The 144,179-nt window shown below is 37.3% G+C and overlaps 1 long non-coding RNA gene across 16 annotated transcripts; it reads left to right on the top strand.

Annotated features, from left to right (window-relative positions):
* Positions 1–54,893: 54,893 nt before the first annotated feature.
* On the top strand, positions 54,894–114,097 carry LOC105467348 (uncharacterized). 16 transcript variants are annotated; one of them, XR_011607659.1, is made up of 12 exons: positions 54,915–54,971; positions 71,213–71,317; positions 71,421–71,486; positions 79,526–79,655; positions 82,903–82,964; positions 91,925–92,050; positions 94,050–94,220; positions 97,727–97,883; positions 109,144–109,185; positions 109,552–109,641; positions 113,190–113,337; positions 113,855–114,097. It is a non-coding gene; the product is annotated as an uncharacterized lncRNA (long non-coding RNA). The 16 variants fall into 16 exon arrangements; XR_011607664.1 differs by lacking the exons at positions 79,526–79,655; positions 82,903–82,964 and adding an exon at positions 113,453–113,584; XR_011607665.1 differs by lacking the exons at positions 79,526–79,655; positions 82,903–82,964 and adding an exon at positions 113,447–113,584.
* Positions 114,098–144,179: the final 30,082 nt, after the last annotated feature.

Raw genomic sequence — 144,179 nt, 5'->3', positions numbered from 1 at the left:
ATGAGCATTCAGAACATATAAGGAGCTTAAACAACTCAGCCAAAAAAAAAAAAAAACCCAAAAAACTAAAAAACCACCACATTCAAAAATGTTCAGAAGACCTGAATAGACATTTCTCAAAAGAAGACATACAAATAGCCAATAGTTATATGAAAAAATGCTCCACATCACTACTTATCAAAGAAATGCCCATCAAAATCACCTTGAGATATAACCTCATTACAGTTAAAATGGCTATTACCAAAAAGACAAAGAAAACAATTGTTGGCAAGGATGTGGAGAAAAAGAGAATACTTACAAACTGTTGATTGTACATGAGTACAGCCATTATGAACACAAGTATGAGAGTTTCTCCAAAACTTAAAAACAGAATTATCATATGATACAGTGAACCCTTCCTTTGGTATATATCCAAAGGAAGTAAAATCTGTGTGTGAAAGAGATATCTGCATTCCCATGTTTATTGCAGCATTACTTATAATAGCCAAGGTATGGAATCAACCTAAGTGTCTAACAATGAATGAATAGATTTTAAAATGTGGTATGTATACACAATAAAATACTAGTCAGTCATAAAAATTATGAAACCCTGTCATTTGCAACAACATGCACGGACCTGGAGGACATCATATCAAGTGGAATCACCAGATACAGAAAGACAAGTATCACATGATCTCACTCATGTGTAGAATCTGTCAAAAACAAAGAGTTTATATAACAGAATCGGAGAGCAGAATAGTACTTACTGGAGAATGAGAGGGTATGGAAAAGGGGAGAATGGGGACAGATTGGCCAAATAGGCATGCAGTTACAACTGTATAGAAGTAAGTTCTCCTGCTCTGTTGTACAGTAGAATCACTATGGTTAACAGTAAGATATTGTATATTACAAAATAGCTAGAAGTGAGGCTTTTGAATGTTCTCACCACAAAAAAAAAGGATAAATGCATGAAGGTGATGGATACGCTAACTCTCCTGATTTGTTCATGTTATTATATAACATATATATGTATCAAAACACCAAATTGTATCTTATAAATGTGTAGAATTCCAATGTATCAGTTAAAAATTTTTTTTAAGTTTAAAAAGAAAGCTGGCTCCTTCAGTCATTAGTTTTACAGTTACATTCATGCCACAGGGAAATAAACACTAGATTGGAAGATGCAGCACCTGTTCTCAGGGTGCATATATTCCACCTGAAGATACACAATTGCACATGAAACAGTTTATCATGAGTCACATAAGATGCTCAGCACAATAATTCAGAGAGGGATTATTGGCAAAAGAGGTGAGGCATCTGCTTCTGGGAGGTTTCTGGGAGAAGAGCACAGAAGAAATACAAAATATAAGGGTATCTTATCTGGAAATCATAGGCATTTTGAGGATTTATTTTTGTCTGCAGTAAACTTTTGATTTATTATTATTTCCACAGGCAAAGTATATAACAAATAATTTAATGGATTCACATATACCTACCTGCCAGTTACAGAAATAGAACATTACTAATAGGTTTTAAGCCATCTATAAACTTTCTCCAAATTTCATGTGATTATTTTTTAATATATAGTTCTAACCATCTAATATACTGGAAGTTAATGGAGACAAGTATCATCAAAGGCAAGATTTCACAATTGCAAAAAAAAAGAGCAAAAATTATGACTTTTGTCTGATTTTCAGTACAACGCTAAAGTTCCAGAAAACAATGATTTCTTAGCTTAATAATAGGCAATGCACATGCACTTTTCCCAGAAAAAAAAATATTCCTCAGAATATTTCACCTGTGAATAAATGGGATGGCTTATTCAGAGGGACAAATGATAATTGGGTAGTTAGAATTTAAACTCAGTCCTCCTGGCTCCAGATACAGGGCTGTTTCTTTATCCATCACCATCTATTTCAAAGATACTTCAAAAGCTTATGCTCTGTAGGTCATCCTAGACTGGTTTCTAATACTGATTTTATTGCACATATTTATTCTTAAGCAAACTAGGTAACCTATATATGCCTCAATTCATATACATGAAAAATAGAGATAATAGTATTATACATCTTTGTTATGGAGTTGCTCTAAATATTAATTGAAATAATGGTTGTATAATGCTTAGCTCAGTGTCTGACATCAGTACATGCTCAGTAAATGATAGCTATTATTATGTCCCTTTCTCTTGAAGAAGATGATTTGAAAATCTAAGAGCAAACAGTGTCTGCATTTGAAATGTCCTTGTAAGTGAAAGGGGTTGTCATGTATGATGTGAATCATGTGAATATCAAGTGGGAGTAATCATTTCTGAGTGCCAGTTATCCCTAGGAGTATAATTATAACTATGTTTGGCCTATGGTCTTTTAAATTAAATATATAATTATAATATCTTACGTAATTATATAATACATATAATTTTAAAATGATGTATACATACATGTATATGTATATACCCAAATATGTATACATTCATATGTATATGTATGTATGTTTTGTCAATAAGGGGTGAATCTTGGCTCTTCTTTATTCTTGATTCAGTTTAGAAATAACGCAGGCTATTTCAAGGGCATGGCATATGACATCTTGTGTCCTCAAAGCCAAAATAGTCCTAATGGCAAATCTGCAAATTCTGCTTGTAAATGAAATCTTGAAGACCATTCTAGTAGATGTTTTGGATGTGAAACCTTTCATTTCCAGGAAGGTTGAAGAGACTGTTGCACCCTAAATAATAACGATCCTTGCAAAAGCTCCAGGAAGAGCACTCTCAAGATGCATATACTAAGATGTGTGTTTGGTCTTCTCTGGAGGGAACTCTAAAAAATTTGCATATGCAAAACTCTTTGCTTATTTACCAGTGCAGGTGATCAGTAAAAGTAGGTTTGAATCAATTTAGTGGCATTTTTACACAGAGCTTTAAAAATTGGATATTGTGAATGTCAACTTCCACAAACCCCACAGGCCTTTCAGCCAAGCACAAATACTAAAGCGAACAAGAGCATTCAAAGAGAAATAGCTGGAAATATTATTTCACGTGGAATGCAAAGGAAGATTTATAAGCAAACAGCTGGCCTTCTCCAAGATACTTTATAATTTAATCTATTTCATATTTTGCTTTTCCAAGGGACTTTGAAAACTTCAGGAAGAATGAAGATAACTGATGCCATTCCTTGGAACTGCAGACCGTTGCTTGGCCTTGTGTTGCCTCAAGGGAAGCCATGGGTAAGAAGGGCAAGCTTGTTCACCACATCATAGGAAAAATAATTGCCAGAAACTTGTCAAGTTTCAAGTTCTATTTCCTATGTAAAACCCCTGACTACCACCCTTTTCTTAACTTACATGACACTATCTCTCTCCTAGCGCATACGCTAGTCACATTCATCTTCTTTCTGTTTCTTAAGTGTACCAAACTCATTTCTCCCTTTCCAAATGTTTTTCTCCCCAACCACTATATTTATTCCCATTATTCAGAGTAAAATCTGCATCTCCAGTCAAGATATCCTAGGAGTCTAATATAAATTAAGTCCTCATGCTATTTTCTTTTATAGTAGCCTGGATTACTTCTTTATAAGAATTCTATATTGCATTATTACCTTGATTGCCTATTTGATGATTGTCCCTTCATTAGAGTATCAGTTTAAGGCAGGCAGGGGCTTTGTGTAGTTTATGAATTAATGTAGTCTAAGGAAATAGCAGTGTTCAGGTAACAGTAATCATTAGTGTTGGTTTAATCAATGCATGGAGAGGGACTTTTAGCTCCCTTGAAGGTACTTGGCAGTCAACCACCTAGAAATCAGAATAAAATTAATAAATATGAACCTTAAAATGATAGGCATGCCAATGAAAAAAGAATAAAATTAAGCACTATTTGAAAATAATTGTGACCTAATAATTTATCATAGGTTTCAGTATGTTTCTTCTTGCTTCACTTCAATTAAACTGACATAAAACAAACATTGTTTCTTAAATATCCAGGGACACTGGGAAAAGGTGTTTGAAGATAATATTGTGTCAATTAAGGCAAAGCTGAAGGATCCAGTCCTTTCTCTGGCAATTGACTGGGCTATCTCTGCAGAGAGCTGCCTGAAAAGTCACAACTAATGCCAAAGCCCTGTTGATGTAAAGGAATTAACACAATTCCAAATCCTTGCTTTTCCAGAGCAACAGAATACAATATGCTCTCAAAAAGGCTCATCTGGATACCTCAGCATACAATTTTTTATTTTTATTTTTTGCGACGGAGTTTCACTCTTGTTCCTCAGGCTGGAGTGCAATGGCGCGATCTCAGCTCACTGCAACCTCCGCCTCCCGGGTTCAAGAGATTCTCCTGCCTCAGCCCCCTGAATAGCTGGAATTACAAGCATGCGCCACCACACCCAGTTAGTTTTGTCTTGTTAGTAGAGACGGGGTTTTTCTGTGTTGGTCAGGCTGGTCTCAAACTCCTGAAGCATACAATTTTTATCCTTTCCTTATTAAGTCAAGAACTTTCACCTTTTCACTTAAAGGAACTGATGGCAGCGGCAGCCATTTGGAGCGGCCCCTGCGAAGATGCCAGTCACGGCAGGAGAGGCACAGCTAGGGTTGCGCACTCCACCCAGAAGGAGCCAGGAACAGGCAGGAGACTCACCCCTTACTGTGTTGGCGGGAAGAGAGCCCTGCGCTCCCAGGCACAGCTGCATCTGTCCAGTCGCGGCTCCGGATCCAGGCATCCTTGTGCTCTCAGGGCCCCAGGAAACTACCCCCCATAGCAGGCTTGGAAATGCCTGCTCCCACTCCCGGCCTCTCCCTGCTCCCAGTGCCTACTCCGATTCTGGAGCAATGTTGTGGCTGAGCCCGGGTGCTGTCACCACCCAGCTGGGTGTGTGCACGCTTGGGGTGGTGCTGGCATGCCAGGCCCCTGCCGCCTCAGCTCCCTCTGGACTTCGGGCACCGATGAGCATGGGAGGGAGGCCAAGGGGCTGAGGGTAGCTCAGCGAGGGCCTGCAAGCCCCCTTGGAAAGAACAGCCTGGGTCCAGTGAACCGCATGTTGACGGTGGGAAGCAGAAAGGTTCCGGAGCTGAAAGGGGGGGTCTAGCGAAGCCCCACCTTCAAGCCAGGGATAGCCTGAAGCCTGGAGGCTGAGCTTCCAGTTCCGGGTGGAGTCGGCCTCGGAGAGTGAGAACTTATGGTGCTTTTTCTGCGCGTGCTCATGGCCACCCACAGACCAATCAGCATGCACTTCCTCCTTTCTGAGCCCATAAAAACCCCGAGGCTCTGCCAGATTCAGGCAGACAGTAGGACTACCAGCAGGGCGAGGGAACTACCCACTTCCTGTCTCCTCCATGGGACCACCTGTCTGCTGAAAGGGGCTACTGACTACAGGTCTCCTCTCCTCTGAAAGCTAGATACTCCTCAGGATGATCTGTCTGTGGAAATGAGCTACCACTTCAGGTCTCCTAAGAGCTGTTCCACAGCTCAATGAAGCTCCTCTATGCCTAGCTTGCCCTCCAGGTGTGTGTACCTCCTTCTTCCTGGATGTGGGACAAGAACTTGGGACCTGCTGAATGGTGGGACTGAAAGAGCTGTAACATAAACAGGGCTGAAACACTCCCCTGTCCACCTTACGCTGTGTGAGACAAGAAGGAGAGAAGAGTTGTGGCTTTTCAGGAAACCCAGACCTAGGGGCTCCCCAAACCAGGGATGTAACACCCTTTTGGGGGCTCTGTGGTTTTTGGCATCTCGAAGGTTTTGGGTGCCACTGCATTTCCCCATCTTTGACGCCTGTGCCTGCAGAAAGCCGCCTGCAGTATGTCTTGTCCAGCTGCAGCATCACATGGAGCCGGCGCCTGTGCCAGTGCCTAAAGCTGCCTGTCCTGCCACAGCAGCCAGTGTGCCTGGCTGTGCGCAATGGCCGAACCCTGCACGCGCTCGCCTGCATGCTCCTCGCTGCTCTGCACCTGGCTCGCCCTTGGTAGTCGTGGGATCCAGGCCAATTACACGGACTGAGTGCAGACTGCCAAACCGAGTGGGCAGTAGGGGCCAGCGGGCACAAGCAACACTTACGCAGGAGGTGCCACCAGCCACAGAGGTTCCCGGCTGGCAAAGTGACACCCCAAGGATCCTGTGACAGAGCGCTTTAGGGCTTCTCTTTGCCATATCCGAACTGCCAGCAACACTTGCGCTTTCGGGAATGTTACTGACTGTAATTAAATGAGAGTTTTATTAAAAAGGAAGAACAATAGAGGAGATAATGGGAAGTCAGTCAGCCATGTCTGCCACACCTATGATGGTCTCATGCAGATAAGCTAAAATTAAGTAAAATTATGTTTACTCTAACACAAGTACTGCAATCCCATGACAGTTGATCAGATAATTGAGACAGCTGCTAAGTGACTAATGGGTGGGGAACAGAGGCAGGATGGATAGGCTACACAAAGGTATGATTCACATCCTGGGCAGGAAAGAGCCAGAAGGCATGAAATTTCATCATGCTATTCAGAACAGCACACAATTTAAAATTTATGAATTGTTTATTTCCGTCCTGTTCTGTTTAATATTCTCAGAGTACTGTTGATTATGAGTAATTGAAACCTTGGAAAACGCAACCACAGATAAGGGGAGACTACTGTATATTTAAGGTGTACAACATAATGCTATGAGAGAGAGAGAGAGAGAGAGAGAGAGATAAAATAGTCACGTTAGTGGCACAAACATATCTACATATCTACATATCTACATCTCACACAATTACCTATTTTATCCTCTGTGACAAAAGGAACTATAATCTACTCATTTAGCAAAAGTCCTGAACACAATACACTATTAACTCTAGTTCTCATGTTGTACATTTGATTTTTCCACCTGTTTATCCTACATATTTGCTACTTTGTATCCCTGAAGCTACATCACCTCATCTCACCCCCACCCTATCCTGACCCTGATCACCACCGTTTTATTTTCTATCTTTATATCATTTGACTTTTTAAAAAATAGAGTTTACATATAAGTCAGATCATATAATATTTTTATTTTTGTGTCTGGCTTACTTCATTTAGCCCAATGAAAATTCGATTTGTATCAGTATCTTTATAAAGCAACTCATCTGAGAAATCTTCTCTTGCTTCCTTCCTGGAGGGTCCCGTTGCCCTTTCTTTGTGCTTTCTTAGTGGCACCGTGACTCTCCTCTCAGGCGGCATCATACTGCAGGGCAAACATCTGTCTCTCTCCTCTCACTAGATGATAAGACACTTGAAGGAAGGGATTGTATCGATTTTTCGTACCTTCAAAACCACGACTATAATACCTCAATAAGCATTTGCTCAATGAGCAAATGAGTGTATGAATAAATGAGTGTTATTTGCTTCATGGCCTGGATTCCTCCATGGCAGAAGCTTACCTGCATGAGATCATCACAGGTGTGGCAGGTATGACTGGCTGACTTTCCAATATCTCTTCTATTCTTCTTCCCTTTTGATTATATTTCAGTCAATGGTAGTTCCAAATAAAATATTCATTTTCTATGTATTTTTTAAAGACTAGAAAGTTTAAATGGCAGTACTTGCCAATGAATATAAGCAAATATGTGTTGGAAATTTTGGGAAATGTGTTGCTTTTTTAATGCAAGCATTATCACTTCTTGTTGCTTCCCTCTTTTTTTCTGCCTATAATGCTGACATAGGGCAAGCAAAGAAGTCTTTCTGCAAGATAAGAGAGAAATCCATGTGCTAAGGTACAGGGAGATAGAAGGAACCTGGTTCTTTGAGCAGCCAGGATGACCTAGGCTTGCATGATTAAAAATGGAGCAGCCAGGATTACCTAGTCCTCCTTTTGAGCAAGCCATTATAATAGGGTTTCTTTTACATACAGCCTAATAAAATCCATAACTGATAGCACTTAAAAGATTGCTTGAACTAATTGTCTTGGATAGAACAAATGAATAGGTATATAACTATGGTAATGAAGAGGACATTTTCTGCTTTGGTCCCCAAACTTAATGCCTACAGGATTCAAGATCTATTTCTAGGTAAAAATGATGATTGTATCCTGTACCTTGCTGGGATTCAGTGATCCTTTGTGTTAAGTTCTATAATGCAGAAGTGCCGTGGACTGCTATGCCAGATTCTTCTATTATAATACTCTCTCCAAGACTGTGTCTTTTAAACATGCACAAATTCATGCTCAATCCCAGTTCTGACTTGAGATATAGATAATATGTGTAGAAGAAGTCAACACTGAACTAAAAATGAGAAGTTTTCTATTTCAGCCTCACTCTTTTGCCACCTGATGGTCAAGTTATATAATTTTTTTAATGAGTTTAAAATCACGGCAGGGAAGCTGCAACCACCTGTCATCAATTTTCTACTGCAATTGTGACCAAAGCCTGAAATTAAAACTCTTTTGACTGTTTCCCCATTTACCCTTCCAAGTGCAGCCTACTGAGACTCATGGAATTAGCATCTTAAAGAAACCCACACATCCCTTCACACTCTTGAAAACCACTGCCAACCACCCCTGCTTTCTCACAATTGTTCTCCAGGACTGCCTGTCTATAGCTGTCACCATTATTCATGCAACGCCCCCACCGAGCAGAGATGGAGAGAGAGATTGAGTTTGCTCACCAGTAAGTTGAGCTGTAAACTCAGGAAAATTGAGCTTCACAAGGATGGAGAGCCCAGAGCTTTGACAGGCTGTGCTTCTGAAGAGACATGGAGTAAACTGCATTTTCTTTGTTCCTCATTTAGTGAAAGAAACACCTTTTGTGAAGTTGTCTCCACAGAAGCATAGCACCTATGGCCACTTTTCCCTGGGGACCTTTAGAACCGAACAAGGCTTCTTCCCCATCACTGTGTGGAGAGTTCGTGCTTTTAACCACAAGGCATGTGTAGGCAATAAGCTCTCAATGGTAAATGTCTCAAAAATTGTATCTGTAGACGAGATGGTTGTCAGAGCTGCTGACCCTTAAGTTCTAGGCAAGATTGCCTTGAATGTAGGACACACATAATTTCATGGCCTTTGGGAGTCCACAGGTCTACCATAAGATTTCTGTGAATTTCCATGTAGGCTTCAGCTTCTTGATTTCCCCTGCTTTGTGGGGCTGGTAATTTTTTCTTTTTTCTTGGATTCTGATCCAGAACAACGCTTAGTCCTTTAATGCTTTACCTGTCAATGCCCCAACTGCATACTTAATTCACTCATTTTACATTAGTGAAGACTTAAAGATCATGAACAAAGTATCACATATGGAAATCATACAGTAATCAACGTCTTAGTCTTTATTAGACCCTTTTCCTCCCGAAGGACTTTTTAGCACTCTATAACTCAGTATCCAGGCCCAGTCTTCTCTTCTTTGTTAATTTCTCATTTTCTTATCTAGTCAGCATCCTTCTTTGTTCTAGACTCACCACCAGAAGCTAATCAGGGAGTATTGTCCGGTGAGACCACTGCAGCTGTGCATCACCAGATCCTTGAAATCATACAGACCCCCAAATTCTGGATTTCTGTGTGTGTATGTGCACCTGTGTGTTGTTGGATGTGTCAGTGAGGATCCCTCTGTTCAGAATAGACTGTGAGCTTTAGAAATTATAAACACAAAGTTCTAGACATTCTAATATGCTATATCCAAACCACATTTTCTAGATTTACCTCTTGAATGGCCTCAGAATCAATCATCAGACAAAAGGTTTTACACTACTCCAACCACTGGCCACCTTTCTGAAACGTGAATGTTTGTATAGCACCCCACCCCAGCCTAAAATGGAGATACGAAGGATTTAAAGTCATCACTTATTTTAGTAGCATGAATTATTGCAACTTAAGTCACTTTTCCATATCTTAACCCAGTGTAAAAATAGTCTGCTTTAAGAAAATCCCCACCCCAACTCCCTAAGCTTATACCACTGAGGAAGCTGATACCCAATATATATAATATATATTTTCTCTTTACAAGAGTATTTGATGCTTTTTACTATATATTAAAGATTACAGCAATATGTTATGTGAATATGTAATAATGTAGCCATATTTCTGGTAATATAAAATAATTTTAGCACTAATCTGTACCAGGCATTTTCCTTAGCATTCACAGAAATTACTTCATCGAATTTCACAATTCAATGAAATAGATATTCTCATCATCCCGATGCTTCAGATAAAGAATCTAAGACTCAGAGAGATTAGGTTAATAATAAAAACTCATCAAACTAAAATGTGCACAACTGAGATTTAAAAATGTAGATCTGAGTGAATCTGTAGCCTACTTCCAACATTCCTAAAATTCAGTTTGCATAAAATTTTCATGAATATAGCTATTGCATAAACATGGCCCAGTGATTTAGTAAATGGGGTTAATATATCGATTATAGGGTCAAACCAAGCTAGGGAGTATGTTTCCAAGTAGCATGTCAAGTTCTATAAATCCTTGAGAACACTGGGAACTCATAAGCCAGATGAGTTGTGAAGAAATAACAGGTGATCAATACTTACATGCTTCTTGGTTAGACCTAATATTCAGCAATACCCTACCCCCAGTTTCACCACCAACCACACTACTTTTGTGGGGAAGCTGTTAATATATAAAAGTCCATTTGTTCACTTGAGAATAAAGGACCACTCTGCTCCTAATCCAATGTGTGTTGCTTTTACAACTTTGAATACAACATCAGAGGTTAGTTCTGATATTTCCCCAAGTCTTTCTGGCATTTCTAGTGAAAGGGAGAACCTAAAATGGAGTGTAATAAACTTTATCACCCATCTGCATCTCAAATGCAATATACATTAACTAGGAAATGCACATGGATTTCCAAGTGTGACTGTATTTGCTAGTGTGGCTCTCTGGGAAGAAAACTGTCTCAATCACCAATAGACCATATCTAAAAACTAACAGGTTATGTTTTGTTGTGACCGACTCTCATTTCCCAAAGTATCTACCCCACATGGACCCTATACTGCTGCATCAGTTGGGTGAACATTCTCCCCTTTTTGTATTCTCTTTGCAGCATGGACATTGGGTGTGAGTGTGTTTTTTGGAAAAAAAATTCATTGCTCCATTAATGAGATAATGTATTTATTTATTATGACAATAAACACAGCTGCAAAATGGACCATAAAGAAATAGATGACTTGCAGATTTCTGTGCCCAACGTGTCAACTGTAATTGAGAAATAAATTAAATGATCCATCTGCTTCCCATCATCTACTCCTTTATTTTTGTCAGTATCCATGGTTTTAAAAACTAATTACTCACTAAAAAAATCCATATAGAATTTGAATGACTTTGTAACACAATTTTGCCATCCCCAACGTACTGTGCTTCTTTCTAATACATTCAAATCCAATGACTATGATGAACTCTTTCTTTTATTAATAGTTTACACTTAATCATGCCAATACTATTTCATTTTCTCTTTATTAGTGTCTTATAGGCACTGCTAAAATAATATAATAGGTTTAACAGTAATCTAATCTATTACCGTGGTGGTATTTGCCAAAAATAAAGGAAAGTAAACAAATGAAATAAAAACAAAATGTGCAAGTGAACAAAAAAATCTATTTCATGCAGGTTATAACACAAGATTCAATCTGACTTCTAATAGTATTCAGAGGTGAGGATTAAAATAGCCAGCAGCAACTGAAACTAATTAAATATAATTGTACCATTTTTAAAAACTTCATTCTTATAATTATCTCACTGAGAAACCACACATCAGAGCTGGGAAAGCAGCAATAACTTCTTTGCTTCTCACATGCTTTCATGTTCACGCTTCTCTGCTCTGGAACTTTTGTTTGTTTTCTTAAACCCCCAGGGACATCCCTGCGACAGCCCTATTAAAATATTTGCAGCATTTGCCATGAGGTCTGGCGAGAAGATAGAAATATAAAGCAGTCTTTCAAAATGTATTTATTGGTATTTTTTATGGCAAATGAAGTTCTTGTTAACTGTTAAAGAAAAAGAAATAGAAAATATACAAAATCAAAAAAAAAAGTAGGAATCATATGTACACTATCCCAGCAAATACACCACTGCTCACATTTTGTTGTCTTTTCTAACAGCATTTATCTATTTATTTGTACAGAAATTTTAAAAAACAAAGTTGAGATACTATGAGGCTGTTTTCTAACTTATTTTTCTCAATTAATAAGAGTGTATCTTTTCATGTCTATATTGATTCACAACATCATTTTAATGGTCGCATAGAGAAAAGTTATGTTGTCAGCTTCCTATTGCTGTACTTAGGCTATGTGAATATTGCCAATATTTGGTTCAGTTTTTTCTGATTACACTCCTAAAGTTTAGTAAAAGGATTTCTATTATACTTCCTTGTAAAATGGAGATGCTTTGACCCATTTGCTAGAGATTCTGTGGCTTAGTAACATGAATTCTTCCACCCACTCTTAGAAGTTACTTTTTTAAAATAATGGGAAAGATGAAAGGCAGATATTGTTAAGAGTTTGAGGCCAAATGCTTTATTCATGTTTCCTGCCTCTGCATTTCCCATTGTCATACAAGCCAACCTCCCTACCAGGACAGGGACTTGAGACTTCTATGATGGTGCTCACTGTGGTGCATATAGGGGTGCAGGAAGTAAAACCCCTTTCTATATACCATATACCACTGTGCATCTTCCTCTCTGTAGCTGACTCTTCACACAGTGTGAAGTTCAACCACAAGTCTTTTATATTTCCTGTAATTAGATGGCTTGAGAGGAAAAAAAACAGCCTTATAAAATAGAGTTTCGATTCATTTCTGGGGATATGGTAGAGAGGTTATATTTCTGAGACATATTTTTTTCTAATTTCTTCCTCTTTCTTCTCTCTCTCTCTCTCCTCCCAACCCCCTCTGTGTGTCTTTTTATATCTCAGCATAGTGCTTGCCAAGATACAAATGCTAGACAAGACAGTAGATTAGATTATTTGCCACAGTGGTTAATAACCTTCTGTGCAGAGGGTCAAGAAGGCACATGCACTCTTTGCTTGCCAAATAAGGCTGATCAATAATATCCATTCTTTTTGCTTCTGAATATGTTTCTTCTTTTTTTAAAAAATATTTTCCTTCTTTTCCCTGTCTGTCTTTCTCATTTTTCTAGTTTATTTATTTCCAAAGAGACTAATTGCATTCAGGTCCTTGTCTTTGGACCTGTTTCTGGGGAACCCAATCTAAGAGGACACCTTGAGTCAAACTCTGCTCATTACTCTTCACTGCTGCAGAGTGAAACCCACGCTTCTTAGCTCTTATAGCTAAGAGCTGTGATCTGCATCACTTCTCATGTCTGTGCCCACCCCACCCTACAGTGCACCCATTTCTTTGAAAGTCAGATTGAGCCCCTGTTGTTCCTATGGCCTCTCCATATTACCACCCCTGCTCTTACAGTTCTTCTATTACTTCAGCTTGGTAGGTCCTGTAACAGAGCTTTCCTCTCATAAGTTATGTGATTTGGGGCAGGTAATTTAACTTCATTTTGATCTCCTTTTAGCCATTTGTTGTAATAGGAAAATAGGAGTCCCTACCTTATAACACATTTGTGAAAATTAAATCATAAAGCACTTATCAAAAGTGTTCTGCCTCTTAGGGAGTATTCAAAACATGCAAGCTTTCATTACTGCAGCCCCCAACCATCCTATCCTTTAAATTCTACTTCAACTTCAACCGTCTCCTTCAGGAAACCTTCCTTGTGCCCTCAGCTGGATTTGAACATTCTCTCTCCTGACCTCGCATTTTCTTGGTATTTCGCCGCTGGCATTTATTTTTACAAAGCATTTTAATTAAACATATTACTTTTCCTAACTAGAGTATATAATGCTAAAGAAGCTATCTCTTTCTTTCTGTTAGGATTGGTTGAATAACACCACTCTCCATAAAAATTTACTTTAAGTTCTGGGATGCATGTGCAGAACGTGCAGGTTTGCTACATAGGTATACGTGTGCCATGGTGGTTTGCTGCACCTATCAACTGGTAACCTAGGTTCTAATCTCCACATGCATTAGCTATTTGTCCTGATGCTCTCCCTCCCCTCGCCATCCCCATCCCCTGCCAATAGGCCCTGGTGTGTGTTGTTCTCTCCCCTGTGTTCATGTATTCGCAATGTTCAACTATCACTTATGAGTGAAAACATGCCGTGTTTGGTTTTCTGTTCCTGTGTTAGCTCACTGAAGATAATGGCTTCCAGCTTCATCCATGTCCCTAGTATTCCAAGGTGTATATTACAGAACACATATCCAGTCTATCATTGATGGACATTTGGGTTGTTTCCATGTCTTTGCTATTGTGAATAGTGCTGTAATAAACATACATATGCATGTATCTTTATTATAGAATTATTTATATTACTTTGGGTATATACCCAGTAATGGGATTGCTTGGTCAAATGGTATTTCTGGTTCTGGATCCCTCAGGAATCGCCACACTGTCTTCCACAATAGTTGAACTAATTTACATTTCCACCAACGATGTAAAATTGTTCCTGTTTCTCCACAGCCTCACTAGCATCTGCTGTTTCTTGACTTTTTAATAATCGCCATTCTGACTGGCATGAGATGGTATCTCATTATGGTTTTGATTTGCATTTCTCTAATGATCAGTGATGTTGAGCTTTTTAAAATACGTTTGTTGAACACATAAATATCTTCTTTTGAGAAGTGTGTGTTCATGTCCTTTGCCCACTTTTTGATGGGATCATTTTTTTCTTGTAAATATGTTTAAGTTCCTTATAAATTCTGGAAATTAGACCTTAGTCAGATGTGTAGATTACAAAAATTTTCTCCCATTCTGTAGGTTGCCTGTTCACTCTGATGATAACTTCTTTTGCTGTGCAGAAGTTATTTTGTTTAATTAGATCCCATTAGTCAATTTTGGCTTTTGTTGCAATTGATTTTGGTGTCTTTGTCATGAAGCCTTTGCCCATGTCTATGTCCTGAATGGTACTGCCTAGGTTTTCTTCTAAGGTTTTTACGGTTTGGGGTTTTACATTTAAGTAAAAGGTGTCTACTTTCTAATTCTCAGAAACTATGCTAGTTACCTTATATGAAAAAAATGATTGTGCAGATACTATTAAATTAAAAATCTTGACATGGAAAGACCATTCTGGATTATCCAGTTTGATCTGGTATAATTATAAGCATATTTATATACAGGTGTCAGGAGATCAGAGTAAGTAGTAGGAGACTAATGACAGAAGCAAGAGATTGGAGAAATGCAGCCATAAACCAAGAAATGCCAGCAGCCTCTTGAAGTAAAAAGGCAAGAAATACTTTCTCCCCTAAGCCCCCAAAAGGAACAGACCTTGCCGAAACCTTGACTTTATACTGGTAAAACTCATGTCAGACTTCTAATCTGGAAGTATAATAAAATAAATTTGTCTTATTTTAAGCCATTAAGTTTATGGCAATTTGTTATAGCAATGGCAAGAAACTAATACACCACTGATATGGTCTGGCTCTGTGTCCCCATTCAAATCTCATCTTGAATTATAATCCCCACATGTTGTGGAGGGACCTCGTGGGAGGTGACTGGATCACCGAGGCGGTTCCCCCCTTCTGTTCTCATGATAGTGAGTGAGTTCTGAGGAGATCTGATAGTTTTATAAGGGGTTCTTCCCACTTTGCTCCGCACTTCTTTCTCCTGCTACCTTGTCAAGAAGGACGTGTTTGCTTCCCTTTCCGCCATGATTGTAAGTTTCCTCAGGCCTCCCCAGCCATGCAGAACCGTAAGTCAATTAAACCTCTTTCCTTTATAAATTAGTCTCAGGTATTTCTTTATAGCAGTGTGAAAACTGACTAATACAACCATGCAATAGGAGTATTTGACTACTGCAATTGTTAAATAAATAAATATTTGATGAGTAAATTAAATGCAAACATATCAAAAGCAATGAAAAGATAGAGTTCATTAAGTAATATCACTTGAAAAGATCTTAATCAACTCTCAAGAAAAATAAGAAAATACTAATTTTATAACTATGTTATTCTCCCAGGAAATAAAACACTGAGTCTCATCTACCCATCTCTATTAGAGGTCAGGGTGGATTCTACTGTCATTTATCATTCTAAAACAGGAAAAAATAAATCATGCCGAAAGAGAAGCTAGTGATGATTTTTTTGTTTTGTTTTGTGTTAATGGTACCACAAATTCCTAGGCAAATGTGTCAGTTGAATTCTATGCAATGTTTATGAAACACACCTCATCTCCAGGGAACTAAAACCTGCATAAGGAAATATTGTCATTCAGCCATATGACTCTTCCAATTACCTTCTCTGCTTCTGGATTTAAAAATCTGTTAATGGTACACACACACACACACACACACACACACACACGCACACAATATTCACCATGTTAATATGGTAATTTAGAGAGTTACATGGAAGAGCTCCGGTCTTGTAATTGAAGAGCTGTTCCTCATTCATCTACGTGGGAACCCAGCACTCTAAGTGCAAGACACTGCCAATTTCTGAGACTAGGCCTGATAGCATTGCAAAGTAAAAATTAGGACAACGTTTTCATCAAAGAAATGGAGTAGACCAATTTTTTTTGTTTGTTCTTGCATTTTTCCTTCTCCTTCTATGTTTCTTGGGATTTACTTTCCATGGAGTCACAAAATCAGTCAATCAATTTGTATATATCAAGTGACTGACTAAATGCCTACTAGCTACCTCTTACTCACCACTGCTCATATAAGAAACAGAAAAATCTGCCATGACATGCATTAAGAGCCTGGACAGCTAAGTTCTCAAGCTTATGGTAAGAATGAAAATACTTAGGGATGGAAACTATGTCTTGAATGCTGCTCTATTGCTCAAATAATATCTAAAGACTTCAACATTTCCTTTCCTAAGCATTAAAGTCCATAAGATGCTGTCCAGATGACCAGGGTTCTCCATTGGTTCAGGCCAAATTCACAAGTCCCACTGTTTCAATGTTTTAGGCAAAGTTCTTCTTTCTCACTAAATGTAAACATCTCTTGGAAAAATCTCTGGGCTGAGAGTCAAGAAACCCACATTAGAATGGCTATTATCAAAAAAATAAAAGATAACAAGTGTTGGCAAGGAAGTGGAGAAAAGATAACCCTTGTACACTGTTGGTAGGAATGGAAATTAGTACAGCCGTTATGGAAAACAGTACGGAGGTTCCTCAAAACTAAAAATAGAGTTAGAATTATCATATGATCTAGCAATCTCACTTCTGGGTATATATCCAAAAAAATTTAAATCAGTATGTTGAAGCAATATCTGCACTTCTGTGTTCATTGGAGCATTATTAACAATAGGCAACAAATGGAATAAACTGAAGTGTCTATGAACAGATAAATTGACAAAAAATTGCTTATGTACATAATAGAATACCACTCGCCTTTAGAAAGTAGAAAATGTTGTCATTTGCAATAACTTGCATGAACCTAAAGGACATTATATCAAATGAAAATAAAGCAGGCACACAAAGACAAATATTGCATGATCTCACTTATGTGTAGAACCTAAAAATATAAAAGCAGAGAATAGAATGCTGGTTACTGGAGGCTTGGGTTTGACGGGAAATGAGGAGGTGGAATGGGGAATGGAAAAATTTTGACCAAAGAATACAAAGTTTCAGTTAGACAGGAGGAGTAAATTCTCAAAATCTATTGCATAGTATGATGACGATTATTATTAGCCATAGTTAATAATAATGTATATTTCAACATTGCTAAAAAGATAGATCCTAAGTATTCTCACTACAAGAAAATAATAAATATATGGGGAGATGGATATGTTACATTAGCTTGATATAATTCGTGCCACAATGTGTACATGTATGAAAACATCACGTTGTACCCCATAAATACAATTATTATTCATCAATCACAAATAAAAGTTTAAATGTAAAAAAATCCACATTTTAAACTAACTCTGTGGTCATTCATAAGGATTCTTTGCACTACTAACATTAGAAAACCCAATGTCAACTGGCTTAAACAATGAACACCTTTATCATGTGAAGTTTGCCAGTTCAAGGATCATTAAGCAGAAGCTTAGCAACAGCATCCCAGCATGTGCTCTTTCCATCTACGCCTTTTCAGTCTCATTGTGTTTGTGTTATACATCAAGCTAGCCTCCCTCATGGTCAGAAATTATGTACTACAGCTCCAAGTGTCATACTCATATGACAACATCTCACCAAGGTGTGGAACTGTCTCTTCTCATGTGTTTCTTTTTAAGAGGAAAGGCATTTTACCAGAGACTCCACCAGAAGATCTACCCTCACACTCTTTTCATCAGTCACATGGGTAGCCTAAAACCAATCACAAGTGGAAAGAAAAAAGAGAAAGAAAAGGAAACAAACAAACAAACAAAAAAACAAATGGCTTAAGTTAATGTCAGCAATATGTATTCCCTAAGTCACATGTGAATGAATTAACACCCAGACTGGCTTTAGGGTAGGTAAATAACTGTTTATTACACTACACCTTGGATTAGTTGTATAGATCTATATAAGACTCTCAGGCAAATAAAATATAAATATATGAATATATATATATGTATACTGGAAGCACAATTGCTTTCTTTTAATCATAGTGTCACTCTAATTGTAAGTTGCTGATATAGATCTGCAAAGCCTTCAAAGATGACTGAAACACGGTTTCTGCTATAGTTTTACATCCTTTTGGAGAATCTGAAAGAAATGAAAAAAAGAGCTATAAAACAAGCATATTATACAAAGCCACAGAATAAAGTTAAATATTTAATTGGGCCTAACTTGAGGAAGACATCTAATTTAGGGAAGAGAAGAGTGAAGGAGTCAAGATAGGCTTCATAGATGAAGTGGCATTTTAGACAGACCTGGAAGGTTTGGTCAAATTCAACAGATGAAGATGATGAGGCCTAGCTCGTGAGAGGGAGGAAGGGCATGAGGGAGATGGATAGTTGTTGTATCTGCCTCTTGGTTTCTGGTCACTTTTTTCTGAGTAAGAATTCCCCAATTGTTATCTGTAGAGGCATCTGGCCTATTTTCATGCTTTTTCAGTCTAGATGACTTCATACACGCCCTAGTCCCTGGAGTGTGTGTAATCATAGACACATAATTTAGGCTCATCCTTCTATTTTCCTGTCCGTAACAGTTAGTTCAGGTCCAATCAGAGCTATCATCGAGGCTCTTGTTTGAATTACTGAGAAAATAGACATCTTTGTCACTGGATATGAAATGGGGATTATGTAGGCCTAAAGAACATACAGACATTTTGCCATCACATAGATCTGAGACTGAGTCAACATGGAGTTAGAAGGTGGAGACGCTGAGACTTGGCAATATCATATGACCCCTCAATTTAACGACATGAAGTGAACCAGCATTAGTCTCTTCCATTACTTGGGTCAGTAAATTTGTTCTGCCAGCCAAGGTGTTTTTTTTTTTGTTTTCTGTAGCTGAAAGTCAGACAATATAGAGTGACTCAATGGCTCCTCTTATTTAGTTGGGATGACTAGAGAAAGCTTGCCTATTTCTGAGAAGTTTAATATTAACAACCTACTAAACCCATAAGAGAGGATAGAAGTTGAAAGAACAGGCAGGCCCTACCATTAATAAAAACACAGCTTTTCTTGGATGGACACCTTTCCTTACCAGATAATACTTGTGGTCTACTGAGGAAGGTTACTGGAATTTATGTGTTGGTAGCTGGTACTTTTTGGTAAAGCAAGCTGATGGTTGCCAACAGAACTGAGGGCTCTGAATAAAAATCTCCCAGTGAAACACTTTAAAAATAGCCTTCTTGTGTTAAATAACTTTATGAATCAGTGCATATACTAGTCTCCTTCTTGAAGAGCCATAATGAGCATGCACATTTTAAATATAATGAGAAATCTTGCTATATACACTTTAATTAACTTAAATAGAACCTGGAAAAGATTAATGCTGGAAACCTTTTAATAAGTAATATATAATAATATTCTGAGGAATTAGTACACAGGATAAACTCTTGCAAGATCAAATCTACACCTATTGTACAGAGTAAAGACTCAGATATAAAAACAAGGCATCTGTGCTTGGTTATACAAAATGGTTTTATTTCAACTGGGGTAACCAACCACAGGAGAAAAAATAAAACACCCTTTAAGAAAATTTGGGATATTGTTTGGCTCCCTATCTTACTTCCTTAGCTTTCATAGAAGCAGGGCCTGTTAGAAGGGGACAGGATCTGAGCATCATCTATTTAATGTGAAACAAGAAAAGAATACACAAATAAGGGTCAGTGGTTTGTCCAAAGTCCCCAACTTGAGTCCTTGGCAGAGCCAGAAATAGGAGTCTGACCTCCTAACTCTGGCCAAGGAGAATATCATGTAGCGGTTTGTTGCTAAAAGCCTTAGAATTAGGCTGTTCATTTTTCAGTCCCAAGCTCTGTGATCTTAGATATGTAATTTATTCTTCATAAACCTCAGTCAACTCATTTGTACATTGAGGTTGATAATAATTGTACCTTGATAATAGGGTCACTGTGTGGAGTAAATGGCATAATAACTTGTGAAAACACCTTTTTCCAAATGCCTGTCTTATGCCAGGTACATATCAGGCATTTTGCCCAATCACTGCCTTTTATCTGGGACCATGCTTAGAAGGGCCCCACATGAGTTTGAAGCTCTGATGTTGCTGTCTTGAAATTTTTGATAATTTTGAGCAAGAGTTCACATTTTAAATTTTCACCCCTTAAATTATTTAGCTGGTCCTGCTTGCCTAATGTCTGTCACATAGTAGGTGTTCCACAAATATTAGCATAGATCAGAGGATAGATTATTAACATGCTCTAATTATCCTTTAGCAACATAAATAACTCTTTAAATGCTTATTACCTCCATCTTTCTTATGAGATTTAAAACCTCTTTAAAGGCGTTTGTAATTTATTACAATATTAGTGAGTTTAGTGATTTAATCATCATTCCAATTAGTTGCTGTGATTATATAAAGCTTTCCAATTATTGTGAGATTTACTGTTTAACAACCTACCATACCCCTAGGAGATGAGTTGAGAAGAAAATCAGACTCTCCATTACATAAAACCATCCTCTTGTGCAAGGGCAGGAAACTTCTACTTGCCATATAGAAGATACATGGCCTGTTGACAGGGTGGCTGAAATTTCTCTTTGATTATATGGTGACTTTTTGCTAATCTGGCTATAAATATCTAGTGAGACTAGCCCAAATTTACCTATCCCATCATTTCTCAAAGTACATTTTGAAAAGTATGTCCCATTTAAAACAAAATGAAACAAAGCCAAAACAACAAACCAACAAATAAAACTCATCTAACAAAAGGTACTTGTAATCAAATAATTTTGGGTAGATTTCCTTATACTATTCCTTACATAGAGAGTCTCATTGCACTTGAATATATAAAAGACTGTGCTATGGGCCACAACCACTTAATTTTCACTTAATACACACTAAATGTACTATTTAATTCTGGATTTTTTTGTCAATTAGAATCTATTAATAGGAGACACACACCCCGAATAGTGGAGTAAAGACTGCCAAAAATCTACTCTACCATAATAGCAATGAGAGCATTGGCAAAATTTATAAAAATCTGCTTTTTCAGAACTCTGGATATTAACTTAAGGCTCACAAAACTTTCAGAAGCCCTTATTCAAGAAAAAAAATGACTAAATCTCAGTAAGAACAATAAGTTTTGCAATGTCTTAATTTGTCTTACTTCCATGCCCCTCACTCCAGGTTTGAGGTTACCTGAAAAACCGGTAGCCACAGAACCATGTAATCTGTGAAAACCAGTAATCTGACACTCATAGGATGGGTCAGAATGAGTTTGGTGAGTTCCTTTTACTAAAAAAAAAATTGTCATCCCCAGAGAATTGTCACTGACCTTTCTGGGAGCTCACGGGAAAAATACCACCCACAAAGTTTGTTTTATTTATCCTAAATCAGAGCTAACTCACAGAGGAAAGTCTTATCCCCAGTGTGTTTGTTTAAAATTACCAGTAGCAACTATTTAACATTTTAGCTACTTGAATTTATGAGTGAGTCGGGTCAAACAAGAAGCTAGACAATAAACTTAAGCTAAAAATCTGGAAAATCAAATGACTATAGGGAGTTTTTAAAAAGCTCTCATAGAGAAAAAAGAATCCGGAAGGCCAGAGATATATAGAGAGCTGTGCTCATGCCTAGGAAAAATTCGAGAAGGTTTTTATCTTTCACCTGTGGATAATCTTGAGGCTCTGTACAAGAAAGAAGTGAAGACTAATGAAGCTATGTAAATTACTGCATGGTGTTGAAGATATGCCTCAATACACAGAAAGCTTCTCAGCAAAGTGTGGTACAAAACTTTAATACAATAATGTAATAATTAGCTGACCACTAAACTTACCAAGCAAAGACTTCAATGGCCGTACATGACAAAGCATGCAGACTTTACAGAATCAGTCCAGGACCATTACTACCCTAATACACAGATATAAAACCAATAGACACTGAGGAAGAAATCTGATTTCACAGTTGTCATACTTAACCAAAATTATAAAACATACCAAAAAGTATACTGTATAAACAGAAAAAGAAATCAGCAAAAATAAACTATTTCTGATGATTCTCCAACATTGAAGTTACTAGAAGAAAATTTTAACCAGCATATGCATTTTTTTCAAAGAACTAGAAGAAAAAAAAGTACGAAATTAAAAAAGAAAACGTGAAAGTGTGACCTATTAGAGAAAATAAATATACAGATTGAAATTATATTAAAATAAAATAACCAAAGTGAAATTCTGGAGATTAAAGGTACAATATTAGAAATAAAAAATTCTCTAGAAGATTTCAACAGAAGATATGACCTGACAAAATAAATAAACAGAAAATTTGAAAATAGGTGACTTCAGCACTTCAGACAATTCAGTCTGAGGAACAAGATTGTTCTTGTCTGAGAAACAGGATGCAAAAGGAATGAGAGAAAATGAGGACCACCTCAGAATCCTGTGGGATGTCATCAAGCATACTAGCACATGCATAGCAGGAGATCCAGAAGAATAAGTTAGAGAGAAATGGGGGAGGCCGGGTGCGGTGGCTCAAGCCTGTAATCCCAGCACTTTGGGAGGCTGAGACGGGCGGATCACAAGGTCAGGAGATCAAGACCATCCTGGCTAACCCGGTGAAACCCCATCTCTACTAAAAAAATACAAAAAACTAGCCGGGCGAGGTGGCGGGCGCCTGTAGTCCCAGCTACTCAGGAGGCTGAGGCAGGAGAATGGCATGAACCTGAAAGGCGGAGCTTGCAGTGAGCTGAGATCTGGCTACTGCACTCCAGTTTGGGTGACAGAGCGAGACTCCGTCTCAAAAAAAAAAAAAAAAAAAAAAAAAAGAGAGAGAAATGGGGGAAAGTACACGTAAAATTAATAATGACCCCAAATTCTCAAATGCGATGAAAAACATTAATCTGAATATTTGATAAGTTTAGTTGGATAAACAGAGATTCAACCTAGATACATCTTAGTTAAACTCTTGCTATTCAAAGACAAAGAAGAAGTACTGAAAGCAGCAACAGAAACATGACTCATCAAACATAAAATGTCTTCAGTAAGATTAACAACTGACTTCTTATGAGAAACTACGGAAGACAGAGGAAACAATGTGCTAACAAAAACTATTGTCAACCAATAATTCTATATCCAGTGAAACAAGCCTTCAAAAATGACATTCCCAGAAAATAAAAAATGAAGAGAATTTATCACCGGTAAAACCATTATATAAAAACCATTTAAAAAGAGTCCGTTAGGCTGAGATATAATTATAGTAGAAAGTAACTCTAATCAACACAAAGAAATAAATAGTACCAGTAAAGTTACCAGTAACTACATAAACAAATATAAAACATTATGTATAATTTAGTTTGTTTCATTTTTCATCATTATTTTAGAAATTTAAACTTAATAAAACAATAGTTATAGTTATGTATGTGTGTTAATGGATTATAATGAATAAAGAGATGACATATATAAATAATACAGCGAAGTGGGGAAATGGGTATGAACCTATATTGAGACAACATTTTTTTGTATACTATTGAAATTAAGTTGGCATTAATAATACAAATGACATTATTTGAAATTAAGATGTCAATTGTAACCATAGGGCAAAAACAAAAACAGTTTGAAATATAGTAAAATAAATAAAAAGCGGATTAAAATGGTATACTAGACAATCTCTTTTTAACAACATAAAATGCAGCAATAGAGGAAAAAACAGCAAAAGGTATAAAAAAGTAAAAAACAAGTAACAAAATGGCAATCGTAGAGCCTACATTAGCATTAATTACATTAAATATAAATGAATAAAACACTTCATTCAAGAAGCAGATTCAACCTTGCTGTGTATGGGGACACACATTAACTCAAAGACACAAATAAGGTGAATGGACATTAATGAAAAATAACATACTATGCTAACCAAAGAAAATTAGACAGGCTTTAGTATAATTGGTATAAATAGATATTAAATAAAATATTGCTAAATAAAAAAGGCAACTTTTTAATGATAAAGGGGTAAATCTATCAGGAAAACTTAAACACTCATAAACATATATGCACCTATTAAAAGACCCTCAAAATTAATGAAATAAAAATTGGCATAATACGATGAGGAAGGAAAATTCAACAATAGTTTTGGAAACTAATATTCAACTTAGAATCATATATTTCAATTTCCAAAGTTTTTATTGCTATACCTTTATGTTCATTGATTCTTCCCTTAGTAAGCCCATCAATGGTGTTCTTTATTTGTTTTAGTGTTTCTGATTTCTAGCATTCATTTCTACTTTTCTTCTAGAGTTTTTTCTCTCTGCTTTTATTATCCATATATTCTTCTATGTTGCCCACTTTTTTCTTTGCAGCAATAAGCATGCTAATTAGTTATTTAAATTCTCAATCTGATAAGTTCTACATCTCTGCTATTCTTTTCTTTTCTTTTACTTGCTTTATCTCCTGAGATTATTTTCAATTCCTTTTAGTATGTCTTGCAACTTTTTGTTGAGAGTTAGAAATGATGTATTAGGTAATAGAAATGGAGGTAAATAGGCCCATAGTATGAGGATTTATGTTTATCTGGCTAGTATTTACATTGTGTTTATTGTTTGCTATAGCAGTGGCTGCTATAGCAGTGGCTAGGCTGAGGCTTGAATTTCCTCTGGCATCCTTATTTTTGTCTCCTCTGTTATTTCTAAGTTTCCCTAGGAAATGTTTATTAAAGTCTTAGATTTGCAGTTCATTTTGTTATAATCCTCTGTTGTTATATGCAAAAGAATTGTTGATGTGGTAGTAAGGTGTTGGAGAATGTACTAGTCAGTTTTCTTGCTGCTGATAAAAACATATCCAAGCCTGGGCAATTTACAAAAGAAAGAGAATTATTGGGCTTACAGTTGCACCTGGCTGGAGAGGCCTCACAATCATGGCAGAATGTGAAAGGCATATCTCATGTGGCAGCAGACAAGAGAAGAGATCTTGTGCAGGGAAACTCCCCTTTTTAAAACCATCAGATCTTGTGAGACTCATTTACTCTCACAAGAACAATGCAGGAAAGACCCACCCCCATAATTCAATCACCTCCCACCAGGTTCCTCCCATGACATGTGGGAATTGTGGGAGATATACATCAACATTAGATTTGGGTGGGGACACAACCAAACCATATCATTCCACTCCTGGCCCCTCCCAAATCTCATGTCCTTACATTTCAAAACCAATCACGCCGTTCCAACAGTCCCCCAAAGTCATAACTCATTTCAGTATTAACTCAAAAGTCCATAGTCCAACATCTCATCTGAGACAAGTCAAGACTCTTCCACCTATGAGCCTGTAAAATCAAAAGCAAGTTACTTACTTCCTAGGTACAATGAGGGTACAGACATCAGGTAAATACACCCATTCCAAACAGGGGAAATTGGCCAAAACGAAGGGGCTACAAGCCTCATGCAAGTACCATATCCAGCAGGGAAGTCAAATCTTAAAGCTCCAACATGATCTCCTTTCACTCCATGTCTTGGATCCAGGTCACATTGATGCAAAACGTGGGTTCCCATGGTCTTGGACAATTCCGCTCCATGGCTCTGCAGGGTACAGCCTCCCTCCCGGCTGCTTTCACAGGCTGGTGTTGACTGCTTGTGACTTTTCCAGGCACACAGTGCAAGCTGTCAGAGGATCTACCATTCTGGGGTCTAGAGGATAATGGCCATCTTCTCACAGCTCCACTAGGTGGTGCCCCAGTAGAGACTCTGTGTGGGGGTTCCAAATCTACATTTCTTTCTGCACTGCCCTAGCAGAGGTTCTCCATGAAAGCTCCGCCCATGTGGCAAACCAGCCTGGGCATCCTGGCATTTCCATATATCTTCTGAAATCTAGGAGGAGGTTCCCAAACCCCAGTTCTTGACTTCTGGGCACTCACAGGCTCAACACCACATGGAAGCTGCCAAGGCTTGGGGATGGTACCCTCTGAAGCCAGGGTCCAAGCTCTATGTTGGTTCCTTTCAACCACAGCTGGAGCGGCCGTGATGCAGGGCACCAAGTCCCTAGGCTGTACACAGCATGGGTACCCCAGGCCCAGGCCAAAAAGCCACTCTTTCTTCCTAGGCCTCTGAGCCAGTGATGGGACTGCCAGGAAGACCTCTGACATTCCCTGGAGACATTTTCCCAATTGTATTGAGGATTAATAGTCGGCTCCTCATTACTTATACAAATTTCTGCAGCTGGTTTGAATTTCACTACAGAAAATGGGATTTTCTTTTCTTTTGCATTTTCAGCCTGCAAATTTTCCAAACTTTTATGCTCTGCTTCCCTTTTAAAACTGAATGCCTTTAACAGCACCCAAGTCACCTCTTGAATGCTTTGCTGCTTAGAAATTTCTTCCACCAGATACCCTAAATCATCTCTCTTAAGTTCAAAGTTCCACAAATATCTAAGGTGGGGGCAAAATGTCACTAGTCTCCTTGCTAAAACATAGCAATAGTCATGTTTGCTCCAGTTCCCAACAAATTCCTCATCTCCATCTGAGACCACCTCAGCCTGGGCCTTATTGTTCATATTGCTATCAGTATCTTGGGCAAAGCCATTTCAGAAGTCTCTAGGAAGTTACAAACTTTCCCATATTTTCCTGTCTTCTTCTGAGCCCTCCAAACTGTTTCAGTCTCAACCTGTTATGCAGTTCTGAAGTCACTTCCACATTTTTGGGTATCTTTTCAGCAGTGCTCCACTCTGTTGGTACCAATTTACTGTATTAGTCCATTTTCATGCTGCTGATAAAGACATACCTGAGACTGGGCAATTTACAAAAGAAAGAGGTGTATTGGACTTACAGTTCCACGTGGCTGGGGAGGCCTCACAATCATGGTGCAAGGTGAAATCATGTCTCATGTGGCGGCAGACAAGAGAATAGAGCTTGTGCAAGGAAACTCCCCTTTTTAAAACCATCAGATCTCTCGAGACTCATTCACTATCACAAGAACAGTACAGGAAAGATATGCCCCATAAATCAATCACCTCCCACCGGTTCCTCCCACAACACATGGGAATTGTGGGAGGTACAATTTAAGATGAGATTTGAGTGGTCACACAGCTGAACCTTATCAGGAAAGAAAAGTGGTTCTACGGTCTTATAATTATTTCTCAGCCTTTCAGTGAGCTTGTGTCCCTCTGTCCCTGGCTTGTGACCATCACAAATGTCTCACCCTAAGTGAGAGTGAAAGACTAGAGTGTGGAGTCAAATATTACCCTCCCTGCATATCAATTAGGTTCTGATAAAGTAGTTTTGTTTGAAAGAAGGTGAGAAGAAAACTCTCTGGGGATCTTCCAAAATGGTTACTTTCAGTATCTCCCTGCTAAAAGCATAAGAGTATTAGTTTCTGATCTTCACTTTGAGAAGAAGGCCCCTGAGATTAGGTCCCAGGATTTTTTAACTCTCAAGCTAACTGACAGTCATTCTTTAAAAATTTGTCAATTATGTTTTGTTTTTTTGTTATTTTTTCTAACAGTTTCTGTCTCCAGCATCTTTAGATCTTTGTAAACTACATTTGTCTGTGTTTGCCTATTTCTTCCACTTTCAGGAAATTATTTTGTCCTATGACTTCAGTTCTGTGATGGATCTAATCGGTTGCTGATTTTCTGTGTGTTCAGTTTTTTTCTTATTGTAGGATGACAGCAATCACTTCCAAGTTCTTTACATATTGAAGTAAAAGTCAGAAATCTAGATATTTTAAATGATGTAAAGAACAACTAGGCAGAAGGCTAAAAAGGAAATAGAAAACCTGAGCCCCTGGGTAAGTCAATTAGACATAACAGACAACTACAGAAAAATTCACCTAACGACAGCAAAACACAGAATCTTGTCAATGTACACGGAACAACTGCCAGGAAAGACTACATGTGAGGCCACAAACAGGCATCTATAAATGTAAAATAGTCAAAAATCATACAAAATATAGTATATGACCATAATGAAATAAAATTAGGAGTCAAAAGGAAAGTGAAATTTAGTAAATTACAAATATAAAGAATTTTTTAAAAATATTCTCCTAATCAATAAATTAAAGAAAAACACAATTAATTAGAAAATAGTTTCAGATGAATAAAAACAAAATCACATATCAAACTTAGAGGATGTAGATAAGAAGTGCATGGAGGGTAATTTGTAGCTCTAAATGTCTGTAAAAGAGGGAAACTTCTCAACAAGATGAAGGATGTCTATGAAAATTCCAGTGCTAACATCATATCCAATGGAATAACACTGAATTCTCTTCCTCTAAGAGCTCAGTCAAAACAAGGCTTTCTGGACCCACTGTTTCGATTCAACATTTTACTGGAGATTGTAGGTCAATTAGGCTAGAAAAGTAAATAAATACATCCAGTATAGAAAGAAAGAAGTAAAACTATACTCTCAGATAATATATTGTATATCAAAAATTCCAAGTAAACCTCATACATGCATATATATACACAAACATGCACACATACACACACACAAAAGTATAATGATAAGTAATTACCAAGTTTTCAGTATGAAAGGCAAGTTACAAATTTGATTGTATTTCTATACATTAGCAATTCAAAACCTGGAAGTGAGATTTAAAAAGAGGTATACTTATAGTAGCATCAAAGAGAATAAAAATTTATGAATAAATTTAGTAAAAGAAGTGCTAGATTTGTACACTAAAAAGTACAAAACATGGTTGAAAAAATTTTAAATTACCACAAACAGAAAGATGTTTTAATATACATGAATTGAGACTTTATATTGTTGACTCCACATTACTCCTTCGATTGAGCTATAGATTCATAGCAATACCTATCAATATTCCAGTTAAATACTTACCGAAATTGGTAAGTTGTTCCTAGAATTCATACAAAAATGCAAAGGATTCAAAACTGCCAAAACAACCTTGAAAATGAAGAACAAAGTTAGAAGACTATTTGTCAATTTCAAAATTGATTTTAAAGCTACAGTATTTGAAACAGTGTGGTACTGATGTAAAGATGGACATACAAATCTGATTAGCTATCAATAAATCCTTAAATTTGTAGGCAACTGGTTTGTTGTAGGCAACAAGGATGCCAAGACAATTCAGTAGCAAAGAATAGTATTTTCAACAAATTGTTCCTGTATATCTGGATATCACATTCAAAAGAATGAAGTTAAATTTCCTTCTCCTTAAACCATACATAAAAATTACTTGAGATTGAATCATAGGACTAAATGTAAGTGCTTGGAAACATAAAATACATTAAGGAGATTCCTTAAAGAACTAAAAGTAGAACTACTATTTGATCCAGCAATCCCGCTACTGGATAACTACCCAGAGGAAAAGAAGTCATTACATGAAAAAGATACTCTGACACATGTTTATAGAAGCACAATTTGCAATTGCAAAAACATGGAACCAACCCAAATGCCCATCAACCAATGAGTGGATAAAGAAACTGGGATATACATATACACATACACATATATATGTATATATATACATATATATGTATATACGTACATATGTTCTTCATGTATATACATATATATACATATATACGTATTTATGATGGAATACTACTCAGCCATAAAAAGGAATGAGTTAATGGCATTTGAAGCGACCTGGATAAAATTGGAGACTATTACTCTAAGTGAAGTGACTCAGGAATGGAAAACCAAACATCATATGTTCTCACTCATAAATGAGAGCTAAGCTATGAAGATTCAAAGGCATAAGAATGGCACAATGGACTTCAGGCACTCAGGGGTAAGGGTGGGAAGGGGGCAGGATAAAAGACTACAAATAGGGTGCACTGTATACTGCTCAGGTGATGGGTGCATCAAAATCTCACAAACCACCACTAAAGAACTGACTCATGGAACCAACCACCACCTGTTCCCTGGTAACCTACAGAAATTAAAAAAATATGTTAAGGCAATTATGAGGGGAAATCTTTGTGATCTTGCATTGGCAATGATTTTTAGATCTGACACCAAAATCACAAGCAACAAAAGAAAATATAAATTAAACTTCATCAAAATTTAAATCTTCTGTTCTTCAAAAGACAGCATTAAGAAAATGAATAGACAAATCCAATTCAAATCAAAATCATAATGAGATACCACTTCAAGCCCACTAAGAAGGCTACAATTAAAAAGATAATAAAAGTTTTGGTGAGGAGTGGGAGAAATTGGAACCCCTATACATTGCTGGAATGTAAGATAGTGCAGCTATTTTGAAAAACAATTTGGTAATTCCTCAAAATGTTAAACAGACTTACCCTGTGACTCAGGAATTTTGTATATGTATATATGCAACTTTATTTTATATATATGTGTGTGTATACCATATATATGTATACACACATGTGTATACAATATGTGCATCTATATATTTCATGTCTATATAAAATAAAACTGTCACCACAAATGTTCATAGCAGCATTATTCATAATAGCCAAACTATGTAAACAATCCAGTATCTAAGAGCTGATGATGGATTAAAAATGTGGCATATGCTTAGAAGACAGACACTGCCTAACTTCACAACTTACAATAAAGCTGCAGTAATCAAGACAGTGTGGCATTGGTAAAGGGGTCAACAAACACATCAGTGGAACAGAGTAGAGATCCCGGAAATAAACCCATACAGTCAATAGATATTTGACAAAGGAGTAAAGGCATTTCAAGGGAAAAAGACTAGACTGTTCAATGAGTAATGCTGGAACAATTGGACATCCACATTCAGAAAAGTGAACCTAGGTACAGACTTTCTACCTTTCACAAAAGTCAACTCAAAATAAATCATAAACCTAAATATAAAATGAGAAGCTATTCAACTCCCAGAATACAACAAAGAAGAAAATATGGATGACCTTAAATTTGTTGACAACTTTTTAGATATAATAACAAAAGCATGATCCATAGAAAAAAATTAGTACGTTGGACTTCATTAAAAATATAACTTCTGCTCTGTGAAAGGCATTTCTAAGAGAGTGAAAAGATAAACCACAGATTAGAAGAAAATATTTGCAAAATGCATATCTGATAAAGGAATAATATTCAAAATAAAGAAAGAACTCTTAAAACTTAACTATAAGCAAATAAAACAAAAACCAAAAAACTTAACAATAAGAAAGCAAACAACAAAATTGAAAAATGTGCAAAACATCTGAACTCAGTTTACCAAAGAAGATAGACAGATGTCAATTAAGCATATGAAAAGATGCTCAACATTATATATCATTAGAGAGTTAATTGCAAATGAAAATGAGGTACTACTGCAAACCTGCTAGATCACTGAAACCCAAGGCACAGACACCACCAAATACTGGTGAGGATATGGAACAACAGGAGCTCTCATTCACTGGTGATGGGAATACATAATAGTATGATCACTTTAAACTTTAATTTGACAGTATTTTATAAAATAACCATACTCAATCCATATGATCTATCTATCTTCCTCTTAGCATTTACCCAAATGTGTTGAAAATTTATGTGGACATAAAAATTTGCATATGAATGTGCATAGCAGCTTTACTGATAAGTATCAAAATCTGGAAGCAACCAAGATGTCCTTTAGTAGGTGAATTTCTAAACACCTTGGTACATCTGTATGACGGAATACTATTCAACAATAAAAAGCAATGAGCCATCAAGCCACAAAACATCACAGAGTAATCAGACATGTATATTGCTAAGTGACCGGGGTCAATCTGAAAAGGTACATTCTGTATTAGTCCAACTATATGTACTTCCAGAAAAGGCAAAACTATAGAGACAGTAAGAAGATAAGTGGTGGCCATGGACATGGATGGAGGAGGGAGAAATATATTGTTAGAGCATAGGGGATTTTTAAGATAGAGGAACTATTTTGTATGATACTGTAACACCAGATAGATACATTTTTTCAAACCACATAGACTATACAACACAAAGAAAAAAATGAGTGTAAGCTATAGACTTTAGTTAATAATAATGTCAATATTGGTATTGTCAACAAGGTCAATATTGACTCATCAAATGTATCAAATATATCACACTAATGCAAGATATTAATAATGAGATAAACTGGAGGGAGGGGAGTGGTGCATGTGGGAACTCTGCACTTTATGCCAAATTTTTCTATAAACCTAAAATTACTCAAAAAATAAAGTCAATTAATTATTTAAAAAGTAAAAAATGTGCTATCTTTATACTATGGAGTGTTATTAAGCTACAAAATGAAATAACATACTGACGGATGCTGCAACATGGGTGAACATCGAAAACATTATGCTCAATGAAAAAAGCCAGTGACAAAAGACAAGATATTATGTGATTTCATTTATAACATTAATGTCCAGAATGGACAAACCAACAGATACAGAGTGTAGATTAATGGTTTTCAGGCTCTGAAATAGAGAGAAATAGAGACAGACCACTAATAGATTTATTTGGAGGATGATAAAATGTTATGAACATTTTTGGAATAACAATTGAAAACTCTGTGAATATACTGAAGACATTAAATTGTACATTTAAAAAGGGTAATGATATCTAAATTATATCTTAATATAATTAATATAATTGTTAAAAAAAATCCCCCAAACAAGATTGACCTAACACAGTACAATTTAATGACTGGAACTTCAATATAATTTTATTGAAAGTTAATTAATCTGGGGGGAAAAAGAAGGATTTTGTGCTTAGATGACCAATCTTTTAAAGATACAGTAGCATCAATCACTAAAAACACATTCAATTCAGAAAATATTGTAGTTTTCATTGGTGAATTGATTTGTTAACTGTATTCAGAATAAAATGCTAACATGTCATTGAAGATTTACAAAATATTAGGAAACTACAAATCATATTATCAAATAATACTTGGGAAATGCTCACTTGTATTAGTAATATGGATTCAAATCTTTATATGAAACAAAATGCATCTATACTTGATTATGGCGGTATAGTTTCTCATTCGAATGGGATCTGAGATGGGAGAAACCATATTCTATTAACAGTGCTGTCCAAAAGAATTTTCTGAGTTGATGGAAATGTTCTGTTTCTGCATTGTCTAAGTTGGTAGGCACTAGTCACATGTAGTTACTAAGCCTTTGAATGTGGTTACTGCAACTGAGGAACTTTATTTTTATTTAATGTGCATTGATATACATTAAAATATATATTTAAATACCAGCTAGGGTTGCCAGTACTGAAATCAGTTGAGAAATGGTAGGAGAAATTCAGTGGCTTATTTTTTTCTACTTCCTTAATTGTTCCCCCTCTTCCTACCCTCCTTACCGTGATTAAATAGTATCAGTCATAAAACAAGTGCTAACTGAACAGGCTAAAAAACAAGTGGTGATCTTTTTCTAAATCTGCTTACACATGTATTTGCTATATTAGTAAAACATTAGTTTTGATTTAAAATTCCTTCCTTTCTAATGCATGCTAATTAAAATTTAGATAAGTGTGATATAAAGGTAGCACTTACTATCAGCATCAGCAAATATCAGAAACATTTTGAAATTCAAATGGTTTTCTAGGAAAATGGTAGAAGTTAATCAACCAATCTCTTCAAGTAATGCTGTCATGTCAATGTATTAATTAAATCAAACATGAATTATTCCCTTTCTTACATATAAACATTGTATCTACAAAGTAAATTAGTTAACTGTGGCATGCAATTAATAACATTCAAGAAATTCAGTATTTTGTTAAGATCTAAGTTACACTCTTTCTCTCTTGATATAGACTGTGGGTTGTTTTTGTTTGGATTTGCTTTGTTTTTATTCCCCTGAGTATACAATGACATTCGCTATCTGATGTCAGCTTGAGACTTGTCAGGGTCGTCTGTGTTTATATAGTTTATAAGATTGCTGTTGCCTTTCATGCATGTGTTAGAACAATTGTTTCCTTTCTGCCAAACCTAATCAAGGAATTGCTATGTCTATCTTCTCTCTTTCTCCAAACCACAGCCCACTCAAGAACAGTTTAGCCCCTGAAGTGGGCCTGATATTATTCTTGTTCATAAGCACAGTTATTTTAAACCACGATTGAGAGCTGTGTGTCTTATATTACCATCATATTTTCATCTGTGGGAAAACCCTTTCCTCTATTCAAAGACAAATACCTCTAGATATAATCGATGATAGCAACCCAACTCTAAAATAAAACCACTTGTAACCAGTTGCCATTGGCTAATTGAGGTAAGGCACACTGGATGTTAAATTCTACTTTATAGACAGAGAGAGGGGAAGGGAGAAGGAGACAGCAGGGGTGGAGGGCAGGGAGAGAGGAAGAAGAGACAGGAAAGGGAGAGGGAGGAGCTAGAGAGCCTGAGAAAATTCTGCTTGACACAATTCCTTGTGCAGCATTGTGTACCATAGGATGAGAGGAAGATTCAAATTGCACCTACCATTGAGAGCTTCTGATTTGACTTGGATACGGAGCGAGGACGGAATCTTGTAAAATTATAACAGTGTAATGCTAATACTATTTGTCACTACATTGACTTCATTAACTCTTTCCCATGCACTGTTCCAGGTATTAGGGGATACAACTAGGAGTGAGAAAAATGAGATTGCTTCTTTTAAATTTACATTCTAGAAGATGAGTTAGAAAATAGGTGCAAGATCTAAGTTTACTACTGTATCCCCTTGCTTCCATGAAGCAACTTCCTTACCAGTTACATTTTGCTATGTAGCAAACCATACTCAAAGTTGGTAGCTTAAAACAACAAACTATTTTAGCTCACAATTATGGGGGTCTATTGGGCAGTTCGTCTGGTTGAACTCAGCTGGGCTCATTATGAGTCTACAGTCAGCTGGCAGTAGCTGACAGATTGGCTGGCAGTTGGATAACCTAGGATGAACTCACTCCCAAGTCTAGCATTTGGCAGGTTGTCAGATGTGGCAAAGATATGGGCCTGCAAGCTTGAGCTTCCTCACACAGTGCAGGAATGCAAAAGCAGCAATAGCCAAAGCTGCAACAGATCATGAATCCTGGGTTGAGAACCAGAACAAGGTCACTTTTGCCATAGGCAAGCCAAAATGCCACAGCATAGCAAAAAGGGTGAAAGATTTAAACCCCATGTTTCAATAAGGGGTACTGTAAAGTATTGTGGCAATTTTTGACACACAACTGCAGTCTCCACTGCAGATCTTTTAGCATTCTGCAACCATTATTTTCTACTAATTGTTATTTCTGTTCACTCTCAAGAGCTGATAATATTTTTAAATTAAGAAAAAATGAAAACAGTAAATTATGTTTCTGTCGAGCAATATGTGCACTAAGAGATTAAGTGAACAGGCAAATGCCCAAATGGCACACAATTATTTCATGGCAGATTAAGAAAGATTCAGCAGGTGCTATTTTTAAAACCAAGATGCTCTTCTGTAGTGACAGATGCTGCTGCTCTGGGGATGTCTTTCAATAACAGAATACTTTCACCAGAAAAAGAATTTAAACTGGTATGATTGTGTCCCCAGAACAAAGGTACTCTAGGCACTAGAAAGCCCTAAAGATACTGCTGTTATTGATCTTGGTTTTCTGTTTTAATGCATCCACAAAGAAGAGAATGTACACATGTCACAATTCATAACATTTTCAAGGCACTTTGGTGCAACAGTTCAGGAGCATTTAATAATTTAAGTTTCATTGATTATGGCATTGCTTCCATGGTATATTCCCCACCCAAACCCCATAATCAGCCACTGTGCAGGAATAATTTTTTTTTAAATTAGCCTCTAGGAAAGAGGGGTTTCCACCACAGGTCTGGGAAATCTGCAAATTTTAAAATGCAATGTACCTAAAACATACATAATGTAACAGGAGTGCAGTCTGAGTGAAATGATCTGAAAAGAGAGTGTAAAGAGTAGAAAAATTGAGTGCTCAAACAGCAGAATCCTAAAACATCCTACTTACAATAGTCATGTAGCTTTCTACAGCATATAGACCATCCCCTACTTGACTCCTGCATCCCTGTTATGAGGTCCACATTGTGAAATCATTTAGGGGGGAAAAATAATTGTAATAATGGAGAGCTCACTACTTTTATGTTTGTAAAGTTTTCAAATTATCTATTCATGCATTTATGTAACTTTTTTAAGTCCACAATTTAACATTTTCTCTGCTAGCAAGACAAACAATGTCCGGAGGTATTTTGATTTGTCACAAGTGTGGAGGAGAGATGCTACTGGCATCCGCTTGGGAGAAACCAAAGATGCTGCTAAACATCCTACAGTGCACAGCACAGCCTCCCACAACAATGATCAATCCCAAAATTTCAATAGTGCTATAGTTAAGAAACACGAATTACATTAAAAAGCATGTGAAATAGGCTCTACTTTGAGAATAAATATATAATGTGGCTATACGACCACAAGTCCCAGTGCGTAATTTGTTATTATTAACGTAACAGGTGTGATGGTTAATACAGAGTGTCAATTTGATTGGATTGAAGGATGCAAAGTATTAATCCTGGGTGTGTCTGTGACAGCGTTGCTAAAGGAGATTAACATTTGAGTCAGTGGGCTGGGAAAGGTAAACCCACCCTTAATCTAGGTGGGCAAAATCTAATCAGCTGCCAGCAGAGTTAGGATAAAAGCAGGCAGAAGAATGTGAAAAGACTAGACTGGCTTAGCCTCTCAGCCTACATCTCCTGTGCTGGATGTTTCCTGCCTTCAAACATTGGACTTCAAGTTATTCAGTTTTGGGACTCAGACTAGCTTCCTTGCTCCTCAGCTTGCAGACAGCCTATTGTGGGACCTTGTAATGGTGTGAGTTTAATACTCCTCAATAAACTCACACACACACACACACACACACACACATCCTATTAGTTCTGTCCCTCTAGAGAACCCTGACTAATAATACCAGGGTATGGCTTCACTAGTGAATTCTACCAAATATCTAAAAAAGAATTAACATCAATTCTTCTCCAACTCTTCCAAAAAACTGAAGAGGAAGGAACACTTCCAAAGTCATTTTTTGAGGCTGACATAAACCTGATACCAAAGTCCGATAGTGACACTAGAATAAAATTACAGGCCAATAACCCTGAAGAATATACATGTTAAAATCTTGAACAAAATGCTAGCAAACTCCATCAGAGTAAGGGTTTAGAGAGAAGGGCTCATAGAAGATCACTCAGTTCTAAAAGTTCTTTTGGGGAGGTAACTTTCTTTATTTAACTTTTATTTTAATTTATTTTAGATAAGTTAAATGACAGAGAGTTATAGATAGTAAAATCCTCTACATCTTTTACCCAGCTTCCCCTAATGTTAACATCTTGTATTACCATAGAGCATGTATCAAAACCAAGAATTTAACATTGATACCGAGCTAAAACTATAAATTATTTGGATTTCAAAAGTGTTGCCACTAATGGCCTTTTTCTACTCTAAAATTCAGTCTAGGATTCCACATTGCATTGAGTTATCATGACCACATGAACTTTTTCAATCTGGGATGATCTCTAAGTTTTCCCTTGTTCTTTAGGATCTTGACAATTTTTAAGAGTATTAAGAGTTTTGTGGAGTATCTTTCAATGTAGATATCTGAAGACATCTCATGATTAGATTGGGGAGATGTATATTTTCAAAAAGATCACATAGGTCCAGGCACGGTGGCTCATGCCTGTAATCCCAGCACTTTGGGAGGCCAAGGAGGGTGGATCACAAGGTCAGGAGTTGGAAACCAGCCTGGCCAATATGGTGAAATCCCATCTCTACAGAAAATACAAAAATTAGCCAGGTGTGGTGGTGGACCCCTGTAGTCCTAGCTACTCGGGAGGCTGAGACAGGAGAATCATGTGAACCCAGGAGGTGGAGGTTGCAGTGAGCCAAGATCGTGCCATTGCACTCCAGCCTGGGTGACAGAGCAAGACTCCAACTCGATTAAAAAAAAAAAAGATCACAGAAGAGACGTCTCAATGAACCCTTCTCATTCCATCAAATCAGTGCATTATAACACACATACATATGACATGAATTTATGTTATTTATTTTATTATTATAGTGTTCCAACTTTGGTCATTTGAAATTCTTTCCATTTGGCTTCTGCCCAATTTCTCTTTAGTTTCTTTACAGTAATATTTTCCCTTCCTGTATTGTATTTAATAGAAATGAGTCATTAAATCTGACCAATACTCAAGGGAAAAGGAATTAAGCTTCACTTTCTGGAGAGAAAAATATCAAATAATTTGTGAATAGGTTAAAGCCACCAAAGAAACTAATATTTTATCAGAGATCTGTGCAAGCTATGCAAATATTCTATATCTTAAAATATGCCGACCAATTTTAGCATTTCTTGGTGGATCTTGCCTGAAGTAGTTATTACTGAGGCATTTTAATGCATATTTTATTTTTCCTACAAATTATTTGGAATTCTTAGAAAGATATTCTTTCTCCACCATTTATGTATTTATTCAATCATTTATTTATATAAATTTTGATGCATATGTATTTATTTTATTTCTTGTGTTGTAATCAACCATTGTTATTTGATTGTTTATATGATGGAGCTTTGTCATTCTGACATACCTCCATCCTTTTGTTTACCTAAAGCATCCATTTACTTTTTGGTCTCACGAGATATTGTAGGCTTATTGTGTATTTTCCCTCCTCCAGCTCTAGAATTAGCCATTTCTCCAAGGATCTCTGATTCCTTTTGTTGGAGAATGATATTTAGAAATCAAGATCTGGATTCTAGCTATGTTCATTGCTACTGTGGTGTCATTACTTCCGGGTCCTGTCGAAGAAGAGAAATAGGAAATATATTGATTTATACTAACCCACACATATCAAGGCTTCTGTTTTTTTGGTAACATCACTTTGTTGAGGTATGACTGACTTGTAAAAAGCTGTGCATAGCTAATATTTACATTAGATGAATGTAGAGATAAATATGTACTCATGAAATCATCACCACTATCAAGGCCATAGATATTTCCATCAATTTAAAGAGTTTCTTGCTGCTTCTACAATCATCATAATTAACAGTATTGATTAAAAACACTTCACATAAAATCTACTCTTTTAGCAAGTTTTAAGTATACAATACAGCAGTGCTAGCTATAGGTACTGTGTTGCATAGTAGAGCTCAAGAACTTATTTTATTTGTCAGATAAACTGTACAGTTCTATTTCCACTTTTCCAGTCCCTATTTATACATTGAGATATCACATTTTTTCATAATAAACATATTTTCTGTTTCTCTTGTATATGTCCTTGGATGTTTTTATTATATGTGCTTGAAAATGTTTTTCTGCAAATGCCAACACCTGGGATATCTTAAGGTCAGTTTGTATTGACTTTTTTTTCCCCTTTAGGCTTTGAGTCACATTTTTCTGTTCCCTGCATGTTTAGTAATTGTTTTATTGCATATCAAATATCGTGTATTCTATACACTAGTGATTCTGGATCTCTCAATTGTCTTCCTCTAAAGAATGTTAAATTATCTTACAGTAGGCAGATGACTTGTCTAGTTTTGAACTGCAAACTCTATTGCTCCTGTAGTAGGAAACTGCTAAAACTTCTGCTTAATTTCCTCATCCTGTTGCCTTATAGCACCTGACCCCTTGGAATTTCTTCCTTGTAAGAACATTTTGATGTCAGTCATGGAGACAGGCTGAGTTTATAAATAAATTTGCATGCTTCTTCCTCAAACTCTTTCTGTTTTCTGGGACTTTATTTAATTTTTAGTGTATCTGTTGGCCCCAGACTCTGTCCTCCAATGTCTCAACCCAGTAGGACTCTTGTTTTGTGTTCTAATCACGCTATGTCCTGAGCCATAGAAGATACCCAAGGTAAAATGTTGTGTCAATCTGAATAATCTCCATTATAATTTCCTTAAGGTTCAACTTCTTTCCAGATTTTGCTAGCTTTTTCTTGCCTGCTCATGCCTTCAAATAGATTTTTAAAACATATTTATCATTGTGTACATTTATTATCTATGGAAGTGTTATGCTAATAAAATCTACACCTTTATTACAAGGATTAGAACTCCCTTTAGTAGACTTTTGCTTATAAAATCATGTTCTCAAAGAAAAAAACGAAAATTTTCTAACATTGGGTCACATCAGTTGTGTTTTGTACGTTATTTATTCTTTAAAATAAATAGATGTAGATTTTGCATTTTTCAGGGCTATTTTGACATGCTTATGTCAAAATTTACTGCTTCTCTCTATTATGAGATTTCATTATTTTTAACATATAAAACAGAAAAATAGCCAGCAGTAAGAGATGACTTTTAATATAAATAACAATTCTTATAATGCCAAAATACAAAAGGTGGTTATAAGGTATCATTCTTAGATTAGGCATTTCGTTATCTAAAGAGAGTACACAACTGATTGACGAACACACTGGAACAGATTCATTTACACTGTTAACTCATTTGTCCTCTTTAAAAAATATAATTTTCAGCGAGTATTTTGCTACATTGGTAATAATAATTACAGCTGTATTGTCAAGTTCCTGTATACCTGGTCTTATTTTTAGGACTAGACATACATTATTTCATTTAATTTCTATAACTTAAGGTGTGTATTGAATCTGTCTTTCATAAATTACTATACTTTTGACAGGAAAATGAAATGTTTCCAACGTCTCCAGTAAAGGGAAAAGTAGAACCAGGAGTTCAGAGAGGAGCAAGGAGATTAGAGCTGGAAAAATGCCACAGAGAAGACCTATGGAAATTTACAACATATTGTTAAATACTCAAGAAATTATATTGCTTTTTTTTTTTTTTTTTTTTTTTGAGATGGAGTCTCGCTCTGTCGCCCAGGCTGGAGTGCAGTGGCCGGATCTCAGCTCACTGCAAGCTCCGCCTCCCGGGTTCACGCCATTCTCCTGCCTCAGCCTCCCGAGTAGCTGGGACTACAGGCGCCCGCCACCTCGCCCGGCTAGTTTTTTTTTGTATGTTTTAGTAGAGACGGGGTTTCACCGTGTTAGCCAGGATGGTCTCGATCTCCTGACCTCGTGATCCGCCCGCCTCGGCCTCCCAAAGTGCTGGGATTACAGGCTTGAGCCACCGCGCCCGGCCAAGAAATTATATTGCTTTTACTGAATAGTGACATTAGCAAAATGGTGGAATAAGACCATTATATCCTCAAAGAAACATAGATATTGACAAACACTGATGGGCAGGAATATCCCTGTAGGAACTCAGGAGTCCAGAAGATAGCACCCTATTTTAGCAAAAACTTGAACAAGAGACACTTTTTTTTTTTTTTTTCTTTAAAGACAGGGTCTCACTTTGTCACCTAGGCTAGAGTACAGTGGCATGATCTCGGCTCACTGTAACCTTGACCTCCTGGGTTTAAGTGATCCTCCCACCTCAGCCCCCTGCAAGTAGCTGGGACTATAGGCATGCAACATCTTGCCTAGCTAATTTTTGTATTTTTTGTAGAGACAGGCTTTCATCATGTTCCCAGGCTGGTTTTGAACTCCTGAGCTCAAACAATCCGCCCACCTCAGCCTCCCAAAGTGCCTGGATTACAGGCGTGAGCCACTACATGTGGCCACAATAGACACTTTGAGGAGAAATAAGAATATCACTGAGGGGTGTAGGAGTTCTTGGCTCTTATCTTACTTGGGAGAAAGAATTTGGCCAACAGACAATTAGTAAAGTAAGCAAAGTTTTACTGAAGGAAAATAAAGAGCAGAGAGTTTATTGAAGGACAGACACTCCCAGAGAGGAGGGGGCTGAACCAACCAGAGAAGCAACAGTAGCAGCAAGGCTTAAGTGGTAGCAGAGTTCATTTAAAGAGGCAGAGTGGTTTGCTTGAAAGAGAATGGGCTGGCAGCCTGGAGCTCAATATTGCGGTTTTTAATATGTCAGACTCTTTCTTTAAGCTCCTGCTTCTGTCTTAAGTCTCCGTTTTGTCTTTGTCTAGTTTCCTTGCTTCTGCCTTTAGTCTCCACCTTTTCCCCATCTAGTTACTGCCCCAGGTTTGTGGGATTCTCCCTTACTATCAGCTGATGCACATGTGCAGGCCTGGTGTTGGATACCAGTCCTGCCTGATGGTGGCGCTGCTCATTACTGCCACCTCAGGAAGGTCATACAGCCATTAATTCTGTACTTATTGCACCTGTGTATGTCTTAGGAATTTCTTCTTTGCCCTCTTTCTCTCCTTATCAGCATGCAGCTAGCTGCATTCTGATAGGTTAACTGCAGAGAGAGTAATTACTGGGCATCTTAAGGAGCATTTTGGGGGTGATCTTTTCTGCATAGATATTTCCCGTCCTCTCTCTCATATTTAGCATTAATGTTTCCAGTACTCTCTGGGGTGTGACATTTTCCAGACCTCCTCCTTTTAGGGGCTTCCCTTCCTACTCATGTCTAGCTATCTGCCTACTCTAACAAGAATAGTTTCAGTTAACTTGCATCATCCTTCTCACGAGAGAGCACAGCTCAATATCATGAGATAAACCAAGTGAACAAACTTCTAGCTAGACTAAGATAAAAGGGAAAAGACTCAAATAACACAATTATACATGAAGAAGATACTTTTTGGATATAACACCAAAAGCATAGGTACCAAGAACAAAAAGAAATAAATGAGACCACATGAAACTAAAATGATTTTGCATAACAAATAATCAACATGAAGGAAAATCAACTTTAAAGAATGGGAGGAAATATTTGCAAACCATATATGTGATAAAGAGTTAATATTCAAATAATCTAAGGAATTCATATGACTCAATAGCAAACAAACAAACAAAAACCAAATAACTCAATTTAAAAATGGCCTAACAACCTCAATAGACATTTCTCAAAAGAAGACATAAAAAGGGCAAACAGGTATATAAAAAGGTGTTCAAAATCACTAATCATCAGGGAAATGCAAATCAAAACCACAATGAGACATCACCTTAGACCTGTGAAATGGATTTTCTAACAGACAAAAGAGATAAGTGTTGGTGAAGATGTGTATAAAAGTGATGCCTTGCACAGTGGTAAGAGTAATGTAAACTGGTTCAGCCACTATGGAAAAAATATGAAGATTCTTCAAAAATTAAAAATAGAACTTTCATATGACTCAGCAATCTCACTTCTGAATGTTTATCCAAAGGAACTGAAATCAAGATCTTGAAGAGATAATTACACTCATATTCATTGCAATATTCACATTAGCAGTATGGAAACACCTAAGTGTTCACTGGATAGATGAATTGATAAACAAAGTATGGTATAAATTCTAGCACTTTGGGAGGCTGAGGTGCAAGGATCACTTGAACCCAGAGGTTGAGGCTGCAGTGAGCCATGATTCCTGCATCCTAGGTGACAGGGCAAGACAGTGTGCTTAAAAAAGAAAAGAAAAATCCAAAAGAAAATAAAATGTGGTATGTACATATAAGGAAATATCATTTTATTTTATTTTATTTTTATTATTTTTTTGTTGCTGCCATTTGCAACAACAAAAAGAGATAATGAAATGTTGCCATTTGCAACAACACGAAAGGACCTGGAGATCATTATGCTAAATGAAATAAGCCATACACAGAAAGACAAATGCTGTATTATCTAACTTAGGTTACAGTCTCACCAATGCACCACAATGTAGCAGTCTCTCATTGCCTGAGGTATCACCCCTAGCCCTTTGTCTCACCACCAAGAAAGTTAAGGAGAGTAAACACCAAGGGTGAGGTTGGAGCAAAAGTTTCATAAGTGAAAGAACAAACCTCTTTGCTGTGGAGAGGGGACCCAGAAGGCTTTCACAAGATGAATGCAAAGGCTTTTCTATAGTTGAATGCAAAGGCCTTCACAAGAAACCAGTGGGGACTGGGCATCTTATTTGCATAAGATGTGAATTTCTGGTAACTTCACCCCATCCTCCTAGTGTACATGAAGGCCTGTAGCTTGAGTTACTTCATATTGCTTTGTTCCCCTTACTGCACATGTGTCTGACAGAATTTTCCATTGTGAGCATGTCTGGGCAAGTCACCTGTGTGGCCCTTGTTATCTGTGCAACTGTGGGCATGTCTTAGGCAACACCTCCTGTACAAGTTCCCTTATCTGTCCCTGCAGGCTGTTCTTTTGCTTGAAATAATTCAAACAAGGACACACCCTAACTGCCTGCCTAACTGGTTTCTTCCTTTCTCCTCTCTCACTTATACATAGTATATAAAACAGTCAAACTCATAGAAGCAGAAAGTAGAATGATGGGGGATGGCGGAAAGGAATATGGGGAGATTTTGGTCAAGGGGTACAAAGTTAAAACAAGATGAATATGTTCTGCTGATCTAATGTGTAGCATGTTAACTATAGGTAGCAAATGTACTGTACATGTGAGACTTCATTGTAAATGTTCTCATCACAAACATGAAAAAAAAGGTAACTGTGAAATGATGGGTGTAAAAAGTAAAGTAAAAGTTCCTCTTCAGACTTTCTTCCCCATCTAATTAGGAATAAATAGTAACATCTCTTAGAAACAAAATTTATTCAAAGACCCATGCTAACATTCTTAAATATCTGCTAGCCATAATAAAGAAATCAATGTACTTTATGTTCTTAGCTCCCATAATTTAACCTAAATATTTGCACTGGCATGCTTATACTGTTCCAAGCAAGCATTAGGTCATAGCCTGTTCCTCTTCCTTATTTGAAGGTGTTTTTACCTTTCTCAGTATTCCACAAGTTACTTCCTCCTTCCTTTATTCTCCTCTGCCTTTGTCTCTTTTAAAAAGTTCTAAGTTGCTAGTCGATTGAGACAAATACAGAATGTGGGGTCCCGTTCCAGCCAATGGAAAATGGACACAGCAGTAGGATGGACACTTCAGGTTATAAATGACACTGTCTCTTTTGTTTGGTGTACTCTCATTGCAAAACTGCTGGTGAGTGTACCCTTTCTGCAGAAAGTATAAAAATGGCATTGCTGAGGAAATTAAATTTATGTGCAAGTGCTATTTCTTTATGGCACCAGAGAACAAGCATTTCAAACATGGACATATTAATGATCTTGTTTGTGTTGATTTTTTCACAATGTGTATGTATATCAAATCGTTAGGTTGTATACCTAAATATATACAATGAAAAACAAATCTTTGCCAGATTTCACAAGACAAATAACAGATAGTTCCTCATTTTAAATCAATGTAATAATGGACAGTTCAAATTCATGATTAAGATCTAAATGTTATTTATAGAACAAGCAATAAGCCCTGTGATTCTGTAATTAATAAATTTTTATATATATTTACCTATGAAACCACCTTTGCAAAAGTTATATCAGTGAGAAAACTTTAACAGTAAGCTAAGCTAACCCAACCCCCAACTTGCCCTTCCTTTAATTATTCCTGGGCTATTGGGCCAAGCTAACTTTGTAAGACATTTAGGCTACAGTTTAAATGATAATAGGTCTTGCCCAAAACTCAACCACTTTTATAAAGCTAATGGGAGGCCAGTAGGCTGGGGGAAGGAGGTGAACCTGAGTCCTCCTAAAGCACAGACATAAATGATGGTCAGCCATTATTCCTGAGGTTCTACGATATACAACTTCCCCAATTACTCCGGCAAATAACATCACTCTTGTAGGTTGGCCTTTTGAGATATCTTTCCAGGTTTTTTGCAAGTTTGACACCCATGGCTCCACCTTGACTGCCAGTCCAGCTCTAGTGGCCTCAATCAGAAGCAATTCAGTCCTTAGGACAGCTCTGACCACTCCCCACCATGATTTCATCTCCACCCCAACCAGTTAGCAACAAGCACCTGTTACCTGACTGCCTCCACCCCTTCCCTCAAACTGCCTTTGAAAAACCCCTAACCTATGAGCTTTCAATTAGATTATTTGAGTACAAACTACATCTTCCATGCAGTGTGGCTGGCCTAGTGCTTATTAAACTCTTTCTGTATAATGTAGCAGGACAAGCTGCAGACAAAACCCCTCAGACACCAAGTTAAAAAGGAAGTGGTTTATTTGGCCGGGAGCGTCAGCAAGACTCCTGTCTCAAGAGCCGAGCTCCTCGAGTGAGCAATTCCTGTCCCTTTTAAGGGCTCACAACTCTAAGGGGGTCTGCTTGAGAGGGTCGTGATGGATTAGGCAAGCACTGGATATGTGATGGGGGGCTGCATGGACTGGTAATTAGAACGGAACAGAATAGGACAGGGATTTCCACAGTGCTTTTCTCTACAATGTCTGTAATGTATAGATAATATAACTGATTAGGTCAGGGGTTGATCTTTAACTACCAGGTCCAGGGTGTGGTGCCGGACTGTCTGCTTGTGGATTTCATTTCTGCCTTTTAGTTTTTACTTCTTTCTTTGGAGGCAGAAATTAAGCATAAGACAATATGAGGGGTGGTTTCCTCCCTTACAACAATGCCATGGTCTTTCTTTATGCAGTGGTCAGGAAGAATTCCTTGGCTGGCTATGTGTATGTGTATATATATATGTGTGTGTGTGTGTGTGTGACTATATATATATATATATATATATATATATATGTATTTTGTTCCCATTTTCTGACATGTAACTACTAAAACCCTTGTAATCTCCAAAGTGATAAGTGTCTTTTTGTATGTTAATGAGATGACTGAAGGCTGGGGCTTCTGGATAGTTTGGGTTGGAGTCTGGTTGCCTGCAAAGCCAACCATATAATTAGAGGGCTGGAACTTTCAGTCATAATCCTGACCTCCATGGAAAGGAGAGGGGCTGACGTTTGAGCTGCTCACCAATGACCAATGATTTAATCTATTATGCTTATGTTGCCAAAAATGAAGGAAAATTCTGTAAAATATTTTAAGAGGTTTATTGCGAGCCAAATATGAGTGATTATAGCCCATCTTACAGCCTGAAGAGTTCCTGAGAATATGTGCCCAAGATGGTTGGGTTACCCCTTGGTTTTATACATCTTAGGAAGACAGAAGTCACAGGTTAAGACACAAAAGGGTTATACTGGTTCAGCCTTGAAAAGTGAGATAGCTTGAAGTGCAGAGAGTCAAAGATCTTTTGATTGGTAATTGGTTGAAAGAGTTAAGCTTTGCCTTAACCTGAGAAGTTGAAATCAGCATTACAAAAATTATGTGTTAAGATAAGGGGGGTTGGGAAAGCCAAGATTATTTTTACATAAATGAAGCCCCCAGGTAGCAGGCTTCAGAGAGAATAGATGGTAAAAGTCTCTTATAGGATCTTAAAAAGTGTCAGACTTAGCTAAATCTCTCCTGGATCAGGTAAAGACCTGGAAAGGGAAGGGGATTCTCTACAAAATGCAAACTTCCCCCATAAGAGAGGGCTTTCCATGGTCATTTCAAAATATGTCAAAGAAATATATTTTGGGGTAAAATACTTTGATTTCTTTCAGGGCCTGCTATCTGTTACATGATGCTAAACCATGGTCAGGCTGGAATTAGGTATCTTATTGCTACAAAGAGTCCATTGTCAGTCTTAAAATCGCTGATCTCTATTTTAATGTTAATGCTGGTCAGTTGTGCCTAAACTCCAAGGGGAGGAGGGTGTGATGAGGCATGTTCCACCTCCCTTATTGTCAACTCTGAAATACTTTTTCAGAATTGTCATCCCTGAAATAGTTTTTAGGCATCCCCTCGGCCAAGGTGGGGGGGTCTATTCAGTCAATAGCGAGGCTTAGAATTTTATTTTTGGTTCATATCTACTTAATGAATCCTTCATAAAACCCCAAAAGGGACAGGTCCAGAGAGCTTCTGGTTAGCTGAACACGTGGATGTATCTAGAGGGTGGCATGCCCAGAGAGGCCAAATAAGACCCACACCCTTTCTTCCATACCTTGCCCTATACATTTCTTTCATCTGTCTGTCTGTCTGTATCTTTTGTAACAGTCTTTTTAAGAAATGAGTAACAATAAGTAAAATGTTTCCCTGAATTCAAGCAAATTAATCAAACCCAAAGAAAGGGTCATGGGAATCTTGACTTACAGCTGGTCAGTTAGAGGTATAGGTCACAACCTGGACTTGTGATTGGCATCTGATGTGGGGGCAGTCTTGTAACACTAAACCCTCAACCTGTGGGATTTTCAGAGCCCTCAGGTGACAAGCTCAGGAAACGTGCCCGCAACTCGGTCTGAGTCACTGCTATCACATGTTGGAAAATCAGTATGGATCCTGTCAAAAACTCAGGCTTACGCTTCTTATGTGTGGACATGCACTCATTACTTTATTAATTCATTTAAACATCTATGTTTTATAATAGCCAGAACATTTAAGCTATATAGCTTATGATGACACATTATGTATTGATTTTACACTTATTGGTTAAACAATTATTCTAGACTAACACAATTTTTGAAAAGGTTTATTTTACTTAAGAACCCCCTAAGTGATATCTAAATATCTGATCATTATAGGGTATTTCAAGACAATCCATGTGTTAGAGCATATTTGTCTATGAGGTGTAAGCTCTTTTAAAACTTAGTTCTCTCTCAATTATCTCAGATTATAAAACGAATGATTTTTCTTCTCAAAGAGACTCATGCTTCGGGTTTATTCCAAAAATATTTTAAGCTTCAATCTCTCTCCCTCTCTCTCTCTTCCCCCACTTGTCTTTCCTTAAATAAGAAAGGATTAAAGCATTAATTAAAATATAAAAGTCTATAGAAGGTTTGCCCACCTAACAATACAAAATGTCTAATCATGAAAATGAATATTTTGCTTACTGAATGACTAATTACAAACTAAATATTAATGCAAGCATATTCTTTTTAAGTGTATTGTAAGGTTTGTTTAAAATTTCCTTAAATTGAATAATTTTTATGCTAACTGAAGTTCATGTACTTCAATTATATCAAGTTGATGTAACTGAACTTCAAGAATAAAATATTGTGTGAACTCTAAAACTTAAAGTGTGGAACTGTATTTTACTTTAATCACAGTCATATCTCTACCTTGTTCTATGGGAGAAAGATTTTATAACATATTAGATAACCTCCATACAAGTAAATGTAGTTCAGTTTGGTGGAATTTTTCTTAGGGAAAATTCAGAAATAGTACAATTAGTTAAAGCTTACCTATTAGGGTAAGAAACAGGGATAGAGTTCTTAATTCTATGAAAAACCAGAGGGATATAGATCACATAAGTACAAGTTGGCTATTATTTGTTTTTCTTTTCTGCTTTCTGAAAGTGAAATAAAGCTGTATCGATGAAACAAAGGAGAAGTCACATGTTGCATAAATCTCTTTGACATTTTATTCTGGTTGGAAAACCAACTATCATTTACTTGGCTCTCTACAATCATCTAGATTTTTATTTTACTTTTAATATCCTTGAACTAATTCTGTAAGAAACACAAAACTGAACCAAATAACCTAAACAAATTAAATGCCTATTCTTTGACATGCAAAATGGATTGAGGTCTTCGGTTTTATTATTATTTAAAATGTCAGCAATGTTTTGCCTGCTGGGAGCATGTATTTTCTATTTTTCAATCTTTCTCAAAACAACTTATTGCATGTTTCATGAATCATAGTGGCCAGGGATCTTAGTTGATGTTTTTCAAAATTAAAAAACAAGCAAACATGGTGCTTATGCCGGCATTTTCTTAAGTGGTTGTGGCACATGTAGTGTTATCAAGTGTTTCTAGAAAACAATGCAATGAGAGAAACATTCTTGTAATAATTATTCTATTGTGTGTGACCTTCAGGTGCAGAAATAATCATTGAGGGAGCAATCTGAATTCCCTAATAGAATGTCAATTATCCATTAAATCTGGAAACATAAATAATTATATGGTTATTATTAATTTTAACATGGAAAATGTATTTGATAACATAATGTAGATATGCCTAATTCCCATCCTTGGGGATACCTGTATACTCAGTTCATGGGCTGTCCTTTCATTTAATGTGGCATCATCTCTGTTTTTTTTATTATTTTTGTTCTTTCTCTATCTCTCTCCCCTCCCATAAACTCCATTTTGAAAGTTAGCATCATATTATCATCATCATCGAGATAGATATAATATTAGGAAGCTTTTCCAAACTAAGTGGGCTACAGAAATCATCATGGTGGACTGAACACAGCCTAGCTCACCCACGAAAAGCTCTGTAATCCCTGACCCTCTCAGCTACTGAGCAGCCTGTACTAGCGGCTTAGTAGCATCTACTTTTCTGCACACAGATTCCAGTTCCCCATGGATGTTCAGCCCCTAATAGAAGTAGATAACTAATGTGAAGTCGTTCATTAACACTGTATTTACTATGATTTCTGGCAACCCAAATGGCTTTGGCTTTAATAATAGTATGATACTGCCTCATTCCACTGGGTTTCAATGGGTTCTCTTCCAACCCATTTTCTTTTTCTTTTTTTTTTTTTTTTTGAGACGGAGTCTCGCTCTGCCGCCCAGGCTGGAGTGCAGTGGCCGGATCTCAGCTCACTGCAAGCTCCGCCTCCCGGGTTCACGCCATTCTCCTGCCTCAGCCTCCCGAGTAGTTGGGACTACAGGCGCCCGCCACCTCGCCCGGCTAGTTTTTTGTATTTTTTAGTAGAGACGGGGTTTCACTGTGTTAGCCAGGATGGTCTCGATCTCCTGACCTCGTGATCCGCCCGTCTCGGCCTCCCAAAGTGCTGGGATTACAGGCTTGAGCCACCGCGCCCGGGCTCCATTTTCAATTTAGTTGTTCTGATTATTTATTTCAGAGTCAGGCAAAATCTACAAAAAACATCAGTAATTGTTTTTCCAAATTACAACTTTGTAAGATTGCCTCCCAGAAGACATAGCGAGGACAGGGTACGATCTCTGTTTAAAGAAAAATATGAATAGGAAAAAGTAAAAATTCAGTATGACTTATCACGTACTAAAATCAAAACAATGTTTCTGAGAAAGTAATGCTATGTTAGGAAATAAACTGGAAAGATTTTTGGGGCATAGTCTTGCATACACTTCAGCCTTGGGATCCAAATGTCAAAATTATATCCATATCTATATCTATGTCTATATCTGTATCTGTATCAGTAACATCTATGTTTTCACTCCTGCAGTCTTAATCCCTTCCTTTCCAGGCTGCACATAGAGTGCCCTCAGAGGGTTTTTTTTTTTTTCACCTGAGAAATCAAGTATTTTATTTCTGGATGATTCTTTAATATCCAAGTGCTTGATTATTGTTTTTAACAATGGAATAATCATAATACAAACAGTCATTTTTGTTCACAATTACATTTTCCAAGCCGTAAACCTAGACTATAGATAGAGACTATTTATATACACAAAGCCAAAAAACAGGCAGAAAAAAAAGGGACAAGAATAAGTGAATAAATAGAAGACAATTAAGATGGTAGATTTAAAACACAGCCTTATCAATAATCCCTTAAAATTAAATGGTTTACATAGCCCAATTAAAAGACTATCAATTTGGCTCAAAAAGTAAGACAGGTGTTTGCGGTCTTAATAAAATCTACTTGAAATATAAAGAAAGACAGAAATTGGTTAAAAGGATGGAAAAGAAGAGCGCTCTAACACTAATTAAAGCTAGCGTGGCTATGTAAATATCATAAAGCTAGATTTCAGAGCAAATAATATTATCAGGAATAAAGACAGCCTTTTTTTTTGTTTTGAGACGGAGTCTCGCTCTGTCGCCCAGGCTGGAGTGCAGTGGCGCGATCTCTGCTCACTGCAAGCTCTGCCTCTCAGGTTCACGCCATTCTCCTGCCTCAGCCTCCCGAGTAGCTGGGACTACAGGCGCCCACAACCGCGCCCAGCTAATTTTTTGTATTTTTTAGTAGAGACGGGGTTTCACCGTGTTAGCCGGGATGATCTCGATCTCCTGACCTTGAGATCCACCCGCCTCGGTCTCCTAAAGTGCTGGGATTACAGGCGTGAGCCACCGCGCCCGGCCAAGACATCTATTTTCTAATGACATTGATAATGACAGTTTATTAAACGCGTACGACAAATCTGAATGTTTGTGCTCCTCTGTGCAGGTCTCTCCTCTCCTGTATTCTGCACTGAGAACTCTAGTTGCCTTTGCTTCCCCTGACTCTCAGCTCTGTCTGCTCAACTCTAGGAGACTGCCAGGCTCTACTGGGTGAGGACCCTGCCATCCCATGACTTAGATATGCTCTCCCAGCAGTAAACTGTTAATCATAGAGTTCTTTGTGTTCGTTCTTATTTTCAGGGGTCATTGTCTTCTGCTGCCTGATGTCCAAGGTCTTGAAAACTGTTGTTTCATGCATTTTATTTTTCAAGTTGTTTTGTGCAGGGAGGCAAATGTAGCTCTAGTTTCTCCTTCTTTGCTGGAACTGAAATCTCCTATTTATTTCTAAATTTATTTTAGTGATTCACTTGCTCAACAAATCTATACTGAATGGTGGAGACACGCTCTCTCTGTCTCTCTCTCTCTCTCTCACACACACACCCCCTACATGTTTGTTGCCCCCCAAAATTTATAAATTTACTTCTTGAAAGCAAATTTCCCAATGTGATGGTATTTGGAGGTGGGGGTTTTTGAAGGTTATCAGTCATGAGGATGGATCTCTTATGAATGAGATCCATGCCCTTATATAAGGTGCTTCAGAGAGCTCTCTCCCCCTTCTGCCGTGTGAAGACACAGCAAAGAGATGGCTGTCTGTCAACCAGGTGTGGGTACCCAGTAGACACAAAATCTGCTGGCAATTTTATCTTGGACTTCCCAGATTTCAGAACTATAAAAAAAATTTTGTTGTTTTATAATCTTTCCAGTATATGGTATTTTTATTATTATAGCCCAAATGAACTAAGATATATATATATATATATATATATATATATATATATATATATATATATATATTCTCTCTCATAAACATATGAAAGAGATGAGAGAGAGACAGAGACAGATGGGGGAGGGGGAGAGAGAGAGAGAGTGAGAGGGAGAAACCTCACACACTAAGCTAGTCCCCAAGAATCAAGAAAAACTGAAATATAAGCCCTGGCATTGTAAGCTTACAGTTCTGTGGAAAATTAGAAAATAGTGTAATACAGAGTAAAAAAATAAACAACTAAGTAAAACTTATTAAGGAGAGTATGATAGGAGATGATGTTTGAGCCTGTTTTGAGGTCTAGGGAAATAAATGTGAGTGACGGATTCTAAGAGGAAACAGTGTGCTCATGTGCATAGGTGCAGAGTCATTTGAAAGCATGACACTTTAAAAAAAATTAAGTTCCTTCTTTGTAAATTTAGAAATGGGTCCTGCTAGGTTGCCCAGGCTGGAATGCAGTGGCTATTCATAGGAACGATCATAGCACACTGTAGCCTTGAACTCCTGGCCTCAAGTATCTCTCCTGCCTTGGACTCCTGAGTATCTGGGACTACAGGCACATGGCACTGCACCCAGCTTGGAAGCATGACACTTTAAATGGACATGGAATCAAAGAATATACTTGGGGGAAATTAGCATATAATGCCAGAAAGCTGACAGATCATGAAGAACCTGGTATGAATCCTAAGGCTTTTTGACTTTCATACTCTGAGATTTAGGAAGCCATCATGGGATTTTAAACAGGGAAGAAACAATTGATTTGTATTTTAGTAAAATCATACTGATAACACAGAAATATAGATAATAAGAAACAAGGCTGAAGTCAATAGGTTTGTGGTTCTTACAGTAATTCAGTGGGGAAAAAATACATTGGTAACTTCTGTGATTAATAAAGAGTTGACAGCTTGAGAAATAATGTCTAATGCAAATTCAACATCTATTGGTGACAATTAGATGTGAGATTTGAGAAAAAATTAAAGGAATTTCTGTGCTTGGATACTAAAGATAGTGATGCCATGTACTGGGATCACTGAACGAGATTGTTGGAAGGAGGAGAGAAGTTCTGGATAGGATGTGTTGATTCATGGAGCTAATGGATTTTCTGCTGAAGATGAAGAGATTTTTAGAAAGACCAAGTAGAGATACTCTTTTAAAACCCAAACCAGTCATTTTTTCCCAAATAGTAGTGGTATATGTTTCACAGCAGAGATGAGGCAAAAGGTGGTTCTGGAGACATGAAATCAGGAAAGGTTATAGGAGGGTAAATTAGAAAGAACAGGGACATGGTGCAGGGAAGAGAGGGGAGAGATGACAGACAAATTTAAAAAATTCATATTTCACAAACCTTGTGCTTGGTTTTGAAGGCTATGAAATCAGTTCAAGTTCCTTGTTCTCAATAGGATATCGCTGCTAATTTTTATGGAAACTTGGATTCATATTAATGGGGTTTTATAGAAGAGTTCAATGGGTTTGGGGTAGCTGTTTTAATGCTACAAGGGGCAGGCATCTCCAGTGAGCTGTGCTGTTGTTTATAATGGCTCCGTACGGCCACCAGTGAGCAGCATGGTGGATATGGATGAGAACCTCTCTCATAAAGGTTTTCACCAATCTCCTATAGCTTAGTGGTTAACTTTAAAGCCCCATCACCACTCAAATCAGCTATCATAGTATATATCACTATCCATGTCACCCTTCCACCTCGAATTTTTTGGGGACTAAGCTATTTGGAACCAGGCCAGCAAACAATGCCAGAACACAGAACTCTTGAGGAGAATCAAGCACGTTCTCCCAGAACACTCGCAGCTCATGAAGTCAAGGGGAATGATGGAAGAAAGGTGCGATCATTATAAATGGTGAGTAGAGTGAAGGGAGGCAGATTTCTTGCCTCAGAGCCACACCAGGGACATCAGTCATCTTGTAGCCTTCCCCAAAAACCTGGCCAGCAGCAATGACACCTGTACTTAACCACCAAGGTGCTATGTGATTTAATTTCAACCTGAAAATAGGGGCTGGTTCCAGAGTAAACAAGTCACAACTGTTATATATCCACCCTCTTTGCCCTTGTTGGTTGTTTGATAAGCCGGAAATGGGGGGTGGGGAGGTTAGAATGGATATTGCTCATTAATATGCAATAGTAAAAAGCTTAAATGATAGAAAGAAAACATCAACCTTTGATTTGATTCCTTCGTTTCTTCTTCCTGCCTTTGCTTTTCCCTCTCTTTTCCCCTTCCCTATTCCCCCATCTTTCTCTCTTTTATTCTTTTTTCCCTCTTTCCTTCTTTTTGGGTTAAATAAAAATCCCATCGCAGATGGGATTGAAATAAATTTCTCCATGTTTGTAAGTGGCAGAATACAATTTCTGTTCTTAATTTCCTTGTAGATCATTTAATGAGAAAAAATTGGGATCTCTGTAATTCCCAGTAGCACAATGTACTATACTTACAAGTCTCACTCCACCTAGAAGCAAACAGCTGCAGTGTGAGCGAAAAGAGTGGAAATACTTTACAGATATCCTGATGTCTGCATGACAAAGAAGGAGGAGAACAGGAGACAAACTAGAAATGTAGCAATAGACAGGCTTGTTCAATATAAAATTAAAAGGTAAGGGCAGCTGATTCTGAGCAAGTACTTTGAACCAACCAGGAATCGTGCATCAAAGTCAGTTAAAACCACAGGCTCCCAAATAGCACTTCTGACCACAAATTAAGGACAGTCACGTAAGTACACTATAGAAAGAACAGGTGAGCACCCACCAGCCTCCTTAACAACACAAAGATTGGTGACAAATGCATCATAAATACACATCATAAATAAAGATCATTAACTATCTCAGATCTGAAGCAGTAAAAAAAAAAAAAAAAAAAAATCACCAAATTCATTATTCATATGTCTGTCCATCAAGGACAATAATTTGTTCACAATGTAATGTTCTAGCCTAATTAAGGCATTAGTGTCCATTACAATGTGTTTTTGTTTTCACATTTTTGTTTTAACTTCATATATTTCATCACTTCAAGACTTTCCTCAACTTCTGTTTTTACAATTAACCATTAACTTTAAGCGTGTGAAAAATGAATTTCTTTTCACAGGAGAATAAGTAGACCCCTACTTTGTTAGTTTGCTGAATGTCCCTCTTTCCCTTAATTCATCGATTTACTGAATGTTCTTCTTAACTTAAGGTACTTGACAGAGTTTCATTTGAAGCTTCAATATTTTGTGACTTCAGAATATGCATGAACTGGATTATCTATCACTGAATAAAGGTTGTTGAGGGTTATTCAAAATATTCATTTAAGAGTGCAAAAGAAAGGTATATCTAATGGAAAATCACTTGCATGTCATCCATACCTTTATTAAGTAAATGCGCAACTAGGCTCTTTAGTACTCCAGGCAATTTATATTCTCAAGCACAATTTGTTGCCAGTTTAAAATATGTGTTCATAATAAGTAATTCAATGGTATCATTGGCTGGTTTTCCTGGATACTTAATCAGTGTATTGTCTCATATACAGTCATTATTTCCTCAGCTTGCTTTTTAGAAATACAGTGTAAGGGAAAAGAGACAAGAAAATTTCTAGTTGAGTGTTAATAGTAGTAAAAATGCAGAGGGTCATTACAATCTTGATAAATATAGGGCCCTTAGAATGAGGCCCCTGTAAACTGCCCATTCCCCAGGCTTTCTCCTGCCATTGTTGGCATGTCTTCCATGGGTCAAGTGTCTTATTTGCCTTCATTCCATTGGAAGGCTTCTATCTAAGTGTAGTAGTGATGATTGAATTCTGGCTCTTGTGCATGACAAAGGAGCTAATGTCATCAGACCATGAGGCTGTTCTGAGGTTAACTTCTATGGTCAGTTTTGAGGACCCTATATCCCCTCCATCACTGAGTCTACCACCAACAGGACTCTCATTGATTTTTCACAAAAATGTAATATTTAAATATACCTGGAAGACAGAAATCCTGGAAAGATCTAGTCTATCTCTTTTCTGTCTACAGAAAGTTTCAACATACTATACAAAGCATGTGTGTTTATATTTACATTTATATAAATATAAATTTATAGATTTCATTCTCATTTCATAAATGAAATGTTCAAAAAAGCAAAAGATTTTAAAAACACTTGTGGATGGACATTTACCTTTGTTCATTTCTTCCCCCTTTGTCTGGGCAGCATGGCATTTATTAAACTAGAGTTCTAATTTGTAAGTCAGCTTCCCTGCTTTCATCCTCTTTGTGAATGTTTCAGAATTTAGACTTCTGCTTAATGTAGTAGGATGGATAGCATTATCACTTGATAGATAACAACCTAGGCTTTCCTACTATTGGCATTTTTTATATTCCTTCTAATTTTCTGCTATATGTGAAGTTCCCTTTACTGTTTATATTCTTATAATGGGCTCATTTTTCAAATATTCGTCTTCCAAGATCATATTTTCAGGGTAACAGCATTTACCCAGAGGAGTTATTTGAAGAGTGAACAGAGCTGTGTTTCAAATGCATCCTTCTCAAGTTATTTCCCTTCAACTTTGCTTTTTGTCATGTAGGACCTCTCTGTGAGTTTACCAGGGCTGGCGAAAGAACTCAGATACAGCAGACTAGAGTTTAGAATTATAAATGAAGGGGAGAGCTATAAATGAAGGAGATAGTTATAAATGAAGGAGGGAGAGAGACAGAGAGACACAGAAAGTGGGAGAGGGAGAGAAAGAGAGAGAGATAGTGAGAGAGAGAGACAGAAGAGAAAACGAGAGAGGCTCAGCTAGGGAAATGCAATGCTTTCAGGCACTCCTAAGACTCTCATTTCACCAAGCCTCTGTTTCATTTTTTCCACAACTCTCTAGTTAAGAAAGCAAGATGAATATCTAAAAATTAATCCAAGCACATATTGTTACAGTAAGTTGTTAGACACATATGAGCAGGGAAGGAGAGGGCCCCCACCCGCCATGAATGTTCAGGCGACCATCATGTGATGATCAGGCAGTTGTTAAAAGTCTGCCTAAAATAATAATTGGTTGCAGCCAGTGTCAGGGAAAGGCAGCCTCCCAATAGATAGAAAACACCTGAAACTGGTGATCAGCTGCTTCCAGGTAAGTTCTCAGAAGTCGGGCAAGTGGGCTCAAGCATGTGCTTTAAGAGGCAACATGGTGGAGTCTAACTGGTATATGACCTTCCTCTAGGACACTCAACTGGTAAAGGAAAGCACCTCAAGTGAGCATGTGCTCAACTTCAGTAATACACACACAGTGCATGTTCATCACCTCCCAAGTGCTGATAGGCCACTGCACATGCAGACCACCCACCCCAAGGGAAGAATCAAGGGAGAAGTAACACAACCCCAGAGGAATACCAATGTATAAGACCCAAGTCTAAGGTCAAACTACTGACTTAAATCTTTCAAGTCACCCACTTGGCCTTCTTCCAAGTGTACTTTACTTCCTATCATTCCTGTTCTAAAACTTTTTAATAAATGCTCTCTCTTGTTCTGAAACTTGCCTCCGTCTCTCACTCTGCCTTATGCTTATTGGTCAAATTCTTTCTTCTGGACAGGTAAGAATTTAGATCGCTGCAGACTCATATGGATTTGCTGCTGCTTACAATATCACACATGATTTACCTAATATTTATATGTGGGAACACTGGGAAAAAAGACAATGAAATGCATCAGTAGAGAAACTCTAAAGACAAATGAAGGAAAACAGTAACAGCACAACAACACATAATTTTAGACAACCCATGTTAGACTATGATCCTTGGAGGACATGAGGAATCACTGGAAGAAATGGTTTTAAAAGGTGTAAGACAGAAAAAAAAAATGTCCAGAGGGAAGGCTTTCATGAATAATAGGGCCATTATCCATAGGCAAAGCTTACTTTAATAGTGAGCTATTAGGAGTGTTTATATTTTCATAAGATTCATATTTTACACTTTTAAAATCCTTTGCCAATAATGAGATGATAAATAGGGAGACAGAGAAATATTAGAAAGACACAATAGGCAACGAAGAGGGAAGAAGCTAGGCAGAGACATACATAAGCCCTCCCTTATCTACTAGGATATGTTCCAAGATTCCAGTGGATGCCTGAGTCCGCAGATAGTCCTGAACTCCACATGTATTATGTTTATATGATGTGACAAATAAGAGGACTCTGAAGTGACTAGTGAGCAGGTGTGGTATACAGCATGGATACATTGGACAAAGGTATGATTCACATCCTGGGTGGGCCGGAGCAGGACAGTGTGAGATTTCATCATGCTACTGGGAATAATTTAAAAGCTCTGTATGTTTTCTGGAATTTTCCACTTAATATTTTTGGATTATGGTTGACCTTGGGTAACTGAAATCCCATTAAGCAAAACTGGGGATAAAGGAGACTATTCTATACATATTGATCAGCGTTGCCTTAATGTTTCTCTCAGCTTGATTAAACTTTGGAGAGGATTCCTTCTGTCCCTAGACTCCTGACTTCCTTTGTCTTAGAGCATTTACTTTAGAAACTCTTACTTATAAATCCCTTTTCTGCCCCTTTGAGACGTAGATCATTTAAAAAGCATCTTGCCAGTTTTATCATCCAGGAATGTCTTCCTCAAAAATCTAGCATCATCTCTTTGAAGTATAATCATCAAGGAAGAGAGTGACCCTATCTTTCATTTTCTGTGGGAGCTGAGGGCTTTAACCCAAGTTGTACAACTACCTCCTGTAATGAAGATATCAGGTTTACTTTTCCATTGGGTAATGCCAGTTAGCAAACCTAGATGGCCTATGATCTCTCCCTCATCCCAGTTCTTAAAATTCCACTTCTTTTTTTAGTTATTATTTGTTCGTTTCAGTGAGTTGAGTTCAGACTTATTTTTGGTCATTTTCCTCTATCTCAATAGCCTCTAATAATTCCTTCTTGCCTAATATTGCCCAGTTCACTTTTGGTTTGACATATACAATAAAGATCATCCCATCTGCCTTTTTCTTTCTATTTTCATCTTGATGTAACAGAGAATGAATAAACTTTGAATAAATATAGAACTGGCCTCTGCTTTGTAACATACCAGCTGTATCCTTAGACACCATCGTTGAGCCTTCCTCTCTTAATTTATAAAACAAACTATCTTGCATGGTTATTATGAGAATAAATGTAAAATTTCTGGCACAAACAAACCAGTAAACAGTTCCTGACCCCATTTTTAATCAAAAAATACTTTGTGTGCCCTAAGGCACATGTTCTAAATGCAACTCTTAAGTACCTTTCAGTTGTGGTGGTAGCCGTGAGGAATATGCTGACAATGGAGACTTACTTTTTGAAAAAAAAAATATGTAGCTTTCTCGTGGGCAACTGTCTTTCTGGAATTAGAACAGGTTCAGTGTTAAGATGGACTGCTTGGAGTGGATATTGTATTATGAGCTTCATGTCACATAGAAGTGACACATTTGTGATCAACAACACACTTATTCCAAATAAAATTGGACTTCTATCTGGTATTTTCCTTGTCCTGCATTTTATTTTGTCCACAGAAACTATGAAATTGTACACACACACACACACACACACACGTGTGTGCATATCTATATCTACATATGATGAAAACCGAAGTAAATAAGTTGGTTATGAAAGTGGTTCCTAAGCTAGCATGCTGATTTTGTATAAGTAACCATATCCACATCTGCCAGATGGAATGCAGCAGCCCAGTTTTACTCAATGTGAAAGGCAGAGACAGTTAAATTCTAACATGATCTCTATGTAGCTTTACATTTTTGTTTATAGCAGATTATTTTCCTAGGTGAATTTTATTCTAGCAGTGTAAAGATGGACTAATATATAATAATATAGTTGTTCACCTATATGAAACCTTAATTCTATTACTGAGTATGTACTCAGGGGCAACCTGTGTTTGGGAACATGGCAGGATCTGTCTCTGACTTTCTGTCAGGAGAGGTTTGAAGCATTGACTGGAAGTTATCTAGAAGCCCTGGAAACAGTGGTGCTGTGTAACTGTCCCTGGCTGTAACACAGAAGTGTTAGAATGATATGGTAGGTATTGCCCTTAGTGAATTACTACTACAACTTTTCAAGGTGTTTAACTAATGTAGTTAACAAGTGACAGATCAAATATTCCCCTGGTAGAGAAGTAAAGTTAGATAGCTTACCTATCAAGAGTAATGGGCTTTTTTTTTTTTAATGAGCTGATTTTGTCCTTCACAATGGCAGAGCTAAACTCCCTTATTAAAAATTAAGTTTGCAAGAGCCCACCCAAGGCTTCCTACAATACTTGATAATTCTTGGAACTTTATGACTTCTTTCAGTCTTCTCCTTCTCCTTCTCCTTCTCCTTCTCCTTCTTCTTCCCCTTCCCCTTCCCCTTCCCCTTCTCCTTCCTCTTCCTCCTCCTCTTCCCTCTAATGCCTCTTTCTTCTTCTCTAGCATATTGATAAAAAATGTGCTTACCATGTAACAGATACGGTATATACTAGGCTAAGCAGTATACTGGCATTATCTTATTTCCTTCTCAGGAAAAATGTCTACGAAGTAGGCACTCTCACTGTAGCCATTATAAAAATGAAATATAGTGAGTTCTGCAACTTGCATAAGGCTACAAAGTTTGTAAGTGCCAGAAATGGGAATGTTTAAATCTAAAGACAGGGGCTTTAATCACTGTTCTATAACACTTCTCGTCTGAATGTGTCAGTGCAGATATCTTGGTACAAACTGATGTGATTAATTAACTTCTTGTTTCATCCTTGAATATAGTAGTAAAAATTAGCTACATGGTGGTGCATGCCTGTGGCCCCAGCTACTCAGGAGGCTGAGGTGGGAGGGATCCCTGGAGCCCAGGATGCAGAGGTTGCAGGGGGCTGAGATTGCAGCTCACTGCACTCCAGTCTGGGTGACAGAGTGACATGTCATCTCAAAACAACTGAGAAAAAAAGGAAAAGAATAACATTTTAAAATAATAATAAAATAAGACTATACTAGCATTAATGTACTGAGAGTAGGACTGGCTTAGGAATGCACAAAAGAAATATTCTTAACCAAGAGTAACAAATCAGCATCAGCATTGGGAAAAAAATCCGGAGAATTAATGCCTAATCTGTTTCAATAAACAGGTAAAAGAAAGAAAAGTAATTGCTTTCAGAAGGTTTATTGGGCAAGGGAGGGGGTTAAGCAAGATACCTATGCCTTTCCCACTATTACTGTTAATAAATATTTTAGTTCAATTTTATATTACCATTTATAAAAATTAATTTTTGGAAGGAAAAGACCAAAATAACAAGGAATTAAAAATAAACTGGAAAGCTTGTAACTTCTTCCAACCTTGATTCTATAGCTGAAACTAGACTTAACTCTCCTACTTCCAACAAAGAGAAAACAACAAAGTAAGTGTAACAACTTTTTTCAATTGTCAGCCAACAGGCCATGCAAGACTCTGATCCCTGATGGCAAGGTAATTAGTATAATGTCAGTCCTATAATTATCCTGGCTAGCGATAATTTCTAGATCACAATTTGAGAAGTAGAGTAATATAACAGTAGGTTTGCTGAGTTGAACTTGGAGTTTAGAGTGCAGGAAGAATATCAGAAATCTACATTCAAGTCCTTGTGATCTTGGGGTTAACTACTAGAAACATGTGAAACTCCATGAGACTGAGCAAAGAATTACCAAGAAACTAAACGCTAAATAAATCCAAGAGTTCACACAGGGATTGGAGGTTTTCAAGTTTTAACCAACTAGAGCGGAGAGTCATTCTGAACAGCTGGCATATTCAGTAGAAACCCAAGAAGCATTTGTAGTGTCAAACTAGCTAACATATAAAGCCTTCTCTAAACTTATCCCAATGAAGCCAAAATTTATCTTGAAAGAATTAAGTTTTTCCATAAGTAATTTAATTGCCTGATACATCAAAGTTCAGTGACCTGTAAAGGTAGACAGAACATAAAATCAAGCATACAACTTCAGAAAATTCACATTTTGCAACAATGAAAAATGACTAGTCATGAGAAGAAATTTAAAATATTTACCATAGCCAAGAGGGAAATTAATCATTGGAAACATGCTAATAAGAGGTATTATGGGATTTGCAAAGAAGGATGTTACTATATTTATTATAAATAAATTCAATGAATTATAGGAAAAATAAAGATAATGCACACAGAAATGGGTAATTTAAAAAGTAACCTAATAGAATTTGTAGAGATGAAAAATACATCTTAGAACTTAAGAAAAAATCACTGGCATGTCAACAGATTAGATATAGCAGAAAAAGAAACAATGAATATAACTAAATCGTTATAGAAATTATGCAACTTAATCAGGAAAATAAAAGGATTACAAATACTCAAGGATCAGTGGCATTATCAGATTTTCTACACATGCATAGTTAGAGTAAGAGAAGGAAAAAAGAGATGGTGTTGCTAGGGAAAAAAAAGCCAACACTGTTAAAATTTTAGGAAAAATAAATCAGCTTACAAAGCCAAGAAGCTAAAATAACCTGAATCAAGAAATCACCAAGAAAGGGCATATTATAATCAGATTCCTAAAAAGATAGATGAAGATGAACAAATTAAAGCACCAGAAGGGGAATAAAAACATTACTTACAAAAGAATAAAAATAAAATAAAATTACATCTGGGTGACATCAGTACAAATGATGTTGTAAGGACATTGGAAAATTCTCTTCTCCATAAAGTAATGAGTACAGTTGCAAAAATTGTCAAACTCAAATTCTTTCAAAACTCGAGAAATTAACCAAACACTTGTATCAATTTGTGGAGCAATTATTTAAAATAAATGACTAAACATTGGTAAGAATGGTGAACATTGTGTATTTTAACTTGTCGTATTCCCCTTTCCCTCTCTCCAGCTCTGTGGTAGCCTCAAAAACTAATAGTCCCACAATCATGGTGAAAACTAAGAACTGATCTGCCCCCAGAAGGGACAGAACAGGGTTAGTGGGAGCTCCTCCAAAAACCCATTCCCCCAAATTGTTTATATTTAGTCTGTCTGACAGTTTCCTATTAAACTTCAGTCATTTGTCTTTTTTAAATCTACAAAAATTGTATATTTTTGTGTACAACATGTTGTTTTAAAATATAAATACGTTGTAGAATGGCTAAATCAAGTTAACATAAGTACTACTTCACATATTTTTTTGTGGTGGCAACAATCAAATGCTATGCTCTAAGTGACTTTTAAGACTGAAATACATTGTTATTAATTATAATCACCACATTGTACAATAGATCTCTTGAACTTATGCCTCCTATAAAATTGAAGTTTTGTATCCTTTGAACTAATCACCTCAACTGTCTTTTATTTGATCTGACTGCAAGCTCACATGGTGTGAGCACAATTTAACCCAGGGGTGTCTGTATTTGTGTGAGAGTGTGTGTGTGTGCGCACCAGTTGTTTATCATCACATTTGCCTGAGTTGGAAGTACAAGTTGGGGCCAAAACAGCTCCAAGGAAATATGAAAATAAAAAAGGAACTATGAAAATAATAGTGGAAAATGTTAGTGAAATGGAGGTTCATAGAGGGCTATTTTGAAAATCTGATATATTTTTGGGAATGTAGAAGACCACATGCACATACATATGGCTGTACTCATGCCCAGAACTATGCACATGCCCATGAAAAACCTCGAGAAGGCTCTACACTCTTACTTCTCTCTGACCTTGAGGCTCTGTGCGATCAAGAAGTTAAGGCTAAGACCGAATTATAAACTTCCTGCCCAAGCATTGATAGCAAGCACTAACACATGTAAAGAGGCCCTTGGCAGAAACTAGTAGGAGTATTAGAGTCTTCAATACATCACTTTCAATAATGTATAGAACAACTCCTAAAAAGATCAATCAGGAAAAAAGAAGACTGAGTTCACACTATACGCCAATTAGATTAACAAACATATCTATAGGATGCTCCACCCAACAACAGCAGGATTCTTCAGAATAAACCATATATTATGCCATAAAACAATTCTCAATAAATATGCAATAATTAAAATCATGTAAAGTATGTTTTCCAGCCAGTGCATTGAAATGAGAAATCAATGACAAAAGGAAATTCAGAAAATTATGAATATGTAAAATCAAATAATACACTCCTAAGTAACCAATATGATTTAAAAAAAGGAAAATCAGAAAAGACTTTGAGATGAATGAAAATGAGGATACAATATATCAAAACATGGGATGCAGCGGCTCAGAGAGAGCTGTAAATGGGTATACTGAAAAATAATGAAGTACTAGTCGAATGACAGCACATAAAATATTAAAATATATCCATTCAGCTGAAAGGAAAATGATATCAGATACAACTCAGATCTAAACAAAAGAAGGAAGACAGCCATAAATGTTAAATTTGACAAAATATATAATAAAAGAAACTAATTTTTCTAATTTATTTAAGAGGCAATTGACTGTAAAGAAAAAATAATAACCACGTATTGTGGGGTTTATAACATATGCAATGATAACATTATGACCATAGGAACATAAAAGAAGGTTGAGGGAAAAATGTGAGTTACAATATATGTGAAGGGGCATGATAGTTATTTGAAGATGGATTCTGATAAGTTAAGGAAGCATATTATAAACCCTAGAATAATCACTGAAAAATGATTAACACAAGGTTATAGGTAACATGAAAATAGAGTACATAATATAGAATTCTAAATAATAATTATTCCAAAGGAAGGCAGAAAAAATGATGTAAAGAAGATATAGAAAGGTTAATAATGATATCAAGAAGATGAACTTAAAGCAAGTTGTAGCAATACTTACATTAAAGGAAAATGAATTAAACATAGTAATTAAAAGTCAGATAGTTTCAGATTGTATAAAAAGGCAAGTTAAATCTACATGTATTCTATGAGAAATGATCTCTAAATATAAAACCACAGATAGGTAACAAACAAAAGAGATGAGATAGGATATACCAAATAGTAATCCAAAGAAAGCTGAAGTGGCTATACTAACATCAAAGAAGGCTTTGGAATGTTAACTATTAAAAGGCATTAAAATAAGGATAATTCATAATGAAAAATAGTTAACTGTTACATAAAACACAAATACCTAAATGTACATGAATTTAATAGCAGAACCTCAAAATACATGAAAAATAACTGACAGAAGTAGAAGAAGAAATAAAAATATTTCTGTCCATATTGAGAAAAGAGGAGACAAAAAATTAAGAAGATAAATAGCACTATCGACCAAGTTGATTGACATTACATTTACAAAACATTATACCCAACAACTGCATAATACACATTTATTTTAAGGATATGTAGAAAATGCACCAAAATAAAACATACTGGGTCATTTAACAAATTTCAATGAATTTTAGAAACATTGAAGTCATATAGAGTATGCTGTGTGTCAAAATGTAGTTATATTAATAATGAATTTTTTAAAGGTATTGGAAAATAAAGCCCAGGTATTTGGACATTAAATGTTACACTTCTAAATAACCCATTAGTCAAAATGAAAATCACAAGGGAAATTAGAAAACATTTTGAACTGAATGGTAATGAAATATGATTTATCAAAATTGTGAGATACAGCTACAGCTGTGATTACATAAAAATTTAAATTTTTAAATACACAAATAATTTAAAAGTTACAAACACACACATATATACAGACACAAGTCCAATGATAACATAAAAATATATAACACAGTAATATTCAAGAAATGTCATAAGTAGAAAGCTGAAACTGGATCCTTTCCTTACTCCTTATATGAAAATTAATTCCAGATGGATTAGAGACTTAAATGTTAGACCCAAAACCATAAAAATAAGAGAAGAAAACCTAGGTAATACCATTCAGGACATAGGTATGGGCAAGGACTTCATGTCTAAAACACCAAAAGCAACAGCAACAAAAGCCAAAATTGACAAATGGGATCTAATTAAACTAAAGAGCTTCTGCACAGCAAAATAAACTGCCATCAGAGTGAACAGGCAACCTGCAGAATGGGAGAAAATTTTTGCAATCTACTCATCTGACAAAGGGCTAATATCCAGAACCTATAAAGAACTCAATCAAATTTACAAGAAAAAAACAACCCCATCAAAAAGTGGGCAAAGGATATGAACAGACACTTCTCAAAATAAGACATTCATACAGCCAACAGACACACGAAAAAATGCTCATCATCACTCATCATCAGAGAAATGCAAATCAAAACCACAATGAGATACCATCTCACACCAGTTAGAATGGCAATTATTAAAAAATCAGGAAACAACAGGTGCTGGAGAGGATGTGGAGAAATAGGAACACTTTTACACTGTTGGTGGGATTGTAAATTAGTTCAACATTGTGGAAAACAGTGTGGTGATTCCTCAAGGATCTAGAACTAGAAATACCATTTGACCCAGCCATCCCATTACTGGGGATATACCCAAAGGATTATAAATCATGCTGCTATAAAGACACATGCACATGTATATTTATTGCGGCACTATTCACAATAGCAGACTTGGAATCAACCCAAATGTCCATCAGTGACAGACTGGATTAAGAAAATGTGACACATATACACCATGGAATACCATGCAGCCATTAAAAAGGATGAGTTTGTGTCCTTTGTAGGGACACGGATGCAGCTGGAAACCATCATTCTCAGCAAACTATCGCAAGAACAGAAAACCAAATACCGCATGTTCTCACTCATAGGTGGGAATTGAACAATGAGATCACTTGGACACAGGAAGGGGATCATCACACACCGGGGCCTATTATGGGGAGGAGGGAGGGGAAAGATAGCATTAGGAGATATACTTAATGTAAATGACGAGTTAATGGGTGCAGCACACCAAAATGGCATATGTACACATATGTAACAAACCTGCACGTTGTGCACATGTACCCTAGAACTTAAAGTATAAGTTAAAAAAAATTCAAGAAATGTAAATTAAAAACACAATAAAGCATCACTGCCCATCACTGAAATGTTAGAAGTAATAAAACGGAAAATTTCCGAACTCTGCAGAGACACAGAATTAACTCAAATTCTAATACATTGCTGGTTTAAGTACAAAATGATACAATTATGCTGGTAAACAATTTATTAAGTACTTGTAAACTTAACCATCCACCTATCACATGACAAATAGACATGAAAACATATATCTACAAAAAGTCTTGTAATGCAAATATTCATAAGAATTTTATTCACAGTAGCCCCAAACTGTAAATTGTCCATGAATGAATGAATTAAAAATATTAAATATTCATGAAATAGAATACCACTCAAATACAAAAAGGGATAAACTGCTGATACACTGAAAATAAATGAATTTCACAAATATTTTGCTAAATGTAAGAAACCACATAACTCATAAAGGCCTGAACTTGTGAAACAACTCTGTAGTAATAGAGATCAGATCTGCCATTGCCTGGGGTAGGGAGGACAGTGGATGACTAAGGAGTAATATTGAATATTTTTACTACGATCAAAATTTTCTACATCTTGATTTGTTTGGAGCCACAATATGTACCTAACCTACTGTTTTTAAGGAACTGTGCTTTGCACCAATGGCAGGATGGCAGATATGAGATATAACTAATAAAAGGTCTCCTTTCGTAGAAATCAAAATGCTGAAAAGTTAGGCAGCTTGACCAAGGTTATACTTGGAGAGTAACAGAGCCAGAATTTGAACTGACATAGTTAGTTTACAATCTTTACACTCTTTTTGGGAGTTAGCAAAAAGAACTTACAATCCTTTTGTGATTTAGCAAAATAACTCTGGCTACAGAGTTCAAGGAGGCAGCATTAAGATCAGAGATACTGAAAGCTGTTGTCATAATTTTAATGAAAGAAAATGAAGATCTGTAATAAAGGGAGATCTTTTATTAACATTCAAGCAGGTTACAGTCAATTCAAGCAGATTACAGTACAGACCTATACTCATAAAGTTACTATTCAAGTTAATAAATGGCATGAATAATGTTATAGAATTGTGATGGTTAATTTTTAATGTGTCAACATGGCAAGGTGAAGGTGCCCAACTGTTTGGTCAAACACTAGTATAGGTGTTTTGAAGCTACTTTTTAGATGTGATTAACATTTAAACCAGTAGATTTTGAGTAAAGCAGATTACCCTTCATTATGAAGATGGTCAGTTGAAGGTCTTAAGAGATAAGATTGAGGTTTCCACAAAGAGGAAGAAATTCTTCTCCAGACTGCCTTGGCTTCAAGACTGAGACATTTTTTGCAGAATTTTTTGCAGAATTTGGACTTGCCTTCCCCTACTGTCAATCAACTGAGCAAGTTACTTAAAATCTATCTATTTATCTATCATCTATCTATCTATCTATCTATCTATCTATCTATCTATCTATCTATCTATCTATCATCTATCTAGCTATCTATCTCTATCTACCGTCTATCTATCTCTGTCATCTATCTATCTATCATCTATCTATCTCTATCTATCATCTATCTATCTATCATCTATCTAGCTATCTATCTCTATCATCTCTCTCTCTCTCTCTCTCTCTCTCTCTCTCTCTATCAACTATATTAGAGAGGGAGAGAGAGAGAGACATATCTTAATGGTTCTGTTTTCTCTGGAGAACCCTGACTAATAAATAAATCATAAAAAAATGACTTGTTCTGTCCTGAAGCATTAGCAAAGACATCACAAAGAAGATAATAATTGGGTTGGGGCACAATTCCTGCTTCTACCATATGCCGGTCAGTGTTCTAAGTATTGGGGCTGTGCTATTTCATTGACTTTTCATAACTACTACTCTGTGAGTGTTAAAGCACAATTTGCACATAAAAAATACACCTAAGAAAGCTGAGGCACAAATATTAACATAATTTACCCAAGATCATTTGGGAGGTAAGTGATGAAGCCAAGAGATTCTAATTCAGACCATTTCACTCATAAGACTCTTGAGCACTACCTTTCAGGGACTCACCTTGAAGGATGAACAGCTGTTTACCATATGCAACAGAAAAGGAGGGGTATAGTGGATAGAGAGAGCAGTGACAATGAAAAGACTGTATAGAATGGAGTTCTGTGAGTTCAGAATAAATGAAAAAAGAAATATATGAGGGAGAAGGTGATATAAAATGCTGAAGCCAGGATTTGAATGCTATACAATGTCATGGTGAATAATTTAGACGAGCTTTGATAGGCAGTAGGACATTCCTAGTTTGTTTTTAGGATGGAGGTTTGACATTATAGAGATAACTCATATTTCTTGAGCCCTTGCCAAGAGCAACACATTACTCTAAGTAATTTAGACATATACATATAATTTAGACATATACATACAATTTAGACATAGTTCAGGTAGATTCTATTTGAACCTCCATTTCATAGATGAAGAAAGGAAGATCCTGAGAAGTTAGGCAGCTTGACCGAGTATATACTTAGAGTGTAACAGAGACAGGATTTGAACTAACAAAGTCTGATTGTAGAAATGCTTTTGCAACTTAGTAAATAACTCTGGCTACAGAGTTCAAGGAGACAACATTAATAGCAGAGATACGAAAAGCTATTGTTATAATATTGATGAAATAAAATGAAGATCTAAACAAATTCTCTAAGGATGACAAGAAATTATGCTAAATTAGAGGCAGAAATTGTGTCTTTGACTACACTTCCTACTCATCACATAATTATTGGTTGATTGACTGGCTTCATAAATCACAAGCTACAGACCTCCTAATGAGATTGTCTTCTTTATCTTTAAATCTATTGCTGAAAGGTTTCTGTGTTATTGGTAAGGTAATTCCCTCTTTGTTCCATATTCAGCTAGCCTGCCAGGAATCACCTTTATAGATAAAATGGCTTCTTTCATCCTGGAGCTGACAAGCTAAATTATATTATTCCTTATAAAAATATTTACAAATCGTGTAAAAATGTATGCTGAAGAATTTACCACTATAAGCCTCTCACCTCTACACACAAAATATAATGCCCTGGCCTTTTCCCAAGACTTGGGGAGGGCTTCTTCTGTTTATAGAGGCCTTAGGGCATGACCAAAGCTGCTAAGGAATAACTATTCCTGCAACGAGCATTCTGTTTGCATTATGACCTCATTTGGTGCTGCAATATAATGTGTACATACTATTTTCAATTTGTCTAGGAACATTATTTGGTGTCCTGTCTTAGTGTAACTGTCAGAATTATTCATAACTCAGGAACCAAATTACATTTTCCTGCATAGACTACTCAAATAATAAGACTAAAGGCAAGTAGGATTGGCTTTTCTTTGCACACATTTTTCACTCATACCCGTTGCTAATTTCTTCCTTCATTGAATATAGAAATGTTGTCCTGTGGTATTATTGCAGGGGGTATCACAGAAAGAAAGTGATCGCGAATCCATTTCCTGGGGATTGGAAGGCTTCATACCAGTGGTATGTATTTCGGGTGAACACCTCAGGATGTTCTGACTTCTTTGTAACAAATAAGTGAGTGGAGTTTTTATTTAATAGAAAATAGGAATCATTAAACCAAAATGGTCATTACAACAAAATTTAAAGATCTTGGAACTCTAAGGTTGCTGTGACTGGTTATATAGATTGTTTACTGACAAAGACAGTAAGTTAAGGGGTTGGTGAATAGGGGCTGCAAGGCATTATGTGTTCCATTTGATGAATCCTATGGCTATGAGGCAACCAGAAGGTTTAACTTTATTTTATTTATTTTTAATTTTTTTATTTGTATAAATGTATGGGTTGCAAGTGTAATTTCGTTACATGGACATATTACATAGTGGTGAAGTCAGGGCTTTCAGTGTATCCATCACCTGATGACTGATCATTGTACCCAGGAAGTAATTTCTCATTATCCCCCTCCAACCCCTCTGTCTTCTAAGTCCACGTTAACTATCACTGCACACTCTATGTCCATTTGTACACATTATTTAGCTCCCACTTACAAGTGAGAACGTGTGTTATTTGTCTTTCTGTGTCTGAGTTACCTCACTTTGCACAATGGTTTTTGTGGACAAGCACAAGCTGAACTTGGTGTTTCCATATCATTGTTTATTTGCTAATAAGTTAGGACATTTTTACTTGTATGCACTAAAAAATTCAACCAAGAACAAGATTGTAGTTGGGTCATAGAAAGAATACAACCATTGAGATGCTTAAGATCATCTCTCTGTTTCTGTCTCTCTCTCTCTTTTTTATCCTCATCCCCATTTCCCTCTGTGTCAACCTCATTTTTCTCTACTACGTCATAGCAGCTTTCTTCTTGACCAAACACATGATTTTTGAGAGCATCTGCCTTTCACATCTTACAGATCATAGGGAGAAACTGATCTATGATTTCCCTTGTTCCAAGATTTAAAAAAAATCTTTGATAGGTGACTCATTTGTTGAGGTAAAGTCAGAGTCCTATCCTGAACCAATCAAATATCACCAGCAGTTTTATGTATTCAGTAGGGTTTTGGGGAAAAAAAAAAAAAAGATCTTAGACATTATAACTCGAGCTAGGGAGGAGTACTTCAAGAAGTAGATTTCTATGCCAAGAAGAGAGTTGAACTCAGACAAAACACTTACATGTTCATTGAGGGTACATAAACCAGGAAAATTCCAAATCATTCGCATGCATGAATTTACCTTCATTTAAAGAAAAAGATAAAAAAGAGTCGTGTGCTATACTCACCCAAATGCATCGATAACTATGCACTGTGGTCCCTCATTGAAACCCAATCTGGAAGTTCTTTTCTCACATTTTATTCTATTTATATCCCAGCCACCCCTCTTTCTGCAGCACCAGCCTCTATTCATGTCTCACCTCCAAAAAGTTTTTACTGAATTTTGTATTCTATCTTTTCTCCATTACTATAAGTTTGACAAATAGGTTTACAAATTTCTTTCCTTAATGATACACTGTTTTGCATTGTTCATTAACTGTTTTGGGCTCATGGTTCATCTCCCCTACAGAACTTTAAGCTCCATAAATCTTTTATAATGACAATTATTGGTACACTAACAACTAAGATTACCTTAGTTTTGACTCCTGCTGCTTATATCATAATGCTGAGTGCACTGTTGAGAAACACATAAATAGGGAGAGATTTGGCAAATATAAGGTTGAACACTAACTTTACAAAGTACATTGTAGATTTAAGATCCCCAAAGCAAGCAAGGGGATGGTTTCTATTCTGAGACACAAATGGGTAACTGAACACTGAATAATATGTTAAAGGAAAGCTCAAACTCTTAGCGTTTGTAAGTGTTCTAACACAGAGCTTGGAGGGACCAGTATCCTCTTTCTCCTCTTCTTCATTTAAGGAACATCTTGGAAAGCAGAGGTTGTTAATAAAATGTACAGAGGAAAATGCGTTATTTTCCAAAAGAAAATGGAGTTTATGAACATAAATTTCCAATTTGGAGGCTTGTCAACTCAGACCATAAAAGTGGCTGACATATAAGCTTACTAATTTGGACTAACTAAAATGACAGGCCATTTGAATCTGGTAAGAGCCCTAATTATAAAGGGATTTAAAAGCCACAACACCTAAAATCTGAATTATTAAAATATCATCAGAAAACACTCAGGGGAGAGACTTTCCTGGAAATTCGCTGTTGAGACATAACTTAGGTCCTAAGAGATTGAAAAAATCACTTGAATTTGGAAGTAAGATAAATTTTCTCTTTTATACTTATTTACATTATTGTTGGTTGAATTTATTTGTTGAATACTTTCTCACATCTGTGTGTATTTTAAACTTTAAGAATCCATTCACATTTAATCTTTTCTTGGCCCCATGAGTAAAAGAAAGACACAATTATGACTCTATTTTGGGGCAAACAAAGAAAGACGTAAAAATGCTCCCTAACTTTCCCAGGTTGCAGTGTGAATGAGGAATTCAGTGAGAACAGAAATCCATACACATGTATGTCTTTCTAAGGCCCCTGATGAGGTTACTACTGACCTGAATGGCAACACTACTAAGCCAGGAAGACGTTTTTAAAAAGTCTTACTATATTCTGAATTGTTAAAGATAAAAAAACATGTTGATGTGCCCAGAAGACTGAAAAAAAAAAAAAGCAATTATGGGGACAAAAACACCCCTCTCCTCTAGATTAACAATAAAGATATTATATTAGGTGCAATGTTTAGTAGATGTCTGGGGAAGAAAGAAGGGGAGCTCCTTTCTGCTGATTTGAGTTAAGCTTGTTTGTAACTCAAGTTATTATTTCTTTCTGTTTATTTGCTTCTATTAAAAAGATATATAGATGATAGATACATAAATAAATATTCTCTCTCTTCTTTCTGAACTGGTAAGATCAGATAACTGGAAGCAAATGGATGATCTTTGTAGCTTACACCCTAGAATCCTCTCTCCTTTGCCCTTCATGTACTCCACTTTGGCAGAGCTATGTTTATGGAGGAAATTGGATTCACTGTTTGCCTACAGCAACACATTTAGCTGGTAGCTGTGCAGGTCCAATTAACTCTCTTAACAATATGGGTGAAATGAGGTTATTGGATTATGTTTGTAACCAATTATAATTGTTTTGGTTGAATACTCCCTCTTGTAACCTTATTTACAGTTAAGAAAACAGCATAGAAAAATATTTCATTGTGTGGAGGAAAATAGCCTAGGCAAATATTGGAATAACAATTTCTCTTTTCTAGATCATGAAACATGACCTCTTATTTATGTTTGGGCATAAAGTAAAGGCTTTTTTTGCAGAAATAAAAATAAAAGTGTTAGACATAAAACACTTGGAACAAACATTATTCCATCATTATCATTATCATTATTATCTCTACCCCATCATGAAAAGTAATGCCTTTCATGGGACACAATGTTATAGGAAGGAAGGAATACAAGAGGGAGATGATGTAGACCAGCGTTCTAATGTTGGCTTTGCTACTGGTGAGTCATAGTCTCTCTGAACTTAATGACCTCCATCTAGAAAGTGGAAATAATAAGCTTGTTACCACAATGACTAAATGAAAAAAATGTACATGATGTGCTTTACCGAGTAAAAATAATACGATATTGGTTACAAACTAGTGTTGAATAATAGGAATTTCTTCTGAAGTTATTTTAAACTATATTGCAAGGAGAATTTGTTCCATATACAGTCATGTGCCACATAACAATGATTTGGTTGATGATATACCATGATGGTACCATAAGATCATAACAAAGCTGAAAACTTTCTATCAGTGATGTCTTAGCCATTATAATATTGTAGTGCAATGCATTAGTCACACATCTGTGGTTAATACTGGCATAAACAAATCTACTATGCCTCCAGTCATATAAAATGTCGCACATACAATTTTGTGTGGTACATAATACTAAGTAATGATAATAAACAGCTATGTTACTGATATATGTAGGGACTTTTTTCTGTCATTTTAGAATATGCTCCTTCTATTTATTAAAATAAAGCTTACTTAAAAACAGCGTGCTGTGTTATTCTAGCAGCAGGATCATATATCTCCTATTTACTGTGTCTCTTAATTACATCATTTTCTTTTGTGCTTGATTTAATCTCATCTTATTTTGTTCATCATGGCCTCTGAATATAAAAAGCCTACTGCTAATATTGCCATAAGAAGCTACATCAAGTGATTGACCTGAAAACAAAATGAGAAGTGATTAAGAACTACAAAGGTGGAACGTCAATGAGGATTACTGCTCACCAATCAGACAGATCTCATTCCACTGTAACTATGATCTTAAAGTACAAGAAATAAGTGATGGAAGCTCTGAGACCATCTGCTTCACTGAAGGCAATGAGACTAACAAAAATTTGGGAAGGGCCTGATATTTATGTCAGATATGGAGAAACTTCTAATGATGTAGATTGAAGGCCAGACACAGAAGTGTACTCCTCTCATCACCATGATAATCACGACCAAAGCAAAAAGTTGTTTGCAATGATGAAAGAAAAGGTTTGACTTGACTATGCTGTTGAATTTACTACTAGGTCTGGGTGGTTTAAATGATTCAAGAATCATTACTCATTACCTAATATGAAAGTAACTGGTGAGTTTCTAAGTGCTGATGTGAAGGCAGCTGAAAAATTTTGGTAAATTCTAGATAAGCTAATCGTGGAGAAAATTTACTTGCCGGAGCAAATCTGGAGTATGGCTGAAACCTCTCTATTCTGGAAGTGAATGCATGAAGGGACTTTCATCCATAAGGCCAAGTCAATGCCAAATTTCTAGCTTTCTAAGGATAGGATAACAGTCATATTTGGAAGGTAGTGTTGTATATTACACATTGAGCCCTTTGTGGTCTGGCACGGTGAGCATTACAGAGCCTGCAAGCACATCAGTAAGAACACATTGCCAGTGTACAACCAAAGCAATAAGAAGTGATAGATCAGTCAGCTCCTTTTCCAAAATTCCCTCCTGAATTGCTATGTCAGCAAAATGGAGAAGTCCTCTTTGGAAAATAACACACTTTCAAGATTTTGCTTATTGTTGAGAATGCTCCTGCACATCCTCCTTTATTGGTGATCTTCCTCCTCATACCAAAGTGACGTATCTCCCTCCAAATGCCAATTCTTTGACCCAAACAGTGGGTCAAGGAGTCATAGTGATTTCTAAGGCTTATTGCCCAAGTAGGATTGTTGCTAAGGCTGTTGCTGCAACTGAGGAAGACACTCATGCAATTCTGGCAGGATTACAACATCTATGATTGCATCAAGAATCTTGCTTGGGCTTGGGGTGATATCAGCCAGGGATGTGTGAATGGCATCTGGAAGAAAATATTCAAGAGTTTTGCTCATGACTACAAAGAATTTGCCAAGAGTGAGAGGGTTGTAAAAATTAAAAAGGCTGTGATTGAGATAGCAAGTAACTTTAACCTGGGTGTGGACAAGGATGATATAGAGGAGCTCCTAGAGGTGGTTCCTAAGGAACTGACTCATGAGAAGTTGGAAGTGGAATAGGAATGCATTGCTGAATAAGAGGCAAGAGGAAAGGAAAGTGCAGGAGGAGAAAGAGCAGAATAACCCTTAAAAAATCCACAATGAAGAGTTTAGTATAAGCTCTTGCAGACCTCAACAAGCTCCTTAAAAATTTAAAAACATGGACCACCAACACCGAAAGGTCATGGTGCATTAGCTGCTTACAAGCAAATCTATGATTAAAAAAGAAACAAACTAAGCAAACCAACATGAACATACTTCAGAAAGATTGACATCTCCTCAAGAAGAGCCCCAGAGAGGTGTTTCAGGAGGGATTCCAGAAGAAAGCATTGTAATCATCGGAGATGACAGGTCCGTGTGTTGTTGTTGCTGAACACCTTCTAGTGGGACAAGATGTGGAGGTGGAAGACAGTGATATTGATGATCCTGACCCAGTGTAGGCTGAAGCTAATGAGTGTTTATGTCTTACTTTTTAACAAATTTTAAAAAATGAAAGTAAAAAGCTTAAAAAATAGGAAAAATCTTATGGAAGTAGAATATAAAGAAAAATAATATTCTTGGGCCAGGCATGGTGACTCACTCCTGTAATCCCAGCACTTTGGGAGGCGGAGGCAGGACAATCACGAGGTCAGGAGATTGAGGCCATCCTGGCTAAAATGGTGAAACCCTGTCTCTACTAAAAAATGCCAAAAAAAAAAAAAAAAAAAAAAAATTAGCCTGCCGAGGGGTGTGTGCCTATAGTCCCAGCTACTCGGGAGGCTGAAGCAGGAGAATTGCTTGAACCTGGGAGGTGGTGGTTAGAGTGAGCCTAGATAGTGCCACTGCACTGCAGCCTGGGTGACAGAGCAAGACTCTGTCTCAAAAAAATATATATATATATAAGTAAATAAAAAAGAAAAATGATATTCTTGTACAACTGTACATACTGTTTCTGTTTTATGCTAAATGTTATTACAAAAGAGTTAAGAAGTTGAAATGTTAAAGCTTATAAAGTAAAAATTTACAATCAAAGTTAATTTATTGTTGAAGAAGAGAAAATTTTCAGATAAACTAGTGTAGCCTAAGTAGACAGTGTTTATCAAGTCTGTGGTAGGGTAGAATAATATCCTAGGCCTTCGCATTCATTCAGCCCTCACTCACTCACCCACTCACTCACTCACTCACTCACCCACTCACTCCCTCACTCACTCACCCACTCACTCACTCACTCACCCACTCACTCACTCACTCACTCACCCACTCACTCACTCACTCACTCACTCACTCACCCACTCACTCACTCACTCACTCACCCACTCACTCACTCACTCACTCACTCACTCACTCACTCACCCACTCACTCCCTCACTCACTCACTCACTCACTCACCCACTCACTCACTCACTCACTCACCCACTCACTCCCTCACTCACTCACCCACTCACTCACTCACTCACCCACTCACTCACTCACTCACTCACCCACTCACTCACTCACTCACTCACTCACTCACCCACTCACTCACTCACTCACTCACCCACTCACTCACTCACTCACTCACTCACTCACCCACTCACTCCCTCACTCACTCACTCACTCACTCACCCACCCACTCACTCACTCACTCACCCACTCACTCACTCACTCACTCACCCACTCACTCACTCACTCACCCACTCACTCACTCACTCACTCACTCACTCACTCACTCACCCACTCACTCACCCACTCACTCACTCACTCACTCACTCACCCACTCACTCACTCACCCACTCACTCACTCACCCACCCACTCACTCACTCACCCACTCACTCACTCACTCACTCACTCACCCACTCACTCCCTCACTCACTCACCCACTCACCCACTCACTCACTCACTCACTCACCCAGAGCAATTTTCACTCCTGCAAGCTCTGTTCATGGTAAGTACCCTGTACAGGTATACCATTTTTTATCTTTTATACTATATTTTAGCTGTACCTTCTCTATGTTTAGATATATAAATACTACCATTGTGTTACAGTTGCCTGTAGTATTTAGTACAGTAACATGCTCTACAGGTTTGTAGCCTAGAAGCAATAGGCTCTACCATATGGCCTAGGGACACGGTAAGCTATATTATCTAGGTTCATGTAAATACATTCTATGATGTTTGCACAACAATGCAATAGACTAATGACACATTTCTCACAACATATTCTTGTTGTTAAGCAACACATGACTATATGAAAACTGTTCCTAGGGAATGTTAAGAAAAATGCTGTTAACTAATATTTTTTTTTCCTCTCCTGTTGCAAATATGCTATGAATGTGAATAGGGTTTTCTAAAGACAATGGGGAAGTCCATGATACGTAATTGGAAAAGTTACTATGATTAGGTATATCACCAGAAGAACAAGTGGCTCTGTAAGGAACCAAAGTTAAATGGCAACAACCAATCAAATGAGTGATTCTGAGCCCCAGGATATGTTTTAAAATATAGGTTTCATCATTATTCAGTTCTGGTTAAGCCAAAAGATTAGAAAATGATGGTAATTGCAAAAATAATCTGTTACTTACAGTTCCCAAAAGGGGCGGCTGTGCCACAACACACAGAGCCATGTGGGGAACTGCCATGGTCAGTCAAGAGGCAGAGAAAGAGCTAGGAAAATGGACAAGAGTCTTTAATTTGGCTTCTGCAGTGAGGAACAGGTGAGATATAGTAAACAGCTTTAGGATTGGCTGGTTTGAGTAATTTTAGTACATTATGGGGCATAGGGGTTATCCCTAGTTGCATGGTACCTGCCTCTGGAATGATTTGGGCAGGTGGATAATGACTCTGACTGTAAGAGCCTAAAAGAGAAAGTGTTGGGTTCTGTGGGTTCTGGATTGGTTATTTTGCATTTGAAAAGTGCACTCCCTTAAAGGTAAGCCTTTTGCTATTTCCAGGAATTGACTGGCTCTGGGAGGGGCAGTCTTTCCAAATTCATCAAGGCCCCAGCTGTCAAAACATTAGAAGCACATGCTTAGTATAGGCTGAATCCAAGGGACCTTCATCAGGTATTTGCAGTTACATGTGTAGTTCAGCTTACACTCAAAAATGGCAATAGCTAATTTTTCTGACAACCTTTGTAGGTGAGTTTTATTTGTGTCTCCAATCTGCAAATAGGTAAAGAGATACAACAGTGAGGTTAAATAATTTACCCAATTAAAAGATATTGATTTGATTCAGGTTATATGTGGGCGAGTCCAAAGTCCATGCTCTTTCTATGAGCCAAGAATGACATAAGGTTATTATTCACAGATAGGCCTGTGTGTTTGTAGTACCTACTCCAGACATCGTGTCCTTGAGAAAAAGCAAAGAATAATCACAGACCAAGGCAGGGGCCTGCCCTGTGAACTCAGATGCTGGGAAGGAGATGCATTATGGTGCATTTCATTTCTGGTAACTCTGAGGGTGACTGAATATTCAGGAGGGTGAGTCCACTCTGAAAGTGGAGTCAAGGTGAAAAAGTACCACGTCTGTGGTCAACATCTGAGAAAGTTCACCGAGTTCCTTGTCCTGCTGACACGGAAGAGCAGGACAGTAAGATCATTCTATTTGCAACATCAATCCAGAAGCCTGGTGCTTTCTCTCTCATGTGCCACTGGCAGTGTGTCATTTTTGACAGACCAAAAGAGCAGTGAGCTATCTTTAAGATCCAAGCATCAAGGTCTATTTCTTAGTATCAGACAGTTTAGTGATTAAGACAGTGGACTCAGGAATAACACAACCTGGGTTTGTAGCCTAACTTTGACACTTACTAGCATATGACCACTAATGATTTAAAATTTTAAATCCACACCAAAACTTGGGGATAATGACTCCACCTACTTTGTGGGACTATTGTGAGGATTAAGTGGGGAGAAGCACACAAAGTGCTTCATATAGTGTCTTACACAAAGATGCACTTGATAACTTTTTGATATTTTTATTAATGATTTTGTTAAAGTTTAGTACAAAATGTATGTGCAGAGTGGATTTTAATTTCTTTTGGTATTCTATCAAGACCTGTTGAGAACAACCGTAACAAAGCCATGGAACCATGAGAAAGTAATCTCTCTCTCTCTCTCTCTCTGTCCCCCTCCTTCCCTCCATTCCTCACTCTTACACACACACGCACTTATAAATGAGGATCTACTATACATTTTTTTGGAGATCTTTCAGTATTTACACCCAAGTCAGTGTTAAACTCATGTTGTGTTGCATCATATTCCAGGCCTTAGTATATTATGAGTATTTAGCCATTTCCTGATTAATGAATATTCAATGAGTAGGTGTTGTCCAATGATTGGATGGTTGCATGAAATATGGTGAGAAGCACAAGATGAGTCTGACAAGGTAAGAAAAAGCCAGATTATGCAGGACTTTCATGACATATTAAGAAATTGTGATTTCATATTAAAAACAGTGTGATGACATCTATGAGTTTTAAGCAGCATGTCCATTAACACCAGTATTTTGTTATGCCGTTGCTGCATTGAATAACTATACATACATCTTTGAATGAGTGTGCAAGAATTTCTTTACATTAAATCGCTAGAAATAGAATTACCAACTTCACACATTTTACATTTTCAGAGATATTAACAAAATACTCTGCAGAAAGGTAACTAATTGTTCATCTGAGCCAGTGTCTGGAAACTCACACCCCGTCTAGCAAACCTTTGATACTATAATGTTTAAAAAATAATTTGCTAATTTTTGGAAGAGAAATTGTACAATGGTTTTGCATCTTGTAGTGGAATTATATTCTAGAGTTGATACATAAGGAAAAATATAATCAAAATCGTCCTAGGGTGTTCCATGAATCATGCTTGAAGTATCATAAATAAAATGTAACTTGGGGGGTATACAACCCTCTATTGTAATTCTTATGTAGCCTAAGCACAAGAAATACTGAGCCATAAAAAAGAAAGAAAATAAAGAAAGTTTATATTGCAGATGTCTAGGAACGGAGATCCTTCTGCTTTTAAGATAACTACCAAATTCTAGGGTCAGTGGGGTCAGGACATGCCATTCTAAAGTAAATTATTTCTACTTGTCTTCAGGGTTTATTCTATTTTGTGTTTACTAAGTCTGTAATGTTACCCAATGTTAAGCATTTTTATCATTGTAAAAATTATTAAGATAATATATAAATACCTATCAGAGATCTAGATTAAGAAGTGCTGTATAACTGTTTCTGACTTTGAATCTAAATTGTGCCAAATTTGATACATATTCTTACTGCTCTTTGAAAAGTCAGAAACGTGCTTTTTGAAAACTGACGTCTCCTCATGTGTTACCAAATAAGTGTTCTTGCCCTCATGTTTGTAGCTATTACTTTTAGTAGTACTGGAGGGAAGATGAACATGAGAAGGAAAGATTTATGTTAAGTTCCACAGTCAGCATTACATTAAATAAACGTGTAATGACACAGTACTAGATCTCATTGTTTACTAACTTCTGCTGATTTCCACTGAGTGTGATAATATTTCATCTGTTTATAACTTATTAAGATTTCTTTTTCAAGAATTGGTGGCTCATGTTCTCTGCTTCTATTCTTGTTCAGCTCATATTGGTTCGTTTTGTATTTCAAATCTTTCTCCACATTATGCTTATACTTTTAATTTGATTTGATTATGATGCTTTTTGATATACAAAGCATTTTATTCTTTATATACTCAAATATGCCAATCTTTTTCTTTGTGGCTTTTTGGTTTTGCAAAATCTTAGGACATAATGCCTTTATAGCATTCATGATTGTTATCCATTTCATTATTTTAAAAAATTTGTAGGGAAATGGGAGTTTAGTGAAGTTAAATGGCTTGTCTAGCAAGACACCAATTCTAAGTCATGAAGCAGGACTGAAACCCGGGCTTCCTGAGTTCACATTCTCTGATGCCTCTTTTCACCTTTGGTTGTTTCTTTCTTCAGGTTGGACACAAGGTGGTTACTCAATATACTTCCATGTCATCTATTTTTAAAATAGTGTCTTGGTATGTATAACTGTATTAGGCCTCTTTTTGTTCCAAATGACTGATATCTGATTCAAGGTAGTCTAATAAAAAACGAGAATTCATTAGCTCCTTATTTTATAGTCCAAGGGTGAATCTGTTCTCAGGCACAGCTTTATATATGGGCTTGATACAAGTAGGACTATCCATTTTATCTGTTGTTTCATCTATCTATCTAATCATCTATCTATCTGTCAATCATCTATCTATCTATCTATCTATCTATCTATCTATCTATCTATCTATCTATCTATCTATCTATGTAATCTCTGTCCTTGTCCTAATTACTTCTGCTTCTCTCTGCATGTCAGCTTTATTCTCTTCTGATTTTGATAAACTTTTCTACACAGAGGGAAAGATAACTGCTAGAAATTCCAAATCCAGTATCTTACAGCTCATGCTCTAAAAGGCAAAAAGGTGTCCATCAGAAAACCATGAAGATAATAACCCTGATTATGCTCTTTCAAGTGATGTACAAGTTTCTGAACCAATCACTGTGTCCATGATGGGCCAGGCTTCTTGATTGATAGGCCCACCAAGATGTGTGCGGCACTTCCCTACAGGAACACATGCAAGAGGAAGGAGAAAGCAAGCAGGGCATTAAAAGCGGTGGTTTTCGACACCCTTGACAGTGATTTTCCCAATATTCACTGTGCCTGAGCAGTGGCAAAATCACCTACACCCTAGCTGCTCTGTCTAGATGAGAGGTGACTCATCTTCGATCTCCACATGGAATCTGAACTACAGTAAAAGTATTGTTATATTACAAAGTCTCTTTACTGTGCGTTCCTAGTATCCCTGGAGTAAATGCCATTTGGCCATGGGGTGTATGTTCCTTTTAATGTATTGCTTGATTTGGTTTACTAGCATTTTGCTGAGAATTTTTGCAACTATATATTTCAGGGTTACTGACCTGTAGTTCTATTTTCTTGGGGTATATTTGCATGACTTTGGTATTAGGATATTGCTGGCCTCATAAAATTAGTTTGGAATTGTTTCCTGAATTCTTTCAAAGTGTTTGAGAATTGGCATTAATTTTTATTTTGTCAAAAAAATTTTAAAAAATTGGTATGTGAGTTATACAAATTTGGGGGGTACACCTATGGTATTTTGATATCTGTATATAGTGTGTATTGATCACATGAGGGTAATTGGGACATTCATCACCTCTAATATTTATCTTTTCTTTTTGTTGAGGACATTATAAATCCTGTCTTCTAGTTATTTTAAATTATACAATAAATTATTAACTGAAAATTTTCTATTACGCTACTGAATACTAAAACTTATTCTTTCTATTTAATTGTATTTTTATCCAAGTTCTCTTTATCCCCCTCTTCTCCTCCCAGCCTTTGGTAACTACTATTCTACTCTCTTCCTCCATGAGATCCATGTTTTTAACTCTCACATATGAGTAAGAACATGTGAAATTTGTCTTTCTGTGCCTGGCTTATTTCACTTAACACAATGACCTAAGGTTCCATGTGTGTTGCTGCAAATGACGAGATTTCATTCTTTTTAATGGCTGAATAATATCCTATTGTGTATATATACCATATTATCTTTATCCATTCATCTGTTGAGGGACACTTAACTTGATTCCATATCTTGACTATAGTGAATAGTGCTGCAATAAACATGGAGTGTAGACATCTCTTCAACATACTGATTTCCTTTCTTTTGGACAAATACCCAGCAGTGGAATTGCTGGATCATATAGTAGTTTCATTTTTAGTTACTTGAGAAACCTCCGTACTATTTTCTGTAATGGCTATACTACTTTACATTCCTGCCAGCAGCATATGAACGTTTCCCTCTCTGTGCATTCTTGCCAGCATTTTTTTAATCTTCTGCCTTTATTTTTTATTTTTTTATTTTTTTGAGACGGAGTCTCGCTCTGTCACCCAGGCTGGACTGCAGTGGCTCTATCTCGGGTCAGTCGGCTAATTTTTTGTATTTTTAGTAGAGACGGGGTTTCACCGTGTTAGCCAGGATGGTCTCAATCTGCTCACCTCGTGATCCGCCTGTCTAGGCCTCCCAAAGTGCTGGGATTACAGGCATGAGCCACCGTGCCCGGCCTTTTTTGTTGTTGTTGTTGAGACAGATTCTTGCTCTGTCGCCCAGGCTGGAGTGTAGTGGCATGATCTCGGCTCACTGCAAGCTCCGCCTCCCGGATTCACGCCCTTCTCCTGCCTCAGCCTCCCGAGTAGCTGGAACTACAGGTGCCTGCCACTAAGGCCTGGCTAACTTTTTGTATTTTTAGTAGAGACATGTTTTCACCCTGTTAGCCAGGATGGTCTTGATCTCATGACCTTGTAATCCACCCTCCTTGGCCTCCCAAAGTGCTGGGATTACAGGTGTGAGCCACCGTGCCCTGTCTCTTCTGTCTTTTTGATAATAGCCATCCTCACCGGAGTGAGATGAAATCTTATTGTGGTTTTAATTTACATTTTCCTGTTGATTAGTAATGTTGAGCTTTTTAAAATTTTTTTCACATCTTGTGGCCATTAGTATGTCTTCTTTTGAGAAATGTCTATTCAGGTCATTTCCCCAATGTTAAATTGTACTTTTTTTTTTTTTTTTGGCTATTGAGCTCCTTATATATTTTGGTTATTAATCCCCTGTTGAATGCATACCTTGCAAGTATTTTCTCCCATTTTGTAAGTTGTCTCTTAACTTTTTTCATTGTTTTCTTTGCTGTGCGGAAGTGTTTTAGCTTGATGTAATTTGTCTATTTCTGCTTTTAATGCCAGTACTTTTGAGCACAAAAAATCTTTGCCAAGGCCAACATCCCATAGTATTTTCTCAATATTTGCTTCTGTAGTTTCATCATTTAAGCCTTGCATTTAAATGTTTAGTCCATTTTAAGTTGGTTTTTGTATATGGTGAAAGATGAGGTTTTAGCTTTGTTCTTTTATATATAGATATCCAGTTTTCCCAGGACCATTTATTAAAGAGGTTGTCTTTTCCCCAGTGTATTGCTTTGCCCCTTTCTCAAACATTAATCTGCTGCTAATATGTAAATTTATTTATGGGTTCTCTATTCTGTTCTGCTGGTCTTTTCGTCTGTTTTTATGACAATAGAATGCTGTTTTGGTTAGTATAGCTTCAGAGTGTAATTTGAAATTAGTCCAATACTTCGGCTGTGTTGTTTTTGGCTCAGGATTGCTTTGACTATGCAGGGTCTTTTGTAGTTCCATACGCATTTTAGAATTTATTTTAAATTCTGCAAAGAATGTCATTGGTATTTTGATAGGGATTGCATTGAATTTGTAGGCAACTTTGGTTAGTGTAGAGATTTTAATAATATTACTTTTTAAAATTCATGAGCATATCTTTTCACTTTTTGTATATTCTCTTTAATTTCTTTCATTTATACTTTATAGTTTTTTTCTAGAGATCTTTCATTGTCTTGAATTTCTTTCATTCATATTTATAGTTTTCTTTATGGAGACCTTTTATTCTGGTTAAATTTGTTTCTAGATGTTTTGTACATATTGTAAATGAGGTTGATTTCTTTTTTTTTTTTTTTTTTTTTTTGAGACGGAGTCTCGCTCTGCCGCCCAGGCTGGAGTGCAGTGGCCGGATCTCAGCTCACTGCAAGCTCCGCCCCCCGGGTTCCCGCCATTCTCCTGCCTCAGCCTCCCCAGTAGCTGGGACTACAGGCGCCCGCCACCTCGCCCGGCTAGTTTTTTTTTTTTGTATTTTTTAGTAGAGACGGGGTTTCACCAAGTTAGCCAGGATGGTCTCGATCTCCCGACCTCGTGATCCGCCCGTCTCGGCCTCCCAAAGTGCTGGGATTACAGGCTTGAGCCACCGCGCCCGGCCCGAGGTTGATTTCTTAATTACATCTTCAGATTGATGCTAGCATACAGAAATACTACTGACTTTTGTATATTAATTTTGTATCCTACAACTTTGCTAAATCCTATATATTTACTGAATTTGTTTGCCTAATTGACATTTATAGAACCCTACACATAATGTCAAACTAAACATGATATGGAATTCCCCATATATATTCACCCAAATAAGCCATATGTTTTAAATAAATTTAAAGATTCAAATCATTCAGAATATGTTATCTGATCATAGTAGATTTACATAAAATATATTAACAATGAAAAAATCTGGGGAAGCATATTTAAAAATTAGATAACACATTTTTGAAGACTATGGAATGAAGAAGATATGAGAAAAAACCACAGGAAAATATTTTAATTGGATACTAATGAAAAATTCAACAAAATCTCTGTGAGTTGGCTAACAGGTAAATTTATGACTAAAAATGTTCATGTTAGAAAAGTAAAAAGACCTAAAATTAATGACATAAGGTTTCATCTTAAGAAGTCATAAAATAATGAGCAAAATAAATGTAAAATTTGTCAAAAAGTTAAGCAGAAATTAATAAAATCAGAAATACAGAAAATTATCAAAAACAAAACCTCATTACTTGGAAAGATAAACAAAAGTAATAAATCTGTAGATAGACTACTGAAAAAAGAGAGAGAACAAAAATACTATCATCAAGACTAAAAGAAATGTTAACAATGCATACCTTAGAGACATTAAAAAATGAAAAAAAATTATTAAAACCTTTATGCCAAATATTTTAAAGACAATGATTCAGGCAAATTCTTTGAATAATGTTACTCACTAAGGTCAACACAAGATGTAATAAAAACTGAAAAAATTACTAATGGTTATGGTATTTTCACTGGCAAATTGTATTAATATTCAAGGAATAAATGACACCTATGACACATAATTCAATAATAAAAAGACACATGAATTGATTATAAAATGAACACAGAAAATTGAATAGACATTTTTCTGGAGAAGATACAATTGGCTGATAAGCACATGAAAGGATGCTAAATATCATTAGTAATCAAGGAAATGCAAATCAAAACCAAAACTGGATATTACATCATACTCACTAACACAATTATACCAAAAATACAGATAATAGCAAGAGTAATAAGCAAGATAAAAAACAACATGAGTATGTAGAGAAATTGAAACCCTTGTACATAGCTGGTGGGAATGTAAAATGGGGCAGACACTTTGGACCTAGTCTGGCAGTTCCCTAGGAAGTTCAACATAGTTATCATATGGGCCAGCAATTCCACTCCTTCGGTAAATACCCAAGAGAACAAAAACACATGCCCACACAAACTTGTATACACATTATCATAGCAGTGCTATTTATAATAGCCATAAAGAGGTAATAACATCTATCAACCGATGAATGGATAAATGAAATATGTCCATACAATGCAATAATGTTCAGGAATAAAAATAAATAAAATATACAGGCTAAAACATGAATGGTCCTTGAAAAGACGATGTGAGGTGAAAGAAACTAGGCACAAAAGACTCCAAATTACATTATTATATTTATACAAGTATTTCAGAATAGGCAAATCTACAGAACCAGAGATATTAATGGTTGCTTAGGGCTGGGCAGATGGATGACCCAGAGAAACAGTGAATGGCTGTTGGTAGGTGGTGGGTCTCTTTTGGGGATTATGAAATAAAATTTTGTAAAATCGATTGTAATGATGGTTGTAAAACTTATTAAATATATTTTTAAAACCTTGAATAGCACATTTCAAATGGACTAGATGATTAATTACGTATGTCAATTTGGTTAGGCCATTGGACCCAGATATTTAGTTAAACATGTCTGGATGTTGTTGTGAAGGTATTTTTAGATAAGATTAACAGTTAAGTCAGTAGACTTCGAATAAAGTGAATTACCTTTAATCCTTAATGTGAGTGGACTTTAACCAATTAGTTGAAGGTCTTAAAGAAAAACTGATCTCGGCCAGGCGCGGGGGCTCACCCCTGTCATCCCAGCACGTTGGGAGGTCAAGGTGGGGGGATCACGAGGTCAGATCGAGACCATCCTGGCTAACACAGTGAAACCCCGTCTCTACTAAAAATACAAAAAATTAGCTGAGCATGGTGGCGGGCGCCTGTAGTCCCAGCTACTCAGGAGGCTGAGGCTGGAGAATGGCGTGAACCTGGGGGGCGGAGATTGCAGTGAGCCGAGATCACACCACTGTACTCCAGCCTGGACGACAGAGCGGACTCCGTCTCCAGGAAGAAGAAATTCTGCAAGCAGACTGACTTTGGGCTATAACAATAATATCGGCTGTTCCGTGGATCTTTGCACTGCCAGCCCACCTTGCAGATTTTTGGCTCGCCAGACTCTACAATTGTGTGAGTCAATTCCTTAAAATTACACACACGCACGCACACACACACACACACACACACGACGCTATAGCTTCTATTTTTCTGGAGGAACCTTACTAATACAATGAGCAAATTGTATAGTATTTGAATTATATCTTAATAAAATAATTTCTAAAAGCCCTTAATAAAATAGAAAAGCAAGCCATAGAATACAATAAATTATTTGCAATACATACATCTCAACAAATATGCATATTAATATTTATATAAAATCCTCCTTCAACCCAATGATAAGAAAAACAAGCTAATTTAAGAATGGACACATATTTAAACAGGTACTTTACAAAAACTAATGTAGAATGAGCAATAAGCTCTTAAAAATGCTCAACCTCATAAATTATCAGATTAATAGAAGTAAAATCAAAATGAAATATCACCATACAAATATTAGAATGGTGAAAATTAGTCATTAATATGACATTTTGGCAAGGATGTAGAGCAACCGAAACTCTTATAAACTATTAAAAGAAAAGTAAAATGATACGAGTGATTCTGAAAAGTCTTAGTTATCATCTTCAAAAACTAAAAATGCACCTATTATACTGTAATCCCAGCACTTTGGGAGGCCAAGGCGGGTGGATCGCGAGGTCAGGAGATCCAGACCATCCTGGCTAACACGGTGAAACCCCGTCTCTACTAAAAAATACAAAATATTAGCCGGGTTTAGTGGCAGGAGCCTGTAGTTCCAGCTACTCGGGAGGCTGAGGCAGGAGAAGGGCGTGAACCCGGGAGGCGGGGCTTGCAGTGAGCCGAGATAGCGCCACTGCACTCCAGCCTGGGCGACAGAGCAAGAATCCGTCTTAAAATACATAAATAAATAAATAAAATAAAAATGCACCTATTATATAACAGCCATTGCAATTATGTTTTTACTCAAGTAGCGTTTGTATAGGAATGTTCATACCACCTATATTCTCAATAACCAAACCCACAAATAATCCAAGTTGCTCATTAAGAAGTGAATGAATAAACAATATGTGGAAAAATTGTACCATGGAATAACATTCACTAATAAATATTAATGGACTATCTGTAAAGTCAATAAGAGGAATTAATCTCAAAATTGTTACGTCGAGTGAAAGAAGCCAAGCACAGTTACTCGGGAGGCTGAGGTGGGAGAAGGGCCTGAAGCCGGTGGGGCGGAGCTTGCAGTGAGCCGAGATCGTACCACTGTGCTCCAGCCTGGGCAACAGAGTGAGACTCCGTCTCCAAAAAACAAAAAAAAAGAAAAGAAAAGGTGATCTTTTTAGAGGAAGAAGAAATTCTGCCGGCAGACTGACTTTGGACTGTAACAACAATATCGGCCCTTCCGTGGATCTTTGCACTGCCAGCCCACCTTGCAGATTTTTGTCTTGCCAACTCTACAATTGTGTGTCAATTCCTTAAAATTACACACACACACACACAGACACACACACACACACACACAGTAGTACCAACAGAGTTTGCATAAATTCTGGAAAAAGAAAATATATGTATGGTGATGCAAAGGAGATCAATGGTTGCCTGAGGTTAGAGGTAAAGGGGTGTAAAGAGACATTTTTGGGGTAATGAATATGTTGTGTGATGTGTACAACTATGATGATGGTTTCACAGTTGTATATACCACTCAAAAGTCAACATATTGTATATTTTAAATGAGTGTATTTTATTATATCCATTTTTTATTTCAAGAAAGCTAATTTTAAAATGAGGAAACTAGTCTGTCAGTTTTATTGAAATATTTTTATTTGTGAATTCCATTGAGAATCTAATAAAAGCTGCATACTTGACCAAAGTAAAGGTAAAATGAAACGCATCTTAATTTGGGATAAGAATTCTACACAGGGTAATGAAAATCCATGCTTAGGGAACTGGTGTCAAGACTATACATTTTGCCAGTTACTGTGGATATAATCATCTTACATTCCTCCTGTTGTCTTACATGTGTTAATTGAGTCTCTTCAACTATGGTGTTGGCTAAGTATATTTACAGCATACATGCAAAGAAAAAAACTTCAAGGAAATATACCATGCTTATACTAAATAATTAACTCTTAAGGAAAACCCAATTTAAGGTAATTTCAATTACTATATTTCCACAAAGTGTTTAAATATTTAAATAGATTGTCATTTTTATAAATTTTTATTTAAATATATTTATCAATCTGGGAGGAAAATCACACAAAATAGCATAGATTTTGTTGTAGAAAATATGGTCTATATAGTTAAGGCTGAGGAGACATGAAGAAGAGCAGCACAATGAATTTAGTGTCTCATCCAGTATACCTAAGATTAGCTTTGTGCTAAATTGATAAAATGAAAACTAGAAAAATAAAAATAACTCTCTTTAGTTTAGTAGGAAGTTATTTTGCATCTAACATATTATTTCAAATTTATTAAATCATAAAATATATTTAGCATGACATAGCAGAGTTTTCATGTACTGTATACTGAAGGTAGACAAGCAAAATTCCAAATCAAGGTAAAACGTTACTTAAAATGATTCTGTACACTCAAGTGTTGTCAGGTCGTTTTATATTCTTTACATATTGTCTTATTATATTCTACAGTAAAGATATGCATTAGGGCAGAAAGATATAGACCAAGAACTGTAGGAAGTTCTGTGGACAAATAAATGAATGTGTATAACCATGTCAGAAAGCTAGTGGACATACTAATTAAACGTGTTTTTCCAGAAACATTCTTACAGAAAAGTCAAAGGATTCTGAGACATCAAGCCAACACTGTGACAGAGAATTTGACTAACTAACAAACAGAGGGAGTCAAGATCTTGGCACAGTTTCTGGGAGAACTGAGTACAGGTAATAAATATTTAGAGAAAACTGACTTCCTGATATTTTTTTAATGGGTTGAATGTGGCCTTTTTATTTTGAGACTTTTTATTTTGACATATTTTTAAACTTACAAAATCTTAACAAGAAGTATAAAAAATAAAATATCATATATACTTTAACCATATTTATCAAATATTAACATTTTGATGTGTTTGTTTCATCATTCTCTCTCTGTCTCTCTGGTTCTGTCTTTTTATCTACACATTTATAATACACACACGCACACATACTTTCTTTTCTGAAATACGGAACAGGAAGTTGGACACATACTCTTTCACCCTTAAATGTCTCAGTGTATATTTCTTAAAAACAAAGTCATGTCATATAACTAAAGTGGAATTAGCAAAATCACAAAAAGATAATAGCATTTAATAATCATCTGTAATACATAGTTCATATTTAAATGTCTCCAAGCAAGTTTTACAATTTTTTTTTTTTTTTTTTTTTTTTTTGAGACGGAGGTTCACTGTCGCCGAGGCTGGAGTGCAGCGGCATGATCTCAGGTCACTGCAAGCTCCCCTTCCCGGGTTCACACCATTCTCCCGTTGCAGGCTCCCCAGTAGCTGGGACTACAGGTGCCTGCCACAGCACCTGGCAAATTTTTTGTATTTTTAGGAGAGACAGGGTTTCACCATGTTAGCCAGGATGGTCTCTATCTCCTGACTTCGTGATTTGCCTGCCTCGGCCTCCCAAAGTTCTGGGATTACAGGTGTGAGCCATAGCACCAGGCCTACAATAATATTTTTAATAACTTTTTCTATATGTTTGTTTCCAGGTTCAACATATAAGTCAGTATCACACATAGCTATTAGTTGATATGGCTCTTTAGTCTTCTATATTCTGGAAATATTTCACATTACATTCAGCTTTCACACACTTGACATTTTTTGAAGTGAATAGTCCACTTATTCTGTAGAATGTCTATCCAATTTGAGTTTTTCTGATAATTCAGCCATAAGTACATTCATATTATGTACCTTGGGCCATAGAACCATGTTGGTAGTGATTATCCTTCTCTATCAGGAGGCATCTTTGTTTTTCTTTTTTTTTTTTTTTGAGACGGAGTCTTGCTCTGTAGCCCAGGCTGGAGTGCAGTGGCCGGATCTCAGCTCACTGCAAGCTCCGCCTCCCGGGTTTAGGCCATTTTCCTGCCTCAGCCTCCGGAGTAGCTGGGACTACAGGCGCCCGCCACCTCGCCCGGCTAGTTTTTTTGTATTTTTAGTAGAGACGGGGTTTCACGGTGTTAGCCAGGATGGTCTCGATCTCCTGACCTCGTGATCCGCCCGTCTCGGCCTCCCAAAGTGCTGGGATTACAGGCTTGAGCCACCGCGCCCGGCCCTCAGGAAGCATCTTATACTGAGTTTTCCCATTGTTGGTGATGTTAACTTTGATAAACTGGTTCTCATAGTTTCCACATTTTTCCATTTCAAAGTTCATATGTTTCTGTATTTTGTTTAATAAATAATTTGTGGGGAGATATTTTTGATTTTATATAAATATCCTTTTCCCAAACAAATTTTCACCCACAACTCTTAGATGGAAAGTATATTTTCAGACATATGTGCATCTATTTAAGTAATATCTTCAGGCTTTCTCTCTTCACTTCTCAGAAATTAATATTGGACTAAAAAATCTAAAAAGTAAATATACTCAACACAAGAAAATAACAATAACAAAAAAGCCCATTTAAATATGTCCTAAAATCAGTTACAAATACAGTTAAGCTGGATGATGTTTCATAACCCTTTAAATTTTAAGATTCTATAAAATTTTCAAAGCATAGGGAATACCCAATATTCCAAATAGTTCTCCTTACACTACACAGTGAAATCCCTCCAGGATAATACATTATTATAGTTAAAATTGAGTGTATTTATAATTCATCAACTCACCAGATCTGTAATATAATAATTTCGTGTTCTTTTACAATTTTAATAATTCCCTTTATCCTCCTTCTATATTTTAGGAAACTAAGAATTCAGGCCATGTTTACTCTTTGTATCTGTACCTGTCCTGCTACATGGACCCTACTGGGCTCTCAATAAATACATTCTTAATGAATGAATAATAAAAAAAAACTGAAAACTTCATATGGTTGCCTGCCTTCGTGTCTCCAGACAAAGGAAGACATCAGAATGTAAGCTCATTAATCAAGCCAAGCACAGTAGTTCACTCCTGTAATTCTATCACTTTGAGATTCCAAGGCAGGCATATTGCTGGAGCCCAGGAGTTTAAGACAAATCTGGGCAACATAGTGAAATCCTGTCTCTACAAAACAAACAACAAACAAACACACAGCTGGGCATGGTGATGTGTGCCTGTAGTCCCAGCTGCTCAGTAGGCTGAAGCAAGAGAATCACTTGAGCCCAGGAGTTTGAGGCTGCAGTGAACTCTCATTGTGCTACTGCACTCCATCCAGGGCAACATGAGCGAGACCCTGTTTCAAAAAAATTAAAATTAAAAAATTTTAAAAAGCCATTAACCAATTCTAAATGTATCATGAAAATTGAATAAAACTAGGAGGAAAACAAAGAAGCATTCTGAAGCCTGATTACTTCCTAATCACCAATAATTCATTGGTCTTCCCATATTTTGAGTATGGCATTAATCTTACTTATGCTTTTCATTAAACAATTTACCCTATTTTTGGTACTAGATATTTTGGGAGAATATTTGATTCTTTCAAAAATTAGGGTCATTCCCTAAGTGGTTATTGGAGTGCTGCTAATTTCCTCAAACCAATATCATACCCTCTTGTCCGAGAGCACTTTTCATATCTAACTCATATTTTGTGTTTTTATGAATAAATGTTTATATATGGGGCATAGAAGTACATGACTTTCTGAAACATGATTATTTTTCCCGAAAAATAGAGAAACAGAAACATATTTCTAACCTAAATTCTGTCTTGAAATCTTGCACATTTTTTTTTATTTCAGTGATTTTCTTAGGATTCAATAGTTCTGATACGTACAAACTATGTTTCTTTTGTTTGTACCAGGATAGAGTTAAGAATAACATAACAGGTATAATAACCAATAGGATTTTTTCTGCCTCTTGTTTCCACCCAAAGATATAAACAAAGTTTTATTCATTTATACAGTGTAGTCCCCGTCAGGGGCCTCACATGCCCTTTAACAAATACGCCACAACAGATCTTCCACCTGAATTTCTGATGCCCAAGAAGTTGCTTAAGTGCAAACCCCTCTCTCCCCAAGGACAATTTTGTATATTAGGCTCATAGCTTCCAACACCCTCTAATGATCTCTTCCTACAACTCATGTCACAGACAGCGTGGCTTGTCCTGTCAGGCTATGCTGCCAACGTGTGATCTACTGCAATCTTGGAGCCCCTGAAATCCTGGAGGTCTTAAAGCAGGTTGAGTCCTGGCTGCAGGGATTGTATTTGTGTTAATTTTGCCACTTCATTGTCAAGTAGGATCTTACTTTATTCTCCAATGTTTTACAAACCATTTAATGTAAGCAAATCTTTTTATTTTTGCTTAAAGCACATCTCTCTTCAGGACCCAGATATGAGTCCATGAAGGCTGGACTGGGGGAAACTACCTAGCAAAAAACTATGCTCTCCTCAGAATTAACCTTCTTCCCTGAGAATGAGACTTATTTGTAAGTCCAACTCCCTCTCCATAAATATGAGTTCTCTCTTGTGATGTAACTTGGGCCCATATACAAATATGTAATTGGTGGACTGTCCCATTGCCAGCCATGACTTGTCAGGCATACATGTAGAATGGACCTTAAACTCAAGCTAGATGTATCCCTGCTCATAATTTAGTACTTTTTCAGGCTGAAAAGACTAGAGCTATTGATTTAGTTTTCCATTCTGGGTAGAAACATTCTAGGAAGGAAGTATCGCTCAGTCTCTTCTGTGTAAGAACATAGTGTTTACCCACAGAAGGATATAGAGAATAAGGAAATAACATATCTGTAAGTTTCTGTGCCAATCAAATGAAAGTCAAGGTGGATAGAAAGGGTAGAGTCCAAGTGAAACAATATTGGGAAATCTGTTCTAGGATGTGACGAAGTAATATTAAGGGGTGTAAGGGTCTCCTTCACTCTTCAACTTTTGACATTTAGCAGGTCATTCTAAGGCAGAAGACCTAATTGTGAGTCACAGACACTAACCCATGGGTCAAAAATTGTCCAGGAGTGTCCTCTAAAATGTTAATTGCATCCAGCACCCCATGTTGTATAATTCCCTCATCAGATCCACTCTCTGGCTTATCTCTTGATTCTACAGCCATGAAACCCCATAGTTTTGGGTAAAAAGCACCTCTTGTATCATCAACCTCTGCAACCCTCACCTCTAATGCCATACTCCCATCAATTGAGGGAAGTGCCCTATGGGCACTGCTAGATATAATAAATGCTGATGATGCCATCCGTGGGACTATCAATATTTATGACCAGGGTGTTGTGGTTCTGTGACTAGTAAGCTCCCATTGAGTTTCCTCTAGTGGCCTGTGTCATCTGGCTCTGCTGACATCTCTAGCCAGATCTCTCGCCACATCTCTCCCATTCGGCTCCCTGAACTCTGCGCTCCTGCCATGCTGAACTACTTAATGCTTCCTGCTGTGTCATGATCTCTTCTGTCTCTGTGACCTCTTCTGCCTCTGTCTCTGCAAAGGACACTTTCTCTTCTTCACCCCTTTGTTGCCTCTTGGTTGTCATCGTTCTTCTTTCCGGTCTGAGCTCTGAGGTCTTTCCTTCCCAGAAAGCTTTTCCAATTTCCTTAGATGAGATTACATCCCCGTCCTCACCCCTCTTTCCCTCTCATATCACTTTTGTAATTGTATGTTTCTCTTCCCATGTAGCCTGTGAGCTTCTTGAGGAGACAGGAGTGATGTCTCACATCTATCTCCCAAGCTTAGGCAACTGCCCAAGATACAGAGGCACAATAAATATGTGTTGAATAAACAGGTTATGCCTTTACCACTTTATTATTTCTGTAATTTCTGATTGTGTGGGGCACTTCACACTCTCCACCTTTGTGATACTGTTCATCTTAATAGGTGTTAACAGAAAATAAATTGCTATTGATGCAATTGTTACTTAGAATGCAAGAGTGGCCTTTAAGCCCAGCTCTGTGTCAACAAAATGCAAGGACAGTCAACTGTTGGGAAGAATTTCCAGGAAGTAAACCAATTAGTTTCACATGCTTTGCTTAATATTTTATTTGCATTTCATGCCTCGTGTTTTAGTGAATCTGTATTGGCAACCCATAATAATTGCTAGTTCACCTATTATTTGTTCAGCTAATGGTTTGGTTTAAAGTACAAACAAAACTGAAATCAGAGAGATGATGAAAGGCATGCAAGAAGGGGAGAAAGGAAGAAAAGAAAGAAAGGAGGATGGCTGAGAGGGAGGGAAGGAGGGAGCAAGGGAGGAGAAAGGGAAAATAATTCCAAACAGGTTTCAAGATTGAGCTGACCCTGCCATCTAAATATAGCATGGCCACATGTACATATTGAAGACAAATGATTTACTCACTGGCTTAGAGGAAATCAGATAAATTATCTTCCAGTGACTGCTGACTAGCCAACCTCAGAAACAACTCTCTTTTGAGAAAGAGGTTTTGTGATAGGGGATACATTAGCTATTTTTTTGTTTCACCTGGTTACAGAGTTCTCAAGCTGCCTTAAATATCATAGAAGAAATTTCAGGTTGAAGTTGATGATTTTATTCAGCTTCTTTGAACATGTCAACATGGAAATTGTCCTTGAACACACAGCTCCACATGCTCACGGGCTGAGGAAGATGCTGAGAAATGGATTCTATATGTAAGTATAATATAGATCTGGTGCTTTGAATACAGCATCTTTGAGCTGCCTCACATCATGGGACCAGTGGGGAGAAATGTGTTGTGGCAGAGTAGAAAATAATTTCCTTAGTTTCATGATTTATTGGACAACTCTGTATAGGCTTCTGTGCAGAATATGAGGCAGAAAGACCATTACGTCTAAGAAAACAGGGACTAAAGGTCTAGTTGTATGCTTAGGATTGAGCACAGACTGGGCACATTATTGATACTTAATAGTTATAAGTAGAATTAATTAACTTCGTATGATTGTCTTGACTCTGTAAGGGAGAGGTATTGTCTCTTGAAAAAGTGTCACCTGTAGATACATTTTACTCTCTCACCTACCTATTCTTCAGCCTGTTGAATAGCAACTTTCTCCAAGGTACTTCTTGATAACCCTGTATTTCCAATGTGGCCATTTCATTGTCAGTGATGGACCTGCAAATCTCTCAATAAATCACTTTACTTTGGGGACAACAATCTTATTATACAAAAATCCTTTAAAAGCCTTGGTGGGCTAATCGATGCTGAGCGAACCAAGGCAGGAATCCAGAGTAGGCTGTGGGCACTGAGGAAAGTGACAGCCTCATCACAAGATAGTTATTGCAGGAAGAGGAAAGAAAATCAAAGCAGAAGCCAGAGCTGCAATTTCGTTTGTGCAAAATGAGTTTTTATTGCTGTGAAAATAAAAGGTGATTCTAATGCTTGCCTTTTTTCAAAGTAGTAACTTAAGCTCTACAAAGAAAAGGAGACTTAGTCATAAATTAAGGTTATAGAACTTTAAACCACATTAGGAAAGCATGAGGGGAAATGAGAATGGAGAGTCACTCTATGTAAATCCCAAATTGCATAGACACTGATCCAAGCCAACCCCTAGGACTTATTCAGTGCTGGCCTCTCAAGGGGTAACCTGGTTTGGGAACTAGGGATTATCTCATTAAAAATATGCCATTTAAATTAATATTATTAGAAAGAATAGAAGATAGCCTTGAAAAGGGAGACAGGAAAAGAGATGAGAAGGGAAATCGAAGATTAGGAACCCAAGCTGAGAGGTTGAGGCAGCAGAATGATGTTTGAACTGAACTGAGCAAAAGTGAACAGGAAGAGGTTAATTGTGGAAACTCCATGTTCCAATAGAGTAGACATGGACAAAGCTGATTGCTAACTTTCTCCTTGTAAGGAAAACTCCCTTCAAATGATGAGTATTTGACATTAACTTTACCTCTCATCTCTGTCAGAAATATTTTTGCCTTCTAACGTGTTCAATCTTCTAATTTGATGGTGGATTCATTTCTTTAGATCTCCTTCATGCTGGCCAGAACTTTTGCTCACTACCTTTGTACCAGGCATGAGCACTATCAGCTGAGCACTTACTCACATATATCCTTCTAGCACTTTCTGTTTCTCTCGTATCCAATTCCTCCACAACTTCCCATTAATGCCTGCTTTATCTATGGCCCATGCTATGATTTCCCATTGCTTTATTATTTAATATTTAAAGTGTGCATATAATTTATCATCCAAACTAGAAAACTTGAGAGTAAGGAACAGGCATAAGCCATGCCTGTCACTGGGCAAATCTAAATATATGATCAGTCTTTCCATAAAGTATATTTCCTGGGGGCATATATGTGGCAACTTATTACTATGATCTTTTGATTTTTCTTTAACCTTTTCAAAAAAATTTGACTTGGGCCTTAATCTAAAATGTCATCTCCCATAGAACAGAGACTCTGTATTATTTCTTCTTTTGTTCCATTCATTGCGTAACACTTTGCTAGCAGGTGCCTAGCAGGTACACAGTGAACACACAGTGTATGAATTTAAAACAAAATAAATGATTCATGGCTGATGATCACACAGCAGTTGTCCTCAGTTTTAACTGCTCATAATGATTACCTGGGAAATTAAAAATAATCAAAGTTAATGATGTCTTGGTCCCATCTCCAAATATTCTGTTTAATTGGCCATGTGTCTGGCTTGGACACCAGGGCTTTTAACCATTACCAGGTGATTCTGAAGTCTAGCTAGTATTACAGACAAGCCCGAGGGACTTCATTTTTCAAAATGGTGGTGATGAAAACATATACTCTGTGAGTATAGAGGCCAGGAAGGAAGAACCCTACAAAATCACACAGTATCAAAAACCGTGTCAGAACTGCAGGATTATTAAGCACTCAGACTTTAAAGCTAGATGGATGCAGATTCAAATTGAATAGGACACAACCTGCTGGACAGAATGACAAGGACACAGTACTCCAATTCACTACCTCTGAAAAGCACTAAAGAGTAGTACATTGTCCTAGATTTCTTCCCATCATTTCAATTTAAAATATTCTGAGTCCAGGCATGGTGGCTCACGCCTGTAATCCCAGCACTTTGGGAGCCTGCGGTGGGCGGATCACCTGAGGTCAGGGGTTTGCGACCAGCCTGGCCAACATGGCAAAGCCCTGTCTCTACTAAAAATACAAAATGTAGCTGGGCATGGTGGTGGGCGCCTGTAGTCTCAGCTACTAGTGAGGCTGAGGCATGAGAATTGCTTAAACTCAAGAGGTAGAGGTTGCAGTGAGCTGAGATTGCGCTACTGCACTCCAGCCTGAGGGATAGAGCGAAACTCTGGAAAAGAAAAACAAATAAATAATTCTGGCCTGTGGTAAGACATAAATGCAAAATTGCTCTGAAAACATGATCATCAAACTCCTATATCTCTAGTAAATCATTCTTTGCCCCGCCCCATTGTAGGAGTATGACTTTCCTTTAGACGTCAAAACAGGGCAGTGTCTAAAGTTGTTATTTTATTTGACTGCTAATTATGAGACTTCAAAACAAGCAACAAAGGTTAAAGTCCTTCCAAGATTTCCCACTGATTACTGGTAAATGTCCATACCTTTGATGTTCAGCTTTCATGATGTGATCCCTACTCTTCCCTCCAGTTGTATCCCCTGGAATCTATCCCATATATACCCCAGCTGTTTAGAATTGCTGTCCCATGTTTCTTCTCACTTCTGCCAATGAGTCCCTTTTACTGTGCCCTCATCATGCTTGAATGCAGCAGACAGAGGCATCGATTTTAAAGTGTCTCCTCATATTGCAATTTTTGGTTTCTCTGTTTTTTCATGGAATGTGAAACTTCAAGGACAAAGACAGGTTTAATGCTCCTCTATATCTTGAAAAACAAACAGACAGCAGGCCTATACCAAGTTCTCCAAAGGGATGAATAAGTGAAAGAAGGAATAAATATTGATTTTGCAATGTTACTGATAAAGGCAACCACAAAATTAGATCACTGGTATCTATGAGGAAAACATGTTTGCCTAGTGATGAAGCAAAGGAAAAGTTTCTACCCAGAAATTGAAAATGTGGATGCTATTATTTTGTTAGAAATGACTTTGTTTCCTTTGCTTGGGAAGAAAGCAAAAATTTCAGCAAATGGCTTCTTTACTAGGCAAAAAGCAGTTTATTTGCTGGTCTGCCTGAATAAAGAAGGGAAAATAAGTTTGGTTGGTGGAGGAGCTTAAAGTTTTGCTGTTACAATAGAAGCAGTAGCATTTAATTGTCACTGAGAGAAGACAGGAAGAAGAGCATGGCTTGAAATTCAGTGGTCTGTATCATCTACTAGCTCCTGGCCACTGGAAAATTAAACATGCCACTGAACTCCTATTTTATAATCTTTGAACTGGTTATAACAACACATGCCTTCATTTGTCTAAATTGTAAATTAATTGACCAACTTAGTTCAACATATGTGACATATAAATCTTCCATTTTCCCTGCTCTTCCCCTAAGTCAGAAGTGAGCAAAGCCAATCTGTAAGAAAATAAAAATGAAAGGAATAGATTATTTTGATTTTTTAATGTCCAGTGATTATATTGCTTAATTGAAATTCCATGGAAGTAACTAAGATTATACTTAAATAAATAATAGCAAGTGAATACCAAATGAAAACATTTTTAAAGCGAGAATTTTACACTAAAAAGATCAATTTAGTGTTGTATAAATATAAACATGAGCATAAATACATCAACAAGATCCATGGATCGATCATTTGATTGAAGATAGTGTCTTTCTCTGCTGAGAAAACAGTTTTTTCCTCCTTTTTCTCTTGGTTGGTTCAATATTTAACTCTGATCATCCAAGAGAAATCTTTGTGGTACCTGAAGAGGTATAAGCTGTAGGAGTCCCTGCTTTGAAGGCAAAAAGGAAAATAAAGCTATGTTTATCACAAAAAGAAAGAAAGAAAGAAAGAAAGAAAGAAAGAAAGAAAGAAAGAAAGAAAGAAAGAAAGAAAGAAAGAAAGAAAGAAAGAAAACGAAAGAAAGAAAGAAAGAAAAAACAGAAAAGAGCAAACACAAGAGACAAAATGCCTTGCTAATTGTATAAATTTGCTAAGGACACCATAACAAAGTACCATGGTTGGAGTGGCTTAAAAAAACAAAAATTTATGTTTTCATAGTTCTGGAGGCTGGAAGTCCAAGAACAAGGTGTCAGCAGGGTTGAATCCTTCTGAGGGCTATGAGGGAAGGATTTATTTCAGTCCTTTCTCCCTGGTTTGTAGACAGCTGTTTCTTTCTTGTGTCTTCACATTGTCTTCCTTCTGAATGTATTCTGTCCAAATGTTCTCTTCTTATGAGGACACCAGTCATACTGGACTAGTGCTCACCCTAATTACGTTATTTTAATTTAATTGCCTCTATAAATCAATACCTTCTTTCCAGATTCAGTAAAATTCTGAGGTATTTGGGGTTAGGATTTCAACATGAACTTTTTTGGGGGCACAATTTAGCCCACACAATAGCTTTCTCCTTTTTACAAAGTATAAGGATGCCAACAAATGCAGCTGTTACTCATTTTCATCTTAGTGTGTATTTTAGTCCACTAAATTTAAGCACTTAAATACAAATGTAAGCAAATGAGCTATTTTAGCTTTAAAAGATAATTTTCATGTCAAAATAAACCTGAAATTGTGAAAAGAGATTTTATCCTTGCTTAATAGAATACCTAAATGATAAATGATATTAAGTGTTCACTATATGTTGACCACTGTAAAAAAAAAATCCTCTTCAGAAATCACCTCATTTAATCATGTGCTTACTGCAGCAGTGGAAATTAAGTGAGATTATTGAGGACCCCTAAATCTGTAAAAATAGAGTTATGGCAATGGGGAGCAATAATTCCTCAAGTGGATCACTGAGACTACCGGTAAGCAGAGTCACTTCTATGTCCATGCCTTGATTCCTAGATTATGTTCAGCCTTTAGGGGCCATAGCTTCATAGAATGGTTACTTTTCTGTAAGACTTTTGGATAATTTTGCTGGCTAATGCTCTGTGGGCAGGGAATAACAAACCATACCCAGAATATGTATCAAATCCAGTCAAGATGAATTATGCAATTTCCAGGATGGAAGGAATCCAATATAATCAATTTGCCACCAGGTGAATAGCTTATCTCTTTGAGAGATGGTGTCACATTGTAATTCACCATTTGTTTTTGTTGGAGGTGGATATTTGGCAGCGGCAAGAGCTAGACAAGCTTTTGTGAATGCTAGACCATGTTATTGGGCCTGTGTGTAGCCTCCATTCCTGCTATTGTAGCTGTGCAATCCTTGTAGACTTCATGCCTGCATTAGTGTGGTCAACCAGCTGAGTTGTTTTGTTTACTTGATTGTTTAGTAATTTTTCTATGGTGAATGCATTCCAGTTGATATTAGCATGTGACACCAATGATCTTCACATTTCTTGCCCATCCCATGATGTCTAATATAGACCTCTTTCCTATATTATTTCCTATATTTCCTCTGATCCTCCACTTTATCTCTTTCTAGGTCCTTGACTAACTAGTCAAGTCCTTTGGTTCGAGAGTTTATACATCCATATTTAGGGACACATTTTCCCATCAAAAGCAGATTGTGAGGCATTGCTCTTGAGGGCCTGCCAGTTAGAATAATTTTTCCCTCACTGCCATCTTTCAGGGCCACTATTGCAAGTCTATAGTACATTTGTCATCTATTTTCAGCATGCATGAACATATTGAGCTAATTCACCCATGAATCAAGTCCAACATTTCATTGTATTTGTTGGCTGGTTACCATAGATATTAGCAGAGAGTAAGCCACTATAGTAAAACTGATAGATGATATGGGTTTCTGGGCAGCCCAATTGATCAGCTAACTTGGGCCCTACTCCTGCCTGATCTGGGAGTCACTGTTTTTACCTAATAATGTCTAGGCTCATGAATTGCTGTGTCAAAGAGAAGTCAGCTCATGCTGAGTCATTAAGGTCATGTAGCCACACAATGTCATGGCTTAGCTCAAGAAATACAGGGAATCTAAAATACATTCTAGTTATTTTACTGAGGTTGAACATAAAATCCACATGACATTTTTTCCTATCACAGATAAATGTAGTAGCAAAGAATATCCAGGGCAATGTGACAGAGCCTGTACCACATCCTTTGTATGCTCTAGGATCCACTCAAAATAGGTGGCCTTTTGTGTCACTTGGTAAATAAGCTGAAGTGATTGTATTCTGTGTGAAATATACTGCCTCTAGAACCCAAAGAGGGCTATCAGGTTGTGCTTCTTTCTTAGTGGTATGAGATGCAAGAAGCAATAATTTATACTTTATTTTGGAGCTGATATTCTGTCATACTCAGAACACTGGACTCCTAAAATTTCCAATTTTGTGTGTGGTTCCTAAACTCTTGTAGGGTTTCCCTCCCAACCTGGCGGGCATGTGTCTAACCAAGGCTTCCAATCTCGTTTCTACTTATTGATTATCTGGTGTGATTAACATCATGTTATTAATATAGTGGAACAACATGATGTAGGGATCATGTGAGACTTTATTGTACCGGTTGACAAGAGAATAAACATAGCCCTGGAGGATAAATATAAATGTATACTGTTATTTATCCTGCATAGATGCAATATATTTCTGGTACTCATCCTTGGTGGGGATGGAAAAGAGTACATTTTCCAGATCAATAACCTCATACTATGTATCTGAGGCTTTTTTCAATCTCTTTTAGGAAAGAAACCTCATCTGCACAGTATCAGCAATTGGATCTGTTACATGTTGGAGTCTGCAATAATTTATTGGCATCTTCCTATGTCCATCTGACTTTGGAGTAGGGTTATTAAATATAAATACAACTGGGATCATCTCCCCTTCATCCTTTAGGATTTTAAATATGCCACTAATTTCTGTTCCTTGCCTCAGATTCAGGGCCAGGACTAGGATGCACGAGCTTGAAAGTGAATGCTTTCTTAAATGTTGTGCCCTAGGTACTTCGCTGGCTTCATCATAGTGCTGGTTTTACTTAGGATGCAATATTGTTTTTAATTTAAAATTTTGGTGTACTTGGCTTCCCCTACTATGACAGTCCCTGCCACATATGCCAGTGAATCAGTGGAACATCCTGCCAACAACCACATGTGTACCTGCCAACTATAAGTTTGAGGACCAAGGGAAAGATCACTGGGTGTGTCTATGGACCCAACGTAAGCTGGACCTGATCCAGAACTTTACTTTTGACCCAGCCCACAAACTATACTCTAATACAAGGGCCATATGATGTTTCTGAAGTCCAGATTTTAATGTCAAATTGTGTTCTCTGTTTAACACTTCCCAAAATTTCTTTATATCCCCCTTTCCCTAGCGAAAAATAGTCAGTGTTTGTGATCTTAGGTCTCTTCAGAACCAAGTGACAACATTACTTTATTTCCTTTTTGTAATATTACGTGGTCTTTCACCTGAGGATACAATCTCTTCACCAATCAATGTATAATGTATCTGAAAATTTGCTCCATTCCCTAAATTGAGCAAAGGACTGTGATTTTGTTACTAAGGTGATGTTCCTTAGTCTCTTGTTTATTTTTCATTTCTTTTGATTGTATAGGTTGAACAATACTCTTATTCCTGCCCATCCTCTTGCTCCCGGCAAATACTTTGTTCTATTAACTCTGCACAGTTCTCTATGAGTGAGCCGGCCCTGGCTGTCATTCTGACATTCATCATGATCTTTGTGTCTACCTGACTGATGTTTGAGCACTGCAACCTGGCTCCTATAATTTTGGTATCCTATCATTGCATTGTTATTAGGCAGCCCGGTTCTGTAACAGCACCTCCTTTCATTAGCCGCGACCTAAAGACGACAGTCAGTATGAGTTTCTCAAGATTCTGGGCTTGTCTCTCTAGCACATTCCTTATTTCTTTGGAACAGAGTCTTCTGGCCATTTCACAGAACAAATCCAACTGGCCTTTCATAGTATATACACTCTCATATTTCCACTTCTCTGAGCCCTTTAATCCTTTCTTCCAACACCTACTTCAATAGCTCTGGCATTTGTACCTCAATTATTATGAGTCATCTCCCCATCAAAATTTTCAAGAACTATTCTACCGGCAAATTAGCACCCAGAGTCCTTGCTGGTTGTTAAATCCTATATCTTGGGATAATGCTTATAGGTCAGTAACCTATTCTTGTCTACCTGTGTGTTCTTCTCCCTAGGTGAAGAATCTTTAGGATCCAGCCTCACATACTCTTCTGGCTACCGCCAGTATGATCTGGCTTGGTTTAGCAGCTCCTGCAGCTTTGTGGGACAGAGCTTAGTTTAATAGGCTAAGGCTTCCCTGACTAGTTTATGTTGCGACTTAATCCTACGTATTGGTCTTGTGGCCAGGAGGGATGGTGAGGGTACATGCTTAAAGGAGATTTGCATTGTCTTGCAAGTTGGAGGACTCTTCTTTTTCTTCAAACAATGGGGACACTAGTTATTGACATATTCCACTTCTTCAGGCCCAATTTAGGGATTTGTAGGGATTCAAAATTTAATAATTTATCTACCCAGAAAATCCTACCCCAATTCTTAGGGTCTCACCACTCCTCAATTTATGAGTTTTTCTACCCAAATAATCTGATCTTTGTTCTTAGGGTCTTGCTACCCCTTTGTAGTCAGAGCTCTGCCTGACAGAGCAGACTTAATATTTTTGAGAACCTTCTCTGGACTTCTGTTTCCCATATAACTGTGCATGGCACTTGATCCTCAGATAGTTTTCTGTCCTCTGATTGCAAAACAAATCACCCTTATCTTTAAACTGGTGATTAATAGCCCTTAGCATTTCACTGTCTTTCTTCAATACATTGATCAACTCTGCACATAGCCATCGTATTTCTATTGTCCTATAATGACTACTTTCTTGTACCTCTCAAATACCAGAGATATGGAACCTGTTGGTGCACTTCCTTTCACAATTATCCCATCCCATTTCACTACTGGTCAAAATTAAATACATATACTGCAAAGGGGCTGTCTGTGAAGGGGCTCCATCTTTCATCAATGATAGCATTTTTACTGCCAGCTAGTGGGTGATCATGCTCCAAAATACCGTTTTAGAATGTTCACTTTGACCACTTATATCTCCAAGTGTCAAAGTCAGGTTTCCTGGAAAACAGACTCTGAGATACAGATGGGCATGCTGTTGTTTTATTTGGGAGCAAGGGATGCAGGAAACGACAAGGGTGAAAGCTGAACTGTAATTCACTCATAATAGAGGCCTCAGCTAATCAAATGGAGTGCTATAAATTTGAGATGTCCCTTCAGAGATATCCCTAATTAAGGCAAGAGCCAGACGTTTGTATCCCTACATTGACTTGTCCTTAGATGTGGGAGGGAGGTGCCATGAAGAGAAGATGGGTATAGCAGCTCTCTGGGCAAGGATAGTTTACTGGGAGAAATTCAGCTGAGATATACCAGCAGCAATATTCCCTGCAGTTGGATTAGTGGATACCTTAGTCCTAAAGGGCCATCTCAGGGATACACCACCAATATATAGTACTGATTACCTAACACTTTCTCTCCCTGCTTCTCAGGAAATTTCATGTTTAGAGAATAGCAAGAAGGTATAATAGAGAAGAAGAGGCAAAATGTGGTTAGTATTAAAATAGCTTAACTATTTTCCAGAATAGTTTCAAGAATAGTGATTGCTTGTTCTGCATATCTTAATGATAAAGGGAAAGATAGAATTTGCTAGAGTGCACTGAGGTTTTGAATTCTAGAAAGCTAGTTTTAATTCCATGCTAGCTACTTTGGGCAAGTAACTTTATATCTATGTCTCACTTTCTTCCTCTGTATATAATTGTACTGATACCTCTCTTGAAGAATTGGGAAATCTGCCTGGGTCCAAAGATCTTAAAACCTCTGTCTCAAAGTTTCCTGCTATACTGGTAGGAGAAACTTAATAGGTTGGATTTCTTTCCTGCTTCTACCATCATGCAGCTACTCTGTCAGCAGTGGGGATGGGTTTGGACTGAGCCATCTACTCCCTCTAAACAAATACTCAGAGAGATATATAGATGGCTGGCCTTGACTGTGTGGTACATGCATTTTCTGATAGTAAAACATAGGTTTTTGTCTATATGAAGCCACTTGCCTGGAAGCCTTACTCCACAATTTTAGATTCATTACCTCTATGTTCAGTTAATCATCTGTGCCCACCCAAAAGTAGGAGATAGTCTGGACTCAGAAAAAAAAATAGTACTGATATGTGTGCACTTTTTCATGTGTTAAATGCTCTTGGTAAAAGTCCCTACAACTTTAATAATCGTGAAAATGCAGGTATGTATTACAATTTCAGAACCACTGATGACTGGAGTTAAGCATAGGGGACAAATGCATGCTAAAGAGGATTGACCAGAGTTTGGATCTCCACCAGATGTTCAGGGAAAGACAACTGTTTTCTGGGCAGGTCACACCTGTTTTATTAGCAATAATACGAGCCTTTAGGTGATCACACAGAAATTAAACAGTTAAGGATAAATGACCTAAGAGGACTTAACAATTTAATCTTAACTAAAGAGCAAAGAGAATGCAATCTAAAAACAGGATTGTAAGCAGAATTGTGGGTTAATGACCTTGTACTTTTTAATCTAATGGAGCACATATAGTTCTGGGCTGGAAGTAATGAATTTTAGGAAATAAATACATATACTAGAATTTTATGAATAAATTATTGTAACACTAATCACAATTAAATTGCCTTGTTTTAATATGATTCAGTAATTAAGCCACAAGTGGCTTGCTGCCTGGTTTTTGCCTGAACAGGCACCAAATAAAAGTATTTGACTCAGCTAAAATATTTGTGAATATATTTTCAAAGTTTTTATTTTCAGTAAGTGGACATTGATAGGAATATTAATAATATAAAATGATTACTTTGTTCTTTTTGTTTTTCCCTTTTAGGATATGCATCTGCATAGGAAAACCATCACTATAATTAGCTGGGTAAGCCTGGGCCCTCTTGCATTCAAGAAACACTGTCATTGCTGACTTCGTTCTCTTGCCAAGAGGAGAATTGTTTCGAAATCATTCAATTTCACCTGCCATCTATTCCTCAGTACTAAATTAGGGCAGCTCTGGTCAGAAATGAAATAACAACTGTCCCCTTATCTAGATATGTATAAGCCTCTCTTGGTTTTATCCAGGTCAGTTGCCTTACTTCTGTGTACTCACAGGAGGCTATGAGCTAGATCATAGCTAGATCAAGGGAACAGTTGTTATTTCATCTGTGTAGCACTGTTCTTACCACATTCCAGTCACCTACACATGATTCCACTGCTGATCCAGATCATATTAATCTTGTATCCCCAGATGATGCTCAATAAATATTAATCCATTGAAGGAAGGGAAGAAGGAAGAAAAGAAGGAAGGAAGGAAAGATGAAATGAGACTTAATGTGCAGTTGAGTAAAATCACTACTTATCTATTTGTATTGTTATTCATTGAAAAAATTCTTAGCATTTGCCTTGAGTGGATATCTATAAGAATTAAAAAAGAGAAAGAAACATACACACAATAATAGTAGGAAGGAGCAGGGAGACAGATGAGATTAAAACAATTTTCTGTCCTCATAAAATGTAGAGTTCATTTAATATAATTTATACACACAAAACAAGCAAATGAACAGACAAAGACAACAACAACAGAACAGCACAATAACAAAATTACTTGTCAGGCACTGCAGTGGTAATCATATTAATTGTTTTTCTCGCTGTAAGACTACGCAATAGATGCTGTTGTCATTACAGTTTTAGAGATAATGAAACAGGTAAAAAGAGCTTAATAAACTTCTTTAAGGCCTCTCACAATATAAGAGATGGAGCCGGGCCGGGCGCGGTGGCTCAAGCCTGTAATCCCAGCACTTTGGGAGGCCGAGACGGGGGGATCACGAGGTCAGGAGATAGAGACCATCCTGGCTAACACAGTGAAACCCCGTCTCTACTAAAAAATACAAAAAACTAGCCGGGCGAGGTAGAGGGCGCCTGTAGTCCCAGCTACACGGGAGGCTGAGGCAGGAGAATGGCCTTAACCCGGGAGGCGGAGCTTGCAGTGAGCCGAGATCCGACCACTGCACTCCAGCCTGGGCGACAGAGAGAGACTCCGTCTCAAAAAAAAAAAAAAAAAAAAAAGAGATGGAGCCCACTTTTTAACAAAGACAATCTGGTTTCATAACCCATGCACCAACTGCTACATAATATAATTGTCAAAACCATAAATATTATATGTTCAAAGGAGGAAGACGTCATTGATAATTAATAATTGTGGTGACCAGATTACAAAATGTGATCACAAATCACAAAAATGTCAAGAACTATAAAGAGTCTGAAGTTTTACCCTACTTGCAAGCTATCAAGTAACCAGCCAGAGTTTAACTTAGGATACTAGTAGAAGACAGGAAACGTCTGGGTCAAAGACGATGGACAGTTTACTTCTCGTAGCAATTGCAGATGCCAGAATACTAGCATTTACACTGGTTCCTCAATCCTTGACATTCTTAGGGGTATACTACAGCAGAAGATCCCTGAGGTTAGATAATGCAATTTTTAAACAGAGTGTTGTAGGAAAATTGGCCCTTTTGTGTCAGAGAGAAATAGTATTCTCATAGTCCAAGGGTGTAGGCAAGCTGCTGTTTGCTATTTCTGTCTTCCAAAACTGTTCATTATGCAAGCATCCTTGAAATTTGAAAATATTGGTATAATTTTATATCATTACAAAGATTCTTTACAGATAAACATATTGAAATTTGATAAAAACCATTGTCAAAGAGCAATTAAAGGAAGTTGACGTAAACATTGTATAAAATGTTTGTAAAAAATAATTATACAATTACTAGTAATTTTAATCCAGTAATTCTAGCATGGGAATAAATACTAAGGAAATGATTGTGAACTTCAGAAAGCCTTTGTACATAAAGACGTTCAGTGTAGTCTGTAGTAAAACTGAAAGTGCTAAAGTATTTGTAAGTCCATTGGAGTATCTTTATTGTATTTTACTTGTCTAAATAACATTTGGAAATGTTCATGTTATAAGTGTTATTTATGTATAAAATTCTGTTTTTCCAACTTATTTTTAAATATGTTAACATACAACAAATATGGTATTTTACTTTTTTCTTCTTACATTCTTATATTTTCTTAATTTTCTACAGTGGTATATATTAGTTGCATGATTAAAAATAATAACAAGAGATTCCAAAGAATTTCACTTTAAAGACACATTTATCACACACTACTTGGCATTGTACCAGATTTTCAAGGGATTAAAGGGAAAACATGACATATAACTTGAGGTTAAGGAATTCACAATTTAGTAATTAAAAACAGAAACATAAACCACTACTAAGAGTAGAATGAGCGGCTCACGCCTGTAATCCCACCACTTTGGGAGACCAAAGCTGGTGGATCATGAGGTCAGGAGATCGAGAATATTCCGGCTGACATGGTGAAAACTTGTCTCTACTAAAAATACAAAAAATTAGCTAGGAGTGGTGGCGGGTGCCCGTAGTCCCAGCTACTTGGGAGGCTGAGGCAGGAGAATCACTTGAACCCAGGAGGCGCAGGTTGCAGTGAGCTGAGATCACACCACTGCACTTCAGCCTGAGCAACAGAGGGAGACTCTGTCTCAAAAAAAAAAAAAAAAAAGTAGAACACTACAAATTTTCAAAAAAGTTGCAAGTAGCATGATTTGACAGACAAGTGTAAGGAGCTGATTGTTCAAGGGAAAAGCAGATGCTCCATGGAGGGACATATATTTGTCTGGGCCTTAAAGAAAGAGATTCTCCTGCTTACAATGTCCTGGGGTAGGGTCAGCTGGGGAACTCTTGAGAGTCTCCAACCTTGATATAACAAATGAAGGAAGTTCTGGTCCAAGTAAGGTTTGATGAAGTGAAATATCATCTTCCTTTTTGGAGAACAAATGTACTTATCTATGCTAGGATACAGAAAAAAGAAAAAGGAATTACAAGGACAGCAGGCCCAGGGAGGGAGAGTTGGCAGAGGAAAAAGAGGTTATGATTTATAGACAAAGATGCCAGTTTACATTCTCCTGCTAGGGGAAAAATCAGTATCGGTATCAAATAGAGTAGCTACTTCTTTAACCAGAGTGAATGGGGGGAATTAGGTACATTAAAGGAAACATGACATTTTTGGGTGTGTAGGGGGTGGGAGTACTTTTCCATAATGAGTGAATTTGGAGGAGAATAGAGGAAGAGCAGATACAATGTTTTAGAGATTTTGAGATACCCAACAAACAACGGCCTGCTGTCCTACTGGATTCTGAATGAATTGAGGATAGACTATTACACTGGTTTTCTTGGCTAAGTGTCCACTTAGGGTAAAACATTTGGCTTCTCCCCAGGTCCACCAAGTGGTCTTTCTAACAAGAGTTGAGCGAGAGTTAGATCCAGTGTGCCCCTGTCTTTTCTTGCTTAGCAATACACTAAAGGTAGCAATGGTAGGAAGATGTGGGTTCTAATTTGGAGGCACAGGCCTTGGTATTTGCTCATTTTCCCCTTTGCAGAAATTTCATAAAGAATATTTTCTTTGTTTAGTGGTGTCTAAATTTTCTATGTCTGATTACTTTAAGCAATTGTGACTCCATGGACCAGGAACAGAAATACTTAAGCATTCATCTCATTTTATCATAGTAAAATTCCTATTCAGAGGAAATCAGTTTGTCCCCAGGTGAAAGTTGGAATCAATAGCCATTCTGTGCATCACCATTTTACTGAACAAGATATTTTAGTAAATTAGGGTAGTGGATGATGGAGATGTCCTTGAATCTTATCAATAATGAATAAGCTGTTGTTTAAAGAAAACAATATGGGTCCTCTCTTGGCAGAATTCAGGCTATATCTCTGTAGGGACAGATTTTCTGAGTAATCTGATGATCAGATTTGGCTTCGCTGTTCCAGGCAGCAATCTAATGAAATTACAATCTTTTGTGCTCAGCCTGACTCACTGAGGAGGACAGCTGTCTTCAAAGAAGGCCTTCAGGTGACCTGCAGGAAGCCCCTGGTGAAAATGGAATGAAAGAGGACAAGGCATATGTGGAGCTAAGTGAAATAGCAGAGTAACCTACGAGTCCTGGATAGATAAGGTTTTTTAACTATTACATATGAATGTTATTATTACCAATTACAACTATTAATAACAGTGATTTCAGCGATTTCATTGTATTAACCATGATTTAATGCATATTCCCTGAGTGCCAGATACAGTCCACAGTGACATATTTCATTTATCCTGCAACAACCTCATGAGAAAGATGCTATTAACATCATCATTTGTTTGGATGAGAAAATTGAAGCTTAGGAAATTAGTAACTGTGCAAGGCAGTATGACTAGTAATTGGTGGAGCCAGAATTTAAGACTGGGTTTGTTTTCTGCCAAAACTCATGATCTTAACATTACACAAAAGCCTGCTAATTCCTTCATCTACCATCCCACAATAATGAGGTATACTTGAACCTGAGCCACATAAACTCATTTCTTTGCTAAAGGAGTATCCTATTCTATGACAGAAAAGAAATAAATCAACAGCTAGTTATTAGTAAGATTTGGGAGAATATCAAAATTTCACTGGTCTGACAATCTATCCTATATATTTTCTATAGGTCTGAGATCCCTTTGAGTTACCACAAAAGACTGTGTTCAAATTTCAACTTGTAATGTTTAAGAGGATACAGGGACAGTGAGAGAAGAGAAACAACTCACTTCACCATCAACAGAGCTAAACTGCTTCTTAGGACTATTTCCTGATATCATGTAGTACCTGACAAATTTGAAATAAGACAAAACATTAAGGAGAAAGGGAAAGTGAAAAAAATCCTCCACTAAATAAAATGTAAATGTGAGAAGGGTAAGTTTGTTGCTTCTTTAATTTCCCAGAAAGCCAAGACGTCGCTCAGTTGGTTAAGGGGAAATCTCCTCTCCTCTACATTTTAGTTACTTCAAATGTATTGTTAGTATTTAGTATTATATAAATACTATTTATACAACATATAATTTTTTACCGAATAAAAGCAATAAACACATTAATGTCTGTTGTGCATTTTGACATATGTTATCCTGTTTTGCTCTTACAAAACCATGTGAGAGGATGAGTATTTTCATCTCCATTCTCATGATGGGGACATTAAGGCTAAAACAGCAAATGTTTCATCTAATGTCATACAATTCAAAATTAGCAGAGCCAGTTCCAGACTAGATCTTCAGTTATAAATATTCTTTATGTGGTACGTTTTTTATGGAAACTGAGACAGATAGAAAGAAGTCAATTATGAAGGCAAGAGAGAGAAAGATATGAACTTTGACTCCTTTCTGCTGGGACATTTTTCCTGCTTATACCCAGATCTTGGGATTTGAAATAAAAAAGAGTGTGTGTACTTAATTGTGGCAATTTCAAAACATGGACACATATTCGTCAATATTCCTTCCATTAAGAGGTGAGACCTATACCCTGAACTATGGGTATATTTCTATTAGCTTTTACCAATCGAGTATGGCAGAGGTGCATTATGTAACTTTCACGTGTAGGCCACAGAAAACATACAATGACTTCCTTGTTCACTGACAGAGTCATCCTTAGGGCCATAAGCCACGACATAAAAAGTCTGTCTACTCTGATGCTTCCATGCTGGAAAGGTCACATGTAGGGTCTCCTGACCATAGCTGCAGCTGAACCCAACCTTCCAGCCATCCTCAGAAAGGTGTGAGGACTATGAATGAAGCCATTATGGACTCTCTAGACTACTCTGTCTGCCAGCTGTATACCAGAAGTAACTTTTATCAATGCCACATGGAACAGAAGAATCTCTCAGCAAATGCTGCCTAAATTCTTGATCCACAAAGGTGTGAACTCTGATGAAGTGGTTGTCATTTTACACTACTAAAATTTCAAGTAGCAGTGATAGGTAACTGGAACAATGTGTGCCTGTGTGTTTGTGCTGGGAGAGAGGAATACAGGCAATTCTAATGGCCTCGTCCTAGACATAGAAATTAGCTAACAGGGTGCTAAAGGCAGATCATAATCTTGATTTTAGAATGTGACTCAGAGTCATCCTTGGTTTCTTTTTCTCATCCATCTTGGCTATCTTAGAGCATAGTGGCCTGAGTGCTTTTCAGATCATCTCATTGAGAAGGTTGGGGTCTGGGTAGAGATAAAGAAATATGCCTTTCTTGTTTGTTAGAATTTTTAAAGTTTTTTATTTTTATTTCTTTTTCAATTACACAGCAGTCAGCAAAAGCATATTATTAAATTCTGCCTTCAATTGAGATGGCTTAAAAGGACAGATTTTTATTTTATTTAATTTTTTTTCAGTGAAAATGACAGATGCCATGTTTTTCACTACATAGTGTTCCATTTAAAAAGGAGCAGGAATTTAGAGATTTTTGGCAGGGCCAAATAATAATTACTATTATTATTATTGATAATGCCAAATTATCATTATCATCATCAGCAGCAGCATCAAATGTCCCAAATAAATTAATCATCAGAAGAAAACAATAAGCCATATAATCACATTTCCTGCTTGTAACAGTGATAATTGCTCCAGAATAAAACCTAGGCTTTGATGATCACTGCTAGTTAGTCTAAATCTCAGAGAAACAACTCTAAATCTCCTTATACTAGGCAACCCAGCTTGAAGCTGTGTAGAAAACACACACACACACACACGCGCACACACACACACACGCGTGCGCACACACACACACTCTCCATAGTGGCAGCTTTTCTTTGATGGTGATGAAAGCTGACATATGGCATAGGTCCCATGAGACAAATATTTGAAAACTCGATCTGTGCCTTTAAATTGCCTCTGCACACAAGAAACTTAAATCTAAGTAAGGAGACCACTCTTAGACAAATGTCTTAGTCTGGCTCATACTGCTATAACAGAATACCCGAGACTGGGTAATTTATAAAGAACGGAGGTTTGCTTGCCTTGTGATTCTGGTGGCTGGAAAGTTTAAGATTGCACAGCCGATCTAGTGAGGGCCTCAGGCTGCTTCAATTCATGGCGGAAAGTGGAAGTGGAGTTACTGTGTGCAAAGAGATCACACGGCAAGAAAGGAAGCAAGAGAGCAAAAACCAAGGAGGCCAGATTCTTTTCTTTATTTTATTTTATTTTTTTTCTTTGAGACGGAGTTTTGGTCTTGTCACTCAGGATAGAGTGCAATGGCATGATCTCAGCTCACTGCAACCTCCGCCTCCCGGGTTCAAGCAATTTTCCTGCCTCTGGCCTTCCAAGTAGCTGGGATCACAGGTGCCCCCACCACACCTGGCTCATTTTTGTATTTTTAGTAGAGACGGAGTTTCACCTTGTTGGCCAGGCTGGTCTTGAACTCCTGACGTCAAGTGATCCTCCTGTGTCTGCCTCCCAAATTGCTGGGATTACAGGCATGAACCACCACACCTGGCCTCAGATTCTTTTTTAAAAACTCATTCTCTTGCAAATGAATCCATTCCTCTGAAGGAAGAACTTACCCCTGTAGGAGAAAGGGCTTCATCTATTCACAGAAAATCTACTTTCATGACCCAGATACCTCTTACTAAGCCCCACCTCTCAACTCTGCTACATTGGGGGTCAAATTTCAACATGAGTTTTGTTGGGGACAAACCACATCCAAACATGTAATAACTGGGGAAACAGACTCATGATTCCTCATATACAGGAAATGCAATCAGTTTTAGGTGCTTTTGTCTCGGTCTATAGACTGTCCAATACCGTGTGGGTCATAAGAAAATAGGTTCCATATTCTGGCTTTAATTCCCATCTTGGTCCCCTAGTTTCTGAGTTATCTTAGATATATTTTATCTCTGTAAAACTTTGTTACTCTCTGCAAAATGAGGACAATGATATGAGCTACCATATGGCATCTTTTTGAAAAGTAAATGGATTTAATGCAGGGGAAGAACTACAGTGTCCGACTTAAGTAAATGTTTCATACATGTTAGGCAAATAAAAATAAAATGGCAAGGCTGGATATGATCAGGTGGAGCCCAAGAACTCATATGAGAAGCTACATCTTAGGGTTATGCCAGGCCAGAGCAAAGGAGGCCGTCTGGAATTTGATTGCTAATCTACATGGGCTACTCAAGAGGAGGAAAGAAGCTAGAGACATCTGCAGCAGAGGGGACCAGATGACAAGGAATGTTTTAAGCAGATGGTGGGATGTAGAGCCTGGAAGCATTTCAGATATGACATGTAGTTGGCTGAGGGCACTTCAGGTCCCCTGGCAATTGATCCTAGTAAGGCTAGAGTTTTTTAGGGGTGGCAGTGGAAGGGACATCAAAAAATAAAGACAGCCCGATTTATATTTCAAAAATTTTACAGAAATCTCCATCTTTATCATATGACTCATTTCTTCTTTTGTTTTTATTTTATCTTGTTTATTTTTAGAGACAGTGTCTTACTCTGTCACCTGAGCTAGACTGCAGTGGTGTGATCAAAACTCACGGAAGCCTCAAACTCCTGGGCTCAAGTGATCCTCCTGCCTAAGCCTCTTGAGTAGCTGGGATGACAGGCACCCGCCACCATGCTTAACTAATGTTTTTGGTTTTTTGCAGAGATGCGATCTTGCTTTGTTGCCCAGACTGGTCTCACATTCCTGGCTTCAAGCATTCTTCCCGCCTTGGCCTCCCAAGGTGCTCAGATTATAGGCATGACCATTTATTCTTTTATCTTCAGGTGTCATCCTTGAAATAGGACTTTGGCTATTGTAGCCTTTGCCATGGATTGGATCTATTAAGTGAGGCTAAGTTTAATATGAGCTGGAGAGTCTGGAAAGTACATTAAATTTATTTTAGGAAACTACCAATCTATGCCCATTAATGTCAGCTCCCCATTCTCATAATCTCAGAGTGCATGTCCAGATGCCCCAGTCCTACCTCTTCTTGTTCTTCCACCAAACCTATGAAGAAATCAGCTCCAGCTAAATATAATTGAAGAAGACACCTGAGTGGAACGTCTTGCTTGGAAAGCTGACTAAGTTGATGGGATCCCTGAAGTTGAGAATTTCAAGAAGGAGGCTTGGAGGGAAAATCTTAAGGGGATGTGAAAGGTGCTCTAAAGTCAAGATTGGGGCTCACGGTATTAGATCATAGGCACACAGAGTTACAAAGAATTAAAAATCCCAGGCCAGACACGGTGGCTCATGCCTGTAATCCCAGCACTTTGGGAGGCGGATCATGAGGTCAGGAGATCGAGACCATCCTGGCTAACACGGTGAAACCCCGTCTTTACTAAAAACACAAAAAGTTAGCTGGGCATGGTGGCGGGCACCTGTAGTCCCAGCTACCTGGAAGGCTGAGGCAGGAGAATGGCGTGAACCAGGGAGGTGGAGCTTACAGTGAGGCGAGATGGCGCCACTGCACTCCAGCCTGGGTGACAGAGCTAGACTCCGTCTCAAAAAAAAAAAAAAAAAAGAGTCCCAGAGAAAGCATATGAAGAAAACAGAATGAAGCAGACGAGGAGAGAGATACAGAGAAGCTATGCGCAAAGCAGATTAAGCTTAGAGAAGTCCACGTTTTGCACTTCCTGAGGCGCGGCATTCCGCCTTCCCGGTGTTCTGTCCAACCACCCTCTTCAGTTCAGCTGCTTTCTCTTCCTGTCCACAAAATGAGTTCTAATTACAAAAAGAACTCTTGATTTCCTGTTGAACCATAATTTGGGTTGCAAATATACCATTTTTTTTCCAAGAAGGGTCAGTGCACAGTGGTTGATGCTCTGAGAATGCTTTAGGGAAATCATATGCAATGACATTCTGCAACAGGCTGGGCAGCCACAACGAAGCCACCTTGTTTCCACTTATCTAAAAGATGACACAGCACGTCTTCTTAGGAACCCTTTCCTGAGGTGCAGTAGAGGTCTTCTGACCCAGTAGAAATAAGCACAGTAGAAATAAGTTTGGTAGGTTTGGAAATTCAACATGCCCAAGCACTAGCTATGTGGTGCTGGGTTTTGCTTCTCTGAGCAGCAGTTCCCACATCACTAGGGTGCGTAAATGAATAAACACCTTGTATGGGTTTTGTGCACATTAAATATAGTCTGCAGAGCTTCTAATCTGCTCTTGGCACCTGGGAGCTGACCTGCTGTTTCTTCATAGGGTGATTTTGTGTAAATTAGAAAAAAGGAACTCTTCCCTTTGAGTGACTAAGTTGGCAACTGGAACATGGGCTGAATCCCACCCTTTCTATTTCCTCTCTGCTGGGTGCTCTTGTTTGATGCACAACCAGTATCAGAGCACATGGAGACATTGAAAAGTTGACGTTTGTTAACTGACCATTATTATAATGTTGTTGCAGATCACCTATATCCAAGTTCATTTTCTTCAGCAAAACAGCAAGGATATATATATGAAACTTGTAACAAGTATTGTTTTCCACTGTACAGATTGTTTCATAAAAAAGAAACAGTAAGGATGAAAGTAACAGTGTCATCAAGTTTTTCAGCTGGATGTAAAAATCAATGCAATTTGCAGTATTTTCAGTATCATCAATTACATCTTATTGGTCATAATTGAAAGCAGTTTGCACTTACCTATTACACATTATTATTTTAACCTGATGCTTAGTTACTTGTCATCCTAAGCACTGAGATAGAAGCAGATTAAAATTACAGTAAAATACATCCCTGGGTTCTCGAAGATTGACTACCAGCTAGGAAGCAGTTGATCTATCTATAATGCACAGTACATAATTCAAATTAATATTGAAGGAAACAAATAACTTGCCCAATTTCATGTACATGGAGAGTAAATGTTTCTGATAGATTTATGAGATTCAACGTGTTGACACTTTTCATTCACTGACCTTTTATTTTTACCCACTTCCTACTGAGGACAGGAAGATAAGTTAATCTTCAAGCCCTTTGGATGATCTTTCCCTGGGTCTCAATTGACCTTAAATCTATCAGAGAGGAATTTGCTCAATCTGACTTAATGCTACAAATGGTAGCAGTCTGAGGCCCTGGGCTGTAGCAGCTCTAAAAGCGATACAAACCTCTTCAAGTGGCATTTGCAGTTTTGATGACAATGTACATTAGAAATTGAATTGAACTGAAACTCAAACACTGTTTGAGTTTCCCCAGTTTTAGGTTGACAGGCATTTGACACACAACTCTGGATCACTGAGAACATTGCTCAGCCACCCAGTGCCCTCTTCTGACTTTTTTCGGGGGCTGGGGGTTATGAGAACATTAACTCAGAACAACGTGATTCTCTCACCTCCGGAACAAGGTGGGGTAGTAATACAGTAAAAGAAGCCCTCGAGGAAATGCTGAGAATTTAGAAATATTCTTCGGAAGAAAAGGCAGGGACCACATATTTGGTTCACAGAGTTGGCTACTACGAGCTCTGTGTGTTGATGCATGCTAGAGAGGAGAGGTTGAGGAAGGCTTCAATCCAACACCTGTCCTTGAATGATAAAGGCCATAAGAAAGCCTAGAATGGCAACACTTCTGCAAACTGAGTTCTCTAGGGTTTGTTTCCATCTGTCTGTCTCATAGAGCAGTGTGTCTGTACTCAACTCTGAACAAGAAAAAGATTGAAAAATTTTCCATGTGGTAAGTCTAAAAGTGCTCAGCACACAGATAATCAAAAAAGAGGTCTTCCCTCCTTCTTCACAAAGGACGCCCTGATCCTCTCCTACTAGCATTGAAGAAGGGAAGAGTTAGCTCTCCCCTAAGATAAGCTGCAAATGCAGATTCCCTGAGTCTATGACAGAAACCTGCACCCTCAGCAGCAGCTAGTGTTCAGGAATCCCCCGCACCCTCTGTCGACTCCAGAAGCCAGATCAATAGCCGTATCCATTGGAGGGAAGTGTCATCCTGGCAATGAGGGGGATCCCAGTTAATTCTCCATCAGGACCACCTTTACCTGTAGGCAGTATGAGTGTTCCCTTGGACTGACCATCACATGTGCCCTCCACCCAGGTAGATTTCGGTACTAAGTGTAGTATTTAGTATAAAATGGCAAACAGACCAGAGTTTGAGATATTTTGGGAAGAGCTTAGTATTATGTCTGAAACCTAGCAATCCTACTTAAAGAAGAAGATACTGCTTTTACTTAAAACTCTACCAATAGAGAAGGATTTCTTTAAGTTAAACACCTCCACTCCTGCCCACTGCACCTATATGCACAGTCATATTGATGCCAATTTCCCCGATAGATGTACTCATTAAGTTTCCAGCATCAAGTATAAGTCTGTACCACAGATGACCTTCCTAGGGAGTTTTTCTGGGGAAGCTACAACAACCAGACATAAGAAGGTAGAGGAAGGAGCAAACAAAAAAGAAGTTCCATGTCCCAAATCTCAGTGAAATTTGTATTATTTAGAGAAAAGTAGGCATCCACTTGGTAGATATCACTTCACTATCACAAACAAGTCATTAAACAAACAACTTTAAAGACCACTTAAGCCTGGGCATGGTGGCTCACGCCTGTAATCCCAGAACTTTGGGAGGCCAAGGCGAGCAGATCACGAGGTCAGGAGATCAAAACCATCCTGGCTAATATGGTGAAACCCCGTCTCTACTAAAGATACAAAAAAAATTAGCTGGGCATGGTGGCAGGTGACTATAGTCCCAGTTACTCGGGAGGCTGAGGCAGGAGAATGGCATTAACCTGGGAGGTGGAGCTTGCAGTGAGCTGAGATCACGCCACTGCACACCAGCCTGGGTGACAGAGCGAGACTCCATAAAAAAACAAAAACAAACAAACAAACAAAACACTTAAATCCTGTTAGGGTAGGGAGTGGAAAGTCTTAAATTATAAAATGAAGAAAACTAAGACTTCTATACTGAACAGGAAAACCACAATGCCGAGAAAGTGGCAATCATCCTTATAAAAATAAAAATGAGATCCTTATACGAAAATCAATTCAAGATGGATTAGAGACTTAAATGTTAGACCTAATACCATAAAAACCCTAGAAGAAAACCTAGGTAGTACCATACAGGACATAGGCATGGGCAAGGACTTCATGTCTAAAACACCAAAAGCAAAGGCAGCAAAAGCCAAAATTGACAAATGGGATCTAATTAAACTAAAGAGCATCTGCACAGCAAAAGAAACTACCATCAGAGTGAACAGGCAACCTACAGAATGGGAGAAAATTTTTGCAATCTACTCATCTGACAAAGGGCTAATATCCAGAACCTACAAAGAACTCAAACAAATTTACAAGAAAAAAACAACCCCATCAAAAAGTGGGCAAAGGATCTGAACAGACATTTCTCAAAAGAAGACATTCATACAGCCAACAGACACATGAAAAAATGCTCATCATCACTGGCCATCAGAGAAATGCAAATCAAAACCACAATGAGATACCATCTCACACCAGTTAGAATGGCAATCATTAAAAAGTCAGGAAACAACAGGTGCTGGAGAGGATGTGGAGAAATAGGAACACTTTGACACTGTTGGTGGGATTGTAAACTAGTTCAACCATTATGGAAAACAGTATGGCAATTCCTCAAGGATCTAGAACTAGATGTACCATATGACCCAGCCATCCCATTACTGGGTATATACCCAAAGGATTATAAATCATGCTGCTATAAAGACACATGTACACGTATGTTTATTGTGGCACTATTCACAATAGCAGACTTGGAATCAACCCAAATGTCCATCAGTGACAGACTGGATTAAGAAAATGTGGCACATATACACCATGGAATACTATGCAGCCATCAAAAAGGATGAGTTCGTGTCCTTTGTAGGGACATGGATGCAGCTGGAAACCATCATTCTTAGCAAACTATCACAAGAACAGAAAACCAAACACCGCATGTTCTCACTCATAGGTGGGAACTGAACAATGAGATCACTTGGACTTGGGAAGGGGAACATCACACACCGGGCCCTATCATGGGGGGGGGGGGGAGGGATTGCACTGGGAGTTATACCTGATGTAAATGATGAGTTAATGGGTGCTGAGGAGTTGATGGGTGCAGCACACCAACATGGCACAAGTATACATATGTAACAAACCTGCACGTTATGCACATGTACCCTAGAACTTAAAGTATAATTTAAAAAAAAAAAAAGTAAATGGGAAAGCAGAGAGGAATCTAATGCCAGGGTAATTCTTTGGCTTCTAACTCTGAGCATGAGAAAAATCCGAGTGCACAAAGCAGACCATAGATGATACTGAACTATCACTGCCTGTTTCCAAAAAGCTGTATAAAATTTTTCTACTCCCTGACATTGAGATTCAAGTGATTTGAGTGAAATATAAGGTGCGACATCAGTTTAGTGTCACTTGCCTGGGTTTGAGTACTAGAATAGGGCTTCCAAGATAAGGGATCATGGGCAGGTCACTTGAACTAAGTTTTAGTTTGCTCCACTCTAAAATGGAAATTATATGAATAATTAACTGAAAAAGCTTTATGAGGAGAAAGCAAGATGGCATATGGAGAGCACTTACAAAAGTGCTTAGGAAATATTTATTATTATTATTATTATTATTATTAATACATGATATTTTGTGATGGTTAATACTGAGTGTCAACTTGATATAATTGTAGAATGTTAAATATTGAACCTGGGTGTGTCTGTGAGAGTGTTGTCAAAGGTGATTAATGTTTGAGTCAGTGGGCTGGGAGAGGCAGACCACCCTTAATCTGGGTGGGCACGATCTAATCAGCTGCCAATGCAGTTAGAATATAACACAGGCAGAAAAAAACATGAAAAGACTAGACTGGCCTAGCCTCCCAGCCTACATCTTTCTTCAGTGCTAGATACTTCCTGCCCTCAAACATCAGACTTCAAGTTCTTCAATTTGGAACTTGAACTGACTCTCCTTGCTCCTCAGCTTGCAGACAGCCTATTGTGGGATCTTGTGATCATGTGAGTTAATACTTAATAAACTCCCTTTTATATATATACACACACACATATATCCTGTTAGTTCTGTCCCTCTAGATAACCCTAATACTGATTTTGGTACCAGGAGTAGTTACAGAGGAACGGAATATTAAGGATGAAGTTCTTTTGTTGGTTTTGGGGTTTCTGGAGTTGGCTGTTTAATATAATTAGACCCCAAAATGCTAAGGACTTTACTTCTGATAGTACTGAGAACACTGATAGTCCTTGATGTGAACTGTTTAGAGAGTTAAGCAAAATAAATGCATTTGATACTCCTGATTCACTGCACATGAGAGTCAAGGAGTTGAACAAATCTGTACATAATACCTAGGACCATATGTGGAGAACCAAGGAACATAATGCTCCTAAGTTCAGTGGACAAAGTGATGAAAGAAAATGATGAACTCAGGGATTCTAACTCCCAGCTTCAGAAGCAGATACTGAGCCTCAAATCTGGTAAGATTGCCAGGTAAGAATTTTATCTCCAGTAGAAAAAGAGCTGAAATTGTGGAAAAAACCAGACACAAGCTCTTATCTTGCAAGTGGCTGACCTGCAACGAAAGGTGCATGCACAGCCTCGCCAGGTGTCTACTGTTAAAGTGATGGCATTGATTGGAAAAGAATGAGACCCTGCAACTTGGAATGGAGACATTTGGGAGGACCCTGATGAAGCTGGAGACACTGAATTTGTAAACTCTGATGAACTTTTTTTGCCAGAAGAAACAGCTTCCCCATCTCCAGTACTGGCAACATCCTCTACCCAACCCATGCTGTCATCAGCGTTTCCACCTTTGTCTGAGGATAAACCCTGCACTGCCTGAGGCAATGGTGATGGCCTCCCCTGAGGCAGTTGCGGGGCAAGATACTGTTGATTCTCCTCAGGAGCCACACCCAACACCCCTGTTTGCTTTAAAACTATAACTAGACTAAAGTCGAGGCGGGCCCCTAGAGGTGAGGTTGAGAGTGTGACCCATGAGGAGATGTGCTACACTTGAAAAGAACTGCTTGGGTTTTCTAATGTATAGTAACAGAAATCTGGCATGGAAATGTTGAGTTTTCTAATTTATAGTAACAGAACTGGCATGGGAATGGACATTAAGGTTATGGGATAATTGTAGAAAGAACATAGAGTTGGATCAGGCTGAATTATTGATGTGGGCTCACTCAGTACAAACTCTGCATTTAATGTTGCAGCTTGGGAAGTTAAAAAGGGTTCTAATAGTTTATTTCCTTGGTTAGCTGAAATAGGGATCAAAAGATGGCCCACTGTGAGGAAGCTGGAAATGCCTGATCTCCCTTGGTTTAATGTAAAGGAAGGGATCCAAAGACTTAGGGAGATTGGGATGGGATGGTGGAGTGGATGAATCACTTCAGATCTACTCATCCCAGCTGGGAGGGTCCAGAAGATATAACTTTGACCAATATCTTGTGAAATAGATTTGCGAGGGCATCACCTGCATCTTTGAAGAGGCCTGTAATTGCTCTTCTCTGTATGTCAGGTCTAACAGTGGGAACCTCAGTCACTCAACTACAAAATTTAAATACAATGGAAATAATTGAATCCTGAGGTGGCAGGGGCCAAGTGGGGCACTCAACCGTCAAAAGAAAGGTGGGTGTAACTACTGTAATGGACAGCAGAGGCAAAAAAACAATCAGAACAATCTGATTTGTGTAGAGCTCTGGCATTGGCTAATCATGGTGTTCCTAGAAGTGAAATTGATAGGAAGCCTACTGCATTCCCACTTAATTTATATAGGCAGAAAACTTCTAGGTCGAATGAACAAAAGACTAATTTGAATTATAAAAACAGAGAATCACAGCCCCTCAATCCATTTCCAGACTTGAGCCAGTTTATAGACCCAGAATCCCTTGAATGAAGTGGATGCTGGGTCCCCTTGAGGAAGGACTCCACTACATTACCAAAAATGTATGCTGTTAATCTTTCTTACATTTTTCCCCAAGGAGACCTCCAGCCTTTTACCAGGGTAACTGTGCACTGGGGAAAGGGAAATGATCAGACATTTCGGGGACTACTAGACACTGGCTCTGAGATGACATTGATTCCAGGGAACCCAAAACATCATTGCGGTCCTCCAGTTAAAGTAGGGGCTTGTGGAAGTCAGGTAATTAATGGAGTTTTAACTCAGGTCTGACTTACGGTGGGTCCAGTGGGTCCCCGGACTCATCTTGTGGTCATTTTCCCAGTGCCAGAATGCATAATTGGCATAGACATACTTAGCAGCTAGCAGAACCCCCATATTTGTTCCCTGACTGGTAGGGTGAGGGCTATTATGGTGGGAAAGGCCAAATGGAAGTCATTGAGGTTCTTACTGAAGACTAAGGGAATGCAGAATGGGTAGTAGAAGAAGGTAGTCGTCGATACCAGCTATGACGATGTGACCTGCTACAGCAACAAGGACTGTAATTGTCATGAGTATTTCCTCTTACTTTTGTTAAAAACACGTTTGTGCCTGTATCCACTTGTACTAAGAAAATATCTTCATTTTATTTCCTTTTTTCATTATTATGTGACATGAGATTTATTAAATTCATATCAGCCTTTAAGTATTGTTAACTTTATGGAATAGTGTTTGGGCTGGGGATTGGTGTGTTTCTGGTTGTAGGAAGGATAGTTGTACTAGGTTAGGCATAATTATGACCCCATTATTGTCTTTATTTGAAGATTATGTATGATCTCAGGAGATGTGTATGGGTTCAAGTTGATAAGGGGTGGACTTGTGATGGTTAACACTGAGTGTCAACTTGATTGGATTGAAGGATTCAAAGTATTGACCCTGGTCATGTTTGTAAGGGTGTTGCCAAAGGAGATTAACATTTGAGTCAGTGGTCTGGGAAAGGCAGACCCACTCTTAATCTGGGTGGGCACCACCTGTATTAATCTGTTTTCATGCTGTTGATAAAGACATATCCAAGACTGGGCAATTTACAAAGAAAGAGGTATAATTGGACTTATAGTTCCACATGACTGGTGAGGCCTCACAATCATGGTGGAAGGCAGCGGGGAGCAAGTTACATTTTACGTGGTGATGACAGGCAAAGAAAGAGAGCTTGTGTAGAGAACCTCCCATTCTTAAGACCATCAGATCTCATGAGACTCATTCACTACCAGGAGAAAAGCACAGGAAAGACCCACCCCCCCAATTCAATCAGCTCCCACCGAGTTCCTCCCATGGCATGTGGGGATTGTAGGAGTTACAATTCAAAATGAGATTTGGGTGGGGATAGAGCCAAACCATATCTCTATCGAATCAGCTGCCAATGTGGCTAGAATATAATGCAAGCAGAAAAAAAAAAAAAAAAAAAACGTGAAAAGACTAGATTGGCCTAGCCTCCCAGCCTACATTTTTCTCCCACACTGGTTGCTTCCTGCCCTTGTATATGGGGCTCCAGGTTCTTCAGGTTTGGGACTTAGACTGGCTCACCTTGCTCCTCAGCTTGCAAATGGCCTATTGTGGGACCTTGTGATCATGTAAGTTAATACTTAATTAACTCCCCTATATATATATATACATAAATATATGTATATATACACACATATATATACACATATATGTACATATACATATATACAACTATGTATATATATACATACTCTATTAGTTCTGTTCCTCTAGAGAACCCTGAATAATACAATATTATATAATATAATCATATATAATCATCACATAATATATCATGGTAATATATCATCATCATCACCACCATCACCACTTAACGTACAGAAACTATGAGAGGCATAGGTGGCCTCACAATATAAAGGTGTGAAAAAGCACCACATGCTACCCTGCATTTCCCTAAATCGCCATAAGCTGAGAGTTGGTCAAGTGGAACATGAGGACCTCAAGAAAAGTCTAACCCTATTTAAAGGCATTGAAATGCTATGAAATTTTGCAGCCAGAAACAGAGAACTCTCAATTGAGAAGCTGCCCTAAATAGAGACCCCTTAATAAATCAGATAACACAAGGGCATCACTCAAATCTCTACCAACAAAAGATGAGTGATCTAGGGTCCCTGATCCCAAATGGCCTACCCTGGCTTTGTGGTCAGGGACACTTGGGTTTAGAATGCTCAGCATAGGAGGCAAAGGCTCTATGAATAAATGAGGTCCCAAATCACATAGGGCAGGCAGCTGCAGGCTTTCATGAGCATTGATTTTGCTTAATATTACAAATTTTAAATGCTACAAATACAAGCATGACAAATAGACATGCACAAAGTGATCATTAGTATCTTAATGTGTGTGCGAATTTGCAATCAGAATAGGCACACTGCAAACAAAGCACTATATAAATGCTAAATACTCCACCATTTGCTCCTACAATAATGTGTCATATGGCTGAAGTTTTTAAGTACTTTATGTTCTCTGCTGGTATGAAGTCATTAATCCCATTTATACAATTAATAAGCAAACCATGGATCCAAATTAGGGATCAGAGAAAAAAAACTGGAATTAAAGACAAATGATGGGTCATTTTTCTCTAAAGCTGTAATGATGCTTTGCTAAATAACACATTTTCCCCCGAACCCTATTTTAAACACTGCACAATCCGCTATGAAAAAAAAACCCTAATTATTATCACTACATCAATGATTTTGAGTTGGACAACCACATATTGCTACGACCCAGAATGAACCTGGGTCCTTTAAAAGCCTCCACTAATACATTCATGTTTCCATCAGTCCCAACAGGCTGAGTCAGGTTTCTCCAAGTGTGGACGGAATAGGTTTAAAAAGTTAGAGTGTCCACTTTGCAAGGTTGCCTATTTTAAAATTCCAACCCTCTTTCACCAGGGAAAATAGTATATCCTAATTAATGATTGAGTGAGTGAGCTCTGGAGTCCCACAGACCCGGTTTGAACACCAGCTCTGTTGCAGGCTGAACAACCTTCTTGCAGGGTACTTGGTATCTTTGAGTCTAGTGTCTTTATCTTTAAAATGGGTGTAATATATGACGTCTTTTGAGGGTTAGTATCACAAACACTTAATTTTAGTAATAAATGAGCAAAGTCAGAATGAGAAGAAAAGAAAAAAATGAAAAGAAAGAAAAGTCAAGCTACATCTTTTCAGTGAAAGATCTGAAAAAGAACAGATGGAAGAATTCTTTCCATAGTTAGAGTCTGAGGTCTCCTTCTTGAAGTTAAACCAAATTCCTTAATCAAGAAGAAAATGTAAAATTGAAAGAGACAGAAACTTCGTCATAGGAGCCTGAGTCCCAGAGGACATCAGAGCAACAATTTGTATGATGTTGGTATTTTCATGTTGCTGGTGGTAGTGTTTTTCTCTCCCTCCTCCTCTTCCTCTTCCTTCTTCTTTTCATCTTCCTCTTCTTCCTTTCTCTCTCTCTCTCTCATTCTCTGTTTATAAAACAGGAATTTCCCTAGAGAAAGAAATGGAGAGTTGAAACCTTGGCTTTACACTCCAGCAGAAAAAGTCTTAAACTGGAAGTACGTTAGAGAAAATCTTTGGCCTTTGTGTGCAATTAAAAGGCTTAATTAGAGGAGAAAGTTACAATAAAGAAGTGTAATGCAACCTAAGTTACTTTTGTTAACCACTGTGGCCACACATATCCTCAGACCCATTAGGGAACGTCCTAAGTACTTCACTCCAACTTGAGTCTACTGGGATCACTTCGCAGGTAGACAGTAGAAACCGAGAGAAATTGATTAGATAGATAGATGGATGGATGGATGGATAGATAGATAGATAGATAGATAGATAGATAGATAGATAATCTCCATCTCTATATTTATCAGATAAAAATAAACTAAAATGAAATTAAAGAAAATTTTGAACTTTAAGTAAATGCTTCTTTACCACAGGAGGATGAGTTCCTGTTCTCAAACTCTCCAGGGCCCCATGTCCCTTGATACTCATGCTGACATAACCCCAGTTCACGATTGGTGGTATCACTGGATTGAAGAAGGTGGCCTTTAGCTAAAGGAAGGCAAGGTAGCCTTGGTGCTGATACAGAAAGTATACAAAAGTTGCTTTCCTGCCTCAAGTATTCCCTCTATAATACTCCTGTGAGGTTTGTAATTTCCACTTTTGGTCACTGACTGTGGAAAGACTTCTCCAAGTGAAGGGAGCACTTGGCTCCAAATCGGGAGACTCGTTCCTTGTCCTTGTCCAGGCCTACAACAACTGGAATGCTTCTTACTCTTCTGCTTTCTCTCAGAGGGTTGATGTGAACATCAAAAGAAAGACTAAATGGAAGAAGCTGTGTAGCGAGTGAAGTCTGATATCAGTGCAGGGCACAGTTAAAATAGTTTTATCTAAGTATAATGACAACATGCCTTGATTTTCCTGAGACAATCCCAGTTTATTCCTTCTGCCCAAGATAATTAGTAATACTTATCCATTTAACTTTCAGAGAAAATACATTGTGGTAAGTCTATGATTAAGTCATTATTTATTTATTTATTTATTTTTTTTTTTGAGACGGAGTCTCGCTCTGTCGCCCAGGCTGGAGTGCAGTGCCGGATCTCAGCTCACTGCAAGCTCCGCCTCCCGGGTTCACGCCATTCTCCTGCCTCAGCCTCCCGAGTAGCTGGGACTACAGGCGCCCGCCACGTCGCCCGGCTAGTTTTTTTGTATTTTGTAGTAGAGACGGGGTTTCACCGTGTTAGCCAGGATGGTCTCGATCTCCTGACCTCGTGATCCGCCCGTCTCGGCCTCCCAAAGTGCTGGGATTACAGGCTTGAGCCACCGCGCCCGGCCGAAAGTCATTATTTGTATTTAGGACTTTTGCCCAAATTAGACAGCAGGAACAAAGAGCAAAAGGATAGATAGAATTGTATGTGCCCCGTCTCTGTGACATTGGCCAAATTATTTCTATTACAGAAACCTTGGTTTCTTTATTTTTAAAATGGGGATACCTGTAGAAACTATCTCATAATATGTATAATATTATAAATATAAATTAAATTAAATATCATAAATATTAAATGCAACTCCCTAAAAAAATGTAACAAAGAGTCTGACATATCATAAAACTCAATATATATTAGCTTACAAAATAAAATTATAAAACAAGATGGTAGGTTTTCATAATTAGAGAATGTAATGGAAACTACTGGATGGGGTACTTTCTGGAATGGATAGGCCAGAATGGGTAGGGTAATAGTAGGATGGGATGATGCCAGTCTTTGAGAGAAAGGAAAGTTCTGGTCCTCACAGCTATTAGTCTCCAGTGGGACCTGTGGGGTTAGTGATTTTGTAGGAGTTTGTTGTTCAAGGTGCCCTTCCACTTCCCAGGCTTTGCACTGCCCCAGATCTAAAAGGTCTAACTATAAGATTTATACTCCAGAAATAGCCATTTCTCAAAAAAGGCAAAAAAGCTTGATTTCTCCAGATGTTCACTGTTTGACATCCTTCTTCAGACAAATATAATCCAAGGAATTTGCAGAAAATTTGCAGCCCTAGAATTTGATTTGCCTCAGTGAATATTCAGTAAACTCTTCCTAGGGCAGAAAATCTGCTGTGTGAAATGGTATCGTTGTATATTTTGCCATGCATCGTGCCTTCTTCTATTGAGTTCTCAGCTTGAATGATTCAGACCTCAGGGCTAAAGAGAAGATAAAAATTTGCCTCCACCACCATCTATTTTTTTTTCTACATATTCACATTGTTCTGGCTTCTCCCATCCTACAGACAGGAGGAAAGATGATGTGTTTCCTAGCCAAGATCATCAAAAGATGGAGAGGAAACTATTTAAATTGTAGCTAAGGATTTTTAATAGTAATAAGACTCATACTCAGACATGAAAGACGACTAACATTGCCATATATGCATTTCTCAAAAGTACAAATTTAAAACTGGATGTAAAATTGCAAAGGTCCTTACATCTGGCAGGAGGTTTTGCATAGACCCAGCTGCCAGAGTATGAGTCTAATGAGACAGAACACTCATGTAACCCACCAGGTAAAGCAAATTGATTACTCAAATTTAGAATGCAAGGATAAACAGAAGCCTAGGACTCATTTTCAGCTAGTCCTCGAAGGCTCAGGAGAGCCTTGCCGGTCAATTAGAGTCTTGTCTCCATGTGTCCAATTTTACACAGAATCCAAGAGACCTTAAAGCATTCTGCTTTAGGTTTTATACCTTGAGTGGAAATCGGATCACTCAGTAAAAATGATGTAGAACAACTTGTTCTAGAAGGAAGGAGATCATACCCTGTATTGTTCTGGAAATTTCCTCCTTATTTCAGGATGTTGCATTCTTGATAGAATCTGCCCAAAGATTTCAAGCAAGGGGGAAAAAATGGGTTGGCCAAGATCATCTGGGGATGTTTCTTCCTGCAAAAATGATTAGAATGGACCCCATAACTAAAGTATATGGTTACAGTTTGAAGAAGATATGAGTAAGATTTAGAAAAAGGACTAGATGATTAAATGCATGTTATTTTTGCAATTTATGCATGTTCACATTGATATTTTCTCTCTTCTCTGTCTCTGTCTCTGCTCTTCTCTCTTTCTCACTCTCTCTAAACACACATACACACACACATACACACACATAGAATGAACAGAGTCTGCATTCTTTGGTATCTTTATCTCCATTGTCCAGTGTTTTTTATATGTGGCTCTGGAATGCTGGAGTAAAAATCATTTGGGATGCTCATTAGAAACAACAAAAAAATTCTGAGACTGCAACACAGACTAATCTTGGGTAGGAGAAGAAAAGTGGGAATTGATACTTAAAATAATATTTCAGGTGATTCTTATGCAGATGGTCCACAGATCAAACTTTGAAAAATAAATTGAAACACTACTATTCTTCCTGTGTCATCTTTAGGAAGCAGCAAGATTAAAAGTTGTCTAGCAAGGATGGTTTAATATGTATAGATCAAGTGTTGCTGATGTTTCTGGTGTGTTGGCTTTAGAAAACTTTAGCACATTTCTTAGTGCATTGACTTTTAAAAACTGGCAATTGTAAACACTTTCTCTGATCTTTTGAGATGTAAATCTTCTCCCAGCGTTTGTCAGTTTTACAACCCAGGAATATCTTTCTCAAAGACAGGAGAGCCATACTTTTGACATTTAGTCATCAGAAAAGATAGAGCCCCTATCTCCCAGTCTCTGTGGTAGGGTAAGAACCTAACTTCCATACGTTCCAATTAGCAAACTCACATATGACCTCACTTTTACAAATCTCCCCACTAATGTCCTCCAGTACTTTTCCACAATGCACTAATGTCCTCACAGTACTTTTCCTCATGCTTCAGTGAACCGAGTTCAATCTTTCTCTCTTGTTGCAATAGTCTCTCTCCTTATCGCCATAAAGTCTTGAATAATGCCTTCCTTACCTGTTTAACTCTGTCTGGTACCATTTTTCTTTGTCATCAAACTTTAAAATGATTAAGATATAAGCCCATGTTTCTTTTCATGTAAACATAAGATGTAAAGTGTCAAGAATCTCAAACCATTAGTCAAAGTTCCAGGTTCTAGCTGTAACATTTGCCTAATAATATCCTGGAAGGTTTTTTTATTTTTTTCGCCATCTGAAAAACAAAAATAAAGCCTGATTTGACAAGGATCCTATCAGACTCCACTTTTCCCTACACTATTTAACCTTATAAATACTTGCTAAATATTTGGCTTCCATTACATTGTAAGCTCAATGAGGGCAGAGACAACGTCTACCTTATTCATTCCTGAGTCCCCAGTGTTCAGTATAGAACTTGGCATTTAAAAGGTGCTCATATAAGTCCTTTCTCTCACTGCTATAAAGAAATACTTGAGACTGGGTAATTTATAAAGAAAAGAGGTTTAATTTGCTCATGGTTCTGCAAGCTATACAAGGAGCATGATGCTCGCATTTGCTCAGCTTCTGGGGAGGCCTCAGGAAACTTACAATCATGGAAGAAGGTAAAGAGGGAGTTGGCACTTCACACGGCTGAAGCAGGAGGAAGAGAGACAAAGACAGAGGAGGTACCACACACTTTTAAACAACCAGACCTAGTGAGAACTCACTATCACAATATAGCACCAGGGGGATGGTGCTAAACTATTTCTGAGAAACCACTCCGTGATCCATTCACCTCCCACTAGGCCCTGTCTTTAACACTGGGGATTACAATTCAACTTGAGATTTAGGTGGGGACACAGATCTAAATCATACCAGTTCTCAATAGGTATTTGAAAGAAGTGAATAAAGTTAAATAACATATAATATAAATAAAATGGGAAGAAATGCAAGAAAAAACACTAAAATTTTATTGACCTTCACTCTGGGCTTAAATTAATGGAAAGTCCAAATAGTCACTGAAGATAACATCAGAAAATCTGGATTTTAATTCTAGCTTTGGCATTGACTAGAGTTATTGTGATAATCTATTTTCACACTGCTGATAAAGACATACCCGAGACTGGGAAGAAAAGGGTTAGCTAGGACTTACAGTTCCACATGGCTGGGCAGGCCTCAGAATCATGACAGAAGGTTAAAGGTGCTTCTTACATGGTGACAGCAAGAGAGAATGAGGAAGAAGCAAAAGCGGAAACCCCTGATAAACCTATCAGATCTCATGAGACTTACTGTCACGAGAATAGCACAGGAAAGACCAGCCACCATGACACAATTACCTCCCCTGTGTCCCTCCCACAACATGTGGGAACTCTGGAAGATACAATTCAAGTTGAGATTTTGGTGGGGACACAGCCAAACCATATCAGTTATCATTTTAATTATTAAATTTCCTTGATTCTCTAGTATATCACTATAAATACAAGAGACAGAGTAAATGATTACTGAAATCCCTTGCTGAATTAACCTCATAGACTCCAGGATGATCATTGACCCTCCTTCCAGCTATAACCATTTCCTAGATCAAAATCCTGATATACAACAATTGCTCCAGAGTTGCAGAACATGTTAGTAAATTCTGATACTTAAGACAATTATTCCCCTCCTCTCCTTTTGTATTTTTCCTTTCATTCTTTCATGTATTCATATAATCATTAAATGCTTGCCCCAAAGAAATAAAAAATATGTTATATATGTACCTTGAATTAGGCACCCACATCTTTGCTGATTTCTCTATCTCTGATAAGATTCAAATTCTAGTCATGCACTTGTTTCATTAAGTGGTTAAAAATATCTTTTTTGACCTTGATGCATTATGTAAATGGCTAATTTGCCTTGAAGCATAATTTTATGGGAATAGAACTTTGATCTCCATGAGGTAGCCAAATACATATTAGGGAAGAACTTGCCTCATACCCATTCCTCCCTGAATCTTTTGAGTTTCAAGAAGGGTTAATGTGCTTGTGTTTACTTTCTGACAGACTTCCTTGCTTTCACTCATAAATCAATAGCATCTATATCAAATTGACTTCCATAATGTAGAAGAGCAAAACCAATCTTCCTCTGACCATATATTCATTATCTCTCCTTTTCTCTTTCTCATTATTTTAGATCTGTAGGTATCATAGTTTATTCAGTGGTTCACAGTCATTAGCACAACAATGATCAAATAGAAAGACCCCAGGCATCAACCTGACAAGAGCAAGAAAACAGATGACTCTTGGAACTCATTTGTAATACAATAGTATCCTAGCAAGCTGTAAGTTTTTGACCTTAAGCAAGAGAAAGTTGATGACTTTAATAGAGTTTTCTTTATAAACCTTTTTCTTTCAGCTTCGAAACTGCTGACTTTTTTTAAGCCCTGCTTTTCTTATGATTGCTTTCAAAAGCATATTTCTGTTTTAAAGCTAGAGTTCACTTCAATAATGCTTGGTTAATTGTATGGGCATTCACACTTGGTGGCAAGCCTGAGGCCTTCCTTGACAAGATAAAATAGGATACCTGCTCCCTTTCTACACACAGAACACACACATCCTAAATATGAGAAAGTACTTCTTTGGTTTTAATTGTCTAAAAAGTAACCTGCTATTAACAATATTTTAGTTATACAGCTCAAGAATTAAGGCATTTATGATATGGGGGTGGGGGCAGGAAAGTGCTGGGTAGAGAAGGGCAGGGTCCCTGGCGAGGGCTCTACTCTTGGGCCTGGATCTATGGATTTAAGTGAGAACAGGCACTCGTGTTTTCAAGCCCAAATGTTGCATTTTCCAAGACCATTCTGGCCTGCCATGCCCCCTGATCCTGTGACTGTGTAAACCCAAGACCTGAGTGGGCACACACACAAGTGGCTGAACGTTCAGACCAGCAGACCAGCAGACAAGCAATGGCAGAAAAATGCAACAGAAAAAGGGAGAGGAGAAGCCGGCATGTGATCTGATTCTTTCAGGACACTGGGCAAGAGCTCGGGATACCAAAGGCTGTCACATTGGCCCTCTGCCCTTGTGATAAGGCAGAGGGTCCATTGAGCTGATTAATACATAAGCCATCTGCAGATGGCAAATTTGAAAGAACTTTGTAACACACACCCACTCAGGCTTCAGGAGTCACAGACACCCACTCCTAGACACTGCTGTAGAGATGGAGTCCAAAAGCTCTCACCCTGGTCTCTGCTTCTGCCTGTCTGCTGGCTCCTCGTAGGGGTTTCAACTGCGGACAACCGAGCAGGTGATCCACACTCATGTCATACCATCCTGTAAGGGGAATCAGGGAACTCTCCTCCCATTTCATTTCTTTTAAGATGAATCTGGATTGAAGCACCGCCAGTAATAGACAGTAGTAGTGAAGTTTTAGGCAAATTATTTACTTTCTCTAAGCCTCAGTTTCTCTGTATGTCAGCATTATTTATGAGAGTTCCCATGTCATAGGATTGTGGTGGGAATTAAGTACGGTGCTTGGTAAGAAATTTAGAGATCCTGGTACGTGACAAGTACTTAGAGTAAGCGATGGCGGTGAATATGCGTGCTCTTGTTTTGCAGCTAAATCTCATTCCTGAGTAAACAAGATGTTTTCAGTTGGCTGAAGAAATTAACCTGACCAATGGCATAGGAAATCCTGCAGTTTGAGCCATGATAAATGCTTCTCATGATCTTATGCATTCTCCCTCCTTTTTTGTTAGACTAATGTAAAACCAGGTTTTCTGTATCCCTGGTATTTCTTCTCACAATCCCAGCCAGGGCAGTATCACATTTGCTTTCTAACACGCTGTCTTCGATATCTATTACACAGTGGTCTTCTGTCACTTCTTTCTTCCAGGCTTATGGTTCATTCAAAAACAGTCTTTCTCTAGCAGCTTTCCATATTTTCCAGAGTTGCTGCCAATAAAACTAAGGAATAAACTTAAAAAACTTTAAACATGATCTCATACAAATAAATTACTGGAATTACAAACTGTCGCGTAGTAAAGAGAAGCCTGATACTCTTTGTCCCAAGATATTTTTCTAGAAATGTCATTTATGTCATTCTCAGCAGTCAAAGCTGGCATCAAGATCCACAGTAGGAGAATGGGTCAAAGATACAGAGCTAGAACTTATTTGGCAGCATTGAGAGGTTAATTAAGATAGACCCCTCTCTTCACTTGTGGCAGTACCAAAAGTAATCCAACAATGCCATCCCCCTCTTATGGATATATCCCAGGTGGATAGGGTGAGTAATTACGAGCATTGTAAAGCTTTTCTAGAGAAAACATTCTTTGGACTTCAATCACTTACATCTCCAGCTTCAACAATGAATGATTGTTCTGCTTCTGTGACTTGATTCTTTATTCTTAAATCTTTTCTTTTTCAATATAGAAATCACCATTCTACATAGAAATTTACACTCTTGTGTATACAGATGTACCTAACTTCACTGTTTGGTTACTTTCTTGTTTAAATTGTTTTTATTATGGTAAAACAGATGTAGAATTTATACTCAACTGTTTTTAAGTTTCCAGTTCAGTGATATTAAATACATTTGTATTGTTGGACAATGATCACCACCATCTATCACTAAAACACTTCGTCTTGCAAAACTGAAACTCTATACCCATTAAAGAATAAGTCGCCTCTCCTCCTTCCCCTAGTCTCTGATAACCACAATTCTATTTTCTATCTGTGATTTTGACTAATCTAGGTACCTCATATAAGTAAAATCATATATTGCCGTTTTGTGAGTGTCTTATTTAACATAGCTTAATGTCCTCAAGGTTGTTTCATTTTTAGCATATGTCAGAATTGCCATCCTTTTTAAGGCTGAATAATATTTCATTGTAATAGTTTATACACATATCACATTTTGCTTATCTATTCATCTGTCAAGGGGCACTTAGCTTGCTACCATGTTTTAGCTATTATAACTAAATGACTATTCAAATATCTCTATGAGATTCTGCTTTTAAGTTTTGTGGATATATACCCAGAAGTGAAATTGCAGGCTCATCAGGGAGAATGCCTTGTTCATAGTAAATATTAAATACATACAATTTGTAAAATTAGACTGAATTTAAAAAATAAATAACTGCAGTCCAACCAGATTAAATCAGGAAAGTATATTAGCCAGAATTTCAGAAAGAAAGATTTTGTAAAAATCTAAATCAATCATAATATTTTAGCAAACAGTAATCTATAATATAGACATTGTTTTGTTTTGGTTTGTACTGTAAAATTTAGAGTTAATTGGTGTTGATATAACTGGGTACTTATTTAAAATCAAATGAGTTTCAATTTATGCTTCATACCAGAATAAATCCCAAAATGGCCCAAATTTAAATGTAAGCAATGAAATCAAAATTTAGTAATAGAAATGGTAGGATAATATTTTGAATTGCATTTTAATTTTAGATTTATTAAAGTTTTTTGACTTCTGAAGTTTGTGTTACATTTAGAAGACTGTATTCAATTTCAACATAATAATAATGTTTGAATATCAAAAGCTACCATTAACAAAGTAAAAATATGAGTAGCAAAATGGAAATAAAATTAAAACTTATATTACAAGCAAAAGGCTACTTTCTCTAGTATGGAAAGAACCCCTATAAGCCCGAAAGAAAAATAAATAACAAATATCCAATGAAAAGGGATTAACAGTATTATCAAATTTATCAGAAACAGAATTAAAATGGCATTAAACTGATAAAAGGCTTACTGTCACAGAAAACAAAATACAGTCAAAATAAAATTATACTAAGATGATTTTCTATTTATAAGGTTATCAAATTTAAAAAATTATGCCACATGTCAAGGCTCTAGAGAAAGAGGCAATTAATTACATTGGTGGTAGAAGTGTATTCATACTATTTTTATTAAGCACAATATGGCAAACATATTAAAATTCAATTCATACAACTTTTTGGGGAGTAAATTTACTTCTGTGAATTTAAACTAACAATATTTTCCACTAGGTGTGAAATGATATAAATGTAAGGGTATTTATTCCATTGCCACTTGTAAAAACGAAACTTTGGGCCGAGCGCGGTGGCTCACTCCTGTAATCCCAGAACTTTGGGGGACCGAGGCAAGCAGATCATGAGGTCAAGAGATCAAGACCGTCCTGGCCAGCATTTGAAACCCTGTCTCTACTAAAAATACAAAAATTAGCTGGGCGTGGTGGTACGCACTTGTAGTCCCAGCTACTCGGGTGACTGAGGCAGGAGAATCACTTGAACCCAGGAGGTAGAGGTTGCAGTGAGCCGAGATAGTGCCACTGCACTCCAGCCTAGTGACAGAGAGAGACTCTGTCTCAAAACAAAACAAAACAAAACAAAACAAATTTCTAGTAAAATGTAGAATAGATTGGTGAGGTAAGACATTCTTAATTCTCCATTTAAGTGAAAAACATTCAGTCTTTCTCCATTAAATTTATTAGTTGATATTAATTGCAAATTTTTTTGTTGTTTATTTGTATATTACTTTGCTAGGTTTAAGAAATTCCTTTAAATTCTTAGTTTTTTGAGAGTTTTGTTGAATCACACATAGATGTTGAATTTTGACAAGTGCTTTTTCTGCATTCATTGTGATCAAATGTTTCTTCATTATTGTCTATTGATATACTAAATTAAGTTGTTTGGTTTTTGAATGTTGAATCAATGTTTTATTCTTTAGTAAATAAGTATTATTATCTATTTGGCTGGATTTGAATTGCTGATATTTTAAGGATTTTGCATTTATGTTCATGACTAATATCTACCTATTTTTTAATTCACATGCACTCTATCTGGTTTTGTTTAAAAAAAGTAATACTGGACTCACAAAATCAGCTAGAAAATCTTTCCTTTTCTATTTTCTGAAACAGTTTGTGTAGAATTGGTGTCATTTGTTTATGCACTGATTGACAGCATTCTCAAATAAACCCATCTTTGTCCAGAGTTTTCTTTGTGGGTATGTATTTAACTATGAAATCATTTTATTTAAAAGATATAGGAGTAGTAAAATATTATCTCTATATGTCTTCATGTTATGGTAAGTTTTGTTTTCAAGTAACTTACCCATTTAAGTTGTAAATATCTTGTCAAAAAATTGTCATATTTTATTTTTATTTCAATATTAAATTATCTATCATTTATAGTGATACCTCTTCTGTCACTCCTGATATTGGAACTAGAATTTTTTCTCTCTTTCTCTATGTCCACCTCCCACTTCCAATTTACTTCACATATGTCTTGTTTTATAGCTGCTTTTTGAGAGTGGGAAAAGTCCAGTACTACTAATTCTGTTATAGTCAAAAACAGAACATATAATAACTTTTTAATAAAAAATAAACCTTCATTGTATCTCAGTGAAGATGTTATTTAAAAATCACATCAAAGAAAAATGCTTTTGTAAGTGAACCTGTAAGGATGCCTCTAGTGTGATAGTCACTATGCAGGGCAAATTCTGTTGGGGATATTTCTAGTAAGGCCAGGAAAGTGAAAAAAGATGCCCAATTCATATCAGGGAATTCCTTCTTACAACAGAAAGATATCAGAATGTAACTTACCAGGAATTTCCATCAAGGGGAAACACATGTGACATTTGGTCTGATAACCAGTTTCTTTCCATTGTCACTTTTGCCTCATTTCTAAAACATCAGGGTAACATTTATTTATCAGAGGATTTGATGCTTTGTGGGATGAGTTGATATATTAAATGATTTGTGAAATTTAAGATCTCAAACTACTGTTGAAAAATTGTGTAGACATCTTTCTTGGTAATTGGCTTGGTGTCTTCCAATGGCTCTTCCAAGGAATAAATCTTCTCACAGCTCACCTTTCTCTCTGGGCAGCTTATACCCTTCAAGAGACTGGACTCTGATTATGTCTGTGGATTTCTGTGGCATGATGTGAGAAAATCTAACAAGAAAGACATTGTGCATAAAAGAAGTCAGCAAATAAGTCTGAGAAGGGAAATAAACCAACAAAAAGCCTACATAAAACGTCAGAACTAAACACCTCCCAACTGCTGCTTGTAGGAGGGGTAGTGTTACCTTTCTGATATGAAATAGCTTGTCTAATGGCAGTTTTAAAACCAAGCAGAAATTATACATAAAAAAGAAGACACAAATTACTATTCTTAGATATGCAAGAGGGTTCATCACTATTGATCCTATGTACATTAAAAGGATAATAATAAAACATTGTGAGTAACTCTATGCCCACAAATTTAATAATGGATGAAATAGACCAATTTATTGAAAAACAAAAAATAACAAAATTCACAAAGGAAGAGTAGATGATCTAAATGGACTTAAAACTATTAAATATATTTAATCAATAATTAATAATCTTCCATTAAAGAAAGCAGCAGTCCCTGATGCTTTCACTGGCTAATTCTAAAAAATATTTAGGTACAAATTAAACCATGTTTCTACAATCACTTCTAGAAAATAAAAGATAAAACACTTCCTAACTAATCTTAGTATTACTAGTATTACCAGTATTACCCTGATGCCAAAAATAAAGACATTACAAGAAGTAAAAACTACATCCAATGTCTCTTGTAGACATAGATGCAAAAATCTCAACAAATTGTTATCAAATGCCATCCAATAATGTATAAAAGTAATTATACACCACAATCAAGTGTGATTTACTCCAGATGTGCAAGTCTGGTTCAACGTTAAAAAAAAATTAATGGCTGGGCACGGTGGCTCACGCCTGTAATCCCAGCACTTTGGGAGGCTGAGGTGGGCGGATCACGAGGTCAGGAGATTGGGACCATCCTGGTTAACATGATGAAACCCCATCTCTACTAAAAATACAAAAAATTAGCTGGTATGGTGGCACACACCTGTAGTCCCAGCTACTCAGGAGGCTGAGGCAGGAGAATCGCTTGAACTCGGGAGGCAGAGGCTTCAGTGAGCCGAGATCACACCATTGCACTCCAGCCTGGGCATCAGAGCAAGACTCCATCTCAAAAAAACAAAAAAGAGAAAAAATAATCCATCAAATCAATATGGTAAAAAAGACAGAATATGATAATATCACTTGATATAGAAAAATCATTTGAAAAAGCCCAGTACTCATTCAAGATGAGGGAAAAATAAAAAATAAAAAAACCTCTAAGAACTCTAAGCAAACTAGGAATAGGAGGGAATTTTCTCACCTCAATAAAGAACATCTATAAAAACCTCAAGCTAATATCAATACTTTATTGTGAGAAACTGAATGTTTTCACCTTAAGTTGGGGACAAGGTAAAGATGTCCTCTCTTAACACTCCTGCTGAAGATTGTACTGAAAATCCTAGCTAATGCAGTGAGTAAGGAAAATTAGAATCAAGGACACAGTACCTGTAATTAATTAAAAAAATCTGGTAGGGCCGCAAGACAAAAAGTTAACATAAAAAGTTGATTGCTTTCCTTTATGAAAGCAACAAACAATTAGAACTTGAAATATAAAACACAATATAACTTACATTAACATAAAAAGTGAATCCTTAGGTATAAATCTAATGAAATATTTATAAGATCACTATAAATGGATGTGGAAAATGATGAAGCTCTGATGAAAGAAACCAAGACACACTAAATAAATGGAGAAATTTTTCATGTTCATGGATTGCAAGACTCAATATTGTTAAGATGTCATTTTCTTCCCACTGGATCTATTAAACCAATACAATTACACTCAAAATCCCAACTGTCTATTTTGTAGATGTCTATAAACTCATACTGAAATTTATATGAAAAGGAAAAATACAAACCAAACAAAGCCGGAACAGCCAACACAATATTAAAGAAGAAGAACAAATTTAGACAATGGATATTATCCAACTTTAAGGCTAATCTAAACCAGTGATCAAGACACTGAGTTTTTAGTAAAAGAACAGACATTCGGATGAATGTAACAGCAGTGAGGGCCCAGAAGTAGACCACACACATCTGTCAATGGTAGATGCCCTTTTCCAACAGATAGAAAATGATCGGGGGAGACTAAACCAAGATGGCTAACTGAGTCTCTGTGTTCCCTTCATGCATGGAATTACAGGAAGTTGGAAAATCATAGGAAAAAGGGAAATACAACAAAAACAATAACTGCCATCAGCACGCAAGACATTAAGGTTATTCTGTTTTGATATACATATACATTGTGAAATAATTACCAATGTATCAAAACATCACATTGTACACCCGAAATATATGCAATTTTTATCTGCCAACAATACCTCAATAACATGGGAGAAAAGAAGGAATTGAGGCAATTCTGAAAGATAAACAGCAGAAAAAAAATCAGGTGTTTAGAAAAACAACTAGAGAAAATATGCAGCCTACTACTCAGAAAACGATTAAGAAACAAATGAGCAAACCAAAAACCACTAGGAGCTACCAAGTCATGAGGAAACTATGAATTCTGAAGTAGAAGTGCCAAATTCAATAGACAAAAAAATAAGTTTTTAAAGAAACGTACTTGATAGAATAAATTGAAATGGAATAGAGAATAAAAATATAATACTGACAACAAATTGAAAGTCAGTCATTGTGTATGATAAGATACCTTAGAATTTACATAAAATATAATACTCTGACAATAAATTGAAAGTCAGTCATTGTGTATGATAAGATACCTTAGAATTTACATTTCTTATTGTCATAAATAATACATAAGGTCATTACACACACACACACACACAATGATGGAAAACACATGCAATGCCAATGGAAGAGTGATAGCTATTCAAAACACGGGTGAAAAATTCTGCTCAGATATTAGAATGTGCTGGTTAGTTGCAGA

This window comes from Macaca nemestrina, chromosome 9 (assembly GCF_043159975.1).
Source record: "Macaca nemestrina isolate mMacNem1 chromosome 9, mMacNem.hap1, whole genome shotgun sequence".
NCBI lineage: Eukaryota > Metazoa > Chordata > Mammalia > Primates > Cercopithecidae > Macaca > Macaca nemestrina.
This window is presented reverse-complemented; position numbering and strand designations above follow the sequence as displayed.